Source organism: Tripterygium wilfordii, chromosome 13 (genome assembly GCF_013401445.1).
Source record: "Tripterygium wilfordii isolate XIE 37 chromosome 13, ASM1340144v1, whole genome shotgun sequence".
NCBI lineage: Eukaryota > Viridiplantae > Streptophyta > Magnoliopsida > Celastrales > Celastraceae > Tripterygium > Tripterygium wilfordii.
In genome coordinates, this window is record NC_052244.1 from 4786241 (window position 1) to 4929362 (window position 143122).

At 37.0% G+C, this 143122-nt stretch overlaps 14 protein-coding genes and 1 non-coding gene across 21 annotated transcripts; 9 read left to right on the top strand and 6 right to left on the bottom strand.

The window, feature by feature from the left end:
* Positions 1–3553: 3553 nt before the first annotated feature.
* On the bottom strand, positions 3554–9015 carry LOC120013808 (probable polyamine oxidase 4). Its single transcript, XM_038865742.1, has 10 exons — positions 8593–9015; positions 8338–8420; positions 8163–8251; positions 7273–7386; positions 6672–6759; positions 6482–6567; positions 6272–6374; positions 4946–5043; positions 4142–4571; positions 3554–4027 (listed from the first exon to the last, which is right to left on the bottom strand). Exons 1-10 carry the CDS (start codon positions 8636–8638, stop codon positions 3713–3715), a joined length of 1452 nt encoding a protein of 483 aa, XP_038721670.1. The 5' UTR covers positions 8639–9015; the 3' UTR covers positions 3554–3712.
* Positions 9016–20510: 11495 nt separating this feature from the next.
* On the top strand, positions 20511–21640 carry LOC120012465 (FBD-associated F-box protein At1g66310-like). The gene is made up of 2 exons (XM_038863890.1): positions 20511–21062; positions 21314–21640. Exons 1-2 carry the CDS (start codon positions 20511–20513, stop codon positions 21638–21640), a joined length of 879 nt encoding a protein of 292 aa, XP_038719818.1.
* A 3391-nt stretch (positions 21641–25031) lies between these two features.
* Positions 25032–27180, top strand: LOC120012216 (microsomal glutathione S-transferase 3). The gene is made up of 4 exons (XM_038863539.1): positions 25032–25259; positions 25342–25417; positions 25515–25687; positions 27026–27180. Exons 1-4 carry the CDS (start codon positions 25147–25149, stop codon positions 27099–27101), a joined length of 438 nt encoding a protein of 145 aa, XP_038719467.1. The 5' UTR covers positions 25032–25146; the 3' UTR covers positions 27102–27180.
* A 322-nt stretch (positions 27181–27502) lies between these two features.
* On the bottom strand, positions 27503–29360 carry LOC120012217 (F-box protein At5g49610-like). Its single transcript, XM_038863541.1, has one exon. The coding sequence runs from the start codon at positions 29131–29133 to the stop codon at positions 27913–27915; it is 1221 nt and encodes a 406-aa protein (XP_038719469.1). The 5' UTR covers positions 29134–29360; the 3' UTR covers positions 27503–27912.
* Positions 29361–31636: 2276 nt separating this feature from the next.
* LOC120013039 (beta-catenin-like protein 1) lies at positions 31637–37024 on the top strand. Its single transcript, XM_038864654.1, has 8 exons — positions 31637–32761; positions 33776–33860; positions 34773–34869; positions 34984–35047; positions 35130–35186; positions 36151–36188; positions 36301–36382; positions 36561–37024. Exons 1-8 carry the CDS (start codon positions 31670–31672, stop codon positions 36651–36653), a joined length of 1608 nt encoding a protein of 535 aa, XP_038720582.1. The 5' UTR covers positions 31637–31669; the 3' UTR covers positions 36654–37024.
* A 9296-nt stretch (positions 37025–46320) lies between these two features.
* On the top strand, positions 46321–51971 carry LOC120012466. The gene is made up of 3 exons (XM_038863891.1): positions 46321–47348; positions 48747–48832; positions 51945–51971. Exons 1-3 carry the CDS (start codon positions 46958–46960, stop codon positions 51969–51971), a joined length of 504 nt encoding a protein of 167 aa, XP_038719819.1. The 5' UTR covers positions 46321–46957.
* Positions 51055–51161, bottom strand: LOC120013990. Its single transcript, XR_005471524.1, has one exon. It is a non-coding gene; the product is annotated as a small nucleolar RNA R71 (small nucleolar RNA).
* Positions 51972–56079: 4108 nt separating the features above from the next.
* Positions 56080–58349, top strand: LOC120013742. The gene is made up of 2 exons (XM_038865666.1): positions 56080–56336; positions 56875–58349. Exon 2 carries the CDS (start codon positions 56880–56882, stop codon positions 58038–58040), a length of 1161 nt encoding a protein of 386 aa, XP_038721594.1. The 5' UTR covers positions 56080–56336; positions 56875–56879; the 3' UTR covers positions 58041–58349.
* Positions 58350–62361: 4012 nt separating this feature from the next.
* LOC120011942 (30S ribosomal protein S17-like) lies at positions 62362–67865 on the top strand. Of its 4 annotated transcripts, none has more exons than XM_038863125.1 (5): positions 62362–62516; positions 62952–63137; positions 63770–63914; positions 64646–64772; positions 65932–66233. In XM_038863125.1, exons 2-3 carry the CDS (start codon positions 62976–62978, stop codon positions 63911–63913), a joined length of 306 nt encoding a protein of 101 aa, XP_038719053.1. In that variant the 5' UTR covers positions 62362–62516; positions 62952–62975; the 3' UTR covers position 63914; positions 64646–64772; positions 65932–66233. The 4 variants fall into 4 exon arrangements, with proteins under 4 accessions (XP_038719053.1, XP_038719052.1, XP_038719050.1 ...); XM_038863124.1 differs by having other exon boundaries at positions 64678–64772; XM_038863122.1 differs by lacking the exon at positions 64646–64772 and having other exon boundaries at positions 62363–62516; positions 65932–66178.
* Positions 67866–73234: 5369 nt separating this feature from the next.
* LOC120012276 (probable carboxylesterase 120) lies at positions 73235–74897 on the bottom strand. The gene has a single exon (XM_038863616.1). It carries the CDS (start codon positions 74412–74414, stop codon positions 73362–73364), a length of 1053 nt encoding a protein of 350 aa, XP_038719544.1. The 5' UTR covers positions 74415–74897; the 3' UTR covers positions 73235–73361.
* A 35637-nt stretch (positions 74898–110534) lies between these two features.
* On the top strand, positions 110535–112456 carry LOC120011844 (zinc finger CCCH domain-containing protein 14-like). 2 transcript variants are annotated; one of them, XM_038862980.1, is made up of 3 exons: positions 110535–110624; positions 110729–111442; positions 111702–112456. In XM_038862980.1, the coding sequence occupies exons 2-3, from the start codon at positions 110756–110758 to the stop codon at positions 111999–112001; spliced, it is 987 nt and encodes a 328-aa protein (XP_038718908.1). In that variant the 5' UTR covers positions 110535–110624; positions 110729–110755; the 3' UTR covers positions 112002–112456. The 2 variants fall into 2 exon arrangements, with proteins under 2 accessions (XP_038718908.1, XP_038718909.1); XM_038862981.1 differs by having other exon boundaries at positions 111705–112456.
* Positions 112457–115397: 2941 nt separating this feature from the next.
* Positions 115398–117858, top strand: LOC120011845 (alpha-crystallin domain-containing protein 22.3-like). The gene is made up of 4 exons (XM_038862982.1): positions 115398–115458; positions 115533–115608; positions 116317–116371; positions 117516–117858. Exons 1-4 carry the CDS (start codon positions 115442–115444, stop codon positions 117746–117748), a joined length of 381 nt encoding a protein of 126 aa, XP_038718910.1. The 5' UTR covers positions 115398–115441; the 3' UTR covers positions 117749–117858.
* Positions 117859–117888: 30 nt separating this feature from the next.
* On the bottom strand, positions 117889–122536 carry LOC120011843 (putative lipid phosphate phosphatase 3, chloroplastic). Of its 3 annotated transcripts, none has more exons than XM_038862979.1 (9): positions 122447–122536; positions 121442–121504; positions 120448–120669; positions 120223–120310; positions 120010–120119; positions 119820–119910; positions 119466–119654; positions 119322–119381; positions 117889–118290 (listed from the first exon to the last, which is right to left on the bottom strand). In XM_038862979.1, exons 3-9 carry the CDS (start codon positions 120664–120666, stop codon positions 118100–118102), a joined length of 948 nt encoding a protein of 315 aa, XP_038718907.1. In that variant the 5' UTR covers positions 120667–120669; positions 121442–121504; positions 122447–122536; the 3' UTR covers positions 117889–118099. The 3 variants fall into 3 exon arrangements, with proteins under 3 accessions (XP_038718907.1, XP_038718906.1, XP_038718905.1); XM_038862978.1 differs by lacking the exon at positions 122447–122536 and adding an exon at positions 122102–122355 and having other exon boundaries at positions 119466–119636; XM_038862977.1 differs by lacking the exon at positions 122447–122536 and adding an exon at positions 122102–122352.
* Positions 122537–128103: 5567 nt separating this feature from the next.
* Positions 128104–129049, bottom strand: LOC120012467 (L10-interacting MYB domain-containing protein-like). The gene is made up of 2 exons (XM_038863893.1): positions 128702–129049; positions 128104–128124 (listed from the first exon to the last, which is right to left on the bottom strand). Exons 1-2 carry the CDS (start codon positions 129047–129049, stop codon positions 128104–128106), a joined length of 369 nt encoding a protein of 122 aa, XP_038719821.1.
* Positions 129050–140003: 10954 nt separating this feature from the next.
* Positions 140004–142131, top strand: LOC120011842. Its single transcript, XM_038862976.1, has 2 exons — positions 140004–140903; positions 141110–142131. Exons 1-2 carry the CDS (start codon positions 140206–140208, stop codon positions 141864–141866), a joined length of 1455 nt encoding a protein of 484 aa, XP_038718904.1. The 5' UTR covers positions 140004–140205; the 3' UTR covers positions 141867–142131.
* The last annotated feature ends 991 nt before the right edge of the window (positions 142132–143122 follow it).

A 143122-nucleotide genomic window follows, 5' to 3' on the forward strand; every position in this document is an offset into this window, starting at 1 on the left:
CGGGATTATTTTCTCCACATGTCGCGCAATCAGTGGGAGCATTCGCACCACGTCAGATAATGACGTGTTGCTCAGCTCCCACTGAATATTTTTCCACCAAGAAGGAAATAGCCCAGTTGGTTAAGGTTCTTCTCAGTGGTAGGTATAACTTGCAAGTTCAAATCTCATGTGCTGAGACATCTGTATAATTTCTAATAAGTGATTGGTCGGGTTGAAGGTTTGTGAACTAAATGCATTATGCTACGTAGGGGGTAGACCCAGCTTCTCCAATGTATAGAGTCGGGTTTATATAGGAATTTAAAAAAAAGTTGTGGGGGTCCGGGGGCAGTGCCCTGGAAATTTTTTTAGGTTATTTATTAATTATTTATTCAAAAATATGGAAAACAACACTAAAAGTCAAAAATTATAGGATAGAAATAACTAATAATTGAAAAGTGAATTATCAGACCTTTTGATAAGGACTCTACTATTACTCTATCAAAGAATAAGTTATGGGCCTTAAAAATACAATACTAAGGACTCCATCAAATGATAAGTTATGGATCTTTAAAATACAATACTAATAATTTATAATACTAGATTAAATGGAAAATGACATATTAATACCACTTTCAAAACTGTTGGACATATAGGTTTACTCCAAAAAACTTTATCCCTCATAAGTCCGCTTTTATTTTTTATAATATTTAAATCATTTAAATTTTATCTTATTCCTTTTTTGCCCCTTTTTTCAAAGAGGATTAGATCTAATATGGTTTTTCTCTTGTTATATGCTACATCTCTCTCTTATCTCACTATATCTTCTCTATCTATTGCATCTCTCTCTTATGACATCAAGTTTCTCTCTCCTACTGCATATCTCTCTCATCACAACAACTTTCTCTCTCCTACTACATCTCTTTTTCTCTCTCTTTACTACATCTCTCTTTACTACATCTTTCTCTCTCTCATCTCTTTTTATAGCTATTGTTTTGGTCCAAATATGACTGGGCATTATGCGTCTCTATGAGGGGAGTTCAATGGTGATGGTGGTATTACGAATTATCGACGAAATTAGCCAGATTTGAAGTTTTTTTTCAAATAATAACACTGGCCGACCAATGTTACTGTTTTGAAACAGTAACACTGGTAACAATAGACGACCAATGTTACTGTTTTAAAATAGTAACATTGACCAACTAATGTTACTTTTTTAAAACGATCATATCCGATGGTCGTTTTGGACCATACCTGGCTGGGCATTGTGCGTTTCAATGAGAAGAGTCCAACGATAGTGGTGATATGGCGAACCACTGTCGAAATCGACCGGATCTGAAGTTTTTTTCAAATAGTAACACTGACCGACCAATGTTATTGTTTTAAAATAGTAACATTGGCCAACCAATGTCAATGTTTAAAACAGCCATATCTGTTGGCCGTTGCTCAATTATCTTCATTCAAAGGCATCAATTACTCAAATAAACATACATACACACATATACATATATATGTGTGTGTATGTATGTCCAACATGATCAATGAGCCTAAAATTCCTCAAACCGACGACAACATCAAATTTTCGTAATTACAATGGCGGTCCTTATGAGCTAATTGTCTCAATTGGGCTATATCATGTTAGCTTTAGGTCTGGGCTCTTCTCGAGCCGCTTTATTTCATTTGATTACTCACGCCTATTCAAAAGCTTTGTTGTTTTTAGGATCTGGATCAATTATTCATTCAATGGAGGCTATTGTTGGATATTCTCCCGATAAAAGTCAGAATATGGTTCTTATGGGCGGCTTTTTTGTGCGACAAATACAAATAAAAAAAAAGGATGAAATAATCTAACTTGTCCTGAATCGAAAAAAGTCTAGTTTTTTTTCTAATTTCTAATCTAAAATGGAAAAAAAGGCTTTTCATTCACTAATGTTTTGAATTGATCAATATTAAATTGAACTCGTTTTTCTTTGAGGATATGTCGAATGCAAAGTCTGTTATCTACTGAATCCTCAAATTATCAAATTATACTTTTTGTTTAAAAAAAGACTAACCATGGACAAAGTTTAAATGAATCAGAGGGTAAAAAAGTAATTAGCATACTAATGGTATCTTAGAAGGATAAAGTTTTTTGGACTGGACTTAAGTGTCTAAAAGTTTCACAAGTGGTATCGGCCCGGAATTTTCCTTAGATTAAATCCATTTAATGGGCTTTTAAAATTATTACAATAATTTATAAAACTAAATCCATCTTATTGGGCCTTTTAAATTTCTTTTGGGTTATGGACTTATCGCCATTGTTTTAAACCCGGATCGACCTATCGATTGGATCGTCAAACCCGTGAACCAATAGCCTCAGCGATTTTTTACTGAAAAAGACCGTTTGTGCATTTATCTGTGTCAAACCGAGGGTTAACATGGAAAACCCGACAACCTATGACCCGACGGGTTAAAAGAAAACTCGCATGTGTTGTAAAATGACTTAAAAACAAATAATATTTTATTTTTGTTAATGAATTGTGAGGCCAAATATGTAATTTACCTACAATGGACACAAAAATATTTTATTTTTGTCAATGAATTTGGATTTTGTGTTTAGATTTGCTTATGGCTATAGAATTTGATAAATTTTTGCAGAAAAATTAAGGCTGATTATACAAGTATGCTCCGCTAACTTGCTATCTAGTATATAGTTATATAGTATATAACTATTAAAGTATAAATATTTATTATTTTATTATTTATTAAAAACTAGCGGTTCAACATCTATCATAACGGTTGAATCTCGAAACCCTTGACCCTTCAGCCTTGACTGTTCTATGCGCAGGTCGGGTGTAAAAACTATGCTTATGGCTCAATTATTATTATTGACATTCTAGTTCTAAGTCTTAAGAAGTAATAAGAGTGGGGTCAAAATAAAAAAATGGAGTGGTGTCAAAAATCAAATTTATAAGTATGTATATGGAAAAAAAAAATTTGACTGGTGTCAGCTAACACCATAACAATCAACAGCACACTTGGGTCCGCCCCTGCTAAGGATATTCTCTAGCCTTGCACTTTCTTAGTACTACGGTGAAGGGTCGTCCTAAAAGTAATAGTTATAGCTCAAATTGAAAATTCCGAAGTGGGTGGATATTCTCAGGTCACCTCGAGGGAATGTGGCTATATTGGTGGTTGATCATGTCCATCATTTTGAAGGGAAAAAAAAAAGAAACAAGTTATACATCGATAAAAATAGCTTGTGATTGAACCGTTGTCATTATTTTAAAGGTATGCGTCATGCGTGACAGAAGTTTTTGCAAACATTTAAGGGGTAGGGTAAAAAAAGAAACAAGTTATACATCGATAAAAATAGCTTGTGATTGAACCGTTGTCATTATTTTAAAGGTATGCGTCATGCGTGACAGAAGTTTTTGCAAACATTTAAGGGGTAGGGTTCATGTATAATACTAAGACGTGGGTAAAGTAGTAATGTGAAAGATGCCTAACTTTATTATTTCAATTTACTTGTGTAATGGGAATTATTGTCCATATATTCATCATCTTTCTCTAAATAAGCGAATTTGGATGGAAAATGTGACGAAAGAATAATGGACATCATTCATCATAGTGCAGGGTCTGTTTAACCCAAAATGAAGTTTACGGGCTCAATCGACCCAATTATCAAAGTTCAGGAGCCAATTCAATTCTTTTCCCAATATTAAACCATCGTCTTTATTCAGCAAACATGAAAAGTTTACATCCTTGAAATTTGGAGGGGAAATGCAGCTTCAAGATTTTCAGTCCTGAAAGAGGCTAGTGGAATCTTCTCCACATCGCCAAGTCTTCCTAAGAGGTAAGACTGACAATTCTCTGCAGCCATAACTCCAGCTGAGTACGCTCCATGCACAGAACCCTGGTGATCCATGCTAACAGCTTCCCCTCCAAAGAATATGTTATCCAAGGGCTCGCGAAGCCTATCGTACACATCCACAGGCTTTCCGACCTTGTCATAGCAGTAACAACCGAGAGAGTTCGGATCAGTTCCCCAGCGCGAAACAAGATATTGAACCTGCTCCAAAGCATCAACCAAACATTAATTGAGAATTTTGAGAGAAATCTTACTGGTCCATCGATCTCTTATATGTGAGAAATACTAGTTCTAAGTGAGGAATTAGTGAATTACCGGCTCTTTTGCATCAGGAAACATCTTCTTGAGTTGTAACATCACAAACTTTGCAGCAGATTCATCTGAGAGCTTCTCAAGATCATAAGCAAACCTCCCAGCAGCCATATAGACAAGGACAGGATGGCCAGTAGCCTTATGAAGATTTAGAAAATAACCACAAGCATAAGATGTGGGAGCCACAATGCCCAAGAGTTCTACATTTGGCCAAAACACACTGTCAAATAGCAATGCGATTTTATTTTCACTACCGACACCAAGATCTGAAATTGCAGAAACTTTCCATTCTGGCAACTTCGGTTCGAAATGAATTAAATTAGCTTTAAGAACTCCAAGGGGTACAGTTACTACGGCAGCATCAGCAATTAACTTTCGACCATCATCAACCGAGACAATAACCTTGTTAAACAAACTGGATATTTTTGTAACCCTGTTTATGAAGACAAAGATCAATTAAGCAATCCAAGGAAAATCTTTGTTCCAAAGCACGTCTTTGTTTCCAAATAGTACATTGGTAACACAATTCAATAAAATAAATCTTCACTTCAAAAATCCAAAAATATGTTCATATTCAAGATGTGAAACAAGATTGGAATCAAGAAGAATTTAAAGAAATAAATACTAACTTAACATGCTCAAAAGTTTGAACAATTTGCTTTTGAGTGCGACATAGTCACATAAAAACGATTTTATGGGCATGCATCTAACTAACTTTCTCATTTCTAGTGCCATCTCCTGGGGTTCATCCTTGTTTCAGGATATTTTAAAAAATTTCAAAAAAAATAAAAAGAATTGGAAGTATACCGATGATTTAAGCGTATATCAATATCTCTTGCAAGTGCCTTTATAACTGGTTCATAACCTTTCACCATAAGTCCATGACCTCCAGAAAGAACTTGCTCCTGCACAACCAAGGAAATTTGTCTCTCATGCAAGCAAATCATCTAAAACAGACTTGAGCTGATGCCACATTAACAGCTCACACCACATGCATTCTGGCCACCCCAAAAATTATAAAAGAAATCGGCATGCCATACTTCAGTTTGCTCCAAGCTCTCCAAGAGTTTTTAAGGTAAAATCAAACATTTGAAGATCAAAATAGAGTGCACCAAGAATTTAAAAAAAATCCCAGTACTTGGATACTAAGCTAGGTTAGATAGATTGAAGAAGTAATCCATTATCACAGAGCATCAATATTTTTTATCGTCTCCTATCGGTACATAGCAAGAATGCAAGATCTTATAAAAAAAAGTTCATTCTAAATAATTTTTTAACACCTCCAACAATACAATTATATCCATGTTTTATACCATGGGGATGGTAGGTTACATTTTAAAGGCATCACCACCTCGAATAGAGGGAATCACTACCATGAATGGAGGAAGGCAATCTGATGTTAAACCGGTGACAAATCGGACATTCGCTTAAAGGGGACCCCCAATATATGAGCATTTTAATGGGCACTTGCTTGACTTTAAGAAGTTCATTAGACCAGTAGAAGGTAAATCATAAGTGTATTGATGACTTGGATCAAATCTCACAGTACCAAATGTCTGCGCCTTAATTGTTTCTGGTTATTCCATGCCAATCTAATAGGCCCAATGACTTCGCACCTGTCCTCGTCAATATCGTATTTTTTAAACAATGGACCTTAGATAGTTCCAAGAGCTCCTTCAGACAAATATCTCAAAAGTCATAAAGATCCAAACCCAAATATAGGAGGCAACTACTTATTAAACCGACCTTACCTTTTCTTTTCGTTTCACACGCATGGAAATTTCCTTCCTAAGTTCTACCTGTCTACAGTTTGATCCTAAAGCTTTCTGAGAAATCAGGATCCTAGAAGATGGTGATCTGGATAAAATTCCAATATTTAGCAGTGTCAAGTGAAGTGATCACTCATGCAAACCAATTTTTTTTATAAGAATCATACTGCACCGAAGAGGATATATATACAGCCATTCACATATACACATGAGAATAGATTATAAATTCAATCAACGAATTTCTTAAGAAAACTTTGAAAAGTGAGAAGCACAAGCATCAACGTCATTTTTCGAAGGCAAATATTATACCAGTGTTGCTCCTATGTTGGTAGCTAAACTAAGAACCAACCAATCTATTACTTACCTGATCCCAGTTTTTCAGTGATATCATGTCAGCATCTGCAGCAAACCAAGCTTCCATTCTACAAATATACCATTGCAGCACTTCATAGGCAAGTCCTTCTTGTCTGCAGAGAATAAAAATAATGACAACTCTTAAATGATTCCAATTTCAAAGCACAATGCTACGGGTCATATAATAAAATTTAAAAAAAAAAATCCTTTTTGTGAGTACCTTAGTTTTGGATGGCTATCTAACACAATTGAAATTGCTTGCAGAACAGATATGTCATTGACATATTCATCCCGTACTTTCTCTGTCTAAAGAAGCCAACAGACACAAATAGTTCGATAAACCACCACAAAGCAGGATTCACCACTGCAAAAAACAGTATTGAGCCTAGAATTTAGGCACAAAGTGATACCTCTTTGAGAATTCTTTTGAATGTCTCTCCAACTTCAATAACTACTTGTTGGGGTATTTTGCGTCCATGCATGTCGTAGAGTGTATAGCTGAAAGGATGAAATCTAGATCCTAAGGAAAAAAATTACAAAACACAATTTCTAAAGGGAATGTCTGTTCATTTTGCTAACTGACTTTGACTAAGTAAATCCTAAATAAGAGAAGTTAATTTTTCGGCTGATTTGAATAATTTTCAAAATGTACAACCGAACTCATCAATCTCTTGCTAATTTTATTTCAATCAATTAGATTAACTAAGGTTGGATTTGCAAGTATTATCCTAATCCAACCATTCTTTAGACTAAGGACTTCAGTGGAAAATGATAATTCATGGAGATCCTTCTTAACAAAATCATTAATCAATAAAATTCAAGTGCTCTCAAGAATAAATGCTGGTGACGATGAGAACATACATAGTACCAAAAATAAATTGAAAGACTAATTAGATTATGCTTACCAAAAAAATACTAATTAGATTATGCAGTACAAACATCACTTGCTGCTAACATATGACATCCAAAGCGCAAAAACAAGATACAATTTAACAGCCAGAAAATAATCACCTTTCTAAATCATGGTCATACAACACAGAGTTGTCACCGCTGGTACGGTACAATGTGAGGCCCAAACTTCGTATTAGTGGAGCTAAAGGATTCTCATTGCAAACCCCATGTAGCCTGTAAAATATCCAAGAGAGAATTAACAAGCGTCTCAATGCTCATTTAATTGGATGCTGAACTAAGGCATGCATAGAAAAACTACATATGTATGTATTTGCCACAAAGCTTCCTGCAGGAATATAGAAAGCAGGCTCAACATCAATGTTAAATTAAAAACGACAACCAGGAACCTTATCCCCATAAGTATGTTCACGGTTGAGTTATATAGTCAACTCTCACCACAAGACATGTTACATATGTTTACCGCAGTCTACAATTTCTTCAAAAAAACATAATCAATCATCTATCTTTTTTGAAAAAAATCCGCATACACAATTGCTCTACTGCCTGTTAAATGCAATATAAATTTACACAGTTTTTCCCCGATGCCATATTGGAACATATAAACAGTGTGGGTTGTGAAAATCATAGCCACGAAACGACGAGTGCACCAATGGAAGGATACACGTCAATGCACCGTACATATTTCAGGATGAATTTGTATGGGCAATTGTCAAACAAAAAATAAAGAGAGAGACTATTCTGTTTTGATTCTGAAATATGACAAAAGTAGACCGTGTGTGACTTTATTCTAATACTAATTGACTAATTGTAGAATATAAATATTATTCTATGATTGTATATATGAAGGCAAGAGATAAAGGAAATTCAACTTTCCATCATGCTCCCATACCCACTGGATAGCCAAATGAGTATAAATACTATTCTATGATTTTGTGTGTGTATATACACACGTATATATAGAGAAAGAGAGATGAGGAAAATAAACTTTCCATGATGCTCCCATATCCACTGGACAGCCAAATGAGTAGTCCGTATGGATTCGGCCACCAAGTCTGTCCCTTGATTCCAGCAATACCACCTAATAAAGGCACAATATGTGTGATAAAAAATCTAACATGTAAACAACAAAAGCAAAACCATCAACAACAATTAAATATGATTTACATTAAAAGATGCATCATAAAGGATCCGAGCTGCCGCAAGCCCGGAAATACCACCACCAATCACAATGACCGTAGGTAGTGAGCCTGACCAATTGCAGAAGACCAGAAATCAACATTCAGTATTTCTCTATTGCCAGAATTCAGATTCCAACAAAAGCATTGATGTTCAACAGTCTAATCGGAATCATAAATACAAACACATAAAAAGTAGCGGCAAATCCAGTATCATAATATTCGAAGAAGGGAATGCACTAACCCTCGAAAAATCCATTGTTGGAGAACGAATCGTCATCCGGGTCCATGTCACGAATACTTTGATCAACGAAAGTTAGAATTTTTTTTCTTCTTGTGAAATGCGAAGATTCGGAGATCGCTCGATCGTAAAGATTCACTTAGAAATTGAAAGGGTGTATAGGAATTGAGAAATTAGAGATTAACTGGAGAGAATGGTAAAGGATTAATATCAAGATGCCTGAAATCAGGCTGCTCAGATTAGACGAGCAACACAGCTTGTCATGGCAGCTCATAATCTCAGCTTCGATTCCGTTAATAATAACCCACCGATTTTTGGACAACAATTATCGACCTACGACGATCAAAGCGATTCGCTCCGCCTTGCATAGATCGATTGCAGTTCCCTCTCTCTCTCTCTCTCTCTCTCTCTGTCTCACTTTCTTTTCTTCCGTGCTCGCCTTTGTTACCGCGCCCGTCTCCATATATTAAACTCCGGGGTGTTTTGGGTATTTCATATATAACGACATAAATCTAGGGGTGGTTTAGATATTTTGAAAAAATAATGGTTGTTGGGCCTTCACGAGTGGGTCGTTTAACCATGGACCCAGCAATATCAGACACATTTTAATTGTTGTACTATATAATTTGGGGACCATTTCAAATTCTGTCATAACCTGAAAACAAGGCTTAGTAGAGTTTGTAGCGAAATTAATCATGTATATCAATGATATTTGGTTCGGTTGAAAATCGACTAGATTAGACATATATGTGTTCAATATTCAATTTCAATGAAAAACATATTTCTCAACGATATTCTTACAAAACTGCCCCTAATGAGATGTGGTCCGTCAGCCTCCTTGTTCTTACCAAATTGCCCCTAATGAGATGTTAACATTTGGGAAGCTTCGTGAGTCCACATACAATGGAATATGCTTCACTTTTTTAATTTTTTTCTTTGTTGGATTTTTCTCCATAAAGGATATTAGAAAATAAAAAGCAAGGAGACATAGAAGCCCAATATGGCCCATTTTATGTATATATGTTTTTTTTTTTGTATATATGTCTTTAATGTGATGGCTATTCTGGCCAGCTCAAGCCAGCGGTTTTGTGTCTTTTAGAATTTGTCTAGCAACACAGAAAACGACAAAAAGAAGGAATTGGTATTTAACAACTTTGGACTCTAGTGTTTAATTAGAGAAACTCCAACCGGGTTGTTATATGGAGTGCCAAATAGGAATAGCTGTCATTAATCATTATACATTTTCCTTCTCAAAAAATTCCTCTCCAAGTAGTAGGTAAATGAGTTGATAAAATAACAACTCACCCTCTTCGATGTTATATTTACTTACCAACGCCATAAGGAGAAGAAAAAAAAAAAGTAAGGAGGCAAAAAAAAAAGCGAGGGAAGCAACGACCGAGTATGTCAAAGTGTATATGAGATTTGGCTTACTCTGCGTTTCTCCCTTTTAAATAGTATCGTTCGCCTCCAAAACTTTTGTGGCCCTGTCTTCAGAGACATTGGTCTTTAAGCGCTTGTTATCGATGTCAGTGGTATTCTGAGAGAACCCACTTCTTGGGTGACCCACTCTGAACCCGCCTAACCCGAGTTCGCCTCAATAATGTGAAGATCTCATACTGGGTCGGCGAATGTAAACTCCCTCTTAAAGTCTGTTTGAACAATAGAACGCATCGTGAACCCCCTCTAGGTCCTTATCATTGGCCATTGGAAATCGGTAAAGATGGGTTTCAACCCTAGATTTTTAGTTTTCCGCGATTGAAATGTGAGAATAGAGAAGATGGAGTTAAAATCAAGACATGCATGGACCTTTTGGCATTTGTATATCTGACTTTATATCTGGTCTCGATTTGGATTGGATTGGATGTGAAAATCTTGGTGAACTAAAATTTTCATTGGAAGATGAAAAAGTGGAACTTTAGATTATCATTTTAAATAAAAGTGATGTCAGATAGTGTCAGATAGTGGACAAAAGTATTTTTTCATTCATTGACTCACGTATATATAGTGTTACACAGACCTAATCAACCACTTACCAGTTGGACATAGACTAAATTTACTCCTTAAATTGTGCCGTAACACTTGACTAATTACAGACTAATTACAGCCGTAATACTTGACTAATTTGTGCCGTAACACTTGACTAATTACAGACTAATTACAGCCGTAACACTTGACTAATTTGTGCCGTAACACTTGACTAATTACAGACTAATTACAGCCGTAACACTTGACTAATTTGTGCCGTAACACTTGACTAATTACAGCTGGATACAATATACACAACTCACGTCTACACTCCCCCTCAAGTTGGTGCGTAAAGATCTACCATGCCCAACTTGTCAAGTGAGTTAGAAAACACAACACTAGAAACCGCTTTTGTCAAGACATCAGCTAACTGATCTTCAGACTTCACAAATGGTACATCAATAATTTGTGCTTCTAGTTTTTCTTTGATAAAGTTCCTATCTACCTCCACATGTTTGGTGCGGTCATGTTGTACCGGGTTATGTGCAATAGCAATCGCAACCTTATTGTCACAGTACAAGGACATAGCAGAACTCGGCTTATACCCGAGATCTCTCAACAAATATTTAATCCACAATAATTCACATATTCCATAGGACATTGCTCTATACTCAGCCTCTGCACTTGATCGAGAGACAACCTTTTGTTTCTTACTTCTCCACGTAACAAGGTTACCTCCAACAAAAGTGAAGTAACCTGAAGTAGAACGTCTATTTGTATTATCACCTGCCCAATCAGCATCAGTATAACCCTCAACATCTAAGTGACCATTCTTCGTGAACATGACACCTTTTCCAGGTGCACTCTTCAAGTATCGAAGAATTCGAATGACTGCATCCATATGTCTCTCATTAGGTGCATGCATGAATTGACTTACCACACTAACAGCATAAGCAATATCAGGTCTAGTATGAGATAGATAAATTAATCTACCTACTAGACGTTGATACCTCTCCTTGTTGGTAGGAACCTCTCCCGGGTCTTCATGTAGCTTATGATTTTGTTCAATTGGTGTGTCAACTGGTTTGCAAGCAAGCATCCCTGTATCAGTCAATAAGTCTAGGATATATTTTCTCTGGGAAAGAAATATTCCTTGATTTGACCGTATCACCTCTATGCCAAGAAAGTACTTCAATTCTCCAAGTTCTTTCATCTCAAATTCATTTGACAGAAGTTTTTTTAAATTTTCTATCTCAACACTATCATTCCCTGTCAATATCATATCATCCACATAAATAATTAATGCAGTTACCTTGTCTTTCTTGTGCTTCAGAAATAAAGTATGGTCTGAGTTACTTTGTTTGTATCCAAACTTTTTCATTGACAAAGCAAATTTACCAAACCAAGCTCGGGGAGACTGTTTTAAGCCATATAACGCTCTCTTTAACTTGCACACCATTTTAGGTTGTTCTGAAACTCCAGGTGGTAGATCCATGTATACATCTTCCTTTAACTGACCATGTAAAAAGGCATTCTTTACGTCATATTGTAACAAAGGCCAATCATTATTTGCGGCTACAGATAACAATACTCTTACAGTGTTGATCTTTGCTACCGGTGCAAAAGTCTCATTATAATCCACCCCAAATCTCTTATTGTAACCTTTGGCCACCAGTCTTGCTTTGTATCTTTCTATCGATCCATCAGCATTATATTTGATAGTAAAAATCCATCTACACCCAATAGTTTTCTTCCCCGGAGGTAACTGAACTATGTCCCAAGTATCATTCTTTTGTAATGCTCTCATTTCTTCAGCCATAGCTTCAGTCCACTTAGTGTCTGCTAATGCTTCTTTTACCTGTCTTGGAATAGATACAGTAGATATTTGATATAAAAACGACTCATATGACTTGGGTACTCTATGGGTTGACACATGATTGCCTATAGGATATTTGGCTTTAGCATTCAAGTCGGTAGAATATTGAAGTTTTGATTTGCCTCGGTTTGTCCGAGCAGGTAACTGATATGCTGGGATAGTAGACTCAAATTCAGGCATATTGGAAGAATTAGATAAAACATCATTTATTTCAAAAATTACCTCATTTGGACTCTGGACGTGGTCTTCTTGTGGTTTCTCGGTAGTTTCAGGACTGATTTCAGATGTTGGCATCCAATCACTAGTTCCTTGACAGTCGGGCACAATAGCTGAAGTGGTATTTCTGGGTAAAGTTTGGGTAGTCGGTTCAGGTACAGCATCAAGAGTAGTCGATGGTGGAGGTGGAATATCTGGTGGAGGAGTGGAAGTTTCTGGTGGAGTGACTGTAAGTGGATCCCAATGACTATTATCATCCATATCCATATTCATACTCTCCCCCTGAGGAGAAGAGGCATTTGGGAAAAAATAGGACAAATCTTCATTGAAGGTAACATCCATAGTTACATAGAACTTTTGAGTGGGAGGATGATAACACCGATAGCCCTTTTTGTAAGGAGCGTACCCCACAAAGACACACTTAATGGCACAGGGATCAAGTTTACTCATTTGATGAGGGTGAACATGAACATAAGCCACACAACCAAAAACTTTGGGAGGAAGATTAGGAATGGGAGGCGCAATTGTCATATGAGTAGTAAGGACTTGTAGTGGAGTTTTGTATTGAAGGATGCGAGAAGGTACCCTGTTGATGACATACATGGCAGATAATAAGGCATCCCCCCATAGGTATTTTAGAACATGTTTATCTATTAGTAGAGCTCGGGTAACCTTCAAAAGTTGATGATTGCGTCTCTCAGCCACACCGTTTTGTTGTGGAGTATAGGGACAAGAAGTCTGGTGAAGTATTCCACGTGACTGAAAAAAGGTGGTAAGAGTTTCATTGACATATTCCCTTCCATTGTCTGAGCGAAGAACCCTAACAGGTGTATCAAACTGAGTTTGAACCATAGTACAAAATTGTTTAACAATACGAGGGACGTCACTCTTGTTTTTAAACAAATAAATCCATGTAGTACGAGAGCAATCATCAATAAATGAAATGAACCATCGCATACCACCAGAGGTAGGATTTTGGGATGGACCCCAGACATCAGAATGAATCAAAGCAAAAGGTTTTATTGATGCAGAATCACTTAAGGGAAAAATATTGCGGTGACTTTTAGCAAAAACGCAGGTCTCACAACAATTGAAGTTACGAAACACGTCAGATTTAAATAATGAAGGAAACAAATGTTTTAGATAGCCTAAAGATGGATGTCCTAAACGTTGATGCCATAAACGAATCAACTTTTCATTCCTCAACAGGTGGGTACTAGTGTGATTTGCCACAACATCAGAACCAATGCCACTGAAGTACCATAAGTCCCCTCTCTTAGAACCACGCCCAATCTCCTCCTGAGTGTAAAGATCCTGAAAAATACAATGTTTTGGAAAAAAATGACAAGAATAGGCAGTCTTAAGTTTAGACACAGATAACAAATCACGGTCTAAAGATGGAACAAGAAGCACATTAGATAAGACAATGGTAGGGGTAAGTTGGATGGTTCCTGTACCAGTGACAGGAGCAGTTTGGCCATTGGTTGTGGTGACAAAAAACTTGGAGTGATTTTTAGTGAAGGTAGTAAATTTTCTAGAGTCATTAGTCATATGATCAGTCGCTCCAGTATCAACTATCCATGCATTATTACAAGCAGACACAAAAGTACATAGAGCAAAACTAAAGTTACCTGACATGTCCTCTTTCTCAAGTTCAGTGTCATCATCAGTTGTTGTGGTGGTCACAAGAGAAGCTCGACTCCCTTGTTTCTTACCAATCAAGTCATCTGCCCAAGTTTCAAAAGCTATAGCATCAGTTGTAGCAGGAGCCTTCTTTGTTCCAGTTATATAGCCAAGTTTTTTCTTGCTAGCAATGGACATACGAGCAGCACGGGACCAAGAATCATAATTGGATCTCCCAGTTAATTTCTCATGAGAGATCTTGAAGTTGTCAGTTGTATTACCAGACATGATGAAGTATCTAGAGGGTAGCTGCGGAAGTTGAGAACAATAAGCAGTGGAATACAAGACAGTGCAAGTTTATGTGAAGGAAAAGAATTAGTTAAGAAGCAGTTTTACGTGAAGTAGTAGACAACCAAAGTTATAGAGAAGAAGTTTCAAGAGACAGCAGGAAATTTTATGGTTTTTGATCGTACTTGCTTCGATACCATGTCAGATAGTGTCAGATAGTGGACAAAAGTATTTTTTCATTCATTGACTCACGTATATATAGTGTTACACAGACCTAATCAACCACTTACCAGCTGGACATAGACTAAATTTACTCCTTAAATTGTGCCGTAACACTTGACTAATTACAGACTAATTACAGCCGTAATACTTGACTAATTTGTGCCGTAACACTTGACTAATTACAGACTAATTACAGCCGTAACACTTGACTAATTTGTGCCGTAACACTTGACTAATTACAGCTGGATACAATATACACAACTCACGTCTACAAGTGAATACACAGGCATCAATTTAGTGGGTTTACAATGAATAGTGTTCGATCACCTCAATTATCGCAAGTCCCATCGGAGTGAAAAAATTTTACCAACTTATGTTGACACCATTCAAGGACGTATAATTCAATTATAGCAACCCAATTTAGCAACTCTCATTAGAGTACCTCTTATAAAAGTGTACCGTTTCGTCTATTTGGAAGAAAACAAACTCTTAAAAAAACTTGTCTCCATCTTTTTATATTAGGAGATGAAGAAAAGAAGAAATCAAATCAAATACCAAATTAGACGACTGAAAATTCAACAATATTAGGGATCCCAGTCAAAAGCATCTCAGTAATTTCAGTAGTGGATCTTGTTCTTTGATTGATATAAGTGTAGGGGCTCATAAAATCTGGTGATTAAATCAGAGAGTGATACTTCCATTACTTGCATAACTGTGATACTTCCATTACTTGCATAACTGTGATACTTTTTATTGTTATTCCTATCACTTTAGCTGAAAATTAGTAGCTATAGAGTGGAAAAACCATCCCTTTTACATGGCCGGATGTTATTTTCTATGAAAATCATAAGTGTGTGAACCTTGAAGTTTTGTACACAACGTAGATATGAGACTCACAAGAACTTTTTTGTTTCAATTAAACTTTTACTTTCATGTTTTGAAACTAATGCCACACACTCTTATATATATAATTAAAAAAGGCTAAAAGGATTTTTTTTTTTAAAAAAAACCAGTTTTTATATGCATGTAAAAGAAGGTTAAAAAATGCATGGAAAATAAATATACCTAAAATATGTATAACAAGCAACTAGATGGGATAATATGGTGAAAGGCTCACTTTTTGTTGTAAGGCCCACTTCCCATCCAATTATAATACTAACATAAGCATGTCAATCGTTATATTTTCTCAAAAATCATCCTTTCTTGGTAGAGTCATAGTTTAATGAATCAATTATACTTATCAAAAAAAAATGAATCAATTATAAAACAGCCATTTTTTTTTTTTTTACTCTTTAAATCAACTAGTTAATTCGATTATAAATATTCATCCTTCAAATTTAAACATAAAATTTATAAAAATTTTCAATATACAATTCAACAATTTAAATTTTAGAGCTTAGTGTTGAGAGGGGGTTGGTCGAAAACCACTTGGTTATAGCCTAACTGGTTCTCTCCGAACTTAGAGCATAAAGAACTATGCTGACGCAACTATTTTCAAGTGGTTTGCAATGGTTCTCAACTCAACTAACTTGTCGGGCAGGTTTGAATGTGCCTAATCCGTCCTGAGTTAGAAATTAGTAAGTTGTCCAAAGGGCCCGCATGCTAAGTTGTTATCGAGTAAAAAATGATTATTTTTGACTATTTTTTCTGATGTACTATTGGAAACATGGTTATTAGCAAGGTTATCAAACATGTACTAGATAAGAAAAACGATTCGAATCGTTCAAAAATCATATTTGGGTCATATCGTACGATTTTACTATCCGATTTTACGATCTTACCGATTTTATAAAATCTATTTTTGTATGTTTTTCAATTTAGGTGGTGATGATTTTGAGATATAGAGGAGAAGAAAATAAAATTATTTAAGGTAGTGTTAAGGATAGTGGTGGCGGAGATTGGAGAGCATCCTACAGCTCCAAAAATTCGAATTTTAGTGACTATTTTTTTGATGGTATTGATTTTAATCACTATGTTAATAAAGACACTAATGGAAATAATGAAAAAGATAATGCTTGAAACGAGGACATTCTTGATGTAAAAGATGTCATTTGGATGGATGTGGGAACATATGCAAATGATTGTTTTTGAAAGTATAAAATATAAGTTCCAACTTGCAACGTAATTATGGCAATTTAGATTTTGTTTCTTGCTTTTCATATATTTTTGGAGGTCTTAGAAAATTACAATTTTGTGTCATATTAACATATCTATAAACGAGGATGGGTTGGACTACTGCTTTCAACAGAAGTTTTCGACGTGCTTGAGATAGTATTTTTCTCCTTCTAGTTCTTAAGTTTCTTTCAAACCTTATTCTCCTCTATATAACTGAAAATGTGGGTTTTTGATCTCCCAATAAAGTTTGTAGCCCCAAATATTTAGAGTCTAATTGAAGATCTCCCTATAATCATTTGATACATTACCGCTAAAAAGGATTGATGATTTGTCGATATTTACCTTTTGTTCTGACACAACCTCATAATCCTTAAACACAGGTAAAATGGTTTCACATTCCTACTGACATGCTTTAGCAAAAATGAAGTTGTCATCCGCAAATAAGAGATGAGAAATTGTTGGAGCGCCACGACAAATCTTGATACCATGTAAGTTACTCTCCATCTCTGCATGTCTCAATAGAAAAGTTTGTCCTTCGACACATAATAGAAAAAGTTAAGGTGATAACAAATCTCCCTGTCTAATGCCTCAAGTGGGTGAGGTGGAACAATAGTGATGGCATAAGAGACCTTGGACACACAAATCATAATTTTGTCAACCCATCTAGAGTCAATTCTTAGCATTACTTCTCGCAGAAATTCCTATTAGACTCTATCAAATGCCTTACTCATATTTAGTTTTAACGTCATGTACCCACAACTGCCATGCTTGAGGTTCTACATAAAATGCATGACTTCAAAAGCCACTACAACATTATCTGTAATGAGTCTTCCTTGGACAAAAGTCAATTGAACCTGTGAGATAACCTATGATAGAACCTTTACAACCAATTCCAAGACAATTTTATTATAATTTTATAAATAACATTACACAAACTAATAAGGTGATACTATGTAATTGACTGTGAGTTGCTAACCTTCGGAATAAGAACAATATTAGTCAAGTTAACTGTCACGTCCCGTTCAGTGGAGCGTGAAGATAAGGACAAAGACATTTCAACCAACACACCAAACACAATCACGTGCATCTCACGTGTAACATCCCAAATTAACATAAAAATTTTCAAAAAATTTCGGTAGCATCTCCCCATAAATTGGGGAAACCAACCTGTAAACAGATCACACACAAAGAAAAAACACTTCTAATACCATCAAAATCAACCGACCCGTAGGTCCACCGTCAAACACATACCCCATCATCATCATCAACCAAACAGTGGTCACGGGCCACCACTCCCGACTAACAAAACAACACCATACATCAATCCAGCCATAACCATAGTACATCAATGTACTTAAACAACTAAAACATGCCAACATCACGCCATGCATATATATATATATATACACACACACGTGTCAAATAAACACAAAAGTCCAGTCCTCCTGCTGATCCGCAGCCTGTGCACTAGATCTTGTCTCACCTGTGAGGAGGGAAAGTAGATAGGGTGAGCGGAAGGCTCAGTAGGGATAAATAATAGAACACAAAAACAATAGTATGGCTGGAAATTTATAACGAATCATCAATGCAACAATATGCAGTGCAAAGCTAATGCACCCAATCAACCCAATCGAACCTCCATATCCTCCACCAATGACACCCAAGCCGACGAATCAGATTCCCGCCCTGCGACGATAAGCCAACGAGAATCCACTACACTACCTCTCTCTCTAGCATCCAATCAATACCACAATCATATATCTGTCAATCTCAAACCGCTAGAGAGAAGGTTGGCACGCAAGTGGTCGCAACCACTCACCGTTGGTCCCACCGTGATATCTCAGCCTGCCACGCCTAGCCTAGCATCACATACTAGCCAGTGTGCAGTGACAAATTTCGCTACAGGAATCCTCTGGCCTAGGACCATCACAAGGCTCCTAACCATCATCCACGCACGTGCCCAAATCATCCAACACCTAACGTGAGCCCCGGGTCCATCCTCGGGACACACCATGCATCTAATGTAATTCCTACAATTCATGTCATTCACGCAACAAATATAATTACAACATCCATTCATCATGATGCATGAAGATTACATAATGCCCGATTTATGACCGAGCATGTCATAGGTTATAATGCATAACAAGAATAAACTTTTAAGTAAAAAAAATGATATGAATACGAATTGGGCTACGACCTTTCTTTGGAACAAGCAAAGAATGGTCCAAAGGAGCTTACCGAGTCAATCGAAATAACATCCAAGACTTGTCTTTTTTGAAAATTGAAAATTGAAAATAACGAATAGAAGGGGGAAAATCCCTACCTTGAAGTGGACTCGAAATTCTCACCAACAAGCAATGTGCATTCCACGCCAATTCACAAACTTATTTAATGAAATAAACTCCACTTAGTTCCCATATTCATCAACCCATTCAAATCTCACATTCCATACTCCACAATATCCTCATTTCCACTAAATTCATATTCTACCTTAATTCTCTAAGGTTAAACCATTAAAATCATACCACAATATTATTTTTCATCCTAACACAAACTTAATTAAAACAATTTGAGTCGATAACCCTTACCTTAAACCTTGTTAGTTCCACCAACTCAAGAATTTTAAGCCTCTTCTTGAATTAGTTCAAGAACCACACTTGAACCTAGTAATATAGGAAGATTAGAACCTAAACTTAGAGTTATTAAACAAAGAAACTCTTATTGAGCCAAAAACCCCAAAACCCATCTAGCTCTCAAACCCTAAAACCAAAACTTTACCTCAATCCAACTCTTTTCTTGTAGAAAGTTGAAGTATGTGTGTGTGCCCACCTAAGAATGACCCTTGCCAGCCGGAGCTTCGCCGGAGAGTCGCCGAAAGTGGCTAACCAGAGGTGGTGGTGGGAGGATTTCAAAACGGTGAGTTGCCTTTTTTTTTTTTAACTTGCACGGGTGAAGGTCTGCGCAGACCTTCACCCACTTAATTAATTTTTTTTTATATATTATTATTTATTCCTTTTAATTCATTACTTTTAATTCTTTTATTTATTTGACCCTAACTTTAACTCAAATATTCTTTAAGCCCTCCCAATAATTCTTTTTACCCTACAATTTGTTCTTTTTATAACTAAATCCAATTTATTCATTTTATTTTTTTATTATTCTATATTTTATTTATTTTTATTTTGAGACGGGGTATTACATTAATGCTGCTGGAAAAATGGTTAGAATTTAGAAAAATTAAGGCTAGTCTTTTTTTTTTTTTTTTTCTACAAAAATTAAGGCTAGTCTTAGTAACATCAGAACTCACTATGTGCAAATATTTCTAATAAAAAAAAAGACATACCATTCGATCTTGTAGCTTTAGAAGAGTGCATTTGGAAAATAGTCTCCTTGACTTCTTCTTGACCAAATAGTTGTACCAACCTCTCATTCATCTTGTCAATCACCATCCACTTCATTCCTTCCATTAATTGACTCCCATCTACCTCTTGCGAACTCTTGAAAAGCTCATAAAAAATTTCCAGTTTGATTAGAGCCAATCATCCACGACCCTTATTCATCTTTTATTTATTTACATTTTAACCTCTATTCGTTTTAATTGCAGGAAACGAAGATGAAAATTGCTCGTATAACAATAGATTCAGTGGATGCCAAGGACCTTTTGTCACACCTGGCAGAACCTGTAATCCATAATGTCATGACTTTCCTTCGTCGGAAAGATGCTGTGAGAACCAGTACTCTGTCTAAAAAGTTCTTGTCACTATGGCATACCTTTCCGATCATAGACTATGAGATGGATGATATGAGCATAGACCTGAAACTCACATATGATCAAAGCCTATCAGAGTTTATGAACAATGTACATTCATCGATTCAACTCCGATTGAGAGGTGACGTAAGCTGGGAGAAATTTAGAATTCGTTGTCACATGCCTTATTTAACTGAGGAGATTGCAGCTCTTAACATGGGTGTTCAAATCAAACAGTTCATTGATTTGGCAATGCAGAAGAATGTCAAAGTTATTGACATCAGTTGTGGCATGATGATCAGGCATTCTAGGGTCAACTTAACTACGTGTAAGTCCCTCAAAAGCATCACATTAGAGGGAGCACATATTTCTGATGCATGGATTCAGAGACGTGTTTTTGAATTGCCAAGACTTGAGGTGCTCGAGCTGCACCTCTGCTTTTTACCAAAGAAATTCTAAGTCGCTAGCGACGTACTGAAGAAATTTGAGATTTTTAATTGCTTTGAATTGCAGAAAATTCAAGTTGTAACATAGCATCTTCAATCTTTTTTGTATTCCAACGGGGACTTTGAGTGCGAGATCAATATTTCTATTTGTCGATGCCTCAAATGCGTTAGCATACACTATGGTCTAGTAACAGATAAATGGGTTGTGGACACTGTTGAAAGAAACCCTCAGCTCGAGTACTTGAGATTGTCGCACTACAGCCACTTGATGTCTCAAATTTAGTCACTCCATGCAAGCTGAAAAAACTGGAGTTGTGTGGCTGTGATGAGTTGCAGGAAGTTAAGGCAGATACTCGAAATTTGTCTTTGTTCGAATATCGTGGTGGTTTGTTAACATCACCATTATCAATTGATTCTGCAATTGTAAATGCTAAGCTCTTCCTTGAACCCCAACACCCAATCAGAACAGATGATGAACTTACAGCTTGGCTCCATCAAATAAGGGGATTTCTGTTGGAGTCCCATATCGGCTGGGAATGGTCTTGGTGACTTATATAAATGAGGGTACACTCCTATCCTCTATTAGGCTTTTAAGGGGTGGACAATGGAGGCCCAAAATGTTAACAATTTATGGTGGCTTTTGGTCATTATCGCCGAGTAATAGTTGCCAGCTCTAAAATCGAAGTAAGTTTATTAACTTCAAGTTTTCCTTTCCGGTTCTAAGTTCTTTATGATCTATGAATTTATTTCACATCTTGAATTGTACATTACCTTCATTCTTACTTTGCAGCTTCTGATTTTCCTGGAGGAGTTTAAGGAAGCTTTACTTCCACCATTGTATGATCTGAAGCATCTAACGGTGGAGTTCTTACATGGATCGTTGAGACATCTTACACACCTGGTGGGCAATTTGTTGTGGCTCACACCTTGTGTAGAGAAGATATCCATCACTTCACGCCAAGATGAAGAAAAATCGCTAAATGTATGCAAGTATAATCACTGAAAAATCATACATTTCATGTTATATATAGGCTAACATGTTGTTTGTTTATAATTTACTTTGTAGTTCCAATACGATAGACAAGTGAAGCTTGGCTCACATGATGATTGCTGCTGCATGCATCGTCCAGTGAAGTGCTGGCGGCATTTCTTAAGAGATGTGTCTATAAAGAACTTTCACAATTAAGAGAAGTGATGTTTGGAAAAGTTCTTCAGGGGAGCTTCAATGAGACTAAAGACTACTTCTTATGCCTAAAGCTGGTATTTGCAAGGTGATAGTTTTCAACTCTTCAATTGATTCGACTGACTTTTCTTCAAGACTACAATTTGAGTGAATCTGTGTGCTTACTTAACTTTGCTTTGCAGGAAAATTCAAGCGGATCACAATTGGGTAGTGTTTGACAGTGCAAGAGCAAGCAATCTTAGCAGTTGGTTCATGATTTTTTCCTTTTTCTTCTTCTTTTTTATTTTTCTTTTGGTATATGAACTGTTGACGTGGCTTTTGCTGGAAGAGAAAGGTGAAGACAGAAATGGCATTGGGGCAGTTTGTGACCTTTTGATATTCAGGCACTTGGAGACAAATTGCTAAAGTTCCCAAATGGTGAAGTTCATGGTGGTCAATGCCATTGAGAAAGTGATTTTTCTGTTTTTTCAGAATTAAGGTTGCATTAGGGTTGTTTTAAGTACTTTTTTGTGATAGTTTTTTTACTAAATGGAATGAATGTCATGGATTCATAGCTCTAGCTTATCTCTTATTCTTGCCAAGGTTGATTGTTCTACAAAGTTTTTATGGTTTGAAGTTTTAGTGGTTTAATTGATAAATTTTTCTCAGCATTTTTTGGTAACTTATGAACAACTCGAGTTCTTTCCACTCTAACTCAAGGGACCCACATATTTTGAACTAACAAATAATAACAGTGCGAGATTATATCGAGTGATAATAATTGTTAGATTTAAATCGAATAATAGATAATGATTGGTTATTTGATAAATGCTCAATCAATTTAATGATCGTGTACATATTTGTTCCTTGATGGTAGGAACAATATCAAGAGAACCACGTGGGTGGGTGTTGGCCTATCTCTCTACATATAGAGGCATGTGATTCTCCATCAGTCTCACTTTATGCTTTTGAGCATATAGAGAGAATAAGCTGAAAATCCACCACCAAATATACTAACACATTGTGTTAGGGTGTTTTGCAGGAGGCTCTTTTGTTCTTAGTTCAATTTCTTAAACTACAATGACTGACTGGAGGTATGCCAATCAATTTTGTTCCCACTGCATTACTGCTTTCATTATTGGTATCGGAGCATGCCTTTATGCCGTATTGTTTAGTGTATGAATTGACACGTTGAGGTATTTGATGTTATACCATGTCTTGTTCTTCGGTGATTGTATGATGTTATGATTTCGTGTTTTTATTTAATTGCATGATAAGATTGTTTCATGGCTTGAAAATGGTGGTTTAGTGTTTTATCAAAAAAGTATTAAAAAAGACAATGGGTATAACACATTGGTGTTGTGAATTAAAGCGTTATATAAATGTATATATTTTTTAGGATTTAATCTTTTGTCCGTTTGGTAGAACAAAAAAATTAATTTTCGATGGTAGAGGAAAATCTGTGAAAAAAAAATTGAGCTTAAAACTGTGGAATATGCTGTGAGTTATTTGGCATACTATAAACTGACACTAGCAGAAAGCTGTCGAGTAAAAGTATTATTTTGAATTTTTATAATTTTTTAATCATTTTGTTATTAAATTTAATCTAACAAATATAATTTATTATTAAAAATAATTTAAGTATAAATTATAATATTTATATCAAAATTGAAAATGTTAATTAGTAAAAGAACTTAGAAAATAAAATATAACGTTGTAAAAATGTTAATAAAAACATTGTTAAGTAATAAACAAATTTAAAGATAAAAAAATATGCAGAGATGTAATGTCATTGGTTCCAATTAAAACAAAATATTCATTTTAATGATTCTGACATGTGAATATATATAACAACATAACATGTTAAAGTGTGCAATAGTAATCTTGATATCATTCTTGGAAATAAGTTTCTATGAATTTGTCTTTATTTTGAGAAACTATAAATTAATCATGACATACAGTTTCGGTTGCATATGAGATATGTGATGAAATTAATCTCCGGTTAAAAGGGATTTATGTTGGTTATGAGATATTTGAACGATGTTGTTCTCTCATGATTATTGCCTCTGCTTTTATGCATAGAAATTCTAGGAATTGAATTACAATTGTCTCTTTATTGATTTGAACTTAGAATTATATATATATATATATATATATGTATATATATATATATATGTACTTGGATGATTATTCAATACCCGAGAACATGTATATATATATATATATAGGAATTCTCACATAAGGGTTTAATGTAAGGGTATAAAATAAGTGTTACATTTTAATGGTGTGGATGAATGAGATAATAAGTGGAGTCCACTGTGTGTATGTATTAATGTGTATATATGCGCCTTAAGGGATTAAGCAGGTGGGTTGATCAGATCTGTTTACATATACTTGGATGATATTTTTGGGTCTGTTTATATAAAATGTCATACTTTTACAATAATTATATTTAATGTATATGAATGTTTTAGAGTATGCAATGTTTATATAACTATGTTTAACAGTGATGCAGGTCTACTTATCACACTTATTATAAGGTGTTGTAAATGTGTGTTGGGTAAGTTAAATACTTAAATCTCTAAAAAATTAAATTTAGGCGTTAGATACCTAATAAAAACTTACACGAGGGTCATATATAAAAAAAAGAAAAGAAAAAAGAGCTTGGGCTGGGTACCCCCATTAAGCCCGTGAAGGATATATGGGTAGGACCTAGCATGGCCTTGCTGGCCTGGCCTGCATCTCTCGTTTATAATTTATAATTTGCCTTGCTTGGAAAGGACGACAGAAACACCAGATAAAGGAGAAATCCGAGTGGAATCAGTCACTGCCCACGTCGCACGTACACACAGCGAGTAACGGCAATTGGGATTGGAAAACCAATCGGAAAGTGATGGCCGGAGTTGAATACCTACCGAAGGAGTACGGATATGTTGCTCTGGTTCTTGTCCTCTACTGCTTCCTCAATTTCTGGATGGGTGGCCAAGTTGGCAGAGCACGCAAGAAGTCATTTTTTGTTCCTTGAATTTGTTGAGTTTTTTCTCCTTGATTTTGATTTCTGGGGGTTAATTTTGAGTCTCATGTGCAGGTACAAGGTGCCATACCCAACCCTTTATGCTATAGAATCTGAAAACAAGGATGCGAAGCTGTTCAATTGCGTTCAGGTTTGGTTAGGGTTTTCGTCATAATTTAGTTATTGGATGGTAATTCAATTCAATAGCACACTATAAATTAAGAAACCGTGGATGTTGTTTGGTGCAGAGAGGACACCAAAACTCTCTGGAGATGATGCCAATGTTCTTTGTGTTGATGATACTGGGAGGGATTAGACATCCTTGTGCTTGTGCTACTCTTGGACTTCTGTATGCTGTGACTCGTTACTTTTACTTCACTGGCTATGCTACTGGCGATCCTCAGAATCGTCTCAAGATTGGGTACTTTTCTTTTTCTGATTTCTTTGTTCTTTTTGTTGAGATATAAAAATCTTCTCATTCTTCCAAAATCAAATTACTGTTTCATATGAATGACTAGGAAAATGATAATGGGTTTCATTCCTAGCTCTCTATGTTCTTCTGTAATTATTTCTGGGTTTACAATTAGAACGCTCATTCACTTCAATGGTGAATCTTCTCTTTTTTCTTCTTTTTTTTGAATGCAAAAAAAGAGACGTGTAACCTGAATATAGGATGACAAAGTACAAAATTTGATAGTGAATCTCATCACTTTTGCTTGCGTGGCCATGCAGTTGATATTCTTTTTAATATGAGCACTTGAGCTGTGGATATGTTTTTCCGCTGCCTGGATGCAGCTTTCATTAAATTGGACATGCTCGTTTCTCAACTTTAGAATTTTTATCCATTCATAGGAGGCAAGAAAGCTTCAATCAGACATTGCCGTAATTCAAACAACCAGTCCTTGAAATGGTCCATAACTGTCCCAACTGTGAACCCCCTTTAGAGCTAAAATCCTATCTTTACTTTTTAATGTGGATTCTGGATGCATAAAGTAGTATTTAAGGGTTCTGCTTGTGATTGAATTCGTAATCCAGTTAGAAATCCATTGTTTTCAAGCCATAAGTAAACCGGGCTGGCTTGCTACGAAAGCTTAAATGTGGCTAACTGGAGTGATTCCTATGTGATTGGTATCTATTCCACCCATGTTTTTTTTTTTCATCTCTGAACAAAGAAAGCATTGGCGTTGTCATTAATCAAGTCACCAAATATGTGGCTTGCTTTTGACTTCACTAGATCAACTGACCTTGCTTATTAAGGCAATAGTTGGTGACATAATTTTGAGAAGTTTATTCGATGGATTGCATAAAGGTCTGAAGGAAATTGATTGGATTACTTTCTGTATTGTTTTATTGATTTTACTGTTTAGGATGGTTGGAGCTAATTTCCTACGAGCTGCATAGACTTGTTTATCATCTTCCTACAGCTCCATGATGCATCTTGAGGTGTATGAACTTTATTAACATTCCTTGTGGCAAAAAAGCTTCAGCTAAGCAAATTCAAAATGAGCACACCTCATTACTCATTAGAGATACTCTTTGTATCAAAATCTCTTTTTACAGCCAAATTTAATTCCCTTCCTTTGGTGACTTGTATAAAGTGTTAAAAAAAAAAGTTGATTAGTTGCTAAACATTGTCATCTTTGTTGTTTAGAGTATTTTAGACTGGTATATCACATACCATTGATTGCTATACGCAAATTTTTTGTGTCATATATTTGTTTTGAAGTTGTTGGTAACTTTTATAGTGTTTTACATGCAGGAAGTATTCATTTGTGGCAATGCTTGGACTTATGGTTTGCACAATTTCGTTTGGAGTCAACCTTCTCCGAGGGTAACTTTTTTATCAGCATCAGATGTACTCTGCTTCCCTGAAAAGTAACCTTCCTGTTCCCAACACCCCTTTTTGATTTCCCCCCCCCCCCCCCCCCCCCCCCCTTCAGTGTCATTTCTGTTGTGGCAAATAAATGAAGTGGATGCACTTTTTTGGTTCAGTTCTTGGTACCTGATTTCATAGAGACAACGTAGATGATGTTCACATATTTACCCTTACCCCACATAAGCTATGCTATCTTTTTCTTCTTGAATAAGATTCAATGAATAGTTGAATCTTGATGTGGGTGTAAGGCTTACTTGTGTTACTAATTTATCTCAAGTCTTCCAAATGTATTGTTGTATTATGCTGAGTGAAGGGTTTTGTTTGTTATCTATGTATAAGACAAAGCAGTACTTACCATTTGAAAGTAGTATATTTAAGCGCCACTGACATGGTTAATGACACAAGGAATGAATTCTTATTTAAAAATTTCTAGGAAAAATGAAGGAAATTCCAATGAGAGGGACAGAAGTAACAGTTTTGATTTTAGTTGTCAAAGACATAACTATACGAGAAAATCAAAGTAATTAGCATCAGAAAATATATACTATAACAAAACTACATTGCATTGTCTTTGCTTGCTGACAAAACTCTGTGAACAAACAATTATCTCCTCCCAATCCTTCCAAGAATGAGAACATCTTACACCATGTGGGCGGTCTAAAAAACAAGAGTGGGACTGGAATCAAATGTCAGACCTAGCTGAGACTAATAAACTACACGAACAAACAAGTTGTCCACCCAAAATACTTCAGGAATTAGAATATTTCAGACTAATCATACTCCATAAAAACTAACAAAAGCAGAAGAAATATACTAAACATGAGAGTGGGACTAAAATTAAATTTCAGACCTTGCAGAGACGTTAATGGATTCCTTCGTTTAAATTTCTTTCTTCGATCTGGTCTACGTTCACGCTCTAATCCACTCATCAAATCACACGGTTCCAAATCAGATCGAATGGGGAAGACTCCCTCTGGATACATGTGATTCTCCAGCTTCACTGCATCAAAACTTCCTGTCTTGAACTTGTAAAACATTAGCTTGAAAATCCCTTTCATTAGCGCGATATCAGCATTGTAAAACGATGCAGGATGAAACGAACGCAGTTCACTTCTCAAAACTTTAGTCTCTATTGATTGTCTCTTCTTCCACACTTTGTTTTCATAATCTTCCACCACCCATAAATCCATGAAATCTTCTTTCACCATACAAATCAGGGCAAGCCTCCCTTGATACTCCACAAGCTGTTTGTTTGATCGAGGATTAGTCTGTTCTGGCATTGCGAACACTGTCCATGTCTCTTCATTAACATCGTACGAAAATATGTTGTTTTCAGATGTAATCCAGTGAATCATACCATGAACAGGTACACCAGGTGTGGAAGCAATCAACATCTCATTATAAGGCAACCTTATATCTTCCAATTGCTTCCATACCCAAATCTCTGAATCAAAAATCTCGCATCTTAGTCTGCAACACTCGCGATCAACGCTAACTACATACTTAGCATTAGAAAATCTAACAATCTTGAACCGAAGAGGGTTCAATCTTAGCACCAACATAGCATTACCTACAGTCAAATACCGCGTTTTCGGATTTGGTATTGCTCTCCATTGCTTTGCACTAGGCTTACAAATATAGTACTTAGGAATTCTATGATTAGTCTCTTTATCAACACAAAGCAACACACCCTGACTCGTAGAAGCCTCAATTTTGACCGGCCCCCGAAACAAATCCTCTAGCTTCATCAAATCCGAACCAGCATTATTGATTGATACAAAAGTTGAAGAATACTTATTGTTGCTCATACTTTGTACAAAGTACCCTGAAATTGTCCTTGTTCTCTGGTTGTGTAGATTCATGAAAGCTGACTCATATGTCATAGAATTACACTCCTTTGACAGAAGCCTGCAGTTGCCTAGTGTCTGCAACGAGGCACGCGACATAATCTCGAAGATTACATCTGATGAAAGCTCTTGATTAGACTCCATTGAAACAAAGCTTTTGAAGAAAGAAAGAGAGAAAGAAAGAGCAAATTAAGGGTTTGTCTTGTGTTTTTGAGGTTCAAGAGAGAGGATATTGTGAAGAGTGGAGAGGTTTTAAATAGAAGAGAAAAGCTGTGTCTTGGAGTACAAGTAGGAATTGGAGACATCTTCTGAGCAAGTTTTGGATACCTATTAATGGCATGACTTTGTTTAATGGAAATAAAACACACGAGTCCGACAACCTGGGATTGTTTTGTTAATTTTTTTTGTTTTTTGGGTTTCATTGGATTCTATTTTTTGTCAATTATAATTGAACTAAAAATAAAATAAAATCCAATGTCTTATTTCAAATACTCTAACTTCACTAATAATAACACGTATATATACATAGCTCTCACAAATGAAAATAAGATGAATGCGTATCTAGTATCTACTGAACAAGAAAACAAGATGTTAGGTTTGATCATATTTAGAGGCAAGGTCTGTCGTTGGTTTAGTGTTTTCTGGAGTTACCGTTTGGACGGGGGTTTAACCATCCGGACACTTGGTTACGTGTAGCGGCAGAGGAGTCTTATTAGATACCCTAACTGGGCCGCCTTCCTCGAGAAAGCTTGAAATATATATTACTAAGCAAAAAAAAATTAATATTTTCCAATGTCTTATTTCCAATACTCTAATTTCACCAATAATAAAACGTATGCGTATATATATATATACATGAATAAATGATAATATAATTTTTGTGGGTCTAAAATATTTTTTATTTATTACAAAGTTGCATTATACTATTAGTACAATTTCTTTATACAGAAATATATATATATATATATATATTTATTTATTTATATATATTTGTGGCAAATTGGGTATTCGGGTTATCTATTACTCAAACTTGAGTAGCCGTTTACATGTTATTCGGATAATAGATAAACAGGCATGTTGAATATACCTATGATGATTGGTTTCACTAGTCTATTTTTTTGTTTGATTTGGAGGCTCCGTAATTCTCTAAAGTTTATATTTGATATCTAATTATGGGAAAGAGAAAAAAAAAAAACAGACAAGCTTTTAAAAAATGGAAAATAAAAAATGTGATGTGATATGATGTGACATATTTTACAAATAATTGGATTTAAATTGTAAACCCTACAACGAATTACCGTTTGGATGGGGGTTTAGCCGTCTGGACACTCGGTTACATGAAGTGGCGGAGGAGCCTTATTGGATACCCTAACTGAACCGCCTTCCTCGAGAAAGCTTGATATATATATTAGTAAGCAAATTTTTTTTAATATTTTCCAATGTCTTATTTCAAATACTCTAATTTCAACAATAATAAAACGTATATATATATATATATATCACAAAATAAAAATAAGATGAATGCGTATTATCTAGTATCGACTGAACAAGAAAACAAGAAGAAATTTTAAGTTTATTTTTATTTATGGGACAGGCCTTGACAAGACAAACCAAACCCAGGAAAACAAGCAAACCAACAACAGCAGGACACTAACATAAACTCTCCGACGGATTAGAGTGTTTAGCTTGAAGCCACTTGAGAGAGTTGATCCTAGGGAAAATAGCGAGAGATTTGTGATGCTTGACAGCCCACCTAGCTGCAATTTTAGCTGGATGATTGCTCGAAAACACATGCATGTTGGGCCCCTCCAACTGATGCACTTCCCCAAGCCTTTCGAGACAGTCTTTTACGTTGTCTTTGAATTTGATTCTCCAATCTATTCTCTAGCCACATACGATCTCTGCTCAAAGTAAACGTAAATAACTCTTTCGCACAAGGCTCCCATTGGGGACATTTAGAATGTACGTAGACCTTAATCTACACAATGTGTGGAGGAGGGAATCATTGGCTATAGCCACGAATCGATCATTTTGCTTCGACCCAGGACATCCGAGCACTTTTTTGATCAACACCTATTAACAAGGCTGTAAAACTGAAAATTTTGAACTTCTTGATATATAGTTTGGCAAATGTATATAATAGGTTGTAATAATAAAATAGAAGGAAAGTTTATGGTGAATATGCTTGGTGGTACAAATGACTTTCACATGGAATCATTTATCTCTTGAGTTAATTTTTGCAAAGGAAGTTGCAAACCATTTGAAATTCAAAGACAAGCATTGCAACCTTTGTCCAAAAACTAGTAAGGAAGTTTCCAACGAAGTCTATTAGGACAATTTGAAAGTGAAAGAAAGGGACAGTTTCGATTCTAAAGTAAATGTAAACAATGTTCAAGGGGATTCTAACACAATACAGAACAATTTGAAAGTGAAAGAAAGGGGATGATTTCAAAAAGAATAGTAACTTCAAAATTTTCAAAGACAAGAAGAGCAGTCCAAACTCCAAAGGCCAAGCACTATTTAGCCAACAAGTTTCGTACTTTCGTTAATCCATTGACCAGCCCAAACTGAAGTTGGGCGAACATCTTTCAAATCAGGCCCAATTAATCGTTGGTATGGGTTTTTACAGAGTATCGGAACTACAGATCGCACATATGCAGTTCGAACTCCCTGATCCTCAATGGAAGTCGTCAAACGCAAGAGATCCGACGCCGTCTCCGCGCCACCGACGGTAGCGCCAGCGCTTCGCAACGTCACCACAAGCGAAGAAAATGAAAACAGCAACATCGACCTCTCCCTCCTGGAAGCCTTGGAGAAGTCTCAGAGCAGCGTTGAAGTCGTAGACCTTCGAAGCCTAAAGAAGCTGGTTCTCTCCTTTGAGCGCCGCCTCAAGGAGAACATCGAGGCCCGTCTCAAGTACCCCGAGCAGCCTGACCGCTTTGCGGACTCCGAGGTCGAACTCCACGACGAGCTGCAGAAGCTCAAGGTTCTTGCCGGTGGTCCTGAACTCTATCCCGACCTTGTCAATTACAATACAATTCCTTCCATTCTCGGCCTCTTGTCGCATGACAACACCGACATTGCTATCGATGTTGTCCAGTTGCTTCAAGATCTAACCGATGAGGACGTTCTCGAAGACAATGACGAGCCGGCTCGGGTTCTTGTAGACGCTTTAATTGAGAACAACGTGTTGGAGCTGCTCGTACAGAATCTGCACCGGCTTTCCGACTCGGACCCTGACGAGATGGCGGCAATTTACAGTACGCTTGCAACGATTGAGAATCTTGTCGAAGTGAAGCCCGCGGTGGCGGAGCTGGTTTGCGAGAGGACCAAGCTTTTGAGGTGGCTGATGGGGAAGATTAAGGTTAGGGAATTCGATAGTATTAAGCAGTACGCATCGGAGATTTTGGCAATTCTGTTGCAGAACAGCACGGCCAATCAGAAGCGATTGGGGCAGATGAACGGCGTAGATGTTGTTTTGCAGGCGGTGGCGATGTACAAGTCGAAGGACCCAAAGAGCTCCGATGAGGAGGAATTGGTGGAGAATCTGTTTGATTGTCTGTGCTGTCTGTTGATGCCATTGGAGAACAAGGAGAGGTTTGTCATGGCTGAGGGAGTGGAGCTGATGATTATTATCATGAAACAGAAGAAATTAGCCTATGGGTCTGCAATAAGGGCGCTTGATTTTTCCATGACCAAGTATCCGCCCGCCTGTGAACGCTTTGTGGATGTTTTGGGCTTGAAAACTGCGTTTGCTGCATTCATGGGTAAGGCAAGTTCTTCTTCCCATCGCCTCTCCCCTTTACTAAGCATCGAGCAATCCATTTTTCCTTACTGCTGAACTACATATTATTTAAGGCGAAGGCAGTGGCTTTAGTTTAGCTGTTTCAGTACGTCTAAGTCTAGATGCATATTGAATGCCCTTGGTATTTGGCTTGAATGCCACTTTAATTGCCTGAAGTTCTTTGATTTGCAACTTAGTTTATGGATTTTTGAAGGGCATTGTGGGCGCTGAAAACACTCAAAATTTCACTTTTGATTGGCTTTCTGAATTTCTCTGTGAATTTAATTACGGAGCACGTCATTACAACAGTCTTCCTTCTCAATTGCAAAGCTCTTCCAGTAGCTTTTTTATTTGGCTGTCTGTCATTATGTGCTTCAACGGGGTAGTGTGATAAATGTGGTCATGGCTGGGAAGTTGAAAGTTTACTTTCTTTGCTTGGTTCTATTTTCCCACATTTTGTGTCTCGTTTATGATCTTCTAGACTGGCTTGCTGTTAATCCTTCGGATACCTATTGCTAAAATTGGCTCTCTGATGATATGTCCAAAACATTAAATTTCAGTACTGGTTCATTACTTTGTCGCGCACATTTTTTTTTTGTCAAAACTGTCTTGTATGTGTCCTCGATACCTGGAGATTGTCCCTTTTTTATTGAAGAAATGAATTTGGCATCTGGTTGTCTGATATGTGAGGTAGATTTGAAAAACAAAAAGGGTCAGTGGTACATTTAGAGTGAAAGCATATGCTCTAGTTTGTTGTCTGATATTCGATATCTTTTATTGTACATTTACCATGCATATGTCCAGTTTTCCACGTGCTTTGCTCTTCACTGGTGCATACGTTTTGCTTATGATGATTTTTTCCTTGTAGAAAAAGAATTTTCTAATTTAAATATAACAATTTTGCTTGAATTACCTTTCGCGCTTTTGTTTTGCCTTTTTTTTTTGTTCCCAGTTCCTTTTTTAAACAATTTGTTCTAAGATGGGTTTCCTTTCTTTGTTCAGATTCCTATTAGCAAGAAGAACAAGAAAGAGAGGTACCAAGAGGAGTTGGAAGAGCATGTTGTGTCCTTGATATCATCATTATTTGGTAAGCAGACATGTGAGACACTTCTAAATTTCTTTGAGTGAGGGTGTCTATATTGGAACTTATCACATATGTCTTTTACATACATCTTTTTTGATTGGTAAGCAGACATGTGAGATACTTCTAAATTTCTTTGCGTGAGGGTGTCTATATTGGAAGTTTGGAACTTATCACATATATCTTTTACATACATCTTTTTTGAGAATGTTACCTATCTTTCACATAATAAACAAAATCCTTCATAGTAGCTCGTAGAGTCATGGGGAACGGCAGGCAGTTGTCCTTTAAAAATGCCACCCTCACTTCCTTTTCCTTTATGAAGTGCAAATTGAATAAAAGATTGGCCCCATTGGAAGTAACTCAATGCATGCAATGAGTACCAGAAAAGTCACTTTTGACCGCTTTGTTTGACCTTCAGCTGGTAGTTACTTCTACATTTGCACTTCAACATTCACATTTTGGTAATTGAGTTTGCATACAATGTTTGCTTGTAGTTATAATAATTTGGAAATAGGTCCTAATAGGCTAATACTCATTACATGGGATTCTACTTGAGTTTGATCTTAAATTTTCTCGGCTTGTGGAGTAAGTATCCAAACTGCGTCCAAATGTGTAAAAGTTTGTTTGGCTTTGCCAATTGCATTGTCAAGGACTGGGAGAGCTGGTTCTTGTAACAATCTACCTCACATTTTTGCGGTGCTTGTAGGACCTAGATGTTAGCTTATATGATCTGTATACTGTGAGAGGTAGGTGTAAACGGTGATATGCTGATATCTCCACTTTAAATGGCATTACGCATATAGCAAACATATAGGGCAATGTATTTCTGTGTATAATATGGATGTGGCTATGTTTTTCTTTGCTTACTTTATGATCACAGGCCACAATTGACCTTGCCTGATATTTTATTCCCAGGTGGAATATTGAGAGGTTCAAGAAGGGAAAGGCTGTTTAGTAAGTTTGTTGAAAATGAGTGTGAAAAGATAGACCGGCTTATGGAACTATATACTAGGTAAAGTTCCCTCATCTAAGCTTCCTTTTCTGTTTAGCAGCATAATAATGCAATTTTCTTTTTGAGGTTTATATCCACTTATTTTGTATTTTGTGGATGGTACTTGTCATTCAGATATTCTGATAGAGTAAAAGCCGAAACCCAACGACTAAATGAGATTGAACTTGATGATCTAGAGGTGATTGATTTTTCTTACATGATTTCTTTGGCCATATTGCTTTTCAAGGGAACTTTGATTGCAATTTATCATGCATTTGCAGATGGATGAAGAGGAAAGATACAATCGTAGGCTTGAATCTGGGCTTTACACTCTTCAGGTTAGCAATAATCATGTTATTCTGCACTTTAAATCAAGTATAGAGTAGACATAATATTTGCAGTTATTTGTTCTATTGTGCCATTTCTTGTTTTGTACAACGCATAAAAAGTGGCAGACCACCCCTAAAATTTTAGTCTTAAAAGTATAATTGATGGAATAATTGTAAGGAACATGACAATCATTTAGAAACCAATGTGGTAGTGCAAAAGCTTAGCTTCAAAGTTGATTCTGTCGGGTTCTTACTCCTAAAGGTGTGTCTGCTGGTTTTTTCTTCCCTTTCATTTTTGCTACAGCTATCAAACTCGACTGTCACAACTAATGTTTTTGTAGCTGATTTGCATTTTCACGTGGCTTGGGGCATGCATTTTTTCTTTTAGTTCCATCTTTAATTGAAGTATGTTTTTTTTTCCTGAGGTTAATTAAAGTATGTTTGCTGTGGATATTGTTGTGGGTAGGTTTTTTTGGGACTCAGAATTAAAAAGGAAAATGCGTAGCTGGTGGAATCATATTAGATTGTGCCATGCTTCCCTCAAACAGAACTAACTTTCTGAATTTGATATTTATTAAGAACTTGGTTATAGGAATCTCTCACCATTTCTTACTAGAGTATGGCTAGAAGGACCGTCAAGTGTTGTATGCTAGGAAATATTTGAGGAACTGGTTTGAGACGAGGCTACAATCGCTTGACAGACTTCAAGTGGTTGGACGGTAGCCTGAGGACATTGTGGGGCTAGTTAAATTTTTTTAATTGAAAGCTTTTTCTGCATGTCTTTTTTGTTGTGAAGCCATTATGAAGTTTAAGCTGAAGTGCTGAACACGCATAATGTAAATATTTAGCAAATTTCTTTCCGTCTGTTAGATAAATTTTGTGTGGTTACTATGATAAGAAAGTTTTGGTTTTCCTACATGCTGTGATTTTCATAGATTCTGTTGGTTTTGATTCTTCTTCTGTGAACCTGCAGTTGATAGCGGTTATTCTCGGTCATATTTGGTGCTCTGAGTAAGTTATTAACTGATTTTCACGCATGATTATGCATCCATAGGAAGTTCATTTTCTAAGCGTTACCATTCCTTAGTCATGGTTGTTTTATTGTTTCCTTTGTTTTGTTTAGGCACCCTCAAATGAGAGCAAGAATTGAACTTTTACTCAAGCAGCAAAAACTTTCGAAGGAGGATGTTAAGGATATACTTCAGGTATGCTCTGCTACCACATTCACATTTCTGCTGTATAAAAAAAAATCTTTTCCTCTTCACATTACCGTCTCAGAATCCCTGGATTGTGTGCCTGCTTGAATCCCTAGCAGTTTTTACACTCTCGTAGTACATATTGATGTTGTTCTATAATTACAATTGCCTCATTTATGAATCACAGGAATATCATGACAACATTGGTGACCTTGATGGCCCGGAGGAAAAAGAACGAGCACAGACGAGGATTCAGAAGTTCATCACAGCTTTCTCATAAATTGATTTCCTGCTGGGTTGGACAGAGAATCTTGTCCGGTGTTGTGAAGTCAATATTTTAAGAAATGTATCCCTTATATTAGGTTTTCATGGCTTGCCAAAGGGTCTTCGTGGTTGGTTACTTTCGCTGTACCAATCAAATAATTGCTATAGTTGGTTATGCCAAAAAACAATTGCTGCTCTCTCTTTTTTTTTTTTCTTTTTTTTTTTGAGGGAATGATTGCTGCTCTGAGCCTATGAGTAATCGAAATTTGTCTTCCGAGGAAATCTTTTGTGGTTTCATTTAGGTTTATACTCGATATAGACAAAATCCAAGGAGTCCATGATTAGCATTACAAACAATGCAAACCTGCGAACGGCAGAGATTTTTGCTTTGATTGCTTCAATTCTACAATTAGGTTTTTTTGCCTTTACTGCATCAATTCTACCATAATGTTTTTGTACTTTGTTCGTTACTCAAGGAAAGCTGTGTGTCCTGTCCATTTCATCGTTTTCTCCCTTCCCTCCTACAATCATTATTGTGTTTCGAAAATGACCAGAATAATGGTATAGACAGACTGACAGAGGAGATGGCACATAATATTCTGAATCAAAACGCAGAATCGGACCAACTTCTCGCCTAGAGATAATGAGATTGTTATTTTGTCTCTGCACAATCAGAAAACGTAAGCTTTGGGCTCGTCGAGATGTACCTTAGGAGACACTCTGACACCCAAGTTCGATCAGTGGGAAAGGAGACTAGTGAGATAGCTCGGTACTTATAACTCTCTCTTTAGTTGTAGTCAAATAGTGAAAGTGAGAGATATTTACCTGAGTGGAGATATCTTTTTATATGAATTTCGAAATGAACAATGCTACATCCCTAAAAATATGACCCCAAATCTATGTAATATTAAAATACTCATAGATTATAAACACAGATGTGGGGTTCACTTAACATTCAACACTCCACATTAATTGAGGATCTTTTGAAGGTCACATTTTGGGGGGGTCTCAAGTATTTTCCTTTCGAAATATGAATCCCTCCTAATTGCGGTCGAGATTTCTAAGGGTGAATTCCCTGAAAATTTGTTGTGATTATCCTTGTAGATATTCTTCTTGATCGGTGATGTGTGCTCCTTAACCCGAGGTGTTTTGGTCACCTGTGCTCCCAGGGTCATCTCATGCTTGTAAGGTAATACCAGGTACAGACTGAGGTGACACCTGGGTCCCGATCTTCTCTCCTTCATCTTGTATGGCGACACGTGTCAGTATCTCATTGGAGGGATATTTTAGTATTATCAATAGAGGTGGATGTGCCCCTAATGACCCACAAAAATTTGCACTAAGTATAGCATATGTTCTTGATAAATTGATGCATAGGCCCCAACAAAAAAAATAAGGCCCCCAGTCCACTAAAACCCACCCAGGCCACTAAGTAACTTTGACTCAACCTCCTAAGCCCTAATCCAATTCTATTATGTGCAATTTACCCTATCAAACCCAACTATCCAAACCCCTCAATCTCTCATTATTCCAATAGAACCCTTTCACCTCTCTTAGTCAGCCCGACAAGTGACAAGGCGACACGCAATGCGCAACGCGACAATCCTATTGTAATTGTAATAAATTACAATTTATTTATTTATTTCTTTGAACTATTATTAATATGTTTTTGTATTTACGGTCTATATTTATAAATTCAATACATAAAGAGCCCAAAAAAATTTCAATATAAATTCCTAGGTCTGCTACTGATTACGATTAGGGTGCATCTATTTACAGCACCTATATTACTAAGTTAAGACCTATAACATGCAGACTTTTCAAATTTCTTTATTGCAATTGATTTTATTCTTTCAATGTGACATTTGACATCTTTTTGTCAAATCAATTACTAACTTTTAGTTTATAATAATTTTATTTAAAATTAATTTAAATTAATATTCTAATTTCGTTAATACTTTAGTTATTTTCATTAATAAATCAAATAATTTGTAATTAATTATTTTAAATTAGTTCTCGTGATCAAAATTAAAGGGTAATAATTTGTACAATTTTATTAATCTGAATCCAAATTTATAGCACATTAAGATACATTTGATATTGTACATATTCGATTATAAAATTCAACGTTCTGTTCATAACTTATGGCCCATTGTGCTGCACATTCATATCTGTATTTATCAAATCAATTACAAACTTCTATGTGTTAAAGTTTATAATAATTTTCATTAAAATTAATATTCTAATTTCGTTAATACTTTAGTTATTTTCATTAATAAATCGAATAATTTGTAATTAATTATTTTAAATTAGTTCTCGTGATCAAAATTAAAGGGTAATAATTTGTACAATTTTATTAATCTGAATCCAAATTTATAGCACATTGAGATACATTTGATATTGTACATATTCGGTTATAAAATTCAACGTTCTGTTCATAACTTATGGCCTATTGTGCTGTACATTCATATCTGTATTTGTTGTATTGCATCATAATGGGTGACATTGGTGGATTTGAGACCAAAGACACCTCCACAAAGTGATTTTGATTAACAAATCCAATACATATCACACCTTGTTTTTGTGAAAGTTGTGGTGGGAAAGAGCACGAAGGTAAGAACGTAATGCACTTTACACTGCTAATTAAGATCAAAGCAATGTTGTAGTGTACCAAAATAATTGAATATGCAAAAAAAAATCTTGATGATTCACGTCACTCTTGTTTTTTTTTTGAATCATGTCACTCTTGTTTTGGACTCAAATCACTATTGTTTTTTTTTTTGTTTTGTGTTTTTGTTTTTTTAATGCTTTAATAATAAAAATATCAAAAGTATTAATGCATATATATTCATTAAAATTAATTAAAAAAAATCATTGTAAAATTTAAAAAAGTCACGGTTCACTAATTGATTTGACAAAAAACTGTCAAGTGCCACATTGAAAGAATAAAATCAATTGGAATCAAGAAATTTGAAAAGCCTATATTCTAGAGGTCTTAACTTAGCAATATAGATGTCTGTAAATAGAAACTGTAATATAATGAAGAAGTAATCTAATAGAAAAGAGATTAGAAGGAAGAAGTAGAGTTGGAGATAGAGATAGAGAGGAATTGAGATGAATTCATTAAAGCTTCTTACCAAGAAAGAAGCAAACCAGAGTACATAAACAAGAGAGAAAACCAACGGTCATTTTAGTTCAAGAAAATAATATAAAAATACATCAATGGTAATAATGAAGGAACAAAACAAAGTCGTTCCATTTAACAATATAAAAGCAACCTAAACTGTGCGTTTTGAGCATATATGGCACATATCTCTAACACCCCCTTGCAAGCTCAACATGGTCTGTTACAATGTTGAGCTTGGACAGAAGATATTGCAGCTGGGCTACTGACATAGGTTTAGTGAGCAAATCAACTGGTTGATGGATGGTCTGAATGTGTTGGAGATGAATCAATCTTTTCTCCAATCTCTCTAACAAAGTGCAATCAATTTCTATGTGTTTTGTTCTTTCACAGAAAACTGGGTTGGTGGCTATATGAATCGCGGTGGCTATATGAATCGCAGCATTGCTGTCACAAAATAAAGGGACAGGCTTGATCATGTCATTCTTCATTTCATGTAATAAGGCATTCATCCAGACAAGCTCACTTGTGACAGAAGCAAGAGATCAATATTCAACTTCAGCTAAAGATTTGGAGACACAGTTTGCTGTTTCTTGGATTTCCATGCCACTAATGAGTCTCCCAGAAGAATGGTGTAACCTGTAGTTGATCTTCTTGAGTTAGGACAAGCAGCCCAATCAGCATCACAATAGGCCTTTAGTTGAGAAGTGTTGATAGAAGGATAGAATAGAGCTTGATTTAAGGTGCTCTTCAAGTATCTAAGGATCCTGTGTGCAGCTTTGAGATGTTGATCAGTTGGAGACTTCATGAAACGACTCAGAGTATGTACAGTGTAGCATATATCTAGTCTCGTTAAACTCATGTACATCAATCTTCCAACAAGTCTTCCATACACCATTGGATCATCCAGAGGAGTTCCTTGATCAGTAGAGATTTTGGTGTTTGTATCCATTGGTGAATTCATAGAGCTGCAGTCCTGGGAGTTAGAATCAAACAACAAATCTAATATATATTTCTTTTGACACAGGGTCATGCCAGTGTTTGTTCTGTTTATTTCCAGTCCTAGGAAGTATTTTAAATCTCCTAAGTCCTTAACCTTAAAGCATCTTCCTATATAAGATTTTACCTCTTCTATCAAGTTGAGATTGTTACTGCCAATACACATATCATCAACATAAAGTAGTAACAGAACCTTAGAACCAGTTTTAGTATAGATGAACAATGAATAATCACACTTGGATTGCAAGAATCCAAATTTAATCAAGGCTTCCTTACACTTTATGTTCCATTGCTTGAAGCTTGTTTAAGACCATATAGTGATTTGTTCAATTTACAAACCAGATTAGGATTATGGTTACTATATCCTGGTGGCATTTTCATATAGACATCCTCAATGAGATCACCATTCAAGAAGGCATTGTGCACATCAAGATGATGCACAAACCATCTGTTAGTAGAAGCTAAGGCTAGGAATATCCTCAAAGTTACCATCTTGACAACTGGAGCAAATGTTTGTTGATAATCAAAGCCTAAGGTTTGACTAAAACCTTGAGCAACAAGTCTTGCTTTATATCTCTCAATAGAACCATCAGAATTATATTTAATTTTATACACCCACTTTGAACCTATAGCTTTCCTACCCTTTGGTAAAGTGACTAAACTCCAAGTGTTGTTTTCATTTAAAGCTGATAATTCATTGTTCATAGCCTCATTCCAGTGAATGGATTTAGATGCTTCTATGTAATTCCTGGGTTCTCTATGAGAACTAGTTGTAGCCATAAAATGCTTATAAGGAATGGTATTAACAGTTTGTAAATTTTGATGAGATGCAGATGCAATGACTTGAGCACTATTACATTCATAATCATTTAAATATGCAGTTGTCTTCTTTCTCCTTTTATTATTGTCCTACAAGTCATTATGATCATTCAGATTGTCATGATTATCATTTTCAATATGTCTAATAGCTTAAGCTTGATTCTTATTTTCTTCAATCTGTTGATCTTCAACATTTATTCTTAAAAGGATATTCATTTTCATGAAAAATCACATCTCTAGAAACAAAAACATCATAAGTATCTAAGTTAAGAAGTTTATATCCTTTGATATTAGTAGGATATCCTAAAAATATGCACCTTTGAGCTCCACTGTCAAACTTTGATTCCTGGTGCTTTAATATCTTTGTATAACAAAGATATCCAAACACTCTTAAAACTTCATATGCTGGTTCCCTATCATATAGAATACTATATGGACATTTCTTATCTAGGATTCTAGAGGGCAATCTGTTAATCAAATATACAGCAGTAAGAACACAATAGCTCCAATATTTTTCTGGAATTCCAGATTGCAACATAAGAGCCCTACTTACATTCAAGATGTGTTGATGCTTTCTTTCCACGACTCCATTTTGTTGTGGGGTGTATGGACAAGTCTTTTGATGAATGATTTCTTCCTTATTAAAATAGTCAACCATGTTAAATTCTAAACCATTATTAGACCTTATGGTCTTAATCTTACTTTGGAATTGATTCTGAACATAATTATTAAAATGTTCAATATGGTTCCTTACTTCAGACTTTGCTTTCATCAAAACAACCCAAGCAATTCTTGTAAAATTATCTACTATTGTCATAAAATATTTGAATCCATCAACTGATAGAATTCCATTAGACCCCAAATGTCAATGTGAATCAAATCAAAAGGTTTCAAACTCTTAGTTTGGCTAAGGGAGAAAGAATTTCTCTTCTTCTTTGCCATAATACAAATTGAACAGCTATTACATTTATCAGCACAATCATTTCTTAACATTTATGTGATCCTAGCAGAAGGATGGCCTAATCTTTTGTGCCACGGTTGATCCTTCTGAATTGGGCAGATCCTTGCAAAAGCTTTCTTTTGTGGTTTTAATTCTTCATGCAAATAGTAGAGTTCATTATGCATTATTTCTATCCCACTCTTCCTCAATGTGTTTGTATCCTATAATTGACATAATTTTTCATCAAAGATTAGAGCATAAGGCTTCTTCTTCACCAACTTGCTAGCGGATATCAAATTGAAATTGAAATCCTTAACATGTAACACTCTTGTCAAAATTATGCCATTGCCTAATCTAACATCTCCAATGAAGTCAATTTCATGTTTTCTACCATTTGGAAGAGTGACATACGAATTATGTAGTTTTCTATATGTATGGAAATAATCATGTATGCAAATAACATGGTCAGAAGCTCCAGTATCAATAATCCAACTATGCTCTAAAGACATGTTACCTCCTACTGCAGAAACAACAGCAATATGATTGTTGGAGGAATTTCCTGCCATGTTTGCTTTCAAAAGATCAATGATATGCTGGTACTGATCTCCAGTGAATTGCATGTTGCCTCCTGAGTTATTTTGGATAGCAGACTCCACTTGATTGATATTCCTCTTTTCTGTAAAACTGGTATTTCCCTGCTTGCTCCTTTTGTTTTGAAATTCATAATCTGGAGGATACCCCACCAGCTTGAAACATTTATCAACGTTATGATTCATTTTCTTACAATATTTGCAAAACAACTTTTCTCTTTCAGTCTGAGATCTTTTCCCAGGCTTTTAATCCTTTGTATTGTTGTACGAAGGCTTGCTGAAGTTGTTAGATGCTTGAACTGACAACGTCAAGGTCTCCTGTAGAGCAACATCCTTCTGTACTGTAGGTTGTTTCTTACCATCTTGATGAACTATGGATCTATTCTCAAGTTGACTTATCTATGCAAATGCTTTGCTAACCTCTGGCAAAGGATCCATCATCAATATTTGGTTGGTGACATGCTCGAAGCGGTCATCTAAACCTATAAGAAACTGCATCAATTTATGTTTGTTATGCTCTTCTAGTGTCATCTTACTGACACCACATTGACATTTTCCACACTTGCAGGATGGAACCACTTTGTTTTGATAAAGTTCATCCCACAATGCCTTGATTCTCGAATAATATTCCGTGACAGAGGAATTCCCTTGTTTGATCGTAGAGATAGCTCGAACCAGTTCAAAATCTCTTGTGGGATTTGTTGCAGAGTAACGATTCTTGAGATCCATCCAAAGATCATGAGCTGTCATAGAAGCTGAGACACTAGCAAGAATTTCAGGAGACAAATAGTTCGTGATCCAAGTCTTAACAAGACTATCACATTGCTCCCAGTCCTGGTAAGCTGGATCACTCTCCTCTGGTGCCTTCAACACTCCATTAACAAATCCCATTTTGTTCCGTGCCTTGAGAGCTGTCTCAAGTTGATTCTGCCATAGATGAAAATCACCCCCCATCAAGGTTAGTGAGATCAAGGTGGATAATGAGAAATCTGAGTTCGTCAAATGATAAGGGTTTCTGAAAGGATTTGAAGTTTGCACGATGGGCTGATGTGCATTTTGAAAATTCCCAAGAATGGAAGAAGAAGTTGGATTTGGATTACCCAAAACCCCATTAGTATTTTGAGCCATGATTCGCTCTGATACCATGTAATATAATGAAGAAGCAGTTTGATAGAAAAGAGATTAGAAGGAAGAAGTAGAGTTGGAGAGAGAGAGAGAGGAATTAAGATGAATTCATTAAAGCTTCTTACCAAGAAAGAAGCAAACCAGAGTACATAAACAAGAGAGATGACCAACGGTCATCTTAGTTCAAGAAAATAATATAAAGATACATCAACGGTAATAATAAAGGAACAAAACGAAGTCGTTCCATTTAACAATATAAAAGCAACCTAAACTGTGCGTTTTGAGCATATATGGCACATATCTCTAACAGAAACACCCTTATGATTATCATACATTAATTACGAATAAGCTCGATGCAAATTCTCTTATTATTCTTTTCCTATTTTTAATTTTTATTGGTTGTAAACATGTAAAGAAGTAGAGAAGCAATTTTGAATAAAATTTAGGCTTTTGACATCATATTTGTACGAAATTTCTACCGAGCCTAAACTAACAACTCATATTTGTACGAAATCTCTCGGCTCACGGGCGGCCCTATTTAGGCTCGGCTCGAGCTCGGCCCGTAAGACAAAGGGGCCGAGCTCGGGCCTAATGGGAAGCTCATTTGATATTTAGGGCCAAGCCCGAGCTTGGAGAAGTCCGGCCCGTAGGCCCTCGGGCCTGTATGTATATACACATATGTATATTTATATATCCTATATTCAGCCCAAATAGACTCCTCATTTTTTAAGCCCATTCAAGAAGCCCTAATTCCCTAAATCCATAGTCTCTTTACCTTGCTCCTATACGGAAAAATTGTAGCAGAGAGAACGAGAGCCGAGAGAGCAAAGGAACCCTAAAACGTCTTCTTGAGTCTCGATTTTCTTCCTGAAACGTTGCTTTTGTGAGTCTTCTCCAATGGGGAGAGAAACGACCATACCAGAAGAACTAGCATGATCATCATCTACATCTATCTGTAGTTTTGAGCTCTCATTTCTCGGCCTTTTATCAGGTATTTTTTTCTCTCGATCTTAAATCCGTTTTTTAATTTTGGTACTTTTGTGTTGAACAAAAATTCCTAGAATCCGAGAGTAGGAAACGAAGGTGGAATTTTGATTTCCAAGCAGCTCTAGGACTTAGGGATGGTGGCTACTGGCGAAGAGTGTTCACTTTATAAGCCCTTGATTAGGACCCTAAAGTAAACAAAGGAAGGGTGATTATTTTGATTACTACTTTTTATAATGCTTGAAATGCTTTTATATTGGAGTGATAATACTGTTTGCTACTTTTCTATGTGGAAAAGGACATGTTCTAGTTTTCTTGCCTGAAATAATTGTAGTTATAGATTTTATATATGTGATATCATTGGTTTCTGCTTATATACGTTTAAGAATGATTGGAAATAATATTAGCCCATGGCTTAAAATTATCCCTTAATGTTATTGTAGTCATCACCCCAAGCCTCTTTCAGCTTACATACTTAAGCGATTAAAGCTATCAAGTAGTAGCAAGAGAGATAGTTTATAGATAATTCTACAAAAAAATTACATAGAACTTCATATAACATTAGTATGAAAGCACTGGATGGTTTGTCTGCCTGTCAGATTGATGTACAGTAATTCCCATTTCTTTTCAAGTTTTGCTGCATAAGTGGTGCTGTGTAAAAAGCCTATTTAGCATCTGGTTCGACTATTTTTCTAGTGTTGTACACTTGAGTTATGAGTTCCTTTGAACAACTGGTAATTTAACAGAAAGAATCAAGAAACATTACAGAGCATAAGAAGCTCCCATAAATGGTGCCGTGAATCTTGAAATGTGATGAATGGAGGTCAATTTATGCTGTTAATCTTGAAATCATGACTGGAGATCAACTTATGCTGTTAATGGCAGTTTTTATATGTTCAAAGCTGCAAGTGATAGTGATGTTCAACTGTTCAAGCAAGCATTCTCCCATTCATTGGTCTCAGTAGTCATGGCCACCAAACATTCTGGGGACCCAACAAATCCTACAAACTCTCTGGTTTCAACCATAATCTGTATACAATACCTCAGAAAAAACAAAGAAAGAAAAACCTTATATACATACAATGTCTTAACAGTTAAACCACCACAACAATCAGCTCATTTGGTGAACAAAACAACTGAGAGAGAGACACTTCTTTGTGGTCAAAAAGGAAGTCTACACAGTTCTCTACAATCTTATCCTCCCCCTCATCGCCAAATGTCTTCCATTTTCTCAGACGTGTAAAAAGAAGAAAGGAAAATCAAGAAATCAATAGACTAAGAGGATTTCCAGAAATTGCTATTGATTAATTTTGCTTAATCATTCTTTTTGCTTAATCATTCTTTTTGTGTGTTGTGATCTCTTCTCTTGATGGCTTATTGGGGGTGGTTTAATTTTGTTTTAGGCTGGTTTAATTGTAAGATATCTTTGCTTGAATGCATGAATTTTGAGTTTTGATTATTGGAGTCCTTTTTTTGCTTCTGTACAGAAACAACATTATGATCTTTTTATACCTGTTTTAGTTGTGATTCTATGTTTCTATATTATTTTAATCTTTCAGATTGTGATGACAATATTGCTCATGTTAGTTATAATTTTCTTTTGCATCCTCATAGTACTTAAATGAATGACTAAAAAAAGTTGTAACTATTTGTTTATGTTAGACTGTTAGTTATTTTCTTTTGTATAACTCTTCCTTGGTCATTTGCCTAGCTATTTTTTGATACTCTTCCATTTCAGGATGGAAGTTGATGGTGTGATTACCACAGAAGAACAGCCTGTGGGTGTTACTATGGATTTGGAGCAAGAGCAAGAACAACAAGAGCATGAGGAAGACGAAGTGGAAAATGAAGATGAGGAGGGAGTTGAAGAGGGAGATGGGGGAGGAGATAACGAAAATGATGAAAGTCTAGAGATTGATAAGAAAAGAAAGAGAAGGAGATCCGCGGTTTGGGATGAGTTCGATGAAGTAACAGGAACAAACAAAATGCAATGCAAACATTGCAAGGCACAACTTCAAATCAGTGGTGGCACGACATCTCATTTCAGGAGACACTTAAAGGGATGTGCAAGAAGGATGACAAATCAAAAGTCTCAAAAGATATCGGGTTTCCGCTCGGGTAAAATCACTAGTAAGACATCTCCTCATTCTGCTTTTACATATGATTATAAGAAGGTCAGAGATAGTATTGCACATTTTATTCTCATGCATGAACATCCAATCTCTATAGTGGAGCAAGAGGGATTTAATCTTATCATGAAGAATAGTTCTCATGAGTATATACCATATACTCGTATCACTGCGCAAAGTGATTGCATGGAAGAGTATGATAAAGAAAAAAAGAAGTTGAAGTCATTACTAAAAAATGTTAGCAAAATTAGTTTGACAACTGACATGTGGAGGTCTTGTCAACAAATAGAATACATGGTTGTTACTGGACACTTTGTTGATGCTAATTGGAAATTACAGAAAAGAGTACTTAACTTTGTGAATATACCACCTCCACGAGGTGGTGTTGATATTGCTTATGCTCTCTTCAAATGCATGACTGAGTGGGGAATTGAAAATAAAGTTTATTCTTTGTCTGTTGATAATGCTTCTTATAATGATGTGGCAATTAGAACTTTGAAGAACACATTTCTAAGAAATAAGAAATTGATACTTGATGGAAAATTTTTTCATGTTCGTTGTTGTGCACACATTCTCAATCTTTTAGTTCAAGATGGAATTGCTGCCATTGATGATGTGATTTACAATGTGAGGGAAAATGTCAAATTTTTGAAAAATTCTGAAGCACGATTTTTGAAGTTCACTGAAATAGTTAAGCAATTGCAACTACTTGCTAGGAAGCTGATTTTGGATGTTCCAACACGTTGGAACTCTACTTTTGAGATGTTGTCACTTGCTTTGAAGTTTAAGGATGCATTTTTTATTTTTAAAGAGAGGGAACCTCTTTATCATAATTTACCAATAGAGGAAGAATGGGAGAGAGTAGAGAATGTGTGTCAAATCTTATCTGTGTTCAACACAATCACTAATCTCATATCGGGAAGTGACTACCCAACTTCTAATTTATTTCTTTCTGAGATGTATCGAGTGAAAGAAATTTTACAAAAGAGAGCAATGGATAACAACATATACATCAAAGCTATGGTTGGGAAAATGAATGCGAAGTTTGAAAAGTATTGGGGTGAGTGTAATTTATTGATTTCGATTGCTGCTGTCTTAGATCCACGGTGTAAAATGAAGTTGATTGAATTTTGTTTTCCATTGATTTATGAAAAGTCCGAAGTGATATACAATATTGAGAAGGTCCGTGGAGCTTTATATGAAATGTATGAGCAGTATGCAGCTAATTTTGCCTCAACCAACGAGGAAGGTAGTAGTCAGAGATCATCTAAATCCCAAGGAGATGATGTTGGTTCTAGCTCTACAGTTGATATTAATTCTGGATGGTCTAAATTTGATGAGTTTGTAGACATGACTGAAAATGCTCCCCCTACAAAATCTGATTTGGATGTTTACCTAGGAGAAGTTGTTTATAGATGTTCTCAAGAAGAAAGAGGAAAATGGAATGCTTTAGGTTGGTGGATGATAGGTGTGATAATACCTATTGTTTTTGGTAGGAATCTCCCCCTCTTAAGCTTCATTTAAATAAATAATGAGTGTATTTATGTTTTGATTTGTATTTTTTGATAGGTTGATTGCGGTTTGGATGAAAAGTGATGAAAAAAGGGCTGAACTGAAGAAAATGTCCACCGACCTTCGTGTGTTCAAATACTTATAACTTTTTGTCACGTTATCGGAATCAAGCGAAATAAAAGGCATTGGAAACTAGACATCTCAAGCTTTCCGTAGACGCTAAAATCGTGCAAATCGGACGTCGTATGGAGATTTTGGAAGCATTCCACGCCTAGGCGCAATATTTGTGCACGCCCAGTATCACTTGTGCACGCCCAGTCCAGCGAGTTGGGGCGTGAATTTGAAGTTGTGCACGCCTAGGATTGCGCCTAGGCGTGCGCCTAGGCGTGCGCCTAGGCGTGGTGCGCCTAGGCGTGAATACAACGCGCCTAGGCGCACAAGACAGTTTTTTGGGATGTTTTAATTCGCGAACTTGCCGAGCCGCAGGACACTTTTGAACCTAGAACTGATTTTTTGGGGAGCGAAACCAGAGGGGGAAGGCGATTCTTGGAGCTAGGAGGAGAGATTCTTCAGCTCAACTTGGATCTACTCAACTAATTGGGTTTATTCATGATTTTCTCATCTCTCCTTTTGTGTTTTTCTCTCATTATGTGTAACTAAATCTCTTGTGCCAAGGCTAGGATGAAGCCTTGGGTTTGATGACTTTGTTTATGACTTGATTTACATATATATGAGTTGATTTGGGTATAAATCTTGTGTTTCTATGTTTGATTGCAATTTCTTCATGCTTGTGGTGTTTGGCCAACACTTTAGGTTTTTGGATGAAATTGTTTGGAGAATTTGCTTAGACAATAATATGTCAAGTAGATTATGCTTCTTGAAACACTTGATTATGAATGTGTCTCCCTTTAATTAGGTGACAATTTTGTATGAATCCTAATCTCCATAGAACTCCATAAATTCCTATGCATGTTTAGACCAATAAGATGGCTAGAATGTATTTAGGAATATCCGACCTAGATCAATAAGATGGCTAGTAATCGATTTTAGGGAGATTTGGCTTAAGTGCGCTAAAACCGACTTAGGTACGGATTCGTTATGCCCGAATTAGCAAATATGTGTGTGAATTTATGTCATTCCAAGTCATTTCCCAAGGGGGATTCCGAAGCCTTGGTGTTCATCTCATATTTGTTAAATCATCTCATTTGCATTAGTTGCATCCTAATTCTAAGAAAATACCAAAAACACTTTGCTCTTTGCTTGTTTTAGTTTAATTACCAAACCAAACAATCTTGAGTTGAATTTTACTTTTGATTGCATTGTCCATATATACATACAAATAGACATTTGGATTAAACATAACACCGTCCCTGTGGATTCGACCCTTGCTTATCATTGTGCTGTAGTCGCCGACTAGTACACTTGCTAGTAAGGTTAATTTAGACCCAACAAGTTTATGGCGCCGTTGCCGGGGACGGTTGCTTATATTTGATCCATTCTTGTTTATATACATAGATACTTACATACTTAGTTTAGCTCTTTCTTACTTGATAATTAGTGATCCTTATACTTTTCTTTCTTGTTTGTAGTTCATGCAAGGAAGGCGTTCTCAAGATACAGAAATTCTTCCTGTCGATCTAGACTTGGAACGTGCACGAAGGAACAAGAAAGACAAGGATTTTCTTGAGGAGAAATCTTCCACTCGTTCTATCTCTCCTCCTATATCCAGCTCTAGTTCATCTAGTGACAACATTTTGGGAGAACATTCTGAACAGGAGAGCATGGCTGAGAATCGTGAGGAAGTTGGCAATAATGCCAACAATGCAAATGCTCCGGTCACAATCATGGACTACTCTATGCCACAATTCTCTACTAGACAATCTTGCATCATATTACCAACCATTCCGCCAAATCTATCTTATGAGCTTAAATGTCATGTGATTAACATGCTCCCATCATTCTCAGGAGCGGAAAATCAAGATGCTAGTGATCACATTGATAATTTTCTGGAAATTTGTGGCACTCAAAAAATTCAAGGCATATCTGAAGAATTCATACGGTTGAAGCTTTTTCCTTTTTCTCTTAAGGAAAGTGCTAAGATCTGGTTCAAGACTTTGCCACCAAATTCTATCACTTCTTGGGATCAACTTTCTGCTAAGTTTATTCAGAAGTTCTATACTCAATCAAGGACACAGAGGCTTCGGGATCAGATTTTCCATTTCAGACAGAACAAGGGAGAACCACTTTTTAAGGCTTGGGAGCGATATAAAACTTTATTGATTGGTTGCCCACATCATCAATTCTTGCCATGGCAGATTATATCATACTTTTACCAACATCTGGCTGATGAATGCCGCCATAGGTTAGATGCAGCTGCTGGAGGAAATATTATGGCTAAGGAACCGACTGAAGCCAATGAAATTATTGAGACTGTGGTAGCAAATTCCTCACAATGGGATAATCGTGATCTTGATGCTCCTAGACATATGGTTTATGAGGCTAGTGCTTCAAATTCAGAGATGGCGTCTGTGGCTAGGAAATTGGATGCGGTAGTAACTTTGCTGAGCAGAAATTTGGAGCCTTGTGGCATTTGTGGAGGCACCGATCATCCTACTCATGTATGTTCTAGAAGTGGGACATTTCCTGAAGCTGAAGTTAATGCAGTTCAACCTTTTCATAGGCAGCAGAATGATCCATTTTCTCACACATATAACCCAGGATGGAAGAATCACCCAAATTTCTCCTATGCTTCATCCCAGAATTTCAATCAAGGGCCCAGACCTTGGCAAGCTCCACGACAAGGACCACCTTCTCAAGATGCAAAGAAGTCTGCTATGGAGGACCTTATCACCCAACTTGCTCAATCACAAGTCACAATGCAGCATTCCCAAGCAGAGATGAGCAATTCAATGACTCAGTTGCAACAAACTGTTTCCAGCAATACTCAGTCCATCGCAAAGCTTGAAATGCAAGTAGGACAACTTGCTCAGGCTTTGAGTGAAAGACAACCGGGAAAGCTTCCAAGTCAACCTGAGGTAAATCCTAAACAGCATGAAGATGCTAATGCTATTACTGTCTTGCGAAGTGGGAAAAAGGTGGACAACAAGATTGAATATAAAGGGCTTGATGGTGAGAGTCATGATGAACCTACAGTGGTGGTACCGAGTGCTCCCACCACACCTCATGTTGAGAAGGAAAAGCCGGAAGAAGAGGTTATTCCAACAGTGCCTTTTCCATCTCGTCTTGCACCGGCTAAAAAACACAAGTATAATCGGGACATTTTTGAAGTTTTGAAGAAAGTAGAGATTAATATTCCACTTATTGAGGCAATTAAGTCTATTCCCGCATATGCAAAATTTTTGAAGGAGTTGTGCACTAACAAAAGAAAGATTGGTGATCATGAAGAAGTATTTCTCTCCGAAGAGACAAGTGCTATTTTACAAAAGAAGCTCCCACCCAAATTAAAAGATCCGGGTAGCTTTACCATTCCTTGTATTATTGGAGAGAAAGAAATTGAAAAAGCCTTGATGGATCTTGGTGCGAGTGTGAATATCATGCCTTATTCTGTTTACACTACATTGAAGATCGGTGAGTTGAAACCAACATCAGTCACTCTCCAATTAGCGGATCGCTCTTTAGTGCATCCTTTTGGGCTAGTTGAAGATGTTCTAGTGAAGGTGGGAGAGTTTGTTATTCCGGTGGATTTTCTAGTGCTTGATATGGAGGGTGAACCTAATCCGGGAAAAGATGTACCAATCATTCTAGGCCGCGGTTTTATGGCAACCACCAACACCATCATTGATGTCAAGATGGGAGTTCTCACTATGACAGTCTTTGATAAAACTATTCAGTTTCGGCTCTTTGAGGCCATGAGACATTCTAATGATTCAAAGACTTGTTTTTGGGTGGATGTGGTGGATAGAAGAGTCGACATGGAGCTGCATAGAAATGATAAAACCATTGCTTTGGAAGCTTTTCTAGTGGGAGATATTGAGAGGACTCTGGACAATGATACTCAAGAAGTTGTAAACATGTTTGAGGCTTCTCCTAGTTATCAACACAAGTGGCGTCCGACCTTTGAAAATTTGAGGGACTCTCCAAATCTTGAGAAGCTAGTACCATCTATAGTGAGTCCGCCAGAGCTAGAGTTGAAGCCTTTGCCCGCACATTTGCGATATGCATTCTTAGGTAACTCTAAAACTCTTCCTGTTATTATTTCTTCTAATCTTTCTCTCTTGGAAGAAGAGAAATTGCTCCGTGTTCTCAGGGAATACAAGAGTGCAATTGGGTGGACCATTGCGGATATTCGTGGCATTAGCCCCTCTGTGTGCATGCATCGCATTTTGATGGAGGACGGAACTAAAGCCACTAGAGAGGGACAAAGAAGATTAAATCCAAACATGAAAGAAGTTGTCCGGAGTGAGATTTTGAAGCTCTTGGATGTTGGCGTTATTTATCCTATTTCTGATTCCAAATGGGTGAGTCCAGTCCATCTTGTGCCGAAGAAATCTGGGATTACTGTCGAAGCTAATGAGAACAATGTGCTTATTCCTACTCGGAAGGTCACGGGATGGCGAGTTTGTATTGATTATCGGAAACTGAATTTAGCTACCCGAAAAGATCACTTCCCATTACCTTTTATTGATCAGATGCTTGAGAGACTGGCAGGGCATGAGTATTATTGCTTCCTGGATGGTTATTCTGGTTATAACCAAATTGCCATTGCTCCCGAAGATCAAGACAAGACTACTTTCACTTGTCCATTTGGAACATTTGCTTACCGTCGGATGCCTTTTGGCTTATGCAATGCTCCTGCAACATTTCAGCGTTGCATGATAAGCATCTTCTCTGACATGGTGGAGCGTTTTATTGAGATATTTATGGATGATTTTTCTGTCTTTGGGTCAAGTTTTGACAATTGCCTTCAAAATCTATCTATTGTGTTGAGGAGATGTGAAGAAACCAATTTGGTGCTAAATTGGGAAAAATGCCACTTTATGGTGCAACGAGGAAATGTGTTGGGGCATATTATCTCCAAAAATGGGATTGAAGTTGATCCGGCAAAGATAGAGCTTATATCGAAGCTTCCTCCTCCGATTAATGTGAAAGGAATTCGTTCTTTTCTGGGACATGCAGGGTTCTATAGGAGGTTCATTCAAGATTTTTCTAAAATTGCTAGGCCTTTATGCAACCTTTTGGCCAAAGATGCAGTTTTTCTATTCGATGAAGCTTGTATGAGGGCATTCGATTTGTTGAAAGAGAAACTTACTACCGCTCCAATTATGATGCCTCCAGATTTTTCTTTGCCATTTGAAATTATGTGCGATGCTTCTGACTTTGCCATTGGAGCAGTGCTTTGTCAACGAGTTGACAAGAAGTCTCATGTTATATATTATTCAAGCCAAACACTCAATGATGCTCAAGTCAATTATACCACCACCGAGAAAGAGTTGTTGGCTATTGTTTTTGCCTTGGACAAGTTTCGTCAATATTTAGCATGCTCTAAAGTGATTGTCTACTCTGACCATGCAGCATTGCGGTATTTATTGTCAAAGAAAGACTCCAAGCCACGGCTCATTCGTTGGGTACTGCTTCTCCAAGAGTTTGATTTGGAGATTCGGGATAAAAAGGGGTGTGAGAATGTAGTTGCTGATCATCTCTCTCGGCTCGCTATCAAGGAAAACGGTGAAAGAGATATGGATTTCAATGAGACCTTTCCAGATGAGCATTTATTTGAGGTCGAGGAAGTTCCTTGGTATGCAGATATCGTTAATTATCTGGTAAGCCGGAAGTTACCTCCGGGTATGACCACACATGAGAAAAACAAGTTTCTATCCTCCATCAAATATTACTATTGGGATGATCCTTATTTATTCAGATGTTGTCCTGATCAGATTATCAGACGATGTATTCCGGTTAATGAGCAAGAAAGTGTTCTTCACTTTTGCCACTCTCATGTGTGTGGAGGGCATTTTGGGGGGAAGAAAACTTCTGCCAAGGTACTTCAATGTGGATTTTATTGGCCCTCTCTGTTCAAAGATGCTCATTCTTTCTGTTTGACGTGTGATCGATGCCAACGAACCGGGAATATTTCAGCAAGAGATCAAATGCCATTGAACAACATATTGACTATTGAGCTATTTGATGTGTGGGGGATTGACTTCATGGGTCCATTCCCCAATTCCCATGGAAATCTATATATTTTGGTGGCGGTTGATTATGTGAGTAAATGGGTTGAAGCTCTACCGTGCAAAACCAATGATCATGGTGTGGTTTTGCATTTCTTGAAAAATATGATCTTTGCAAGGTTTGGAACTCCAAGAGCTATTATTAGTGATGGTGGATCGCATTTTTGCAACAAGTACTTTGAGAAGTTGATGAAAAAATGTGGGGTAACTCACAAGGTTGCTACACCTTACCACCCGCAAACGAGTGGCCAGGTGGAGATATCGAACCGGGAGATCAAACATATTCTTGAGAAGACGGTTTCTTCTAGTAGAAAGGACTGGAGTATTAAGCTTAATGATGCTCTTTGGGCTTATCGGACTGCTTTTAAGACTCCTATTGGCATGTCTCCTTACCGGTTAGTCTTTGGGAAGCCTTGTCATTTACCGGTAGAGCTGCAACATCGAGCATACTGGGCAATCAAGGTTTTGAACTTTGATCTCCAGGAAGCTGGCAATATGAGGAAGCTCCAACTTAATGAGCTTGATGAGCTGCGGAATGACTCCTATGAGAATGCTAAAATCTACAAGGAAAAGACCAAACTCTTTCATGATAAACATATCTCAAGGAAGGTATTTGAAGCAGGTCAAAAAGTCTTGCTGTATAATGCTCGCCTTCGATTTTTTCCGGGAAAGCTTCGATCAAGGTGGAGTGGTCCGTATGAGGTGATTAAAGTTCTTCCTTATGGCTCTGTATTTATCAAGGACCCTCGCACAAGTTTTGAGCAGCAAGTAAATGGTCACCGCCTCAAGCCCTATTTTGAGACCTCTTTTGATATGGAAAAGTACAAGTTACGCTTGGAAGATCCTCCATCCCTTTGAAGATCTTAGCACCGCCACGTCTGGCTGAAGACATTAAACTTAGCGCTATTTGGGAGGCAACCCAATGCAGTATATCCTTTTGTGTATCCTTTTCTTCTTTATCATTCTATTTTTATTGGCAAAAATTTTGTGTGGATGTTAGTTTGCATGTGCTGAAATCTGGCTGCAGGAAAATTGAAATTTCTGGGCAATATGTTACAGCCAGACCACGCCTAGGCGTGCATATCCACGCCTAGGCGCAACTTATCACCACGCCTAGGCGTGGACAATCCACGCCTGGGCGTGTCTATTTAAAAAAAAAAAAAAAAAAACTCTTCATTATATACCACACAATCTGTACACAGTCACATACCCACGCCGAGCTTTCTCTCTACCGCGTGCCTAGGCGCACCTCTCCAATCCTCGCCTAAGCGACAATCTAAGCGCATCAGGTATGTAATAGTTTCTCTATGCTTGCTCTATTCCAAGCAAGAATTGAAGTGAGAGAATTGCAAAGTTTGGCAATGGCATCTCCTAATTTTTGGAAGTTTAGGGCTAAAGTATGGGATATCTTGGTTGATTCTCTCATTCTGAGTCATGTAGGACATATTGGTTGCCTGATCTGCTGTTTTTGTGTACAAAGTGTGGGATTTGGTGCTTGAAGCTCGGGTTGCCATGGCAACCCGTGCGTGTTGGGGAAGAAGGGACCACGCCTAGGCGTGGTTCCCTCACGCCTAGGCGTGAGTTCGCCTAGGCGTGGTTCACTCACGCCTAGGCGTGAGTTCGCCTAGGCGTGGTTCACTCACGCCTAGGCGTGAGTTCGCCTAGGCGTGGTTCACTCACGCCTAGGCGTGAGTTCGCCTAGGCGTGGTTCACTCACGCCTAGGCGTGAGTTGGTCTTATCTCATACCATCTTTTGTCATCTTTCTGTGCAGTATTGCGTTAATGATTATCCCTGCTATTCTTAATTGTTTTACATTGCTTTTGCAGTAATTATGCCGCGTCAAAAGCTAGTGGCATCCATGCGCAAGAAGCGCACTTCTCGGTTCACAACACCTCAGCCACCTCCTGCAACAGAGGGGTCTACTTCTGGAGCTGCCATTGATTACTTTGACATTGCTACTCTTGTGCCGGAGGTATATTTATCTGCTGATCTGTTGAACAAGGTTGGGGTAAGAAGTGAGCCTTTCGGCCGGCTCCGCCACTTTTGTTCTTTCATTGCTACCCCGGATGTTTCTTCTGCTGCTGATGTTCCGGTCTATCCAAGCCTGGTGCGTGCATTCTATCGCACCGTGGAAGCAACAGGGCCTGGCCTCTACCAAGCTATATTGCCTTCCGGGATGATTACTTTTTCTGCTGCTGATGTTAGTGCCAGTATTGGACATCCTACTTCCCAGCCTCCTGATAGTGGTTTCCAGCCACCTATTCCTTCTGCCCAGCTGGAGGATCATGAGTGGATGGTCCAACATTTTACTGGTCGGCGGGGAAAATTTGTTCGGAAATCTGCTCTTCCGCAGGTTATGTATCTTGTGGACCGGCTAGTGCATGGTAACTTATGGCCAACTGGGCACCAGAGTGAGAGGAGGGAGGAGGCCTTGGAGATTCTTTATTGTATCTGGACTGGTACTTGGTTTGATCTTGGCCACTATTATATTCAGTCCTTTTTGGCTATCCGTAGGAGCGTGGAGGACACCAAAGTCAAGGTGAAGAGGCTCTTTCTGCCGCGGATCATCACTCGCTTGCTGACATATCTCCAGGTGCTACCTCTGACTCTGCAGTCTGTCTCTCTTCCCATGGAGGCGTATGATTTGAGCAACTGGCGTATTAGTATAGCTCGTATTCGCTCTGCCCCTGCTGGGAGAGCTCGATATGCTCCGGGTGTGCAGCAGTTTGCGGAGGAGGACGAGGATGGCGAGGAGGAGGATACCGCTCCGAGTGATGCCGATGCTGCTGATCATGATACTCGGATCAAGGAGATGAGCGACCAGCTGACTCGTCTTGAGCACACTTTCCAGTCTCATGCTGAGTATGTCCAGCAGCAGTTCCAGACTCAGGGTCAGCAGATTACTGATGTCCTATCCATGCTCCAGGAGATGCGGCGCGACAAAAATCTCACTTATGTTCGCCGCAAGACCTCTGGTGGACCCACTCAGTAGTTTCCCCTGCAGGTTGTATTGTTCTACGCTTGTCATCCATTTTATTTTGTCCCGATTATTCCTCTCTTATGCTTTGAGGACAAAGCTTGTTCTAACAGTGGGGTGGTTGGGTAGTCTTATTTTATGCTGCTGTTATTAAGGTCAAGTACTATGGATGATGCCCTCTTATTTTCTGTTAATCTGTGCGTGGATGGACTCCCTTATGTTTCATATTTAAGTTGCGAACCCATCTTGTCCCCTTATATGCTTGAGGAATCATTGATGCCTACTTGATTATTTACGAAATTGATTCACTTGCATTGAAATGTAGTGGGGTATGACTTGGTTGGATATATGTGTTGAATGTGGATTTTCTCTTAGATGAGCTAGAACATCATTTCAGTAATATCATTGGCACTAGTTATTTGTATACAAGTAAAAAAAAAAAAAAAAAAAAAAAAAAAAAAAAAAAAAAAAAAAGCTTGAAAATGATGAAAATCATGTTCCGCTCATGTGTTTTTGCTGAGTAACCGGGGCTCTTGTCTAACCAACTTGAGTTTCGCGTAAAAAGGTGAGGCAGTCATGATGAACATACTAGGCCTGCTTAACTTCGAAACCTTGTCAACTCGAGAAATTGATCCGAGGGGTGCTTTGTCACCTAATGCCCTAAACCTACTGGTTGGGAGTCATTGGTTGAGAACTCGCTACATGGGTTGACTAGAAAGTTTAATGGAGTGAGCATTGCACGGTTCTAGATAAAAAAAAAAAGAGAAAACCTTTAGACAGAGTAGTATGTATATAAATAAATGTGCCTTGGTATCATTGTTTGGTTGTTCTTGGGATTCTTGGAATGTGACTATGTTTAGCATGTATAAACTCTTGGAAGCCACATTTTTATGCATTTCCTCTTAGCACTGCATGCCATCTAAAAAAAAAAATATATTTAATTGAGTAGGCTGAAAATTTTCCATGAGTATATCATGCGGATGAAGTGTGGGGTGTTTGATATCTTGGGACTGAAACGTTTGTGGGTGTCGTTCTTGTAAGCCCTCAGGAGACACAACTCCTCCACTAGGGACACCTAGGGGTTTAAAGGCTTGTTGCATATGCTAAATGCAACCGCGATTCCTGCGTTAGTGAGTTAAGATGTTAGTGGTACATGTACTTAATCTAGTTTTACTTGAGGACAAGTAAGGTTTAAGTGTGGGGTGTTTGATAGGTGTGATAATACCTATTGTTTTTGGTAGGAATCTCCCCCTCTTAAGCTTCATTTAAATAAATAATGAGTGTATTTATGTTTTGATTTGTATTTTTTGATAGGTTGATTGCGGTTTGGATGAAAAGTGATGAAAAAAGGGCTGAACTGAAGAAAATGTCCACCGATCTTCGTGTGTTCAAATACTTATAACTTTTTGTCACGTTATCGGAATCAAGCGAAATAAAAGGCATTGGAAACTAGACATCTCAAGCTTTCCGTAGACGCTAAAATCGTGCAAATCGGACGTCGTATGGAGATTTTGGAAGCATTCCACGCCTAGGCGCAATATTTGTGCACGCCCAGTATCACTTGTGCACGCCCAGTCCAGCGAGTTGGGGCGTGAATTTGAAGTTGTGCACGCCTAGGATTGCGCCTAGGCGTGCGCCTAGGCGTGCGCCTAGGCGTGGTGCGCCTAGGCGTGAATACAACGCGCCTAGGCGCACAAGACAGTTTTTTGGGATGTTTTAATTCGCGAACTTGCCGAGCCGCAGGACACTTTTGAACCTAGAACTGATTTTTTGGGGAGCGAAACCAGAGGGGGAAGGCGATTCTTGGAGCTAGGAGGAGAGATTCTTCAGCTCAACTTGGATCTACTCAACTAATTGGGTTTATTCATGATTTTCTCATCTCTCCTTTTGTGTTTTTCTCTCATTATGTGTAACTAAATCTCTTGTGCCAAGGCTAGGATGAAGCCTTGGGTTTGATGACTTTGTTTATGACTTGATTTACATATATATGAGTTGATTTGGGTATAAATCTTGTGTTTCTATGTTTGATTGCAATTTCTTCATGCTTGTGGTGTTTGGCCAACACTTTAGGTTTTTGGATGAAATTGTTTGGAGAATTTGCTTAGACAATAATATGTCAAGTAGATTATGCTTCTTGAAACACTTGATTATGAATGTGTCTCCCTTTAATTAGGTGACAATTTTGTATGAATCCTAATCTCCATAGAACTCCATAAATTCCTATGCATGTTTAGACCAATAAGATGGCTAGAATGTATTTAGGAATATCCGACCTAGACCAATAAGATGGCTAGTAATCGATTTTAGGGAGATTTGGCTTAAGTGCGCTAAAACCGACTTAGGTACGGATTCGTTATGCCCGAATTAGCAAATATGTGTGTGAATTTATGTCATTCCAAGTCATTTCCCAAGGGGGATTCCGAAGCCTTGGTGTTCATCTCATATTTGTTAAATCATCTCATTTGCATTAGTTGCATCCTAATTCTAAGAAAATACCAAAAACACTTTGCTCTTTGCTTGTTTTAGTTTAATTACCAAACCAAACAATCTTGAGTTGAATTTTACTTTTGATTGCATTGTCCATATATACATACAAATAGACATTTGGATTAAACATAACACCGTCCCTGTGGATTCGACCCTTGCTTATCATTGTGCTGTAGTCGCCGACTAGTACACTTGCTAGTAAGGTTAATTTAGACCCAACAGTGGAGGGTAAATAGCCTAAAGTATCGTATTTTGTCAAAAATAGCTTCAGATGTTCTAGCTATTCCCATCACAACAGTAGCTTCAGAGGCTACATTCAGTGCAGGTAGTAGAGTTATTGACACATATCGGGCTAATTTAGCACCAAAAACTGTTGAAGGTTTGATGTGCGAAGGTGATTGGATACGAAATCTTCATGGGTTAAAGAAGAAATCGCGCAAGGTGATTATTTCATTTCATATCACTTAAACTTCCTATAATATTAAGTTTTAAAACCTCACATTTTAGATTGATGATTGTTTTTTTATTTTTATTTGTTTGCAGAAAGAAGAAAAGGATGAAGAGTTTGTTCTCAATGTTCCATAAAAGTTAGGTGAGTGTAATACTATTAGATTATGTTCAGTATTTACAAATCTTTCTTCATACAGAGTATGGTATGTACATATGTATTGCTCTGGTTTTATTCCTCTGAGGTTTTGCGTGATATCAGGATTAAGCTTTAGTTATATGTTGTGATGATATGTGACATAATTGTGCTAATTTACTTCTATGATGCATAATTTGTCCAATATAGCTCCTTCCTGTGGTCTAGATTTTCCTAATTATCATATTATGGTAATAAAACGTGATAATTAAAACCTGGAGATTCTTATTAAAGTTGATATCTATGTGTTCAGATGTTTTCTTCTCTGCATCATATGGTTCAAATGTTAGTTTCTTATTTACCCAAATACTAATGATTTTCCCCTTTTCTTGCCTTCCACTATCTGATCTGAAGTCATCAATTTAATATGATGGTGTTTGCAAACTAGGGTGCAGCCATGGAAGCTTAGTTTTATTGCTTGCCACTCTGCAAAAGAGAGATACATAGTTCAAAGAATGTAACTTAGCAAACGTATGAAAAAAAAAAGCTCAGATAAAGTGTCACTGATTTCCTTTTACCAAATAGAATTTCCATCATAGGTTATACTTTATCAATTGATTCCTGTGATAATGCATAGGTTGATTGATATGGACCATATTACCAAATTCACTTAGTTAATTGATACTTTGCTACTTGCTAGGTTGGAGTTTCGGAAGTTACAGAGTTCATTTCAAAACATAGAAATTCAAGCTGCTTACAATTAAGAAGAATTGTTGGAGTTTAATTACAGATTTTGTTATTGTTTATGAAGTATTTGACTCGTATATTATTTGGAGTTTACTTACGGAGTTTATATAATGTTGGCTGCTATTGTAATAATTTTACTTGTATTAATGTTGGATTTTATTTAAGTCATTTTTACAGGTTTTTTTTTTTATATTTATGATCAAGTCAACAAACGGGCCGGGCTCGACGGGCCGAGCCTAGGGCCGGGCTCTTTTCTAACGAGCCGAGCCCGAGCTCGAGTTTTTGGAGCCCTTTAAGGCTCGGGCCGAGCTCGGGCCTTATTTAATGGGAACGGGCCGAGCCTAGGGCCTGTCAAAGCCCGGCCCGGCCCGGCCCATTTTCATCGCTACTTCTAAGGTGTCTAGAACTGTAAAGTCCATCCTTAAAAAAAGGAAAAAAAAAAAAAACTCTAAAGTCTAAACAAGCAAGTTAACGGGTCGGGGCTTATCTACTTGGCCCTTTAACAAAGAAGGCGGGCCATTCGGCCCATTTTTGGATTCATGAACTCATTCTTATGCGGGATTGCGGACAGTCGCCGTCTTTCGACGTGTCTGTGTCAACTACGAAAGGCCTTTGCCGTTCTCTAGATTTTACACCTCTACTTGCAGGGTTCTTCTCCGTGATCTGGTGAAGTGGTGAGTGCTCTAACTCATTTAATCTGTACGAGTATGCTTATGTACATGTAGACTTTAGGAGGTTATGGCGATTAAATTGTTGAAGGGCTTCTCATTTGCCTTCAAGGTGTTCGGAAAATTGCCCAAGAGAGTTAAAATAGTTTTTTTATGCCTTAAACGCACAATGAGTGACTTTCCCCTTTGTGTAGCAAAGCATAAGAACTTTGCATCCAAAATAAAATCGATTAACCACAAAGACACTTAAGAATTATGAAGGACATGTTTTCTTGAAAGTTAGTGCTTGACCCATTATTGGACTCAAGAAGAGTGAACACTTTCTCGAAATAGTGAGACAGTGAGACCTTTTGATACTTGAGGAGTAGTTTGTTTTTGTATTTTTCTCCATATATTTCTTTGAAGTTTATAATAACCTTGATTAGTTATTCAATTTGATAGGGTTTTATTCAAAAGAAGAAGAGGATGAAGTCAGTGGTGGGAATGGTGGTGTCCAACAAGATGCAGAAGTCAGTGGTGGTGGCAGTTGATAGGCTTTTCCATCACAAGATTTACAATCGCTATGTTAAGCGCACCTCCAAGTTCATGGCTCATGATGAGAAGGACCAATGCAATATTGGCGATAGAGTAATTTTAGTATTCATAATCTCTTGGCATTCTACAGTGATTTTGACATTTTTTAGGGTTTAATTATTCTTGGTTTGTCTAGGATGAGAAAAATTAATGTCTAATTGGAGTTTTTATTTTGATGTGGCAGTACAGTAGATGAAAATATACATGCTGCATGCAATTATGTCAATGATTTTTTTGTTACCTGTGTCCCTTTTTGTTTACCCCAGTTAATCATTTTTATTTGGGACTGTAGGAAAAATGTTTGTATTTTCTCTATGTTTTCATCCTCACCGCGCCCAATAACTAATATTTTACATGGAATCATTAATCATAGGCAAACTAGTATCAGACGGCAGTGAATCGGAAATATATCATGTGCGCAGTTTTGAAGGCTTCCTTGATGTTCCTTATGTTTGCGGGAGACAGATGCACGAGGGAAATGTTTCTTTTTAGTTTACTCCATCAACTTCCCATGAAAATGAAGCATAGTTAAAGTTGTTAGTATCCAGTGCGATGATTTTTTATATCACTTCTTGTATATATATGTGAAAAGTCTGAGCTATGATTGAGTGTGATAATATTCTTTCATGTACTTCAATATGTAACACTATCAACATTGGATTTATTTTGAGAAACTGTGGAACCAGGTTAAATTGGATCCATCCAGACCATTAAGCAAGAATAAGCGTTGGATTGTTTCTGAAATTCTGAAGAAAGCTCGGATCTACGTGCCTCCAGCTAAGGAGAGACCTGCTAATTCAGGAAGCAAGAGTGAACTACCATCTTCTTAAGGTCGGACTATAAATCAATTCGCAAGATTTCTTTCCTATTTGTAATATCATGGTTGTCTGAAGATCACAGACTAATGGTGTAGTATCATTCACATTGGTCTAGAAGTTGCCTATAAGGTCAAGCTTGATGACTTGGGCAGCTACTTCTCTAATTCTGTGGATCATATGTTGAGAGAAGCATTGGAGGTTACTTGGATATGTTGAGGATAAGGTTCTCTTGATATCTTGTCTAAATAATGACAACTCTTACTGTAGCCCAGACTTGTTACTGGAGCTAAAGGGACCTTAAATTCTCTGGAAGGTTCAACTGAAATTATTGGAAGTATTTGAGAAGAACATTGGAATTGAATGCACACCCGCTTTATGATTGCAGAAAGTGCCCTCTTTTTCTTTTTCTTGTGGAGAATAACAATACCTCCTGCTAACTCTATCAGCGATCATGTAACATGGTCTTTGCTGCTCTTGATAAACTTCTTAGTTGTTGTTCTTTTAGTCTAGTTATTTAAGCCTCTAACATTCCAGCTGATAGTGTTGAGACGTGGTTGAAGGCAAGCACATTTGCCTTTCTTTTCGTTGTTCTGCCTTTCATGACTGAGGATTCCAGTCTTCAACTTTCTTATCTGTTGATTTTCTCACATAGAATTCATTTTCAGAAATTGTTCTTGATAAGCTTTTCTTTTTCATATTTCAATAATAGAGAAGTCATAAGCTTCTTTCTCCATGCTCTGATAGGAGATCCTGAGTAATTCATGCGTTTATTTCAGCTTATTATCACCCATTTCACAAAGCATAATTGTTCAATTGTTGTCAAATGATGAACCTTCAGATGAAGCGCCTTAACCTAGGTGTGTATCCATAGGTGACTTGCCTGGTTTGCTCTTGGTGTTTTTGCACTTCTAATAGTTCAGGCCATTTTTTAGATGTGCCTGTTTTTGCAAAGACCGCTGTTGCACTAAGCCCTTTCATTTGTGTCTTTTCCCCCCTATGCCCTTATAAAGTTAAAATATTGATTTAATTACACTGAGACCATGTTATCAAAAATTTAATTAACAACGCAACTGATTCGGAATTCGTGCATCTTCTAGTCTTCATCTTAAATAAAAAATTAGTACAAAGCTTAATGATATGAAATGGTGGATATTGATGAAGATTATAGATTAATATTTAATACATCTAAAATCTATATTACATTGCTATCGATTGTGATATTAATGATTTTGTATTCTGATATTTTATTTGTGTAATTTTGACACGAGCCTTGTGCTTGAAATTTGAATGAGGTTGCTTTTGGCGCTTCATGCTTGCAAAAATCTTTTTAATCATTTTAGCCATAGTTTTTTTTTTTTTGTGCGTCCGATGATGCATGTTATAATTCATCTTTTAATTTTTTTAGTTAGCACATCACTTTATGAAAGGACATGTAGTCTGTTTTTTTTTTTTTGCTCATTTGACATCATCTTGTGTTTGAGAGCATCATGCATTTGTGAAAGGACATGCAGTCTTCTGCAGTTCATTCCCCAAATCTTCTTCTTCTTCGCAATTTTTACAGCTGATAAGGCTTCTGAACTCACCTGAGCAAAACTCCTTTTCCCAATCCTCCTGAATGTTTAACATTGACACCAATTCTATCATCTTGCAATTGGAGGAAACATAATCATCTGAATTTCTGAGGCCCCTAGCCAAACCTGTTCGGACTTGATATATTTTCAGTTTTGTCCTCTCCTTGATGTGGACAGCTTTTCCTTTCCTGAGATTCTACATATTACGGAAAAGGAGCCATGAAAATGGTAGGGTTGCAGCATTAGCATGTGATACCGCATTCCTCTTCTCCCTTTTGATTGTCAAATGTATTTTCAGTCCCAGTACTTTTATTTCCAGTATAATATACTGTAGTCTTTTTTTGGCCTCGTATTCTGTTGAACTTCAAGAATATGTAATGGAAAGATGATGTAAACCTGAATGAAGCTCTTTTATCTCAGTTTATGTTGTTCTGATGTTGCTTTATTCCTATGCGACAGGTGAGGATTTTTATGGGACATCTGAAAGGGGGAAAAACTTGTGATCAGGATGGTGGGCTCCAGGAATCTTTCTGTAGCATCTATGTGAAGGGTTCAGAAAAAAATCAAGTTAGCCTTTTGTATTTGTTTCCAATTTTTGTTTGCATTTGGATAGTTGAACATTCTAATGACTAAAGCATGATGAGACAGGGATTTATATTTGAATGTTGGTGGAATTTTAGATCAATCACCAGTGCATTTTATAGAACTGTCTTTGATTATCAGAAATGATTAATTTTGTAGGTAGATTTCTATGGCCATAACTTCCATTAGTGTGAAGTCATTTATTTATTTGAGAAAGAACCATGTATATGTGACATTTTCTGTGATTCGTGTTTTTATTTTTTGCTCTTTGCAAATGGAAGCTCCACGTCTTTTGCAAGCTGACAATGTCACAGTACGTTCGTCGCCAGGTGCTGCTTGTAGCATCACATGTCACTATCAAGTTCACTCCACTTGTTTTCATCTGCAGCACATGAGCTGCATTGCTTATCGTGCTAATAATTCCCATATATATTGCACTGTCTTTATTCAGTGACCTCCCTGCTTTAGTCTATTTTCAGTTACCTCCCTCCATGGATAGAGTTCCATCCTCTCCTCCTAAAGAAGTCTGGCCCGGAAGACCTCCAGGACGTTATGGGGGTGTTTGGAGGAGGGAATGGGGTAAATGGGTTGCTGAAATAAGGGTCCCAAAGACTGGAAAAAGAATATGGTTAGGATCTTATGCTGCACAATACTGTATTCATGGGGAATGTGGTCCATTCAATTTTCCTACTGAAAGGTGGCCGACTCTGCTGGAGGGTTTTATGCATTTCTTTTCCGAAACAGAAGTCAAAACCATTGCAAGTGACTTTTCTTTAGCACATGAAGCAGTGTCAGGTTTAGATCCGTTTCCTGCTTCAGTTAATTTAAATGTTCCTAGCGCAACAGGAAGGGCAGATAAGATTGATCAATCTGCCAGTCTAACAGGATCGGTCTATGGTTTCATTGAAAATCTAGAGCTGGATGATTTCCTCATGTTTGACTTGGAATGGTTGAGTGATCTATCCTAAAGGGCTCTGCTTTTATACTTTTAATATACTTAGGGTGTGTGGCCAGCTATGGTAAATAATCACCTGTGTAATATCTTATTAGAAAAGTTTATCTAGAAGTCAAAATTTGTCGTGATGTCAGTATATATCGTATTGTCTGTTACAATAAGTTTGGACATTTCAATGTGTATGTGAAACTAGTGTAGTTTGTAATGCTTAAATGTGATCTCTGCTGTGTTATATATGCGATTCACAACAGTATGCCGTCTCTCTTCATTAGATTGCTCAGCAGTCAATTTGCATGTAAGCACCTGCCGTCCTCTTTACCTACTTTTTTGGAGCCCTCTCTGTTTCTAGTCATATTCAGTTGGATTTGATTTAGATTGTGCTTCTCTCTTGATTGCATATGGCTTTGACAGATTTTGTGGGTTTGTATTTTGGTTCAGATTTCCTCAGTTGCCACCAGATTTTGTGTGGAGTAGATATACATTGTCTTAATTATATTAGGTATTTGCCGATTCTGTATATGGCATAGAATCTGTGATCTTTATTGTGTTTGGTATTTGCTTGATCTCTAATGTGGTATGTGCGCATTAACAGAAACTTCATTGTGAAGAAGTGAGTGAAAAAAATGCTTTGTTGGTCTTATGGTCTATGGGATTATTGAACTAGAACTCTTTTCCATTACAGTTTGTGACTTAATGTTTGTCCTTTTATGTCAATCCATGAAGGGAGCTTCTTCTTATGAATCCTATCTTCATTTTTTCCCTGTCGGGTTTTTTTTTTTTGTTTTATTTTGCTTTTGCCTTTGGTTATTGTTGCGAAGATCCCACACATCTTTTAGAGTTCCCTTTCAATTACAGGTTCCTGCATCTCTTTCAATGAGTACTTTCCGGTATAGGAAATCTCGCCTATCCAACCCTTTGGGATGGGGGGAGTTTCAATTTTTTGCTATAATTGTAGGGTTTGATGAGGAAAATGAATCTCCTTTATGTTTTGCGAGAAGCATGGAGGAAAACTACATGGTCTGAGGTTTGAAGGTGGGAGATAAGAAGGGCAGAGGGTGAGACCTTGGAGATGAAGGTGGTTCCTAAATTGGTGGGCTTAGCTAGTGGGAGGATGTTATGGACCGCCGGTAATGGCAAACGGTGTATAACAGGCAAATCTGTTTCCTTATAAGAAATAATAAATGTTCTAATTAATAGAAAAATGAAGGGTTAGGATGATAACGTAGGATAAGAGGAGAAAATCATGTGACAAGCAAAAAGAAGGGCAGAATGATCGACTGTTGCAATAATATGGGCAATGCTTTCAAATTTGTGGATCAGATAGGAATTTGGGTAAATAGTTGCATTCTATTAAAAGACGTCATGCAAGAAGCAGGGAGGAAAGATGAGACTAAATTCTTGGGCTCCCCTCAAGTTTTCAATATGACAGTTGCAGGTTTTTTTAGTGGTTAAAGTGCAATTAAATTCCGTGATGCAATGTAAACAAATTATCTTTAACATGTTGTAACCCCAGCACCAAACTGATCCACCATATGCGACCACAAAGTATGTACATGCCAGCACCAAACTGATCCATCATATGCGACCACAAAATATTTACATGCCAGCACCACACTGATCATCATTTGCGATCACACAGAGTATATCGACACTTGGACCAACAGGCATGAGTCTTCTGCTCAATATTGATGGAGTTTCTTATGAATTAGAAATAACTTTACCCATCTCCCAATGTCTCTTTTGATATCAAGAGCTAATTAGTTCAATTCATTGCACACACTGAATCATAAGTGAGTCAACTGAGATTAATGCATGCATGAATGATTAAATTGTTGAGATCATATTGACACAAGGCAAAGGGTACTTTTACAGCCATGTTAGCTTCTGATGGTCTCTTCAGTCACCTTAAAGTAAATGGGGAACTGTTGTTACGGGCAAATCAAGGACACACAATAGCGTCCTGAGTTGTTTCAGTCTATGGTTAGATATGTTAAAAGAATTATTTGTGTTATTATGATCATATATGTCTTGCTTAGTTGTGTTAATAAAGAATTTTGCTTTGTGTTATTATGATCATGAATGCCTTGCTTAGTTACGTTTTTATTATCTCCATTTTGTTTCTTTTTAGTATTCGGGTGTTGCTCTATTAACTTTTTTAGTATTTGAGTGTTTCTTTTTCAGGCGCATGAGGTGTTTAGGTGACGGAGTTGATAGTAACAAAGGTTGTGATTAAAGATTTGAGTGAAAGAATGGATCTCTCTATAGGTCACATGGGAAGAGGTAGCATTCATAAGTAATATGCAATTTTTTGGGGAAATTTATTTGCTTTTCATGCGCGCGATATGTAGTTGTAATAGGTACTTCACATGGGAAGAGGCAGCATTCATAAGTTGTATGGCAATAAAATGTATTGGTACATAGTGTAAATTGATGTAATAGAGGTGAGACCTAATATTGATTTTTGATGTAATTGCGAGTGTGGTATAAGTGGGCTCATGTTTTGGAGCCAACTTGGAGGCATCTCCTATACCCTTCCTCCATGTTGTTCCCAATAAAATTGGGACAACAAATTGTTACCATTGGATGCATGTTATTTCCATGCTCCATCAAACGACACAACAAAATGCATCCATGGCCCCCTTAAAAGAGAGAGTGGAGAAGTCAGGGAAGAAATGTCATCATCATATTAGATGGATGGCTGAGATTTAAATAACTACAGCTAACTACAGCATATATCACTACAACGCCCCCCATCCCGCTACAATAATTATAGAAATGGAAAATGACATATTAATACCACTTTCAAAACTATTGGACATCTAGGTCCACTCCCTTTATCCCTCATAAGTCTATTTTTATTTTTTATAATATTTAAATCATTTAAATTTTATCTTATTCCTTGTTTACCCTTTTTCAAAGAGGATTAGATCTAATATGATTTTCTCTCTTGTTATATGCTACATCTCTCTTATCTCACTACATATTCTCTCTCTACTGCATCTCTCTCTCATCACAATAACTTTCTCTCTCCTACTGCATCTCTCTCTCATCACAACAACTTTCTCTCCTTCTGAATCTCTCTCTCTCTCTACTACATCTATCGTTACTACTTCTTTCTCTCTCTCATCTCTTTTTATGACTGTCATTTCGGTCCAAATATGATTGGGCATTATGCGTCTCTATGAGGGGAGTCTAATGGTGATAGTGGTATTATAAATTATCGTCGAAATAGGTCGGGTCTGAATTTTTTTTCAAATTATAACAATGGCCGATCAATGTTACTGTTTTGAAATAGTAACATTGGTAACACTGGGCGAACCAATGTTACTGTTTTGAAATAGTAACATTGACCGACCGATGTTACTATTTTAAAAAGGCCATATTAGGTGGCCGTTTTGGGCTATACCTGTCTAGGCATTATGCGTCTCAGTGAGGGGATTCTAATGGTAGTGGTGGTATGACGAACCACTACTAAAATCGACCGGATTCGAAGTTTTTTCCAAATAGTAACACTGGCCGACCAATCTTACTGTTTTGAAATTGTAACATTGGTAACACTAACCGATCAATGTTACTATTTGAAATAGTAACATTGACAAATGTTATTGTTTTAAAACGGCCATATCCGGTGGCCGTTTTGGGTCGTACTTGGTTGGCAATGGCATTGTGTGCTTCAATGAGGGGAGTCCAACTGTGATGATGGTATGGCAAAATCTCAAAGTCACATTATAACTTGGCAGTGTGCAGAAGCTACAAAACTTGCAAATCAATTAAAGTTTCAATTGTCCAAATTGTCGAATGTTATTGCATTTACAACTATGGTGCTTGCTTACAGAGAAACAATCAACCCTAATACCTATACCTACAACAACAATGAAGCCTAATTACAGAATAATATCATACCATGAGAGCTAGCAAGTAACAGAGAGCTTTCTACTGCCTTGTTAAAACTGGCATCTAATAATTTGTCAAAAAGAATCAAGGAATATTTCCATACTTCTGAGATAACAGCGACTCCAGCTTAGGATTGTTGTTCTTGGTGAACGATGGTCTTCTATCACCTGACTCCAACTCAGAAATTGATGAATCTTCTCCTCTTTGTCTAGCTAACCTTTGTAAGAAACTTGTTGGTTCCTCTGGTGGTGGACCTGATGTATTTGGTGTTTCTTGTAAGCTCTGCACGTGCTGTAGGCAAACTTGAATGGCGTCATGAACTCTCACAAAATACCATTCCTTACCAAGCAACTCTATAACACCAGACTTGGATAATGTCAGGAGAACCTCCCGGTTTGGATTGGAAAATTCCCAGCAAGTAACAGGCATTATAAGTCTCCAGATGTACACATATCTGTTTGATATTAGAAGTGTCGGTGTGGCGTTATCAGAAATATTGTCCACCTCGATATCCTGTGATTTGTATTGGATAAAACAAAGGTAAGAAAGTAATTAACATACTAGTTGTACCTTAAAGGGATAAAGTTTTCTAGACTGGACTTAAGTGTCCAAAAATTTCACAAGTGGTACTGACCTGAAATTTTTCCTTGAAAATATCAAAATCAATCCATAACCAAACCCTAATCACAATAATTAGTGTAATCTAATATGATATCCCTGTTATCACAGGCTATCCCATATTTTTTTAATATTTTTAATTTATGTAAACAATAAAAGCAACACAAGTTGGGTGAAGTGAGAATTTGAATTTGAATTTGAATTCGAATTCGATTATCACTGAGAACAATATTTTTGCCGTTAAATGATATACTTTGACTCAACTTATATTATCATTAAGTAAGAAATTTTTATACGACAGACTTGACAGCTCGAGTTTAGATCAATTTATATAGCGTAAAAAAGGGTGCATTTTTCAAAAAATAAAATTAAAGGTAGGCCAGTTGGCCAAAAGGGAATCATCACATTAACCCTCCAACAAAAAGATATAAATGTGAACGCGTTAATATAAAGTATAAAGTCAACAAACAAACATGAAAACTACAGGCACACTGGACAAGTGTCGATGTCCCAATGGATAGATAATAGATAGGGATGGACGTGTCATGGTCTTATTGGGTGTCTATGCATCAATTGGAGCTGCCTTGGATATAGAGCGGTTTGCCTTTTGGCATGCTTTTTTGCAGGAGACCCACATCAAAAGATACTTTTTTTTATTTTTTAAAAGTTTTTTGCTGTGAGTCTCATCTCTTTTTGCATGGTTTCACGCCAAAACATGCCATTTATATTTTTTAAATTTTTTTGCTGTGGGTTTATAACTATTTATTAAATATGTTTAAATATTACATATTTAAACCTTCTCTTTGACTAAACTCTTTGACTAATATTAATCTAATTGTGTAGTTGACTTGATGTGTATGGTAAAATTTCACGAAACTACAGTGACTTCTATTAAAGAAGCATTTAATCCGTGAACGGACATGTGTCTCTGCAATAAAAGTCAATGTAATGGTCACATACATACGTCCAGTTTATTTATTAGATTTAAAAAATTGATTGTTCTAATAGGCTTGAAAGTCTCCTATTAAAATTGTAGGAAAATGCGGTGACTTCTATTGTAGGAGTCCTTAACTTGGTTCGAAAAAGAGAGTTGTGTATGATAAATAGATATAAATGTGAATGCGTTAATATAAACTATAAAGTAAACAAACGAACATGAAAACTACATGCGCACTGAACACGTGTCGGTGTCCCGATGGATAGATAATAGATAAGGATGCACGTGTCATGGTCTTATTGGGTGTCTATGTCATCAAATGGATATCAACTTATGAGCGGGACCCAAAGAGAATTGATATGCTTGGTGGAGCGGTTTGCCTTTTGACAAAGATCCACGTCGAAAGTCAAAAGATACTTTTTGTTTATTTTTTAAAAGTTTTTTGCTGTCAGTCTCATTTCTTTTTGCATGGTCTCACGCCAAAACATGTCATTTATATATTTTTTAATTTTTTTGTTGTGGGTCTATAACTATTTATTAAATGTATTTAAATATTACATATTTATATTATACATATTAAATATATTTATATTGATATTGATATTAAATATATTGATATTTATTTAAATAGATTAATTTATTAAAATTAAATAAATTATTAGTTAATGTTTATATTGAAATGAAATAAATAAAATTAAAAAAATACAAACAATATATATTTTACACAACTTATCAGCTAACAACAGTTAACAGCTCTATCAAACATCTCACATAGCTTTAAGCTCAGTTTTTTTTTCACAATTTAATAGTTAACCTTGAAAATAAAGACAATCGCTCTCGTAAACACACAATTAAAATTAAAAAAGTGACTAGATATCAGCTTGTGAGTTGTGACCCTTCTGCTTATTCAACAATCGTTGAGAATATGAAATTCTTTAAAGCCAAAAGCAGGTGGGCTAACTTGGATGGATCTCCAATATCTGCACCGTGATGATCTCCCGCACCAATATGAGTCTCCACTTTTATACCCTTTTCATCCATCAGTTTTGTCAGTGCAATCAGACGGTCAATACTCAAGTCTCTATCACCACTGGTAGCCATTACCTTCCAACCCAAAAGCTTCACCTTTTCTAGTAACTCTGGCACGTCTCCAACCATTGGGTTGCAGTATTGATGATCGCGATCAGCTCCAATTGGCAAACAAAGTTCCCACGCCAAATCACACACAACAAGAGGCAAAACAGGGTCATTGACTGCCCTTAACTCCGATTCAGTCCTCTTAGCTCCACTAAAGAACGGGTAATGAAGTACCAAGCCGTTAATCCTCAACGGCTTAAGATCATCCACTTGTGTGGCTGCACGTAAACAAGCGTGGTAGGCTACGGTGCCACCTGCGCTAGTGCCAACAAGGAAACACTTCGTTAGATCCGCGTGCTTCTTCAACCAATCGTCTTTGACGGTTTTGATATAGTGCAATGCTTCTATCGCATCATCGTAGGCTGCCGGCAGACGATTCTCCGGTGCAACTCGATAATCGACGGAGACAACGATAACGGAGAGTTGTAAAGCAATATCGACGCAAAAATCGTGGGAGACGGATGCGGCTGTAGTCGACAAAACAAGTCCTCCCCCAGGATAGTATACAATGAGAGGAAGTAATACTGGTGCATTTGCGGCGGCGGAGGAAGAATCAAGTGCTTGTCGAGGCAAGAATAGTCTAGCCCATGTATTTTTTGATTGGTTAATTACGACGTCTTTGGAAAGAACAGGGATGGAGTAACTAAGATCCTGTGTGGTTGGCCTAATCGTGAATCTGCTAGGTTTTCGAGTAAACGTGCCATCAGGGTGTCTTATAATGTCAAAAAAGTTGTAAGGATCAGTCGTGTGAATGGGGTTGGACAGTGCATCTTGATCAGACATGGTGGTGTTTTTGAGATGATGAAGGTTCGTGATCATCTATCATCTACGGGTTTTTATGTACTAGATACCCTACAGTCAACTAATAAGTGTAAAAGGAAATAGACAAGTGTGGTACACCGGGTACTGAGTTTATTATCAATGGATCTTGTCAGTGTCACAATGATGTGTGCAGTGACGTACATGAGTCATTCGGGGTCTTGGGCGGACTCTAAAACTAGTCCGAATCCCCACTCCTAGCTTGGCCGTTCTGAGAGACCAGGGAGAACCTAAAAAAATAGTAGAGAAGAAAATAGAAAGCTTCAATGATTTTATAACATTTGATACAACGACTTCTATATAGCTCAGCCACATCCTTGGCCAAGAAACGCCTATCATATCCTCCCAAATCAATTGATTACACTCCCTAACTGGATTGTGAACCATTTGTAAACCTCAATCATAAAGAAACACTGAGTTATAGAAATATTGTTTTTATATCTTTTGTTGATGTACACTGTCATATTTATACAAATATTAGTGTTGTCTATCTATGATGTCTATCTATGATGTTGAATGTAATTAATATAAGAATACTGTTTGACTGTTGACTTAAGCACAATACACGCAATCCTTGTAATAATAGAGACTTTCCAGCTGTGTGCATGATTGTGGGAGTGATCAAAGGTGCTGACTTATCATGGTGAAGATATTGGGCTTGACTTTCCAGTTGTGTGCGTGATTGTGGGAGTGATCAATGGTGCTGACTTATCATGCCCCCGCAAGATTGATTGTCCATTGAGGACACCAATCTTGTTCCGATGAGTGATGAAGTGTTGTCGAGAGAGAGGCTTGGTGAGAGAGTCGGCGAGTTGGTCCGAAGTATGAACATGAGATATCCGAAGTTGCTTGGCTGCAATTTGGTCACGAACAAAGTGAAAGTCAATGGCAATATGCTTCATGCGAGAGTGAAAGACTGGGTTGGTGCAGACATAAGTTGCACTAACATTGTCACAATAGAGGGTTGGTGTGGTATGTAATGGAACTCGTAATTCTTGAAGAAGATTCATAAGCTAGTTGACTTCGGCGGCCGTGGAAGCGATAGCACGGTACTCAGCCTCGGTGGAAGAGCGAGCCACTGTCTTTTGCTTTCTGGAGCTCCATGAAATCGGATTTGGACCAAGAAATATAACATAAGCAAATGTGGATGTGGAATCATTTGGGTCCCCTGCCCAATCTGCGTCAGCAAAGGCATGTAGATTCTTAGATGAATGCTTGCGTAACAGAAGGCCATGATTAAGTGTACCAGCAAGATATCTAAGTAATCTTTTGACTGCGGTCCAGTGAATAGTGGAGGGACAATGCATGAATTGTGATAATTTGTTGATGGCAAAGGAGACATCCGGCCGAGTGAGAGACAAATACTGAAGAGAGCCTAGTGTTTGACGATAGAGTGTAGCATCTGCAGGAGCCGAGCCATCATGGAGTTTAAATTTGTCCGTGGTGGCAAGTGGAGTGGATACAGGTTTGGCTAAGGCCATGTGAACTCGCTGAAGTAAGTCCCCGATATATTTTTTCTGGGATAAGAATAGTCCATTGGAGACAAATGTAGCTTCTACTCCAAGAAAGTAAGATAACTTGCCAAGATCCTTAAGTGAGAACCGGCGGGAGAGGAGTGAAATAAACTGGTTGACAGATACGGTGGAGGAGCCAGTGATGATGATATCATCCACATATACCAAGAGAAAGAGAACTGAATGATTGGTATGATGTATGAAAAGAGATGTATCTGAGTGAGATGCTTTAAACCCTTCTGAGATGAGAAAATGTCGAAGTTCATGATACCATGCACGAGGAGCTTGACGAAGTCCATATATAGCTTTACGTAACTTGCAAACATGAGTGGGATGATCAGTATTGGTGAATCCAGGTGGTTGATCCATGAATACTTCATCAGTTAAGGTCCCCTGCAAAAAGGCATTATTCACATCAAGTTGGCGGAGAGGCCAACCATTAGTCACTGCCAGTGTAAGAAGTAAACGAACTGTAGCCGGTTTGACAACCGGGCTGTAGGTTTCAAAAAAATCAATTCCAGGTCTTTGATGAAAGCCCTTAGCCACGAGACGTGCTTTGTAACGGGAGATGGAACCGTCCGGGTTTCTTTTTATCCTATAAACCCACTTACAACCAATAACATTTTGTGTGGAAGTTCTAGGGACAAGGGACCAAGTTTGGTTGGCTAAAAGAGCATCATACTCGTCACTCATGGCTTTACGCCAATGAGCATGTTGCTGGGCTTGTTTAAAGGTAGATGATTCAGTGAGATTGGGAGAAGATGTGGTGGTGACATGTAGGTCAAGAATATGCTTGGGCTTAACAATGTTGTTTTTTAGGCGGGTGTTGTATGGATGAGTGGTTTGATCTGGTGGATGGACTGGGGTTTTAGAGGAAGATGAGGAGTTTGCTTGTGAAGTAGTAGGAGCATCCTGGTATGGTTGCGGAGATGGAGATTCGGAGTGTGAGGTGTCCACGTGCAGTGCAGCTTCCGTTTTTGAAGATGGTGAATCATGAGGGTGAGTGAGTGATGGTATAGTTGAGGAGTCCGAGGTTAAAGATGGGGGATTTGGTTCAGAGTTTTGTAGTCGAGTGTGGATAGGAATGGTGGTGGATAGTACGGGAGAAGATTGTGAAGAATTAGTTGCATGTGAGTGGGAAGTACAGTTGAGAGGTGATTGGATAGTATTGGATAGTAGAAGGTGAAGAGTAGATATTGGTGAAAGGGAAAATGTGTTCATTAAACACTACATGACGTGAGATGAAAATTTTTTGGGTTGTAGGGTCGAGACAAAGATATGCATGGTGAGTAGTTGAGTAGCCGACGAAGACACATGGACGAGATCGAGGTTCTAGTTTATTAGACGTGTATGGTCGTAACCACGGATAACATAGACAACCGAATACTTTGAGAGACAAGTAGTTGGGTGACTGTCGAAAGAGATGAGAATATGGGGATGTGTTGTTTGTGACAGGTGAAGGCATTCGATTTATGAGATAGACAGCCGCTTGAAAGCCAAGGGACCAGTATTTGAGTGGAAGAGCAGCATGATGAAGCATGGTAAGAGCAGTTTCTACTACATGACGATGTTTGCGTTCAGCAGTGCCAACATACTCAGGAGTGTGTGGTGGAGATTTGAGGTGTTGAATTCCATTGGTGGAGAGAAGTTGTCCAAGGCATGTAGCTTCACCACTCCCATCTGTGTACAAGGTTTTTATTTTTGTGGAAAAATACCTTTCAACAGGAGGTTGAAAAGATGAGAAAATAGAATAAACATCAGATTTATTTTTGATGGGATAGAGCCATGTGTATTTGGTAAAGTAGTCCACGAAAATAACATAGTAACGAAAATTATCAAATGAAATGAGAGGAGCAGGTCCCCAAACATCCATAAAAATAATTTCTAAGGGATGAGAACATTGCAAAGAGGAGACACCAAATGGAAGCTTGTGACTCTGATTACATAAGCATGCATTGCAAGAACGTGAAATAAAATTGGATCTAGATAGAGGTAGAGTATTATGAGTGATGATATGATGTAGAATCTTGGATGAGGGATGACCAAGGCGGTTGTGCCACAGAGAGAGAGACTGAGGAGAAGAGCTGGATTTGAGGGCTGTCATGGCAGAACAAGTTGAAGAAGGAAGCGGATTATTCACTGAAGTTGGCCATTCATACACGTGACCTCTACTCCGGCCTCGTACCAAGGATGCCCCCGTAGTTAGATCCTTCACAAGGAAAAAATCAGGATAGAATTCAATAGATGTACAATTTTGTGAGCAAAATTGTGAGACAGAAAGGAGATTTTTCTTGATGTTAGGGGCACACAAAACATTATTTAGTTGAAAAGTAGAGTTATAGGATGTAAGAGCAGTAGAACCAATATGAGTGATAGGAATATTGTTACCATCGCCCACTGTGATTTCCTCATTACCACCATATTCGGAGTGAATGGAGAGGTTTTGCAGATCCGAAGTAATGTGATGAGAAGCTCCGGAGTCCACTAGCCATCCCGGTCGATTGCCAGATGAGTCATGAGCAGTGTAGTTGGCTTGTGGCCAATTGGATGGTGATGGTCGAGAGCGACAAAACTTTGCAACGTGGCCAATTCTGTCACAAAGTTGACAGACTGGCCGTGATAAAGTTCTATTAGTTGAGTGTCTCCAGTTTTGAGGAGTATTTCCGTGACCAGAATAACTTGTGCTTCCTTTATTACCATGAGTGTTGTATTGAGACTGATTGTTGTTATTGTTGCGGCGAGAGCCATTACTACCTTGTTGCCCAGTTGCTCCACGGTAACTATAAAAGGGTGTATTGCTGCCTCGCTTATGACTTTGCCTTTGTGAGTATTGGGCAGTGATGGGATGTTCCTCTTTTGCTGGATCCGAGGTCTTTATGCTTGTCTCATAGTCAAGTAATTTTTCAACAAGTTCTTCAAAGGAAATAGGTGTTTCTCTTGCATGTAACGCGGCTTTGATTTCTTTGTAGTCACTAGTGAGGCCATTGAGAGTGTGAACTACAACTTCTCCATCACTCAGTTTATGTCCAATCACAGCAAGATCATCTATGATGGTCTTGATTGATTGCATGAACTCAGAAATGTTTTTGCCCTCTTGATTGACTTTAGTGAGTGAGTCAATAAGACTTACCATGCGAGTGTTTGATTTGTTTGCATACGTTGTCTTTAAGATGTTCCAAGCTTCTTGAGCTGTTTGGCATCTTGATATGAGAGGACCTGCAGGTCCTTGAACTGCAGTTTGAATGGCAAGAAGGAGAAGGCGATCTTGACGATTCCAAACCGTGCGTCGAGGATCAGTAGTTGGTGGACATGGATGGGTACCATCTACATAGCCCATAAGATCATATCCAAGAAGGAGGTTTGTCATTTGAGAATTCCATATCGAATAATTTGGCCCTTGAAATTTTTGATGTATAAGGGAAGATGTGTTAAGGGAGATGACTTGAGAAACTGAGGAGGAAGAGAAAGTTGATAAAGAATCTGTATTGGTGGTGGTTGTGACCGTGATATTCAATGGTTCAGTCATGGTTAAGATGTCTTGAGATAGGTAGCTGGATGAATAGAATAGAAAGAAGAGGAATACAGGTTAGGCGAGAAGCTCCGATACCATAAAGAAACTGAGTTATAGAAATATTGTTTTTATATCTTTTGTTGATGTACACTGTCATATTTATACAAATATTAGTGCTGTCTATCTATGATGTCTATCTATGATGTTGAATGTAATTAATATAAGAATATTGTTTGATTGTTGACTTAAGCACAATACACGCAATCCTTGTAATAATAGAGACTTTCCAGCTGTGTGCATGATTGTGGGAGTGATCAAAGGTGCTGACTTATCATGGTGAAGATATTGGGCTTGACTTTCCAGTTGTGTGCGTGACTGTGGGAGTGATCAATGGTGCTGACTTATCAAATCATGCATAAGAGCTTCACTCGCAAGGAAGTCAGCTACGAGACTTCTCTCCCTGAAAATGTGTTTAACCTCCACCAATCATTCCTTACTCAAAAGATCCAGACAAAGCTTTATCAGGTTATAAAGAGAAAGTTTCGGACTGCATCTTTTATTAAGCCACTCTGCCACCAACAAAGAGTCAGTCTCAAGGATAATCTTTCGATAACCTTCTTCCCATGCCACTCGCAAGCCATGAATAACAGCCCACAATGATATTTGTGTAAACTACACAAAATTAAAAAATTATGTAAAAATGGTAGATTAGTGGTGTCTAGATAAAATTTCTCATACACCCATCAGAAATGGGTTGTTGTAGTGTAAACAAGGCCGACCCGGACCCAAATAAGACTTGCTAGCGCCTAGCAGGAGTTGGGTATATTGGAGTAAGCCCAATAATAGGTCATGGGGCTGCAAGTGATGGAACGGGCCGTTTGACACGACGCAGTGCGATGCCAGGTCACGCTGTCGGTGTCTTACCGTTAATAATTGCGCGAGCGAGTGATTATTATCGAGTGGGCCCAACTTATCCAGCTCAAGCTAATCATAATTTGCTTAACCGCTAATTTTGTTAAACTAACACATCTAAGGGGCATTTCTGACATTCCATACCAAAAAATTCGACTCCCATTGCTGCAATTTTAACAGTTTTCACTTTCAGAGATTTGCACTTCGAGGTGACAAAGGGCAGAATCTGAGATCAGAGAGTGTGAAGAAAATTCATTCGAGATCGCATCGGTGCTCGAGCTTTTGTGAATTCAAATCATTTGTGAGGGGAGAACATAACAGGGAACGAGAGAGAAAGAGGGAGGGGGAGGAAGGTTTTGTACTTTGTGTGCTAATTTCAGTTTTACCGAGGAAATCGATTCCAAAAATGAAATGAATACCACTTGTAATGTCGCCAGGGGAAAAAAAACTCACGAGTTACTCATTGAAACCCAAGGCCAATTGTGCTAAAACAATATGAGGTGAACAATTTGACTACAAACAGAGAGTAGAATAGCTATTGGAAGGGATAGTGTCTCATGTTCAAGCATATCTGAGTATAAGTAGGGACGCAAGAAAAATAACTCATTGAGGATAACTATCTGTCTTACACAAGTCTATTGATTTGAGTCGAGTTCGATATTTAGCATATCATGAGGTAGGACTCAGAGAAATTCGATTATGTAGAGTCGGAAGCAATCAACACATGCGTTGAAGGAATAAACAGAAAGTATACCTGCAACATCTGCATCAGATGTTCGCGTATCCTGCGAAATAAGCGCAAAAACTCTAGCAGGACCTCCCCTTGACTGGTTCTGACCTCGGACTCCAAACCCTTTCCCTGACTGAACAGTATCTGTCTAGTTAGCTGTGCGGTAAACGGTACATGGATGCATTCATTCCCTCAATCATAGAATCGCACATATCATAAATAAAATGAAGTATAAGCTTGTCTGTGTCAGCACACTGAGCATCTCATATATTGGATTAGTGAAAGAAATTACTTTCTCAACTTTGTCCCACCAAATATCATTCAAAATTATGTCTTTCACACATTGTGCCTTTCCCACATCATCTTCTCTATATGCTTCCCACTCATCAGAGATAACCAATTCTTTCAGACCATGCTTGATAAGCTTAAACCTTTTTAACATCACAATCATAGAAGCAAATATGGTTTCAGCAACAGAGAGCAATTTCAAATGCATAAATATATTGAACAAAGCTAATTTCATAGAATGATTGGCGATAAAATTCTTCACTAACACCGCATCCTCTGCAAGTTCACTAATACAATGACACTCATCATCCTCTACAAGTTCACTAATCCAATGACACTCATGACAAGCAAATTGGTTAGCTTCAGTATTCTTGGGGGCACAAATATTCTTCATAGCAACATTTAAAGTATGCAATACACACGTTGTCCAAAATATGTGAGGAAGTTGTGACTTAATGACCAACCCTGCATACTTGCATACCGGGGCATTATCGGTAACAACTTGAACCACTCTTCTCGATCCAACTAGTTCCATTATTGCCTCTTTCAACAAATTGACAACAAAGAACATGTCTTTAATTTCACCTTTACAATTGACAGCTCTTAAGAACATTGGAGAACTCTCTGTTTGCCATAATATTGATGAGTGGCATTCTTTGAGGATCCCCCATCCATCAGAGACAATACTTACACCTTTTTCACTCCAACTATCTTTGATTGACACTAATAACTGTTCAATATTTGCCCTCTCCCTTTGAAGGAGTGTAGTCCTCAATGCATTATAACCCGGTGGAATAAAGCCAGCAATATTGGTGTTGGATGCGCAAATGTGTAGGAATTTATATAGTGAGGATTTCTAGCCGAGTGAAATGGTAATCCAAAGGAATAGAACATCCTAGCAATTTCACCCCTCAGCTGTTCTCAAGCTCATTATTGAACATCCAGCGTAAGTGAACTTCCACCAGTAGCGACTAAACTATGGGGAATTGAAGTAGGTGGGAGTAGGATAGACAAAGATTTCGATCTCTTCAAATGTTCAGCTTCATCAGTAAGTTTTTGCATCTCAAATTTAACTTGAGGAGTCACAAAATTGCAAACAGCTATTCTTTGTCCCCTAATCTTAAGTAGATGACCTAACACACGTGAACAAGATCTCACATAATTTTTATGGCAATATTTACATTCGAACTTAACATTTCCACCCTTTTCCCACTTCTTTCTAACACAGTGACATATTTTCAAAGGGGCTAACTAGCATCTGTATCATCGATACTACTCCCTACTGTGACTAAAGAATTTTCACTAGAACTCATTGGTTTTGTATCTAAAAGGCAGAAGTACAATATCGAAAAATCGATGGGTCGATGGGGACATTTTCAAAGTCAGAGAAGATAAGAGATCGATCCACATACCTAAGATGACGATGACTAGTCGATGACAATGATGATTCAAAGAAGAGGTTGATCCGGGCTTCAGTCATGAAGTCGACGACGACAAGTTGATTCAGAGTAGAGGTCGAGTTCAGAGAAGGAGTAGACGACCACTAGTCGATTCAAAGAAGAAGTTGACGACGACGATTGACTCGCGATCTAAGGCCTTCGAGTTCAGAGAAGGTACAAGTTCTGAGTTTTAGGGCTTCTGTCGAGTGAATTTAAGTTGCAAAACGAGTCCCCCCGCGTGAAGCCGAGTTGAAGGTGAGTTTTTGTTGGGTTGTCTGTTCCGATGTGATCAACGCGCATCACAGTGGTATTTTTGCTCGTCAATCGCTCATAGGAACTCAGTTCGTACTCGACGCGGATTTGGCACCCATTTTGCCAAGTGAGTGATTCCTAGTATTGAAGCAATGAGCTGTGTCATGCCTCGTTTTCAATTTATTGTTCTTTCTAAACACACTATACTTTACTGCTTTAAACTGTGTTGGTGCTTAGGCCTGGCTCGTTTCTCAGAGCACCAGACTCAAGTTACTGAAGCTCAAGGCTTTAGGTTGAAGCATGACATGCATTATTTGACTTTGAGCTTGAGCTTGAATTTTGGCATGATCAAAAGCTTGAATTAAGAATGAATTTTTTTGTTCTTTTTTAAATTCAATCTAGTTAATTTGGCAGGGACTCACCAATATATATTGAGTTTTTAATGTAATTTTGGCACGATATCTTCTCCTACGATATGCAGTCATTGAATTTTTTTTGATTTGAATTTGAGAGGCAGACTGGCCCTTCGTATTTTCTGTGTTTTAGAACAACAGCGTATTTCCTTTGCTCTGTGGCATCTGTGTGGTATTTTTTTGCTGCATCCAAGGTATTGTGGGGTTTGGGCTTGAGCCCCCACATATTTTATTTTAGGAAATGATCTCACCTCCCCACTGGAACTCATGACCTCTTGCCTCTTGGTGATGGGAAAGTAAGTACGCACTCAAATTCAGATTTCCCCCACAGCATCCATGGTTCTACTTTTGATCTGGCCTTCTTCAGAGTTTCTTGGTTTTAAAATAAATTTGGGACTCTAGCTGTGTGACATTGTAGGTGCCTTCTTGTAGAGCCATATATGTTCAAATTTATGCGTAACCACAAAGGGTCAGAGGTCTAAAAGCCAGAGATAGACAATGAGGGCGCAAAATCAAAACATGACAAAAATTAGGGAATTCTCTTGGTTGTTGATAATTTGGGAAAAGGAATTGCTGAAATCAATTCCACATGATCTACACCATTGAATACATTGGATATGATGTTGTCAAATCCAATGCATGATTGCATTCCAGCCCCCCTATCCCGATAATTTGACCCAAAACCTTTCAATAAGTGCTTTTGTACTTGGGAAATAATTTGAGAGATTCTATGTCACTAGTTAGATCAATATAGCATGAGATTAATATGATAGTTTGTAGATGCAATTCTAACCTTTCACTACAAAGTGTTATGGTCTTGCCATAAATAAGACTGAGCTTCATACATAGAATTATGAGTTTATGACACTTCAATGGGTGAGGGAGATTTTCATTGCATTCATTGAATAAAATCTGATTATATATCGTCTATCCATACTCATCATTTCATGTAGGAAGGCTCCTTTTATCATATGTAGCAGGTAGCATTGATGTAGCGTAGAGTACTATTACAGAGCCACCAAAATATGAAACATGCGTGAAATGCCATCAACAGGTGCTTTAGGCTTGAAACATATGGTGCCAAACATTATTGAAGATGCTATCAAACTTATGAACATACATACCATCAACTTTCCTTTTTTAGATAATTCTGAGACTTTATTAAGATTAAATAAAAAATACAAGATGAGCCCTCTAGTCGAAGACCGATATATGAAAAAAAGAAGAGGAAGAGCCGAAGGACAAGACCCAGCCTACCAGAAGGTCCAATAACTAGACCAACATTAAACTAAAGAGAATGAAGCAGAGAGCCGTTGAAAATGCAGAGTAATACTTTTCTCTACAGGTGTGCTTACATAAGACGTAAATACCAGCTATAGTACCTAGTAAGGCCGTGGAGGGGGACCTGGTGGCCCCCAAGGGGGTGGAGGGGGTCCTGGTGGCCCCCAAGGAGGTGGAGGATGAGCAAACGGAGGCGGTGGATGGTGCATAAAAGGAGGTGGTGGAGGCCCTGGAGATGGTGGAGGAGGTGGTGGTGGATAGTGTATAACTGGTGGTGGGGGTGGTGCGTAGGGGTCTGGAGGTGGACCTGGTGGGGGAGGATGATGAAAGAATGGTGGCGGAGGTCCTGGTGGTGGAGGATGCGGTGGAGCAAAGGGGTCTTGCGGGGGACCTGGTGGAGGAGGATGATGGTGGTGTCTCATATTGAAGTTTCTATAGACAAGTAAAGGAAATCAATCTTGGCTTCATGTTTGGTTAGCTGGGGTTTAGCTATATATATATAGATATATTTAGAGAAGAGGGTGGAAGGTTTTGTATGGACTGGTAGTTGGAGCTTAGACTGATAGTTTCATTTTAAAGAAACAAGGATTGACGTATATCTTCTGGTCTAAAAGTTTCATTACACGTCATATCCTTAGCTGCCAAGGATGAAAGTTAGGCATATGTATGTATTTTCTTAGAAAAATCTAGAGTACCATTTTATATATATATATGTCTCCTCTGTTTTCAATCGTATAATTTTTAGATATTTACAATCATCTAGAGGTAGAAAACCTACGAGTCTGTTTGGTATCACTTCTGTTTCTTATTTTTTGTTTTAGTTTTCAAAAAATAGAAAATAAAAACAAAAAATATTGTTTGTTACATTTTCAAGTCAAGCATGTAGAAGTAATAAATAATTCTCTAAGCCTTGAATTTTCAGCTGACATGTTAATATTAATTTATTTTAAAAAAACTATAACTGTAGAGAAATTGTAGGAAAAACTTGTGAGAGCTAAGAAAGAAAGAGTATTGTCTGTGGAAAGATATGTATTCAGGCCCCATAACTTTGGTTTTGTTGCACACACACCCTTATAAAAGATAAAATTAACACATAAAAGGGGTGTTTATGCAAAATTTATTATTAAGGCCGGCCAATTCTATACACAAAAAAAGGTGAGACCTACACTATAAATGTATATTTTAAGAGTGAAATAAGTTTTAAGAATAAGAATGAATGACATATATATATATATTAATTGTTGTAGTAATCCATATATATGGATATTCTGATACATAATTGTGAGTGTGTGTGGTGTCTGTACGTGGGAAAGGATCTTGTTTGATGCCTAGACAACAGAATAAACAACGGACATCATGATATATGTATATGTTCCATTAGTTTTATTAATTGATATATCCAAAGAATCAACTTTAATTTTGTAGTAAGAATTATATAATTATAATTAAATATGAATTATCTGAACCATGCAATATTGTAGTATTCCATTGGAAAAACAATTTCATTTTGGTAAAGTATTCCATTTAACTTGATTTTATTCAATGGATTGTATGAAAGATATAATATATATTGCTGATTTTTTTTTTAATACAAGTACAAATACAATATACAACACACCACCAGATCAAGCCTATGAAAGTACAGGTGTCAACAGGCCCCACGCAGGGGTAAAAATCAAGTCCACGCAGAGGCAAACTATCAAGCCCACGTAAGGGCAAATTAAGCCCACACACCTCCTTATAAATATTCGGAGGAGGTGAGACTAGAACCCATGACCTCAGTCAGGGACATACAAAGTCATTGCCACTCAACCAATGGCTCATTTGCATATATTGTAGACTACATGTGAAATAAGATATATATCAGGAATTCTCTTATGCGGACACCCGCAAACTATATTAACTTACGCACCTCAATTTTACTATTGATTTGAAACATGTGGAACCCAAAGCAGTGGGTCCCACTAGTCATTTCACTTTTGAAAACACTTAAAAAGTTGGGTGTACAAGTTATTAAGTTGCGGACGTCTGCATAAGAAAATTTATGTGTGTGTATATATTCACTGAAATAGAAGCATATATATATATTTGAAAATCTGAAAAATCAATTATATTGAACCCAGCCAGAAAAAGTACAAGTGAAACTAAAGATACAAATCAACATGAAGAACATACATGAAAGTTTAAAATTGATTTCCTCTTTTCACTTCTGATTTCTTCTTCTCTCTCTAGGTTTCAATTTGATTCATATGTCTTGATTAGAATTCCTAAAATCTGCAATGCCTGAAAATATTAGGACATCGTCGATAAGTAATTAAACTTAATCATGTCAATATTTGAGGAACTTATGATCACACATTAATCCTTGAACAAAAATTAATAAGATTACTTAGAGACACACACACACTTACACTTTGTCCCAAATTCCTGGTTTGGTTTCTTTCTTTTGCCCTAATTAATGATATGAGTGATGATTATATTATGATAATGATTTTGATCTGTGTGCTAGAATTAATGGAAATTTTCATGGACAAATATGCATGTTGATACACATGATCCCACAAATTAATTATAACTGCAAAATACAGCTAGGGAGAAATAGAAGAATCAAAGATAAACCATTTCAAGGAATATTTCTATTTAACCTAGAGAGAAGGAAAGTACTAATGACGAAATAATTAATTATATTTATGAGTTTATACATATAAAAATTAATTATACCTGCAAAATAAAGTAGAATTAGAAGAATCAAAGGTAAACCATTTCAAGGGATATCTCTATTTAACCTAGAGAAACAGTAATAATCAAAGGTAAACCATTTCAAGAGAGATTTCTATTTAACCTAGAGAGAAGGAAAGTAATCATGACAAAATAATTAAGGAGATAGTATACATATGAGTTTATATATAATTAATTATATATCTGCAAAATACAGAAGAATCAAAGGTAAACCATTTCAAGGGAGATTTCTATTTAACCTACAGAAACAGGAGTAATCATGAAAATTCCACAGAGATAATATATATATATAAATAGTGAAGAGTGAGGGGTGGGAGATGGCTGAAGATGATGATGACAGAAGAATAGAGAGCACAAAGGAGTGAGATGCAGTATATTGTCCTCATGCATCTCATCATCTGTGCTCTCTATCTTCTGTCAACAACATTTATCATCACATCACTGCCTCCTCATATAACGATTTAATTAAAACATATATGCTTTTTTTTTGGGTAAAAGTAAAAACATAAATCCTTACTACAAGCCAGATAGAGCTTTTTCATGGCTTTGATTAGATCAACATCTCAGAGATCTTGTTGGAGCTTATATGCATGTATATAGATATATATGGGGGATGGGGGAGAAAGGGAGAGAGAATATTTAGAGACCTCTTCAAATGGGTTTTTTTTGGTCAGCTAATTGGTGAAGATACTACGCCAAACCCTTCTATTTATAGTGAAAGGAATGTACGTACGTACCTTTCTGTCACTACAATTCTTTTTACACCTTGAGATATATGATATGGAAGTAAAATAGCAATTGATACATCTACATATTAGTATTATTCAAAACCCTAATTTTTATCAGAGAAAATGAGATAAACGTACATTGCATAAAACAAAATAATGTGGATATTGATTATATACATAGATCTAAGTGCCTATATTGCCCCGTTGTATTCTTAATTTTTCGAGTGAGGAGGAAATCCTTATTTGCAACTTTATGCAAGTATAATGAGTTTTCTATCACTAGATCACAAGTTCATTTTTCTCGATTTGTTATTGTCATTGAAAGTAAAAAAAAAAAAAAAAACAACAACATAGATGCAAAATTGTAGTTGCTTTTTTAGTAATATATATATATATATATTTGCTTAAGTTCTTTTCATATTTAAAATATGATCGTAAAATAAACTTATATTTTTAAATTCTAATTCTATTCCGAAATTGTTGTTCCAAAAAAATCTATTGACGTTGGCAAAAATGGAAAAACTTATATAATGAAATTCAAGGATGGATAAATAAAATTTTCTGAATTTTCAAAACTAGCTCTGCTTTTGCTTGTGGAGTAGATAATCCCAATTTGTTAACGTAATTTTTGATTCAATGATAATAAACCCTAAAAATGTACTATTAATTGGATGTTAATCTTTATGATATTAGCAAAAACAAAATTGGTTTGAACAATTCATGTACACATATAGTTAATTTCAAAGTAATTACACACACACACTTATATATATATATATATATATATACAGACTATCTTCATTAATAAGCAAGGTTAATACACTGTTGGGTTATCTCCGATTTCCAAAGTAGATGACAATTGATTCTCTCTCTAGAGAGGGAGATGGCGTTATGGATTAGATAATGCATTGTGTCAAACCTACAGTGCTTAACACCAAGTTGAGCCAAAGATGCATAGAGATATAGGTGGAGATTGGAGAATCCCCCATCACCAATGCCTTATCTTCTTCTTCTTCTGCAATCATTTCACTGTTTTTTGTGGGGCGGTGGGAGCACACCATACAATATGCTTCGTCAAGTGTTGTCTCCATCGCATTGGTGATAGCCCAAGAGTATATTATTCATTTGACATAGATTCTATTTATGTCCTCGACTTAGTTATGCTTAGGTTCCTAATACTAGTTTATATACTATAATTAAGAAACTTTCCCATAGACCTCTGGGCCACAGTTTCTTAAGAGATACAAACTTATGAAATTCTAACAACTTGGGTGATGGTTTAGTTGGTGAGTCCGCTAGAGTCAAAATTGTGTGATGAGTTCAATTCTCACTGAGAACAATACTTTTGTGGCTACGTACCAGGCATTGACCCAACTTATGTCATCAGATAGAAAACTTCTATACACATGGGTCTAACAACGGCCTGAATTTAGACGCATATCACATGTTTAAATTAAAAAAAGCAAACATATGAAATTCTATCCTAATCAAAGATTCAAAGCACCCCCATCCCCATGTACATATCATATGTGCGCGTCGAATCATAATATATGGGGCTGGAGTTGACAGATGCCATTCAATGCATCATCTATAGTTATCAACAATAGAAGAGAATCCAAGACACAATAATTGCCAACTCTATCACGAGCTGTCGGCTCTTCTTCTTCTTCTTTGTCTTTCTGAGTTTGAAAAAGACATGCACGATCCATATTTTTCCACGTCAATTGTTGGACTTGTCCCGTTTTGGAGCTCTGCATTATCTAGAGCAAAAGGTATAATTTCCTTATTTGGAGACATTAACAAATCCCTAGCTATTCCTTTCCTTGCTAGATTAATACAATGACCTAGCTCTGTACTTTCCAGTACTTTCTAGTTGATGGTTTCTACCATTTGGAAGAGTAACATATGAGTTATGCAATCTTTTATATGTATGGAAACAAGGACGGATGTACATATTGTCAAGGGTGGGCAATTGCCCACACCCTGACTTCGAAAAAAAAAACAAAATAGCTATGGTAATTCTGATTTTTTTTATATTAATAGTGGTTTTGCTTTGCCTACCCTATTTTGTAGTATTTTGGATGGAGTACAATACAAATAAAGATATATATTGCCTTTTACCTTTGCTTTTATCTTTTCAAAGGGAAAGTGGATATCAAGGGATGGCGATTCTTTTATTATTGATGGGTTTACAAATTGAAAGAAAAAAAAAGTTTTCAAAAATATGTTATCCAATTAATTGGTTCTACCAGTCGCAATTGCTACTATAGAAAGATTATTTTATTCCTTGAAGATTATCAGGATTCGAAATCGAATGGACGACCAATGGTTAAATGTTAATTTAGTTGTGTATACAAGAAAGATATTTTTAATACTATTCCAAATGAGATTATTATGAAACGATTTCAAAATATAAAAAATCGTCTACAACATTTATAAATCAACTTTCAATTATCACTTACCCCTATTCTATAATATTTTGATTTTTAATGTCATTTTCCATACTTTTGAAAATATAATTGATGAATAACAAAAAAAAATTGGTAGCATTGCCCCCGGGCCCTCACAAAATTTTGCCCACCTTGACTTGTAACTTGTTACCTCCCACTGCTGAAATAGAAGTAGTGTGATTGTTTGAGGAAGTTCCAGCCATATTTGATTGCAAAAGTTCAAGTAGTTGCTTACATTGATCTCCTAATAGCTGCATGTCATTTCCTAAATTATTTTGTTCATTTGACTCCACTTGATTGATGCTTCTTTTCTCTGTGAAGTTGGGATTTTCTTGTTTTTGTCTTCTGTTTCGGAACTTATAGTCTGGAGGGTAGCCAATCAATTTGAAACACTTATCCACATTGTGATTTGTCTTTTTGCAATACTTACAGAATAACTTTTCCCTTTCATTTTGTGATCTCTTTCCAGACCTGAAATCTCTTGTGTTGTTCTATGATGGCTTGTTGGATTCCTGAATAGACATCGTCATGCTCTCCTGTAATGTGGAATCTTTCTGAGTTGGAGGCTACTTATTTCCATCTTGATGAACTGTGGATTTCCTCTCAAGTTGGCTTCCTTGAGCCTTTATTGACTTTAGATAGTGGATCCATCAATAGAATCTGGTTAGTGACATGCTCGAAACAGTCATTCAAACCCATAAGAAATTGCATTAGCTTTTCCTTACTTTGCTCTTCAAGGGAGACTTTGCTGATGCCACACTGACATTTTCCACATTTACAAGATGGAACCGCTTTATACTGATAGAGCTCATCCCATAGTACCTTTATTTTGAAATATTAATATTCAGTGACAATTGAATTCCCTTACTTGATTATGGAGATAGATCGAACCATTTCAAAGTCTCTTGTTGGGTTTGTTGAAGAGTAGCGATTCTTCAAGTCCAACCATATATCATGTGCAGTCCTTGAAGCTGAGACACTAGCAAGTATTTATGGAGACAAACAATTTGTAATCCAATTCTTAACCAAACTGTCACATTGAACCCTGTCTTGGTAAACTAGATCAGTCTCCTCTGGTGTCTTCAGTGTACCGTCAACAAAACCCACCTTATTTCAAGCCTTGAGAGCTGTCTCTAGTTGATTACACCATAAGTGGAAGTTATTCCCTATCAAGATTAGAGAAATCAAATTGGATGTAAAGTTCGAGTGCGTCAAATAGTAAGGATTTCTGAAGGGATTTTGAGTCGGATTTATTTGCTGATGTGGGTTTTGAAAATTTCCCAGTATGGAAGTAGCTAGAGTTTGGATTTCCCAGGAATCCAAAAGTATTTTGTGTCATGTTTGGCTCTAATACCATGAAATATGTTGCAGAAGTCGTTGAAGAGATGAGATTAGTAGGTAGAAGAAGGAGAGGAGAGATTAGGAATTGTATATCATATTCATTCAAACTTCTTACAAAGAAAGAAGCAAAACATAGTATATAAGGGATAGTGATGACGGGTTAATGTCATTTTTGGTCATTGATAGATAGGTCATGTTACAATCAAACCCTTCAAGTTTTAAACGTTTTACTTTGACCACTGATATTAGTGAATTGTAACACGGTCAGTTTTTTTATCATTTCGGTCAGTCAAAGTGATGACATGGCACATTGACCAAAATTTGGATGCCAACACTTTGACTTTTTTTTATACCATGTCAATGTGCCATATCAGCACTTTGCATTTGCTGAAATACTCTCCAGAGTACTCTCAATGCTCCATAGCCTCTCTTCATCGTCGAAATTACATCTCGGAAGCCATTATTGGCCGCAGATCCAGATATAAGGACAGATGAAATAAAAAATAAAAAAAAAAAAAAAAACCTAGATGCTTCTCACAATGGGTAATATGAAAAATACAGCAGAAAAATTGAACCCAGAAATAAGTATTGACATGGTATGAAAACCCGTCAAATTGAACCCAGAAGACATAATTAGTTCTTTGTATTGGTCATTCCAGTAGATATAAGTTCTAAAAAAGAACTAATCAAATCCAACAAATACAGCAGAAAAATTGAACCCAGAAAGAAATACTTACAATGATGTCACCTTCAAGAATTAAAACCAAATAAAAAATGAAATGGTTCATTGCTTACCTACCGACCATTACTGCTATTAACAAATCCATTATTTCTGCCGGTGTGGGTATTGTTAGTATAGAACCCTCCGTTGAGGCCATGGCTAGCAAACCCATACAGGCCACCATAGCCGTTAGTCAAAGAAAGCGGAACAAACTCCTTAGCCACGTGCTTGAGCTTTGAGAAGACCTCTGATCGTTAATGACTGCCCTGAGCCATATGCGGTGGTATGTTGGATGGTGGCTGCTGATCATGGTGAGTCCGCAAAATGGGGACATCATCGCCGTTGCCGTTTTCGTTACCGTTCTCTTTGATTTTGTTCTTAGGATCGATGAGGGCACCACACATTATGGGGTTAGGGTTTTGGTAGGTTTAGGAAAGTGAAACAGTGAAGGATTAATCTATTCATTGCCACATATGCATTTAAGGATTTATCTATTTATTTAACAGAATTTCCATGTATGCAATTATTAATTAAAAATTTTTTTTTAATTTTTGTATGCCATGTCATAAAATTGACTTACTGAACTTTACAAATCCTGACTGTGTTACAATTCAATAATATCAATGGTCAAAATGAAACATTTAAAATAATATAAGTAATGGTAATAAAAGAGATGGAACGAGGTCGTTCCAATAAGAACAAAAACGACACAGTATAGAAGAAGAAGTAAAAGGGTGCGTTTGGACATATGAGGTCTAACAAGAATCAAAACTCTGGTCATCAAATTTAGATTCCAGGCAAACCAATCACTACCTACACAACCCCTAATTTAGGATGATGAATAGAATGTTCTTCAAATCGTCTAAATTAATTTGGTGGGTGCCCCATCATTGTCATATATTGTTCAAAAATACCAAAGTTGTGAAAACTCGTGAGTCACAACTATTGAGTTAATGTCACTTTTGGTCACTGACAGATGGGTCATGTTACAACTCAGCCCCCAACGTGTCAAACGTTTCACTTTGGCCATTGAAATTACACAGGTGTAACACGGGCATGATTTGTTGGGTTTAGTTCAATCAACTTGCACTTTACTTTTCTTTTGTTTCACCTTATCTGCCTTCTTCCTTGCTAGCCTTTCAAGATCAATGAATGTGGTAGAAGGATAACTATCTTTAGCTAAATTCACCGAAATAAGCATAAATGGAGAAGATGTGATGTTTGGCTTCTTTATTCTGGCAACCCCGTTGGTTTCAAGTCACTTTGGTTGGAGTCTCAATATATTCCAACAATGCTCAAACTTGAATATACACCCAACAACTTCTAGATACATAGCCTTCGCCTTTTGAATCTGCATAAATTATTGAACATAGAACATCAATCAAGGCAGGACCAATTCCAATATAGGTATAGGCATGAATTTAAATATAAGTATTTTTCTAACCTTATCTTGTTCGTTATACCATGAAGGGTGTGAATTCTCAACCTGAGTTACGAATCCCATGAATTTATTCACTACCTTTTGGATATCTGCATACCTACACACTAACAAATGTTTTGCTCGTTCACGACTCAATCCAGTGGTATTTTCATAAAAATTATTGGCAACCTTAGACCAAAAAGTTTTCTCTTATTGGTCTGTTCCAACACTTGGATTCATACTTGTGTTAAGCCAATTGAAAATCAAAGCAATATCATCATCCGGGGTGAAATTTCCTAATTAATCTTCTTACTTTCTTTTGTGTTGTCTCTGTTTCGATCATGATTGGTGAAGCTTGATCATTGATTGGCACATATTGAGATCCAATCATGCTATTCCCTTCTAGCATAGCATCAAAGAAACAATCACCGATCCCTGGAGGATCCATATCTGATAAAAGTTAACATTGAATTCAAAGACTTCTTATTCCACCAAGAAACTGAATTACCATAACATCATAAATACCATAGAAACTTAGCATGTCTGCAAAGATGACCTTTTATTTGGAGAACAACCATAGCATGTCTGCAAAGATAACCTCTATATTGAAATAGACGACATGAACAATAAAAGTCAGACTTTGATTCATTCCATTCCACCCTATAATCCTGATTGTTTTCAAAGTCCTTTACATTATAAGTTATTACCAATGATCTCATTCGACGATATGAACAACAATAGCATGCCACCCAGATCCATAATAACTAATCCAAAACATCCAAGGAGCATGACCAGAGACATCAAGATAAATAAAAGGTATCAATTTTTTAGATATCAAGATATTGATAATGAATCGTGATATCAAGATGTCATCAACAACACCGAGAAACCCACAAATAGTAGAAGACCTTGAAAGAATAATCATCAAGTACAATAGAAATAACTAGGGAATTGACAAAGCGTTGAAGTCAAAGGATGAATGGGAAAGCAGACCTTTGAGACGAGGAGATGCGAAGCAGAGACGGATGGAATGAGTGTATCGTGGAGACAACGGAGAGAGTGTATCGGAGCGAGTGTAAAAGTGAAAGGGTTTGAATATTTTTAATATTTTTTAATAGTTTAGACTCATTTTTCGATGTGCTTGTCCTAGTGTTTCAAGGAACATATCTTGAATTTTTCAAATTCGTAAGAGATTGTGATGCAACACCCTATTTTATCAAATCTGTTAGTTTGTCTCTATATTTTACCTATTTGCATCACTATAGAGACAATGTAAGTGCTCTAAGTGGCTAAAAATGCTATTACCCCTACATTTTACAAGTACCTACTGTGGTTGCTCTAATTTTAATGTAATTTTCCCTTCTTTAAATTTTGACTCGGGTCAGGCTTTAGAGTATGGACAAGGAATTATGTGCTGGCCCGAGGCCGGCCTGTGATTTTCGGCCCAAAACATAAATGTGAGACCATTAGCGGGCAAACCCAGGCTTCAAACTCTTATATATCCTATAAATTTGAAATTCATTTAAAAGCAAACGAAATGCTTCCAGTGTGGATTCTTTTAATTTCTTACCCAACAATTACACCTTCTCTTTTATCCTCCAAACCTGTTCTCGAGTTCCCGGAATTGTTGCCAGAATGGGGTGGAGTCCGGTATGATTTAGTGCATAATGGGCTAATCCAAATGTATGCCAGTATTAGCTGCGTTGAACTTGCTCGGAAACTGTTCGATGTAAGTTGTAGGTGGGAAGTAATCCTGTGGAATGCTTTGATTATTAGCTATGTAAAGGCTAAACAAATTGATATTGCACAAAAACTGTTTGATTGGATGCCGGAGAAGAAATTGGGGCACGATGGTTGGAGGGTATGTGTAGTTTAGGTTGGGTTGTTGGAAGAGGCGATGGAGTTTTTCAATGCTTTGCTCTTTCTGGGTTTCAATCCCATCTGATGGGCATTGTGGGGCGCTTAGGGCGAGTTCATTTCTTGGTACTCTGGATCAGAGCAGGTGAATACACTATGCGGGACTTGGTCATGACTGACAAGCACATGAAGTCTCCTCGGTTTTGGTTAAATGCTAACAACATTAACAGCTGCTTGAGCATGTCTCTACTCTCAACATTTATTTGCTCGACTATGACACCCTTTTATGCAACAAGTGCAGTGTTGGAGGTAAACATTTCCTCTTTCTTAAAACTGTGTCAACTGTGTAATTGTGATATTTTGCATATTTTATTGATCAATTGAAGCAATGAGCTGTGTCATGCCTCTTTTGCAATTTATTGTTCTTTTTTAACACAATATACTTTACTGCTTTATACTGTGTATAATGAGACTACATATTTGGTGCTTAGGCGTGGCTCCTTTCTCAGAGCACCAAACTCAAGCTCAAGGCTTTAGGTTCAAGCATGACATTATTTGACTTTTGAGCTTGAGCTTGAATTTTGGCATGACCAAAAGCTTGAATTAAGAATGATTTTTTTTTTCTTTTTTAAATTCAATCTAGTTAGTTTGGCAGGGACTCACCAATATATATTGATTCTTCGTATTTAATCTTTGGCATGATATCTTCTCCTACGATATGCCGTCATTGAGTCAAAGAGTTTGGCTTTGAGAGCATTTATAGTTATATACTTTAGGCCAATTTTTGATGATTTGAATTTGAGAGGTAGACTGGCCCTTAGTATTTTCTGTGTTTTAGAACAACAGTGTGTTTCCTTTGTTCTGTGACATCTTTGGGGGTATTTTTACGCTGCATCCAAGGTATTGTGCACTTTGGGCTAGAACCCTCACGTATTTTATTGTAAGAAATGATCTCGCTCCCCCACTTAAAGCCATGACTTCTTGTCTATCCATACTCATCATTTCATGTAGGAAGGCTCCTTTTATCATTTGTAGCAGGTAGCATTGATGTAGTGTAGAGTACTATTACAGAGTCACCAAAACATGCTTGAAATGCCATCAACTGATGCTTTAGGCTTGAAACATATAGTGCCAAACATTACTGAAGATTCTATCAAACTTATGAACATACCATCAACTAGTATTCAGAAAATGCAGAGTAATACTTTTCGACGAAGCAACAACCCTGGATAGTCGAAGAAGAGAAACCCTGCAATTACAATTACATTTACAAGCAAGGGATGGCATAATTCCTGATTATCACAGCACCAACAGATCCTTTTAAAACCATTCAACAAAACAGCATAAGCATAATGAAGCAAAAGTTGACACATATGCATGTAATGCATACCAAGGAAAAAAACAAATCAGATTATGTTCTAGCTAGCAATCAATACTATTAGTATATAGTTTGGTGTAAGATGCAGAACATGAAGAGGGTAAGAGAATCTGCATGAGTCAAGGAGGAGGGGTGATATGATGGAAATGACTCGTAACTCTTGTTGCATCAAATGCAAGTATGGAAGCAAGTACAATCCCTCCTCTCTCTCTTTTTTTCTTGTTATATCAAGCTCATGGGAGGAGGAGGAAGAGGAGAAGGGGTAAGGCCTATTCTATCATAAGAAAAAGGTGAGACAAAATTTGAAGAAATACAAACAAGAATATGAATTAATGACATATTAATTGTTGTAATAATCCCATGGACATTCTGATCCATAATAGGGTGTGTTGTGGGAAAGGATTGCTGATCATAAAAGGAGGAATAACAAGATCATTCTCCTTTGATGCCTAGACAACAGAATAGATGTGTGTGTGTGTGTATGTATATTATGTACACACACATATATATATGTATATAATATTAATTAAGTTGTTTTATTATGTTTGTGATAATCGAAAGACTCCAAGAATCAACTTTAATTTTCTAGTAAGAGTCATATAATTAGAATTAAATGAATTATCTGAAACATGCAATGACAATGATTAATATAATCTTTAGTATTTTTCTCCAATTTCAATTTCCTCTGTATCTAACATATATCAACTTCTCAAACTCTCTCAACTTTCTCCAAAACTTTTTTCAGTAACAATCAGATTGGAAGAGGTGGAGATCCTTCTTCAACACCTCCTCCCCTTTGTTTTCTTCCTTTCTCGTGGGGCAACGTTAATATGCTTGCCGAATAATTTGAGTTCTCAGCGTGTTCTACCTATGGGCCTATCAATTGACAACTTCAGTGCGACATTGAAGAAGAAGATGATGATGATGGTCGATTTCTTTCGATCTACACCCGAATCTGCTTTTGTTTCCAAATCTACTTTGATGCTGCCTCAAATTGTCAAATCCGTCTTAGATGCGGTTTCAAACTGATTGATCCGGTTCTGCAGATGTAAGTTTGTTGTTTTAATCTTACCTTAGTGTGGAAACAAGAACTCTATTTATTTTGTATGTTTTTTTCTCTAGAGTCAGGTGTCCTACCTGGTGTAGTACCTCCGGCATCCATTGGTACCAATAGGTTTTAGTTTCTTTTATCGTTTGTTGTTAGGTCTTGTTTTGATGAGTTTCGTCTATTCATTGGGTGGAGAAAATTACCACATGATGCGGTACTCTATAATGATTTTTCACGAATGCATTCAAGTCTTTTGTCCTTTAAAAAAAATCTTTAGTACTCCATTCGAAAAACAATTTCCTGTTGGTAAAGAATTCCAGGTTTTATTCAATGGATTGAAAGAGAGAATATATATATATATATATATATATATATATATATATATATATATATATATATATATATATATATATATATTTTCATGTAAACTCATATATGAATTAATTTATACATATAAACTCATATAATTACTTGAAAATTGATTTCCTTTTTAACTTCTGATTTCTTCTTCTCTCTAGGTTTCAAATTATATATATATATATATTGATTAGAATTTCTAAAATCTGCATCCTCCTAGAGGTTACCTAGGGTGCGGTGAATCTTGGAAGTCGAGTCGAGAGGAAAGAAAGAACACAGAATCAACACAAATCCCAAACATCTCATGAATTCTCACATCTTAATAGATCTCAACGTCAAAATGAAAAATCTCAACAATCCCAACAACCGGGAAATCTTACGAGTATGACAATCTCAATAAATATCCATAACTCTTATAAAATGAACGATCAAACTCAAATGAGATATGCATTATGAATTGCAACATTTAATCATTGATTCACTCTTAAGAAATACATTGATTTGAGTATCAGTGTCAACGGTCATAGAAGGCCACCCTCTTTTGTTTTTGCAAGTACAGATGTTCACCTTCCACATCACTATTTGGAAACAGGTGTTGATGTATAGGTCATGCAACAATGCGCATCCAACAAGCATCATCAATAAGTAATTAAAAGAGAAATTATGATAACACATTAAATCCTTGGACCAAAATTAATATTATTAGAGACACACATACACACACTCTAACACCTTGTCCCAAATTCCTGGTTTTCTTTCTTTCTTTTGCCCTAATGTTGAGGAATCAATATTTATCTACTTCTACCATATCAATCTCTCTTAATGAAGGAAATAAAAATGAAATTGCTAAATAAATAATTAGAAACATATATATAGTTGATGAAGATGCTTATGAATCCAATATATTGAAACTCAGAGAACCATAAAATGGTGTAAAAAAGTCATGTGTAGTTGTGTAAGTGTTTGAACATATTATAATTAATTACATTTTTTCAAAGTTCCCCAAGTTCTCAACGAACATATAAGCTCCTCCTGCTTCAAAACAAACAGGATTGCCATTAATGATAAACCTAAACATAAAGAGGAAATTAATTCATTTTCCATGTATGCATAAAATTTGTATGTTAGCTGTCAACGTACAACAACCCTTTTTATTTGGGTTTGGGACTGACTACAAGCGCAGAAAAAATTATTTATTTGCTTAGAAGTTAGAACTATAAAAGAGAAAGAAAGAAGCCGTGGGTGTGTGTTAATTAATTAATGATATAAGTGATGATTATATTACGATAATGATTTTGATCAATGTGCTTGGATAGTTGGATTAACGGAATGTTCAGGGACAAATTAATTATACCTGCAAAATACAGGAGACATAGAAGAATCAAAGATAAACCATTTCAAGGGATATCTAGAGAGAAGGAAAGTAATCATGACAAAATAATTAAGGAGATAGTACATATATGAGTTTATCTATAGAAATTAATTATTCCTGCAAAATACAGTAGAATTAGAAGAATCAAAGGTAAACCACTTCAAGGGAGATTTCTATTTAACCTAGACAAAAAATAAAGTAATCGAAAAAATAATTAAGGAGATAGTGTGTGTATATATATATATATATATAAATTAATTATACCAGCAAAATACAGGAGAATTAGAAGAATCGAAGATAAACCATTTCAAGGGAGAACTCTATTTAACCTAGAGAAACAGTAGTAATCATGGAGATAGTACACACACGGATATATATATATATATATATATATATATATATTAAAATAGTGAAGAGTGAGGGGGGTTGGGGATGGCTGAAGGTGATGATGACAGAAGAATAGAGAGCACAAAGGAGTGGGATGCAGTATATAGTCCCTCATGCATCTCATCATCTGTGCTCTCTATCTTCTGTCAACAACATTTATCACCATATCACTGCCTCATATATAAAACAATTTAATTAAAACATATATGCTTTGCTTTTGTGAAAGTAAAACATAAATATATGCCTACTACAAGCCAGAAACAAGACACAGATTTTTCATGGCTTTGATTAGATCAACATCTCGGAGATCTTGTCGGAACTTATATGTATATAGATACATATGAGGGAGGAGTGAGAAGGGGAGAGAGAATATTTAGAGACCTCTTCAAATGGGTTTTTTTTGGTGACCTAATTGATGAAGATACTACGCCAAACACTTCTATTTATAGGGAAAGGAATGTGCCTTTTTTTGTCACTACAATTCTTTTTACACCTTGAGATATATGATATGATATGATATGGAAGTAAAATAGCAAGTGATAAATCTACATATTAGTATTATTCAAAACCCTAATATTTATCGTAGAAAATGAGATAAACGTACATGACATAAAACAAAATAATGTGGATATTAATTATATATATATATATAGAGAGAGAGAGAGATCTAAGTGCGTATATTGCACCTTTTGTATTCTTAATTTTTCGAGTGAGGAGGAAATCCTTATTTGCAACTTTATGCTTGTAATGAGTTCTCTATCATTGGGTCACAAGTTAATTTTTCTCTACTTTGTTATTGTCATTGAAAGTATAAAAAAAAAATAGATGCAAAATAAAATTGGAGTGGATGATGTATATATGTTTATAGATTGCAAGGCTAATTAATATTGGCTAGAATTACTGAATAAAAAATTGTAGTGCTTTTTAGTGGTGTATATATTTGCTTAAGTGCTCATGATGTTAAAAATATGATCATAAAATAAACATATATTTTTAAATTCTATTTCTACTCTGTAACAATTCAAAAAAATCTATAGACATTGCAAAAATGGAAAAACTTATACAATGAAATTCAAGGATGGATAAATAAAATTTTCTGAATTTTCAAAACTAGCTCTGTTTTTGCTTGTGGAGTAGATAATCTCCGATTTCCAAAGTAGCTGACTTTGATTCTCTCTCTAGGGAGGGAGATGGCGTTATGGATTAGATGATGCATTGTGTCAAACCTACAGTGCTTAACACCAAGTTGAGCCAAAGATGTATAGAGATATAGGTGGGGATTGGAGAATCCCCCATCATCAATGCCTTATCTTCTTCTTCTGCTCCAATCATTTCACTGTTTTTTGTGGGGCGGTTGGAGCACACCATAGATTATGCTTCAAGTGTTGTCTCCATCGCATTGGTGATAGCCCAACAGTATATTTATTTATTTGACATAGAATCTATTTATGTCCTCGACTTAGTTATGCTTAGGTTCCTAATAGTTTATATAATATAATTAAGAGACTTTCCCGTGCACCTCTGATAGCAATACTTTTGTGTCCACACATTAAGTTTTGACTCTGCTTATTATGTCGTTAGGTAAAATTTTCTATGCGCATGGGTCTGACGACGACCCGAATTTAGACGCACATAAAATGTCTCAAGTTATATATATATATATATATATATGATCCTAACCAAAGAGATCCCATGCCCCTCTGGGTTGCATTTTTTGAAGAGATACAAACTTATTCGGTCATGAGTTAATTCTCACTGAAAGCTAACATTATTTTTTTGGCTGCGCATTAGGTTTTAACCCAACTTATCATGTTTTCATGTAAAAAAATTTTATGCGCACGGATTTGACGACAACCCAAATTTAGGCGCATATCAAATGTCTAAAGTTAAAAAAAACAAACATATGAAATTCTATCCTTATCAAAGAGATTTTCCCATGTCCCTTTGGGTTACAGTTTCGAAAGAGATACAAACTTATTGTGCCATGAGTTTGATTCTCACTGAGAGCTAGCATTACTTTTGTGGTTGCGCACTAGGTTTTAGTCCAACTTATCATGTCGTCATGTAGAAATTTTTTATGCGCACGAATCTGACAACGGCCCAAATTTAAGCACATATCAGATGTCTAAAGTTAAAGAAAACAAACATATGAAATTCTATCCTGATCAAAGAGACTTTCTCATGCCCACCTGGGTTACAGTTTCCGAAGAGATACAAACTTATTGGGTCATGAGTTCGATTCTCACTGAGAATTAGCAATACTTTTGTGGCTATACACTAGGCTTTAACTTAATTTATCATGTCGTCAGGTAAAAAAAATTTATGCGCACGGATCTGACAACGGCCCAAATTTAAGCATATATAACATGTCTAAAGTTAAAAAAAAATAATAATAAACATATGAAATTCTATCCTAATCAAAGATTCAAAGCACCCCCATCCCCATGATCATATGTGCGCGTCGAATCATAATATATCGGGCAGGAGTTGGCAGATGCCATTCAATGCATCATCTATAGTTATCAACAATAGAAGAGAATCCAAGACACAATAATTGCCAACTCTATCACGAGCTGTCGGCTCTTCGATCTTCTTCTTCTTTGTCTTTTTAAGTTTGAAAAACACATGCATGTACGATCCATATTTTTCCACGTCAATTCTTGGACTTGTCCCGTTTTGCAGCTCTGCATTATCTAGAGCAAAAAGGTATACTTTCCTTATTTGGAGATATTAACAAATCCCTAGCTATTCCTTTCCTTGCTAGATTAATACAATGACCTAGTTCTGTACTTTCCAGTACTGCCCTGCACAAAATTATTGTGTTCTTAGAACACCAATACTTGTATTTATTAAAACAACCGAAATCCAAGTATTTGTGGAACTACAGTGATACTTCCGAATCACTAGTTAAAGTGATAAGTATGGTGTATATCATCCTGATAATCAGGGTTCGAATCCCCTTCTCTCGTTTTAAAAAAGAAAAATAAAAAATAAAAAAGCTACAGCGATTTTTAACTTATCATTCTTAATCTCAGTGTCTTTTACATTATAATGGGTACCAGCTTCAATCGTCATTGTAAATACCATATACCATAATTCAGTTTTGTCAACTTTATATTGTGTATGATTTGTGACTGCAGAAAGAGAGAAAATGGAGAATTTTTTCCAAGAGAACGATTAGAATCAATTGGGGTTCACTTTATTCCATGATACTTCTTTTTGGTATTCCATTGTTGAATCATTTGTCACATATATGCCTAATGTCTTTCTTTTTGACGGAAAACCCTAACCATATATTATATTATGTTATATCCTCTCCTTTTGGAGGCTTCTTCCACCTTTATCAAATACAGAGCACTTTGCATCCCATTTTGGCCTCCACTTATACATATATATCACCAACAGTACTGCACAAGTGTACTACCCTCCAAATTAATGGGAACAGTTAAAGTGATGAACAGTACTTCCACTACATCATCACAGATAATATACCTTCAGAGAGTCCTCGGTGGGCTTGACTTGTTCTTGTGCTCAAAATTCATGAGATGGTTGTGCTCTAACTGACATGGCTAGTAAAATAAGGCCTATGCAGAAGATTGGATACCAATGGTCAATAGATTATATGGGCTGGGCTTGGAAGGCATGGAGAGTTTTATGAGAATTTCTGTTGAGAATCACATATCAAAAAGATGCGAGGATCTCATTTGGTTTATAATGACAAGCCCTCCCCACTCTACCAACAATGCCTCATAATAAAGACAAAGTCGTGAAGGTAATTCGATATATTCACAATGAACTGACGTTACCCCAGAGCAGACAATATTGTTGTGTGATGGGCTCAATCTTCAATCTCCACGAAGGCCCTTTTCATTCGATAAATCCAAAACAGACAATATTGTTGGTACAAGCATGCTAGGATTTCTGACAATTTCTTCCCTAACTTTACTAAAAAAATTAAGAAATAACAAATTTGCTTCTTGTAGCTGGAATAAAACATTATTATACAAGCAATAAATAGAACTTAAAAGTATTGAATTTGGAACAACTTAGAACTCTGATCATGCAAAAGTACAGCAACGCCGGCAGACAAAAAAAAACTAGTTGGACCAGTTTTAAGACCTTTCCCTCCCTCCAGTGATAAAGCATCCTTATAAAACATTTTTGGAACCCACGTACTCGTCACAACTAGTTACCACAACTGAAGAACAAGTTGTGAATTCAGCAAATGTATAAATTCAGGATAATTCCCTCCTCTATATCTAAGGAACAACACAGTCCCTTTACGACATCATAGCCGGCCATCGCCTAAGTTTAGACCCTGAAAAATATGTTGGTGATACTAAAGAGTGCTATACAAACCTTCCAATACTGGCTACTCAAAAATAGCAAAGGAAAACAATATATTAATTCTAACCGCCATAAATTATGTAACTATCTTGATAATTGATATTGTTTTCTTATAACTAAAATTGCAAAGAATCGACATCATAATATGATGATCATCATCAAAGCCTTTATCCCAAAAGTTTGGGATCGGCTACATAATTTTATAAGAACATCAATAGGAATCCACCACGTGTATGACAAAGAATACACATGAAAAAAAATAAAGTTGGTACCTAAACAATCCTTGTTGAGATACTGAGATGAAGCGGGAGATCCTTTCTTTCCCTGTCCTCCGTATTCCATCATTTCTTCTTCTTAAGATATGTTTTCGGGTAGTTGGGCATTTTTCATACAAGCCCGTGTCCAATTCTTGGTCCGAATCGAGGCTATTGGGCCCTAATTTTCCTTTGTGTTTTACTTAGTTATTGGCCCAAATTAGATGTATTGTAAGCAGTCGGGGTGTTCATCGGGTTTAAAAACCTGAACAACCAGGTGACACGGCCCAACCTGGGACCTATCGGGTAGGCCCAAAACTTTTTTTATAGATCCGGGCTAAACCTGACCCGAAAACTCTTAAACCAGGCCGGGTCCCGATAACCCGATTAAAAATTACTAAAATAAAATATATTTTTACTTGATGGCCTCTTTGTGCTTTTAAAGCAAATTCCCTTGTGCTTGTCTCTGTAAATACAATGTGGGATAGATGGAGACTAGGCAAATATAAGAAACCAATAGTAAACCCCAATACTTCAATAACATTGAGAGTGGAAGACTAAGGGAAGGCTGAATCAACGGATCTTGACACATCACACCTACATCGATTGCTGCCTACAACAAGTTGACAACCCTAAACTATATTGCTCCATTTCTTTAGATCTGCTAGTGTGGGTGATGAAATTCCTCCATTCCTCCATTTCTTTAGATCTGCTAGTGTGGGTTTGGATCTACTAGTGTTGTCGTGTGGGTATGTGTGGTTGCTAATGCTCCGTTTGTTTGGAGGAAAGCCAACCTCCTCATGGAAAATATATATCGTGGAAAAAAATTAATTTCTAGTGTTTGGACAAAAGTATTATGAATGTTTTTCATTGTTTGTTTGATGAGAAATATAAATTTGAGATACAACAATTTTTTTTTCTTGTTGATGAAATTATGTGTACATATATTCATCAATGTGTCAATGTAATTTCGGATATCCAAGAACTTTCACGTTGCTTTCTTTTTTGTATTCTTAGGCATGCTAGGATATCGGCCAATACGGTGACACATGAATTAGCCAAACTTGGAAAAGTTTCTTCTGAGGATGGTTTATTTGTTGAGGAATGTCCTTTTACTATTTTACAATTTGTAACTGCTGACAAAGCTCTTTGTTAATGAAGTTTTTTCTTCTCAAAAAAAGAAAAAAGAAAAAAAAGAGTGTCAATACATACTAAAAATAATGATAATTTGAACATACACATTATATTGTCAATACATTATTTGTTTGGTAAAGTAACAGGAATATTAAAAGAAAAAGAAAAAGAAAGCATAAGTTGTAACGGTGACACATGTTCACATCCTATAAATATGGCATATCAACCACTATTTGTTAGATTCAGGTTCAAAGAGAAATTTTAACATCTGCCAAGTATAATGGTACACTATATATATATATATATATATATATATAGGAATTCTCTTATAAATACTCAAAATAAAGATTTAAAATAAGTACAACTTTTTGACCATTGATTTAAAACATGTGGGATCCAAAACAGTGAGTCTCACTGGTCATTTCACTTAAATCAATAGTCAAAAAGTTGTACTTGTTTTAAGTTCTTGCTTTGAGTATTTATATGAAAATATATATATATAATATGTGGAATTTGTTATGGCAAACTAGAGACAGAACGGCAAGAGAATATTGAATGTCGCTAATGAGAAAACGAGAGAGACAAATTGGATTAGGGGAAGACTGGGAAAACAACGGCCGCTCCTCCAAAGTGGCTGTTGTTTTCCTCTAATTAGGTTAGATTTTCCTATTGACTTTTTAAATTTTCTGTTGACTTTCTTAATTTCCCTCAAACAAACACAGTAAAATGTAAATTTGGTTTTCCAAGAAATTAATTTACCTCAAACAAAGGGAGCATTAAGTGTTTGATAGTTTTCCAATAGAATAATGCTTGAGACCCTCAAAAAGTGACCCCCAATTAATGTGGAGTGTTGGATGTGAAGTGAGCTCTACATGTATGTTTTTAATCAATGGTTATTTTAATGCCACATAGATTCAAAGAAATTTTGGGGATCAAATTTTGGGGGTCTCTAGCATTGTCCTTTTCAATAAAGTAAACAGTGCAAGGCTTCATTTTTGATTGATCTCGACTCTATAATTCTTGTCCATCTAGAACGGGTTTGCTTTTTTTTTTCTTTTTCTTTTTTTTTCCCTTTTGTTCATGGCAAACAGACGAGCGAGAGCGACTCGAGAATGAAGATGATTTTTCGACCCTTGTTCTGTGTAAGGTGTTATCGGGTAACCCGGAGATCCGAAACCCGATAATTCTTAACAGGGTTACCGAACCGTGTCTTCATCTCTAAAAAATCATCAGATTGGGTCAAACCCGGAACACTGTTACAAAAATCCCTCTAATCGGCCGACTAGTCGATAGTCGACGTTTGTCACCGCGACTAATAGGGTCACTTAATCGGTGACTCGATTAAGCCCCGACAAGTTGGTCTCGTCGGCCTAGTCGGAGAAATAAAAAAATTAAAAAAAACTTGACTATTATGGAACCTAGTCTCAGCACAATCGCGAGCATCATTATGTAATTGACCTTGAAATAAGACATTCTTCCGGATCTGGGAAGCTGCCTCGGAGAGGGAATCTGGTCGGGACATAGAGGTGCGATCAACAAGTTCATACCATGGGCGGCGCTGTCAGAGGCCGTGACGGACAGAGGAGGATATGCCTGAGAAAAACGCGCGAAAAGCGAGTGTTGCAATGGGGGGTTGCGATTGGGAACCACCCGTGGATTGAGGGTTCGAGATTGGGAGTGCCTTGCTGCCATCGGTGACGCGTGTTTAATCGATGGCGCGTTTGCTATCACAGACAGATTTGCCAAGAGCGATAGAAGCAACATATAAAACTCTAGAAACAACTAGAAGAGATGAAACACGATAACAGAACACAGTTGGAACAATTTGTGAATTTTCCTATTTTCTCAAATTAAGCCCAATTTCATTTGGACTAGCTATCATTTTCTTGGACTTTTACCACTAATTTTTTAGGGACTTTTGGAGGCCGGTACACCAGATTATACTTAATTGTAAAAAAGTGCAGTCACTAAAACATCCTTTTAAAAAAGTACACTGGGATCATCTTTTACCAAAATAACCTCAAATTTGATTTTCTCTCTCCACGAATTGTGATACAATAGTGATACTTTTAAATAGAAGATCCAATTTAGTGTTCAATTTATATCTTTTGCTTATAAAATGATGATATAAATGTTAGAATGTAAATTTGATTGCATTACATGTCTTTCTAGTTCAATTATGCCATTTTAGTGGATTTTTGGTGTTGGTGATACTATAGTGATACATCTCTGCAGCTGTAAATGTTTTTCCAAAACGAGCAAGAGATGTATAAACCAAGAAAAGAAAACCAAGAAATGAAAAGTGATTAGGAAGAAGAAGTATGCATATTGGTTCAATTACATCATTTTAATGAATTTTTGGTGTTGGTGATACTATAGTGATACATCTCTGCACTTGTAAATGTTTTTCCAAAACGAATAAGAGAGGTAACCAAGAAAAGAAAATCAAGAAAGGAAAAGTAATTAGGAAGATGAAGTATGCATACTAGTTTTATTGTATCATTTTAGTGATTTTTTGGTGTTGGTGATACTATGGTGATACTATAGTGATACTATAGTGATACATCTCTGCAAAAAACGAACCAGAGTTCAGATCTGCAAAAAAACAAAGCACAGCCCAGATTGAACAACGAAGCATCGTCCAGATCTGTCAAAAACAAGGCAGAGCAACTCGACGCAGTCCAGATTGAGCAACGACGAAGAAGGCGATGAAGAGAGGAGAAACTCGACCAAAAACGGAGAAGAAGGCAACGAAGAACCAATTCATATCGAGAAGAAGAAGAAGAAGAAGAAGAAGAAGAAGAAGAAGAAGAAGAAGAAGAAGAAGAAGAAGAAGAAGGAGATAACTTTTAGTAGAGAAGAAGGAGAGAAAGAGAGGAAGTTGGATAGTTGGAGGGAGAAGAAGAAGAAGAAGAAGGAGGAGGAGGGTATTGTAGGTATAAACTAAAAAATATCTTAAGTCAGATGACCAAATTACCCTTAAATTGTACTTTTTTACAATTTTAAAAATGTCCATGACCTTTTTACAATTAAGTTGTCTAAAGTGCTCTTATTGCCAATTGTCCGAATTTTTTACTAACTTGGGCTTCACCCATTAAGCCCAATGCATATATGATATATTGATATAACTAAATTTGTTCAATGAATTGGGCCCAACAAACCCAAATGTGTTCCCATAAATGTTATACAAATACTTACATTAGGGAAGATGAGAGTTGAACTCTGCTATATATATTTTTTTAATTAAAAAAACTCAAAACAATTAATCTGATTAATTCTCGACTAGTCTCCGATTAATCCAATTAATCCTTAGTCCCCGCGAACCGTCTAGTGGCCGACTAGTGATTTTTGCAACAGTGTCCGGAACCCGACCCAATATTCACCCCTAAGTTTTACTTAGTTACTGGGCCAAATTAGATGTACTATAGGCACTTAAGCAGGCCCTAATTCAATGCTAGTACATCCTGATAAATTGAACATGTTCAGTCCAATAACCATAATTGCAATCCAATTATGGCCATGGGTGGTATAAGCCTATAAGGAATTAGGGTCTCAACTTTTATGGGCCAAAACTTTAACCCATTTGTCAAAGTTCCACTTGACTCTGCACATGAAGCATTCCTCACTCAGTTTATTTTTGTTATTCAACTTCTTTTGTTAAAACAAATTGAGCTAATTAAATAAATAAACTGAGTTTTAAAAAAATTCGAAATAAATTTTGTTGTAAGTCTGTCTAATTCCTTGCTCCTCAGATTGTGGGACACCACTTTTTTGGTATGAAACCTCATAAATGACTGGTGAAATGGTGGTTAGTCATGTTACAAAAACTATTATGTATTCACAAGTTTCTATTATTGAATATGGGACCATTGTAGAGTTTGTTAAAGCTGTGATAAACAAGCAACTTTCCAAATTATTGGCTTTTCATGCTTTTCTTTAATTCTACTCTCTCTTTCTCTCTCACACACACATACTTCCTTTCCACTCCAAAGCATTCCTCCTAACCAACTCTCTCTCTCTCTCTCTCTCTCTCTCTCTCTCCAACTGAAAAAAGTGTAAATATATTTATTTATTTAATATTCATACATGTCTCTCTCAAAAGCTGTCATTCTGTTATTGTTAGGGTTAATTTCCCTGAGTTTTTGAGGTGCTTGCCTTGGCGGGAACATTTTGAGAGATTTTTCTAATGTTTTGTCCAGCCACTCATTGACTGCCACGTAAGCAAACGACTGTTTATAATGCGCTATTTGACCTTCATTTACTCCTCCCTCTCACTCGCTCCGCTTTTCTCGTTTGAGCTCTCTCGAGCTCAACCTTGTTTCAGGTGACTAGGCTAGGTCAGATTCTTCATCTCTGGAATTTATAAACAAATCTGTGTTTCCATGAATTGTTATTACTTGATGATTTTGTTTTGTTTTTCTCTTCTCATTTTCTGCTCCAGCGATTAAGATTTCAGTCACCGCCATTGATGGAGAGCAAAGAGGCGTCTCCACCGACAGATCCAAAAACTCTTTCCGCTTCTTCACCAACGACGCCGCTCGCTTCATCTCCACCAGATCGGAAGCAGGAATTCGCCACCAATTTCACCAAGATGTACCATTCGATTTTCCCGCAGATGTCTACTCTCCCGAACTCCCTCTCCCTCACGCCATCCCCGTGCTCTGTATCCTCCTCGGCCACCGACGACTTCCATCTCTCCGCTGACGACGTAGCCATTGAACGCCGCCTATGCCAGGCTCGTCTCATTCTTGAGTACCAGGAGCTTTGTGATCACTACAATCTCTGCGTCGATCGCCTCCAGAGGCTCAACAGAGAGATCGATTCCCTTCGCCAAGAGAACAACGATCTCCGTCTGACCAATGCGGAACTCATCAAGCTCACTAGCCTCTCCTCTCAGCCAGCGATGCAGAGCCTCTCACTCCGGGGTGCTCGCGCGAGTCATCTCAGTGAACAGCTTGTCTCCGATTTCAACCATACCAACACGATCGAGAACCGATTCGAAAGTAGGAGAAGTGTAGAACGATATACTTTGCCGAAGAGCATCTCAGTCCGTTCCGGTGGCTTTCTGCAGATGAAACCTGCCAGTCCAAGCAATGACGGTACGAGTCGCGTGCCGAGTGTGCCTCGAGTCGCGAGTCAACTCATCCCTGGATCTGTGAGTTTTTAATTTAATTTGTTCGTTTAAACACGTTTTTGTGTCCAGCATGTATCATTTCACTATTTTGCTAATTGCTACGCTTTTCTGGTTAAAACAACTCAATTCGTTTCCTCCATTTCGTACTCCATGATCTTGCCAAACAATCCATCCGGTTCGTCTGCAGCCAGACTTGCAACTTACGCAACTATTTTTATGCAGTTATATAAATTAACGTTTAGAATGCTGAAAACTGATTTGTGCACTTGCATCTCCGCAGCAGCGCGTGTTTGTGCCAAGCAAGAAGACAGAGGAGGATGCGGCAGAGTTCGATGTCTACAATCAAGGCATGTGGAAGACGGAGCTGTGCAACAAGTGGCAAGAGACCGGCACATGTCCTTACGATGACCACTGTCAGTTCGCTCACGGTCTCTCCGAGCTGCGTCCGGTCATCAGGCATCCAAGGTACAAAACCGAGGTCTGCAGAATGGTTCTCGCCGGTGACACATGTCCTTACGGTCACAGGTGCCATTTCCGCCACTCACTCACCGAGCAGGAGAGGCTGGTGGTCCCACGTTAATTGTCAACCGTCACGCCATGCATCAAGGTTTGTTCAAGATTGGTATATTGGTTTGAGCTTATATAAGTATACAATGGATTGGATTGTGAGGAAGTTAAACCCAATAAAAGTACATAAAACTGATCATAATTAGAGAAAAAAGAGAAAGAAATAGGAAGATAATAAAATAAAAAAGAAGTCCCACATAAAACGAAATGTCCAGAGTTTGTAATGATTGATATTTTGTTATGCAACAGCACCAACTTGGGTTTCAAGTTTGTTATCACTCGTCTCTCTCATATGGTTGATTACTTGATTTAGATTCTCGTAGAGGGTGTCACGTGTGTGTTGATTATATATGGGCCGGCCGATCCAGTTTGTTATACTCATATCTATCTATCTACCATTTGGTGGTGTAGACGTGTAGTAATGTTGAATCCATGCAGCTGTAAGTGGATTTTTTTTTTTATATTAATAATCGGCTCTCTGTTTAAGCACTGTTGGAGATTGGATAGTGTTACTAGTGAATAGGTATCTTATAACGAATTTGGGAAGATTAGAAGTGTGATAATATATCGCAATTATAATACATGTGGTAACTAATTGAAGTTATATTGCCTATATAATATGTGGACAATTTTGAGAACTTGATCAGCATGTAGTGTTACAATACACAAGAATAAACTCTTATGCCTAATAATTTGCACAAGGTGTGTCATTATTTAAGGTTGTGGGTTCCATTGTTATTTTGATTCATATCCTCACCGCGTTATATTTTCATGTATTTGTCGGGTATGCATGATTGATGAGTAATTACAAATGTGAGTTTATTCAATTGTCGGGTATGCATGATTGATGAGTAATTACAAATGTGAGTTTATTCAATACACACTTGAAAAGCAGTGGTTGTTTCCATGTTAAAAAAATTATAGCATATCAATGAAACAAGTATGAATTCATTGGAAGACAACAAGAGTTGGGTGGCTCTAATTGTCTGAAGAGTAATGTCATAGTCCCAAAATATTTTTTTTTTCATTTTAACCCCAAATTCATGTGGATTGTGAGATGCCGATTGATTATGAACACAAATGTAGGGTCCCCAAACATTTTATATGCCAATGAGATGAGGTTTAAAACAGGGGTAAAAAATTGAGTGTCTGGGGTTTGTTGTACTTTTTACTATAACAGGTCTCGTTGTACCTCCATTGGAGCACAAAAAAAATTATTTTTATTTTTAAAAATCATAAATGTGTAGTTTTTGGTATAATAAATCAATGATATATTTTTTTTAGTGGGAATAAAAATCAAATTCATGGCGATGGAGACATCGAATGTTTTGAGTTTATATCTTACAGTTTAAAATTGTTATGCATTTTTCATATTGGATATGATTTTTGTTTCAAATAAAAAATACATAGTTGGATTTGTTGGACTGAAAAATACACGTCTATAACTTTTTTTTTAAAAATATATAGAAAGATTGAGCCTCAAATTATAATTATAGCGGGGCGCCATCCTGAGAAATTGAAGGAACAAAATATTTTCCTCAAGGAAACATATATAAATCTAAAATCTATAAATGTGTAAAATCTCTTTTCTCAAATCTTTGTTAATTGAGTACCTTTGTAAGATGGATTTGGGAATCCGCAATCTTCTAAAACTTACAATTCACATTTTATGGTGGAGAAAAAATCGGACAATTTTTAAAAATATAAAAACAAAAATGTGATGTGACACATCTTCCAAATAATTTGATTCAATTTGTAAACTCTATAGTTTTAAATGAATTGTGGAACCTTATATCCAAGTAAAACAATAATTATTTTAGCCAATCTGCTGCACATAATCAATTGTAGACACATTGCCCTTGGGAGTTAGGAAGCAGTGATATAACATCTTAGTTCGAATCCGAGTAGCTGCATATCAATATATCAATTTCTTTTTTTTTTTGAGTACAAGTACAAACACAATATACGACACACCACCAGATCAAGCCTATGAAAGTACAGGTGTCAACAGGCCCCACGCAGGTCAAGCCTATGAAAGTACAGGTGTCAACAGGCCCCACGCAGGAGGCACAAATCAAGCCTATGAAAGTACAGGTGTCAACAGGCCCCACGCAGGAGGCACAAATCAAGCCCACGTAGGGGCAGACGAAGCCCACACACCTCCTTGTAAATATTCGGAGGAGGTGAGACTAGAACCCATGACCTCAGTCAGGGACATGCAAAGTCATTACCACTCAACCAATGACTCATTTGCACTGCATATCAATTTCAATTCCATAAAAAGTTGTTGATCCATATAAAACTTGAATGTCTAATTACATATTCAGTCATCAACATCATATATTTAGTCGTTTGATATTGTTGTTCATGATCCCTCAATTGTCACCATATTTAATGGATCGAATTACACACAATTCATAATTAATAATAATTCAATCAAAAATAAATAGAGAAAGGAACAGGATGTTGTCTTCCAGAATCTGGATTCCGTTCAATCATCATCAATTCAAGATATAAATTCTTAAGCTTGGCCCAGAGCTTCAATGATGAAGAAGAAACATTAACCTTTGAACGTAGTTTTGGCATGAACCTGACCCTCCAAGACCTTCTTGACTTACCTGATCCCTTTTCAAACCTTGCCACTCTAACCTTCTTTCGGGTATTCACTGCACCAAGCTTTTGGTATCTTCTTCTCATCCAAAATTTCCTTAGTATTTCAGAAAGTGAGTCCATTAGGGGGTCAATTGATTTGCAGCTTTGAATGAATGGTTAGGTTTGAGAGATAGTTTAGAGTCTCATTTGTGCAGATAAATATATATATATATATATATAGGACCAATGAACACAGAGAAACAAATCCGGTTATATCCCATAAATTAAATTATATGATTCTTTCATATATTTGAATAAATTTAAGATGTTAGAATATTTGTCAATCATCTAGTTTTAGGAAATAAATTAAACCATGGATATCACTAGGGATCGATATCGGGCCGGGCTGGGTCGGTCCGACTTTGACTATTTAATATTTTTTTGAATTTTTCTTATTTTTTTGGAATATACAATTGTTCTACAATTGATTTTTTGGGCCACAATCCTTTTAAATAGAAATGATTTTCTCCTCTATAACGATGTTAAATCATGATTTAAAATGTGTTATTTAATATTTTATTGTTCATAATTTTATAATATAATATATTTAAATTAAAAAAAAAACTCCTAAATATGATGTGACACAATTTGGGGAAGAAATTGCAGCCAATTTTAACTAAAAGAATTGTAGTTCCTCCCAATTCCAATCATGGTCTTAATTTTTTAGTCAAAATTAGTTAATTAATTCTAAATATTTTAAACCTGAGTTTATTTGCTCAAAGAGCCGACCGTGGGAAGCCCCCACCTTGAAGACAAGCTCCATCAACCCGAGTACGCAATTGCTCCGACGACTCTGCTTCAATGGTTTCTCCAACAAGGTACGTCGATAGAGAAAACATATTTACAGATACGCCTCTATGTAAATGCTTATCCGCTGTTAAACCCTTTTCAGTTATTGTTGTGCAACTGAAAAGCTGATGAATCTGAGACTTTTTGGTTCAATTAGGGAAGTCAGAATCTATGAAATGGTAAGAGGAACTAACAGTAGACAATATCTTTGAATTAATGGGAGTTGGGCAGCAACGAATTGGGTATTTTTCTCTTACTCGTGGAAGCATTAGAAATGTATGTTGAAAATTGGGTTTAGAAGTTTACGATCGCAACGTGTGGAATTTGGGAACTGGGGTTTTGGATAGATTGAAATCGTTTGTGTTCTTTGTAGCATCGAGTGTATATATATATGTGTGTGTGTGTGTATATGTGTGTGTGCACGTGCAGGCGTAGGAGCCTTGGAAAATGTTTAGAAACTCATAAAATACGATGACCATTATTTTTGTTTCTTGCTCCCTGTTCTATTTCTACTTAAATCATATCTATAAATTACTTCAATTTTTTCTATATCAAGACAAAAGCTACACGAATGTTGCAAGTAAATCAGCTTCCTCTTTATCTATTTGATAGTTAGTTCCTAGAGTTGGTGTCCCTCTTTGATGATTATGAAAAATTACATCTCAAGCATGTTTGGGAGCATTCTAGTTAAGATCATAAGCCTTGTTGTCCGACAACGTTTGACACCTGATGCATATATAGCATACAACACGTTTTTGACAAGCCCTGTTTGGTTATTTTAAAGAAGAATTGCTTCTGGTTTTTGTGCTTTTGGCAGTTGACAGTTTTTGTTGCATAGTGTTCTGATAGCGTAAATTCATGTTGTCTGAATAGTTATTTTTATCCAGGAAAAAAAGAAGATTCCAGCCACTATTGTTACCATATCAAAATGGAATAGAAAAGGTATGATTACAAACATCTGTATCGCACAGTATGATAGAAATCATTTATAGACCTGTAAGCTTTTGACACTCTTAGATTTCCTTCTTTCTTTTACCCCCTCTTTTCCATCAGTTTATTCCTTACTCCTTCGATGAACTCAGCCATCCACCATAACCTATTTTCTTATGTAGGTTGAGAATGTTATTCTGTTGAGTGAGCCCTATCCATTCATGTATTTTCAACATTTATTTGATAACTCATATTTTTTCTCCATCATCATCATCCGAGCCTTTATCCCAGAAGTTCGAGGTCGGCCACATAAGTCTATGAGAAAGTCAATGGGAATTCACTACATGTATTCTTTTCCACCATTCATTGGCGGAAATACATTCATTAACTCCTATTGAATCTATATCATTTCTTACTATTTCAAACCATGTCTTTTTAGGTTTTCCTCTTTGCTTCCTACTCTCTCCTATGCAAATCCTCTCGATTCTCTCACTGCCGCATCGCTATCTCTATGTTGAACATGCATATACCATCTTAAACAATTTTCTCACAACTATCTTCAATTGATAATTCATATTATGGTAGGAAAGTACATATATACCTCAAAATTCTTTATACATCCTACATTTGGTTTTCTATCTCGTGCACATGTTCATAGACTTTGCCTGTGCCAACTTTGATATGATGAATTTCAGGTCATCTGCCACATTTCAGAAAGCAAGTTACTTTTCAATTAACTCGCTCTTACGCTTATGGAAGCAACTTTGATATGATGAATTTCAGGTATGGAAAATAATATTATGTTCATCATTAACTCACTGTGATTGTCTTTTTTATATTAGAGATTCTCTGTTTTTAAAACTAATCATCAAAAGATCTGCAAGTCAGTCTAGTTCCCCCGCATGTTCAAATGGTCCTAAACCTTTTCATAGGGTATTTTGCAAGTTACTTTTCAATTAACTCGCTCTTACGCTTGTAGTCCTTTGGATTCTGCATTTCTATGGTATAAACTTCAATTGTCCTACATGTGCTTGTGTGTACGTGTTCGTAGCTCGGATCAATGTTTTTGCATTGAGAATTGATTCATGTGTTTATATGTATTTTGATCACAAGAATTTGGTTGTGAATCTAACTATTTGCTTCTTCTCGAGTACAGAGAATTTCAATTGTGACACTGGACCTGCTGCAAAGATAATGATCAAGGGAGTGACAACAACCGGGGAGAAGACAGTGTGCAAGAACTCTCGAGTATTCAAGATGCTAACTCAAAACCTATCCCCACTAGGTTATTTCTCCATTGTTTTCCATCTAGCTGGTCCAGTTGATCCGCAACCATGTCAAGGTGACGGGGCCAACGGAATGCTCCAATGTATTGTGAAGAAAAAGTGATTAAACACTCAAAAAAGATGTATGACTAGTTAATGTTAATTATATGAACTATCTTACTCTAAGTATGTAGTTGCAGCAAATTATATAATCAAAATGATAATATATTTACATTTTTTTGGTCCCCTCAACAAGAAACAAAGTACATAATGAATCAAACTTCAAGTTTGCTGTGTTGAGAATTCAATATAGTGCAAAACTACTACTGACACCAATCATACCATGCTTGCTTGCCTTTTAAAAGACAATAATTTTGGAACATAATCCATGTCAAACAAAAAGAAAATGTTCTTCTGCATGCCTGATTCACTTTAAGCCTGCTGAAAGATGCTACAAGCAAGAAATCCACAAAACTTACTTTCCCAATTCTATATCTTCTAATGTGGGATTAGAATTCGGTGCCAAATGTAGCCCCATAAACCCATCGCTGCTTTCTTCTTGTTGGTTCTCAAACTGAGGCTCCATAGCCGGTGCAATTGCCTGGTTAGCGGTATTCGCTCCACGCGACTCTTCCAAAACTCGAAAGTATGCATAAGGCCCCCAACCTAAAAATATTATATTCTCTCTTAAATGAGCATAACAAAGTAAAATAGAAAAAAAAATATTGTAACAAAAAAAAAATTATAAATCTTCTTTATGTTAAATTTAAAACAGGTTTGATCATTGATCATTGATCATTTCTAAGGATCACAACCACAACATTTAAACACGAGTAGCAACTAAAAAGGTAAAACTACATGCGATCTGTACATGCTTGGCATGTAATCATCATCAAGACATCAATGCTCCTTTGTTGATCCTGTGTCACACCTATAGATCAAATGCAGCAATCACCTTTTTTCTAGCTCCAGCTAGCCACGTGATCATCTCATTATCCAAGTGCAAATACCAATGATTATTTCAGGCATGTTACATGAATCCGTAAGGCTCTGCTTGGGAGAAGAGTCGAGAGATGTTGGGAGTACGAGTTTAGGGTTCATGAGCGTAATGGTTCATGAGTGTTCCCCAACCCTCCCTAGCCCTCAACAATCTTGCCAAACAAGTGTTCCTACCCAACCCTTCCCAACTCTTATACTCCCCACATCCTCAACCCTCCCTCCACCCAAGCAAAGCCAAAAGCTACACCGCCCGCCAACTCATGAATCTCTATGCCATACATGTCTCTTTTGGATTCCTCCTCCTCTTCTTTGTATTTCCTACTTAAGTTCTCTTCACTTTTTGGACAGAAATACTTGAATCTCTATGCCATACATCCTAGGGCAGAACGGATAGCAATTAAAAGACCACGTTCTAAATCAATAAATCCCTTTGGAGGAAACAATTCAATCAGTTCACATTCTTAAAATGCTTCAGAAGTGCACTGGTGAAAATATAGCATGCAGATAGCACAAAGAAGGCAATAGATGTATAGCAAATAAAATTTGATTTTCTTCAAAAAATTGAATGCTAAAAAAGCACTTCTCCTATTAATTCTAAAAAAGTGTGGTAAACGAAAGGGCTGACAAGCTCTATTTCTAAAATCTTTTTTTTTTTACCAATACCAAAGGAAAATGCTAGATTCTGTCAGAGAGTAAACCTTCAGCATGATATGGCGGTGGGAAGAATTGCAGATAACAAAATGTAGCTACTATGAGCCCTGGAAAGACGAAGATGAATTGAACTAAGCATCAACCCACCCCAAAAAAGTTAACAGTTATGACATAAATAAATAAACACAAACCTAGTAAACCACCAGCAAAGACATCCTGCCAGTGATGCCAGTAGTCATCCACTCGAGAAATGGCAACAAGAGATGCAAAAAGTATTGGAAGGAAAACAATGCATAGTTTGGCAACATGGCCTCTACGATCAAATGCCTGTATCTTCCCAGATAAGTACAGTGACAGAAAACCTAGACCAGCAAAAGACCCTGAAAGTATCTAATTAATCATCAAATCAACATATTTGACGAAAGCTTTCGGCAAATATATACATAAGATCAAGTCTCCGCTTCCTTATATTTCTGAATTTCCTATAATCATGATGCTCATTCAATTTTTTAACGTACGAAGACAGAAGTACGGATGAAACTTACATGAGGTATGACCACTCGGGAAACTCTTGTGCCCTTCTTTTATGACACTTTTGCTGCCATGACATATAACGTTTCCCAATGCATCATAAAACTGAGAGACAATTAAGATCTAATTAGATATACAAAATCCACCACTGAAAAAAGTTATAGACATGAATAGAAAACAAGATTTAGAGCCAAAGAAAGATACATCCTTTCCATCAGGAAAACAACGCCAGAAGAAGTCTGGTCTAGGTCGACCAACTGCATCTTTTATTGCATCTGTAATTACAGCTGTCACTAGAACCGAATATAGGAGGCCTGCGCTAGCAATTATTTAACCTTTTAGCTCAACATTCTCAATGATTTGCTCCAATCAATCACATAGGTACAATTTAGAAAAAGAGTGAGAAGAGATTAGTACCCAAAATGGCATGATGAAGATCATAAACATCTCTCCGACGGAAATACACAACAAGAATAATCGCCACTGGTAACACAACTGCATAAAGCTAAATGAAATGTAGAGAGATCCACAAAAGTCTGCTTAGTACGTGGTATGGGGGTACTGTAAGGTTTATTCCAATAATAAGGCCAACATATCAAGAACGACGAATTTAAAAGAAGATGAAGACAATGAAAAACTCACAGGGACTGCCCAAACAGGAATTGTATTACTTTTTAAGGGGTATTTAAGATCAGTCATCATATCCTTCCCAACAAAACGATAAAATGGATGGATGATATTCAGAATGATCTCTATCAACACAAGAAGCAGGAATATAAGCCAGTCATGCCGGTGAGTCCTCGCAACTGTAACTCCATGTGACTTAAAAGTATGCGAGCCAAGCTGGACCTCCCTTGTCATATCCTGTTCAACAAGCATTCAAGAAAAAGACAAGTTAGACGAGCTAGAGAAGTAAAAAAAAGAAGCAAAGTCTTAGAAATTCTTTGTAATTAACTTTTTTTCAACTATTTATGATCATCAAGATGGATAAAAGGCTATAATCAACTCCCCAATTCATAGTAACTTAGTGAATCCTCATTCACTTAAATAATGAAGTGACGAATGACACGAGTCAAACATATTTTCTTCAACATTGCAAAGAGCAAAAACCACTCTTCCGATTCATGAAAAGCTGTGCAGAAAATGTTATGCCATAAGATAAAAATGAAAAGGAGGGCTGCAGACACCAGTAGGTAAGTCATTGTAGCATCAATGCATGGGGAGCTGATCTATATTGATGGCCACCTAGGTGCAACATATTCTCAAAAAAATGCATGCTTCATCCGTGCCAAACAGCAAGGAAGACAAAAAAGGAACAAAACTCTGTAAACATAAATAACAAATGTAGAAAAGAGAAACAAAAAAGGGAAGGCCTTTCATAGACATTACCAAATAGATATGTGTCAATATTTACTAATAACACATGATAAAAGTATAAAACAATCATACGTTACCTGAATATTCTAGACAAAAGTAGCAAACACGGAAACTAAAAAATTCAGTAACTTGTTGAAGTAAGACAAATATGCAATGTGAAGCTAGTAATCCTATCATAATACAAATGTTAAAATTGAGATGATAACTCTAACTATCACCCACATCCTCCAAATGAACACAAATTAAGGCAAAAATTTACCTCTTCGTTCTGGTGTTCTATTAGAGGCAATTCAGTGGGCTTCAGCGTCTTGCTTGATACATCCTAGATAATCCCAAAAGTAGATCTCAGAAACATAACATGACAAAGAATACCAATTCACTAGGTTAACCTCCAAAAGGTAAATTTATGCTCAGTATTCTTCCAACATCAGATCTGAGAGATGGGATCAAAACATCCAACCCAAGTTTCTGATTTTCAAATAATTGACGAGCAAAATAAAGCATCAACTTCCATGCTTTGGAAGTAAAGAATGTATACAGCCAATAAACGACATGTTCAATGCAATGGACGTTTGAAATCATTATGGATTGTGATTATAAACCAACCCAATAGATGTGGTGCTCCGAACGATTATGGATTGTGATAATCAACTATGCCATCAATTATACCTTTTAGACCATTCTAAGGCTTAATGACTTGCAAAGTCAGGTACTTATCATAACAAGGTTCTCGGATCCAAGAAAGGACAGAAAATAAAATCTCAATCTGTATGTCAAAACCCAGATCAGATTCCCCAACTTCTGCAGATTATGAACTAAAATATAGGAGCATATTTGCAGAAACTACGATTCTTAATAGCCATCCATTCCGACAATCCGACATGAATCATTCGACACAGGCCCAGTGAAACCCACTAACCTGAAAGATGATCCTCAAGTTCCTAACACCAGAGAGAGATTCCAAATCCCACCAAGGCATTTAATCAAGCAAATCAAACCCAACCCATAAAACGATGCAAACACTGGTGTTTTATTTATTTACAATGGTAGCGGAAAAATAATCCCAGAAATCGTCACAAAGAAAGCTTTCAACACCAATTTCTCTGGTTCACTGCATATTATATATATATATAAATGAAGAAGTTTATCCAGAACTTCAGAAAAAAAATAAAATGAAAATGCATTCTGAAAGAAACAAAAAAATGTGGAAAAAAGTTTTGACTCTGAGCACTACACAAAAGAAGAGAAGCGAAAAAAAAATTACCTCAAAAAGGGTTGGCTTTTTCCACTGTGAATTTGACAAAGAAAAGAGGAAGTTCTACCGGGACCCCAGGGTGGGCTAAATACTAACGCAGGCTTAAAAGGCTTTTCGTAGTATCCATCCAGACCATCCTCTCCTAAATTATTTTAATTTCAGCAAAAATATGTCCCCTTCAGACATCTGATAAAGTTACCGGCTTTTTTTTAAAATATGGTAAAATTTTGGCAAAAATATCCTACACAATCAAAATTCTTCCATAAGTTTTTTGTGTTGCAATTTGATCATGCCACTCTTTTTTTTTTCTTTTTTGTGTAAATACCATATTAATACCCTTTCTACAATTCAATTTTTTTAACATATAGGTCCACATGAATTTGTTTTTTTCTTTTTAAGTACAGTTTTTAAAAAAAATTAATTAAATATTAAAGAATTGAAAATATCATTTCTGCCCTTTCTTCAAATATGTTTAGATTTGAGATCGTAACTTCTATCCCACATTAATTTTTTCAAGAGAGTTGTATTTCTTCGATTGCCACAAAGAGGAAGAGGAAGAGGAAGATATATTTTCATATCATCTAACATATGTAACATATTCGATTCTAGTCACGTGATTGATTTGGAGAGATCGTTTTTTGACAGAGGTAACCAAACTTTCAAATCAACTTGTTCTATAATTTTGTTTGAGTTGTTCTTCCATATAATCATATATCATGATTTCTTCGGTTCGTTTGTTTGGATTGAATATTAGGCCTACCTGTGCCTTTATTTGCTTGAAAGTTCTTGTTGTCTACTTTAGAATTGTTATTTCTACCTTTGTAATTTTGTTTCTTCACTACCAAAATCATGGCATCCCCCGAGATAGTCTTGTCTACTTGTTTATTCCTTTATTTTCTCTCCTCATGAAGTATCATATTGAAACCCTTTTCTACATCAAGAAAAGGATTCATGAGGAGTATTTGATTAGTCACATACAAGGTTGTCAAAATCGGGATCTTACCTAAGATCGATGGAAGGCCAGCAAGATCGAATCATAAAATCATAAGATTTTACAATTTTTAAAAATAAATACAAAATAATACAATAGTAATGTTTATACTCCTTAGTAAGTTTTGTATAAGCATTTGAACTATAATATTCATTGACAAAAATGTATTCTCATCATATACTTCCCTATTTGAAATGGATTGCAAGACAAACATAACAGTATAATACAAATTAAAACCACTGTACCCAAAAAATCCATCAAAAGAGAAATTCCATTTATTAATCATTCCAAGCCAAACATATTAGTCATTCCCAAGGAAAACATATCAATCATTGCAAGAAAAAATTAACATAATAAAACATTCTAGCATCCATCAGTATTATATCAAAATTCGAAGTACACATAATATCAAAAAAGATCCTTTACATCTGTTCCCATGCCCACACTAGCGACACCTTCCACTTCAAGACTATCATCTTTTCTAGCATTGTCATTTTCAGTATTTTCAACCATGCCTTTATCAACATATTGATTAAGATCAACATGATCAAAAGAACAATCTCATTGATCCATATTTCTCAAGCCGTATGGATGCTAGTCAAGAACAATGTCGGGAATCACTTTGAACTATCGCGATTCGCAATTTTGTTGGAGAACAAAGAGGGCATGATGGTTATTGCGATTTGACCTACGTTAGGTCACAAACTTTGGAATAAAGAGCGGCTAGAGAGTGTAGAGTGGTACTGAAGAAAATTGTAAATTGTAATTGCATAATTGATGGGTTTCATTCAATTTGCCCATAACCATTCCATAAGTCCATAGGCCATAACTATAAGTCTAAAAGCCCATTTGTTTATTTGTCCATTTACATTACTGTTAAAGTGATAAATAAGCCCACTTAACTAAAATCGGTAAACTCGCAAGGTAACATCGTGAGATTATATCAAATTTATGATTACTGAACGATCTGGCTATATTTGTTGACCTAAGATTGTACGATCTAACGATCAAAATCGGGATTTTGACAACTTTGCTCACATGAGCATATGCGTCACTTAATCCTATTAGAAACTAAATCATTCTCTTTCTCTTTCTTAATAAGCAGAGGTCTGAGGATGTCACACTTGCAAATTGACAATTCTTCATAGTCGTGCATTTCATCCCCAAATCCTTTGAACTTTGAGTAATATTGTGTGTGACAGATGAATTTCTTTGCTTGAAATTTGATAAATCCTTGAAAATTCAAAGATTATGGTCTCATTAATAGCTGAGTACCTATTTTTCAGATCAAGTCATAGAGCCTTGATAGTCTTTCAGCTGGATATGCGTGCTAAAATTTGTGATGAAATACTATTGTAGTTGGGATCTGATTGGTGTGGAACTATCAAGGATCCATCAATGAAGCCAAGTTTGTTCCGAGCTTCAACGACATTGAGCATGTTGGCACTCCATATGTGGTATTGCTCCCTGACAACTCCAAGTGATGAGATTATTTACCGAAAAATTAATAGGTAGAAAATGATATGGATTTATGAAAGGATTGAGTGCATACGTGGGTGGATATGGGTAGGGGATGAGATGCATATGGGTAGTTTGGAATAGAAGGCATCCCTGATGGAGTTGACAGAATAAAAGTTGACTGAGGTGCTCCCATTTGAAAAAAATTTGTATATGTTGTCATTAGTTGACCGAACATAAAAGCATTTGTTGATAGAAATGGCAATGTAGTGTCATAAGAAGGCATCTTGTCGCGCATAAGAGACAAATCCTAGCATCCGAGAGAAGAAAGGAACCGATCTTCACCACTGTAAGTCGTACTAGTAGATCTCATGGCCACTAAAGGTATTTTTGTTCTTTGATTTATCATATATGAACTCTCTCTTTCAACTAGGCTTCATTCTGACATGAACCCATATCTAATTAAAATGGGGATTTAGGGTTTGTTTCATGATTTCATGGATTTGGGTTCTGCATAGGTTCGATTGGTTTGGGGATTTAGGGTTTGTTCCATGTTTTTGTTCTGTGCTCACCCTTAACTATGATATGAACCCATATCTCTGTTTTGCGTTGATTTCTATTGGTTTGGATGTATGATTCTATAGTTGTTGGTAATTGCAATTTGTTATGACAATGGTATTTATGTTTTGCATCTCCTAATGTTTGTTATAGGATGAGTCCAAGCTATCTTTTCATGTCAGACTGAGTTTTATGCTATTGGTTTGCTTATTGTTTAACATGTTGTAGATTGAGTCATACAAATAATGGTGCTGTTTGGGAGTGATGTCAACTGCAGTGAAGTGTGTGCAGTGCTGTGAGTTATAAAACTGTGGTGCTGTGAGGTGAGTTGGAATGCAGAAGTTGTTTGGCGCATCACTTTAAAAACTGTGGTGAGGTGCTGTCAAACGCAGTTTCGCGTATATATATAAAGGTTATATTAGATAATTAATAATATTATATAAAGGTTATATTATATAAACTGTGGTACTTCGAAGTGCTCGCTCCAACTCCGCTGGTACTGGCTTCCATGCCTAATACATGAAGAGTGTTGTCATCATCACTATATATAGTGAAGTTCGGGTCATCTAATGCGCGCATTCGTATGAAATTATATAAAACTACGGGGGCAACCACGATCTTCGCTTGAGTGCGAAATGAGTAAGGGGGCATTGTTGATAAAATGTGCCACTTATTTTTTAGCATACCAAATATGCGCTCAATAACAGAGCGGAGAGATGAGTGAGCATGATTGAAGGCTTCCCGTGGTGTCGATACATCTGGACCATTTCAGAATACCTCTAGATGGTATCTCTGTCCCCTATACGGTGCTAGATATACACTTTCATTTGGATATCTTGAATCAACCAAGTAATATTTTTCTGTAACATATTGGGCCAGTTAACGTTACTTATTAACGAATTTTGAATTAAAATAGTAGTTTATAATAAATATGTTCATATGCCTTACCAGGGGGAGGGTGTGAAAACTTTGAGTTTCCATTAGAGAAAACCGTACTAAAAATTTGCGAATCATGCACCAATCCCTCCAAACCCGCACACACATATGTGAATAACATATCGAAGTCACATGCCACCATCACATTTTGTGTCGTCACACCTTTTCACCCAATGAATCATGTCCGATCATCATTAGGGACAGCCGCATGAATGTGGGTACCATTAATTGCCCCAATACAATCCCTAAAATATGGAAAATACATATCGTTATCTTCTATGTACTTCGGGATTGTCGAATATGTTGGATCCCTTGGTCTGATAATATCGTTTGACATCCGAATCAAACTGGCCAATACATTATGAAATTGGCGATGGACTGTTTTGTCAGAATGTTGGAATCTATCCTGCATCGTCCAATTGCCGACACCATTTCCAACAGTATAAACAAACATCCCGACTATTTCTTTGACACTAAGCTCACGAGATGCTTCGAGGCCATGCCTCGTGCTTAATTGTCTACACAAGTCCTTGAAGACCCTCCTATCCATCCTCAAAACAGACAAACATTTGATTCTATTATCACGTAACAAGTCTGTGATGTACATATGGCTTGTGTACCATGATGTCCAACAAGGTGTTCGTGGAATATGAGACAGCCTCACTAACCGCAACAATTGCGACCCCCGTAATAGCCTCAAGTTCTTTCAAAATAAACTGATCATTTTCATCGGCATACATATCCAAATCCTGTTAAGAGCAATGAAATATCTTAATGTTAATATTTCCTCATATTATATTCAGATTTAACACAATTGCTTGGAATAACAGCACACCTAATTAGAAATTCACATAACAGTTTCACATTGACATTTAATTCCAAACATAACTTGATACGTAGACTTATTGAAAAGATAAAACAAATGTCAAACTCTAGAAAATTTAACAACTCAAAAAAATTTTAGTTTTAATAGTCTAAACAGAAAATGATTGAAAATTCAAGCTTTATTTTTTTTAATTCTTCAGTTGCTGCCCCCTGCACCACCCCCCTTTTCATCCGCGTACATCATCTTCAACCACGTAAGCTGTCAGTCCCTGCGTAACATTGCAATAAAGTACTCACGGTGTTCTTTGTTCTGGAATAGTTCCAAAGCAAACAAAAGCAAATCTCTCATCTCAGTAATCTCTGGAACAGGGGTACTGGCAATAGAATGAGTTCGGCTATTCGCAGAAGACACTAAATTTTCCAATGACTTGCTAATGTCTTTGTGATAGTCAGATGCAAATGCCTTACGCTTCTTCTTCCCACGGGTCCCTGACGTGTCTGACCTCCTCCTAACTTGACGAAGTGGTGGAGTGGGGTAGCTAGTTACTTCATTACTTTGCTCAATGTTGATGTAAAACTCTGGATCAGGAGAGTAATTAGAGCTGAGATGAAGAGAATCCACATTTTCTCCTATGCTTGTCCTTGGCAGTTGATCATTAGGGTTCATAGCATTCTAGTTTGATGCTCCTGCAAAAAATGCAAATTCACCAGTGGCCATAGTTCCATCAAAAAGTGTCTCCAACTGCTCAAGGTTTTCAGGTCCCTAGATTCGAAACTTGGCAACCTTTTTGTCTTCCTGAAATGTAGTACAAGAAAGTTATGTATTATACTGCAGTCAAAAAATATGTTATTTAGCATTAACAAAGCTATATACATTTGTAGAATCATAATATATACATCATATACCAACATTGAACAACTACAAACACAATCAAAAAAGTGTCTACAAGCATCGATTAAATAATGACACAAAAAAGGGTAGAAAATTGTAACAGAGTATCCTACAATAAAGAGATAAATGAAAATGCATGTGATTTATTTGCTAACTTCAGAGTATGCAACAACTAAATTAATACCATTCCAACATATATTGCATGAAGAATGCACATCAATATAGTGAGGATAAACAGCTCTTACATTTGTCATGATATCTACAAATATTGCATAAAGAGTGAAAGTGGTGACTAACTTACCAAGTGACACAAAGATCACAACACCCCTAATATTATATAAAACTAACATTATATAGTGATGAAAAGATATAAAACTATGATAGAGATTCAGTCCCAAACATTATATAAGTCAATAAAATTACTACAACATACCATCTAGTTATATCTACCATTCACACAGTTATATATCATTAACAGAGTTATATAGCAAATCCAGAAGTTATTGACATTCACAAAAGTTCATTTTAAAAATTAAAATGAAGATAGTAAACATTGACAGAGTTATTAAACAGTAACAGAATTTACTTTAAGGCTTGTCCTTACCTGAATTCTTCTCTCCCACCAGTCATTGTCAGCAAGAATAGTGTTACGGACACTGTCCCATCTAGTCCCAGTGTTATGAAGCTGTAATTTCTTCCACAATATGTGCTCCTTCTTCAGATTGTCCCATTTGTTCTTCAATTCTGGTTGATCATAGCGCTTTCTAGTTTTCTCAGCAAATCTAGCAACTATCTTCTGCCAACCTTCTTTGGTGAAGTGTGAACCAGACCTCCTTCCTTCCTTAACTTGTTTGACACAAAGATCCAAAAAATATTTTGTTTGGGCAGAGTCCCAATTGGCCTTGTCTACAACTTGGCTTGATGGTGCAGGAGGTATGGTGGTATTACTCATACTACGTGGCAAGAATATAGATACACATAAAGGAATTATGGTAGATAACTAATTATGCATCCACTCATTCTACGACATTTCCAGCAACAAGCATAGATAAAGCAACAATAAGGTGTACTATGGGCATACAGAAAATGAGGCAAGCCTCTAGAATTTGATTTGAACTGTTTGCTACCCATAAATATGACATACACATCTGAGTACATATCTGATGTTTCAAGGTAAATTGTAACACATACTAACCAAAACTACATACCTTTTAGTATTATCTATATATGTAATCCTTCAATTAATCATTTCAAAATGTTTTTTCAAGGAATAACATAACACAAGGTAGCTTTTATAAGATCTTGAACTCATCCTCGAACACTAAGCAATTAAAACAGAACATTTAGACAAACCAGCAAAGTCGCAATTTCCCATAAAACATTGATTAAAAAGGGTTTGTCACCACATCAAAATCTGGAATCATGTGAGGTACTTTCTCATACGCAATCTTAACAGAACATTAACCACTCCTTCAATCCTATTGAAGTATAGTAACGCATTTAAACTTTCATCCCTAATACAACTAGAAAGATAATTCGTTAAGTAGAACATTAGTGAAAGGGGGAGTGAATTACCTCAAATTGCAGCTATTGAACCCGATGCACCTTTGAATCAAATGGTAGCGACGACAATCTGATAAGTATATGTGAACAAGATCAATTTTTAGTGAACAAAACGAGTACTTGAGCTGATGAAATTCAGATCTTTTACATACATGGTGAACTATGGCCAATCATGGTCCAACAAGGTACTCCACAGAAATGACCATGCATGCAGTACCATTATGCAAGTGTTTCTTCAACTCCAGAACGACAACCAATTGTTGTATGAATATCACTAAAAACTAGATAAGGAAAGGGACAATTGGTAAGGCAAGGGACAATAGTGGAGGATTAAGAAAATGGTTTAGATCATCAAACAGTGCTGGCGAACTAAATTTGTGGCAGACTCGTCAGAGACACTGCAACCTAAAGTTTTGTAAGGTAAAAAACTAATGCACTAGGTCAAACAATGTTGTTTGAAGTGAACCTATTCAGATTGTACAAAACGCTATTAATCGAAAAAAATTTCATCAACACCACAACTACAACTGAATTTAACAAATCAACCAAACAGAAATCATGAATGAAGGCTTAGATCACTTCCAGAACGATCCAGCCGAAGCGAAAACGAAACACACGCAAACCTTAAACAAAAGAATCAAAATCCATTGCATAAAACCCTAACCCTCACATCGCAAACAGCAAAAAGGGTCTCGAAATTGTATAAGAAATCGAGTCATACCTGATTAGAGGAGTTGATTGACGACACTCTCGTCGCAAATCAAGACGGTGGTAGCTGTGTCGTAGCTGCGAACTCTGATTGCTTTCAGACGAGATGGGAGCTGATGTACGGTATGAGAGGATGCAATGGAGGAGATGCAAAATGCTTTTCGTAAGAGGGTTGAAACGTGGTTACTCAACTGTTGCAGCCAAAAATCCGTACGTGGTCTGGATAAAGCTGTTTGGCCCATTGCGGCCCGTTGTGCCTCAACTCAACCAAGAATGCGCGCCCATGAACGTATCACCAAACCCACACAATAAAGTAGTTGGAGACTCATATCAAACTGACAAGGCACAATGGGATACCCCATTAACAACAGCCTTTGTCGACATCTATGTTAATCGTCACAAAGGAGGCGATAGGCCAAACACTCATTTCAGCAAAGAGGGTTGGAAGAAATAGTCGCAACATTTAAAGAAAAAGCTGGTAGGTCTTATGATCAAACCCAACTTAAGAACAAATGGGATAACCTGAAGAAATAGTGGCGATTATGGGAGAAGTTGGTGTTTGGAGAGACGGGTCTTGGATGGGATGATCAACATCAGACTGTGCTGGTAGATTATGAATGGTAGGAGAGAAAATCAAGGTATTTCATATATACTGTTAATTTATGATCCTTGTTATTCATTTACTAACATTATATTCCTCAAATATTTGTTCCAAGAGGATAGAAAGTGCACTAAATACCACAATCAGGGAATTGAGAACAGGGGGACTACAATTTCTGTTTGAAGGACAAACTGCTACTGGACAACATGCTTTCAATCCTTCTACCACTATTTTACTTGAAACTGCGAATGAAGATACTTAGGTCATAGATGAAGGTGAGCGGGAATTGAGGATTTGTTGATTTCCCAGGATGATGATTCAATTGATCCAGAGTACGATGCAAATGTTGATGTGGTTGCTGATTAGAGCTCACCTACTTCAACAGCTCATGCTAGCAAGCTAGTAAACATTTTTTATCAGCAGAACTTACCTCACAACACCACAACTTTTTACCTGACAATACCAAAATACAAAGCATTCCCAAACGAATCCTAGGTATGAGCATAATGTCAGATGTAAACGAGTGGATTTCTGTTAAATATATATTAATATATATATATTAATATATATATATAGATGAGAAGAATTGTTGCAAAACCTAAGTATTTGTGGTTTTTATGATGTAGGACAAATATTAATTTTTTTTTTATTTTTTTGTTGTAGATGGACCCGGACGGAAAGACCATCTATGTGTCTAAGGTGAAGATGCTAGAAGAATGGACTAAAGGCCTAGGGTATGGGTTCCCTGGATATTGACTTTCGATAGAAGATGATTTTGTGATAATGACTCTTCGAGTCTAGTCACTTGTAGGAACTTCTGCAAATCCTCAAACTCAGCTGGAGGTTCATGACAAAGAAAACGTTGGCTAAAAGAATGATCAGCGTAATATATGAACATGCTAAATGTCAGGTGGGGGATTATAATTTTGACAAGGCAATGGAGTTTAGTGTAACAGGAGAGATTTGGAAAATAAAATGTGAGATGCTTGTGAATAAGTTAGTGAAGTTGGAGAGCAAGAGATTCACAATGGGAATAAAGTTGGATGAGGAAATCTAGCAAAGAAATGAGGCTGAACGGAAATTATTGGCTACTAAAGGTGAGGTTAATGAGTTATAGGAAAGGGTTGCTCAATTGGAAAAAAAAGGTGCAATGGTCACATTGTTGAGGGCAGTGGAATTGAGACTGATCCTAGTGAGAACAAGAACTAGTACTCAAGGGCATAGGGAGTAGTGGCTTTTGTTTTATCTTAATGACTAGTATTATGAACAAATAGTATGATAGTTTCGGATGTGGTGTTTTAAGTTATAACCATATTTTGATGTGCCTTTTAATCAAAATGTTAGTATTTGTTGGCTCAATATTTTGTGTAAATATAAGTTCGGTTACAACAAGCAAATGAAATGATATTATGTGCATATTTGAGATATTGTTATATGTTGAATGACTAGTGTTTTAAGTATCTATTTTGAACAATAATGACTTTTATAATTGCGCAGTTACTAGTTGCATACTATATCCACCTTTTGTATGATGCCACTTATAAAATAAGTGGGATATCTGTTAATGTCGTAAATAAATGATCAAGTAATTCTCTCCTTAAAATGAAATTAAATAAAACATTGAGTTAAAGTAAAATTTCTCTTTTGAAGAATGACACCAAGAAGACCGCGAACTGGTAGTCACCCCCATTTCTCAGATGAAGAAACTTAAGGAAATACGCAAAATCAACTTGGACCAATACAAGTAGAATTCAAGGATCTCAACGAAAGATTAGACTACGTAAATGAATTACCACAACCAATAGTAGATGAAGAGGAGTTCGTAAACCTTCCAAGTGATAAGTAGTCATACCAAATTTCTACTGATGATGAAGATTATATAGAGGAAATTAACAGGCTATTGAAAAAAGAAGACTCGAGTGTTCCAATTAAGAGTGATATGGGTGTTGAGATAAGTGGAAATAAAGATGCTGATGTAAGACCCAATAAAGAACTTAAGTGTGTGTATTTGACTATGTTGAAATTATGGAATATGTTTGTAATATAAAACACTTTGATGTATTAAAGTTAGACAATGGTCTTTAGATAATTAAGACTTACAGTGCTATCTACACGGGTCTGCGTAACTAGGAATGTGTGAATAGTTATCGTGTCGTGTAATTACCCTTAGTGAAGGTTTCGGGGTGCTACAACTTTCCTTGCAATTGCCACAGACTTTCAAACATGATTTCGCCGGTTACAGTGGATGAAACTCATCGGGGTTGGTCGGGGTTTAGTTCGTGGTGGCTTGGGCTTCAATTTGGAGATAGTGGTTATCGAATTGGTGCTCGGAGGCGGGGACACCATGGTCAGCAGTGGGTGTACTCGTCAAGAAGAAGAATGAGATGGTAAGGGGGTGGAGTGTAAAGAGCGCAAGTATAAAAAAAAAAAGGTCAAAGCAAAGTCAACGTAAGTCGGGATGTGGTTAGTAAATATTGGGGTGTGACTAAAGCATGTAGTAAAGACTAAGCCCAAATGTACAATAAGAAAATTGTAATCCCAATGAAGAGAAAAGATGTATGCCCAAGATCAAGATGATCAAGTGCAGCCTAAGAGCACAACTCTCACATTAGGGCATTCTAGAAGACTTCTGGAAAAGCACGAGCTACACAGATGGAGGGAAGGGATGAGCAATGCCCCATGGAAGCTTCATAAAGCTTCTATCTTAGATAGGAGAAGGAATTTTTAGAGAAAAAATATAAGTTTAGGTGAGTTTGGATCTAAGTGGCAAGTAAAAATCACGAGAAGATGGTGTTTTAAAGGAGTTGTCCCGCGCTTCTAATCCAATTGACAAGTTCTAGGGGTGTCTCCAATCGATTTGCAACCGAAGAATCGATCTGTAATTGTGGTTATTTGATTTTTTGATTTTCGAATTCAGTTACGATTTTAGTAGATTTTCATATTTTTTTTGTTACACTTTTTTCGGATTTGGTTATAGATATAGCCAAAAAAATCAAAAACTTAAGATTATGCCCAAATACTTAGGTTTATGCCCCAAAGTCTTATTAGGTTAGATATAGGCTTATTACCATGACATGTATTGCTATTAGACGACATCGACTAATCAAGGAACATCATGTTGTTGGAATAATAACAAGATGGACATCAAATATCCCATCAATGCTAAAAGTATGAACGCTGCAAAAAGATCAGCATTTGTTATGTGCTTCAAACATGGCCTCTAAAGTTAAGATACTTCACTTCATATGTGTTCCACTCAATAAATAATCCTAAATGACAGTAACTGCAGTTGAAAGTTCGCTAGATAGACTTGACTTGCATGTCTAGTTGCACACAACAATATAAAGACAAAGTACATATTAGCTTGGTTTTCTATTTCTTTCCTTTAATTTCATGGATGTTCCAATTTGCAAGTTACAAAACCTAAAACTGATCCGATCCGATCCAAAAAATATAGTTATTTCGGTTTGGTTATTTGAACATATATGGTCCGATTATGAATTTTAAAATGTCATGATCGAATCAATTCGGACATTTCAATTATGGTTAAAAATCGAATTGAAAACTGAATAGACACCCTTATCGACAACTCTAGTATATATATATATATATATATATATATATATATATATATTATATATATTTTTTATCTGGTCTATAACTTCACCATGGGTTGTCTGCTATGACAATAATAAGGATCAAGGTCGAATATTGAAGAACGCTTACAATCACGCCCGTCGCCACAAGATCAAGATGAGCCAAGTTTCTTTAGGCCCAGAAGATGCTGGCGTGAACTACCTTAGAGTGCAAGAATGAGGTAGTTGAAGGAAGCTATTATTATTAGGAAATATATTCCTACTTAGTTAATATACTTATTTACTAAGATATGAGTCTACAAATGTTTATTTACTTTCCATAATAGTAGGAGTCCTAGTTCAAGTATGTTTGGGTCTTGTGAGCTATAAAAGCTTGCAATCTTCATGTTTTGGTATCCAGAAGATTAATAAGAAAATTCTCAAGATTCGTCTCAATATTCTCTGTCTTTTCACAAGATTAGGCAAAGAATTATTTCGGTTTTTCAAGGTTTTCATCATTGGTGCTTTCGTTGAGAGCTACTCGTCATGGGTTCTCACAGAGATCGTATAGAAGCCTTGGAAGCCAACCTCCAAACAGTTAGCATGGAGATCCAGACTAGCAACCACGACGTTCAGCAACAGTTCGCTCAATCCCAACAACAATTAACCAGGTTGGAGGAGCTAATTGTTCAAAACCGAAGGATGCGAGATGGAAGCGCAGGTTCGACAAACCGACATAGCCACCCTAGCTATGATAGTTCAACTGGTTCAGCCTCAGATTCCTCTCAAAGTTCAACTTTTGAAGATGAAGACTTCAGGCAGACCAGGGGCAGAGTCACGGACACAAGGAAACCCAGGATGATCTTTTCACCTTTCAAGGGTGAGGATCCAATTTCATGGCTAAGTAGAGCCAAACAGTTTTTTAAGTTCCAAGAAATCTCTAAGCATAACCGAGTAGATTATGCGGCCCTTTTCTTGGAGGGAGAGGCAAATCTTTGGTGGCAATGGATTGAACGAATATATCGCAAGAAAAAGCTCACTATAAGATGGAAGGATTTCGAATGTGAAATTATTACAAGGTTCGGACCGACGGGATACGTCGATCAGGATGAACAACTATCAAGTGTGAAGCAAACAGGAGAGTTGCAAGATTATTTGAAGGAATTTGAGCGAAGATCAAATCTGGTCCACGGATGGCCAGAGAAGGCTTTGGTGGGTACTTTTATTTCAGGTCTCAAGTCTGAACTAGCGAATGATGTAAAGATTCGTCGTCCTCGCACGGTTAGAAAAGCCTTCGAAGTGGCACGCATGGAGAATGAGCACTTCATAGAAGCTGGAAAAATTAAGAAAATCGAAGTGAGACGAACCAACCCAACTAACAGCGATGGAGTTGGGACAAAAGTTTTCGGAGTAACCCCAAAAGTCGTTCCACCAGGGGTTAAGAAGCTATCATGGGACGAGATGCAAAAGCGTAGGGAAAAAGGGCTATGTTTCAACTGTAACGAGAGATTTGTACCGGGGCATAAGTGCAAGGTATCTCAAATATTTCTTATCGAACCCTGCAACTCCGAAGATGACTTGCGTGCATAGGAAGTTAAGGGTGACGGGGAGGAGGAAAAGCAGCCTCAGGATCCCACTATTTCGCTACATGCACTCGCAGGATTAAAGGGAACCAAAACCATGCGCCTACAAGGCCATGTACATAACCGGGCAGTGATAATTCTTATTGATAGCAGGTCCTCTCATAATTTCATAAGCAAAAAATTAAATTTGGAATTCAAGCCTATAGATCCATTCGAAGTACGAGTCGCTAGCGGAGAACACTTGTCTTGTAAGGCTGTACGCAATAGCGTGCCAATCAAAGTGTAAGGTATACAAATATTTGTAGATTTGTTTGCATTAACTTTAGTTGGATTATACATTGTCCTGGGCATGCAGTGGTTGACTGGGTTAGGAAGAGTAATTTCAGATTATGAGAAGATGACGATGGAGTTTGTTTGGTGTGGTAATTGGGTTAAGCTAGCGTAACCCAATTCAGAAGTTGCAAAATCAATTCATGCTAATTGTATTGACCGAGTATGGAAGGATGGGGCACAATTGTTTACAATTCATGAACATTGTTTATTGTCGGCAGCACAAGATACAAGCGGAATCCAAGACCATGAGGATATCCGGTTGTTATTAGAAGAGTTTGCAGATGTGTTGAAAGAGCCAGATACCCTTCCTCCTAAAAGAGAGTTCGATCATAAAATCACTCTTAAGGATGAATCGAGGCCAGTTAATGTGGCACCCTATCGATATGCGCACTTTAAAAAAAATGAGATCGAGAAACAAGTATCCACGATGCTCATGAATGGGTTTAGTAGGCCGAGTAACAGTCCTTTCTCTTCACCGGTATTACTAGTAAAGAAGAAGGATGACACTTGGAGATTGTGTAACGATTATCGGGCATTCAATGAGGCAACTGTTAAGGATCGATTTCCCATACCTATAATTGACGATATGCTGGACGAGTTAGGAGGTGCCCAGTTTTTCTCTAAATTAGACCTCCGAGCAGGATACCACCAAATTCGGGTTCATGAATCAGCCATTCAAAAAATTGCTTTTCGTACGCATCACGGCCACTACGAGTATTTGGTAATGCCTTTCGATCTTTGTAATGCTCCTTCTACATTTCAATTCGCAAGGAATTCGATTTTCGGTGAGCATTTGAGGAAGTTCATATTAGTGTTTTTTGATGATATTTTAATTTACTCCAAAACTTGGGGTGAACACCTGGGCCACCTTCGTATATAGTGTTTGAAATTTTATCTGATCATAAATTCTTTATCAAACCATCTAAGTGTTTGTTTGCTCAAAGGGAAGTCGAGTATTTGGGTCATGTGATCTCTCAAAATGGAGTACAGGTTGATCAAAAGAAAATTGAAGCCATGCAATCTTGGCCCAGGCCACAAACGGTTTCAGCACTTCGAGGGTTTCTTGGTTTGACCGAGTATTATCGAAAATTTGTTGAAAATTATGGTTCCATAGCCAAACCTCTTACTAATATGCTTAAGAAAGGTGGATTTATATGGACCAACGAAGGGGAAAAAGCTTTTGACGAGTTGAAGAGAGCAATGACGACTACTCCGGTCCTTGCTTTGCCGAACTTCAATGAAGTATTTGAAGTGCATACGAATGCTAGTGATGTAGGGATTGGGGCCGTATTGATTCAGCGTGGGCGGCCCATAGCGTTTCTGAGCAAGGCTTTAGGGCCCAAGAAAAAAGGGTGGTCGGTATACGCCAAAGAAATGCTCGCTGTAGTAGAAGCAGTATGGCTATGGAGACCGTACCTCTTGGGAAAGAAATTTTTGATAATTACTGACCAGCAGCCTCTGAAACACTTGTTAGGACAGCGTATTATAACCCGAGAGTAGCAAAAGTTTGTGGCCAAACTTTTGGGGTTCGAGTTTGAAATTTTCTATCGACCAGGTAAGGAAAATCTAGTGGCGGATGCACTATCAAGAAGGGAAGATGGGTCCTTGTTGTGGGCAATTTTGGGCCCAAGTTGGGACATTTGGCAGGAACTTCGAGACTTGACTATGGGCTGCTCAATGTGTGCCAAAATTAGACAGCAGATTGTGCAGCAAGCTGATGGGTACTTAGACTATGAAGAGAAGGAGAGGCTGCTATATTATAAGGGTCGACTTTTAGTGCCTGCAGTTGATAATTTAAGAAATAAAATCATGAACTACTTTCATGATTCAGTGGTAGGTGGGCACTTTGGAATTTATAGAACGTGGATGCGAATAGCTAATATTTTTTGGTGGCCGGGCTTAAAGAAGGAGGTGTATAAATATGTTTCGGCTTGTGACGTTTGTCAACGTATTAAGTTGGATTCTCGAAGGCCGAGTGGATTGTTACAGCCATTGCCAGTACCCGAAAGAGTATGGGAAGATATATCCATGGATTTCATAGAAGGATTACCGCGATCGAATGGGTATGATGGGATTATGGTTGTGGTTGATAGATTAACCAAGTATGCTCATTTTATTCCCATGTTACATCCATATACGGCAAAGTCGGTAGCTCAATTGTTCACGACCAATGTTATTAAGTTACATGGCATTCCTCGGTCCATTGTATCGGATAGGGATCGTATTTTTCTTAGTAATTTTTGGGGAGAACTTTTTGAGTTACAAGGCACCAAGTTGTCTATGAGTTCGGCATACCATCCCCAATCAGATGGGTAAACGGAGGTGACCAATCGTACATTGGAACAATACTTGCGAGCATTGTCTCACCAAAACCCACGCAAGTGGGAAGATTTCTTGGCTTGGGCCGAGTATTGGTATAATACCACGTTTCATGCATCAACAAAAAGAACTCCGTTTGAGTATCTTTATGGTCGGCAACCGCCTACTTTGGTCAGTTATCCCGTGGGGTCGTCGCCTAATGGAGAAGTAGATAGAGAACTTCAGGAGAGGGATGAACTCCTTAAGGAACTCAAGAATAACCTGGTCAAAGCTAATAACAGAATGAAAATTTCGAAGATCAAAAAAGAAGAGAAGAACAATTTGATCCAGGGGATTGGGTGTACTTGAAGATTCAGCAACATCAACAGAAATCATTGTCTCTAAAAGCACTTTATAAGCTTAGTAGTCATTTTTATGGACCTTATCAGGTTATTAAGAGGATTGGTGAAGTGGCCTATAAATTAGATTTGCCATCTGAAATTCAGATTCATCCTGTATTTCATGTATCTCAGCTCAAACGTCGGATCGGAGAGGGTTTGGTTCAAAGTCATGATTTGCCTTCTTTTGATGGAGATGGGAATCTTTCACTACAGCCGTTAAAAGTCTTGGAAAGTCGTCGAGTGAAGCGAGGAAATCGCTTCCGATGGGAATTGTTAGTTCAACGGAAGACTTAGGATGAGGAAGAGGCCACTTGGGATGACTTATCCATGTTGAAGTTGCAGTTTCAGTTTCCGAGCTTTGTTTTTGAGGACAAAAACATTCTTGAAGGAGATGGGAATGATGAGGATCAAGGTCGAATATTGAAGAACGCTTACAATCGGGCCCGTCGCCACAAGATCAAGATGAGCCAAGTTTCTTTAGGCCCAGAAGATGCTGGCGTGAACTACCTTGGAGTGCAAGAATGAGGTAGTTGAAGGAAGCTATTATTATTAGGAAATATATTCCTACTTAGTTAATATACTTATTTACTGAGATATGAGTCTACGAATGTTTATTTACTTTTCATAATAGTAGGAGTCCTAGTTCAAGCATGTTTGGGTCTTGTGAGCTATAAAAGCTTGCAATCGTTCATGTTTTGGTATCCAGAAGATTAATAAGAAAATTCTCGAGATTCGTCTCAATCTTCTCTATCTTTTTACAAAATTAGGCAAAATAATTATTTCGATGTTTCAAGGTTTTCATCAGACAAGTTAAGATATGGGCCTTTCTCCAGTTGGCTTGGTCTATAATTTTGTCTAATCCACGTGGTCGCAGTAATGACAGCAAAAGGAAACACTCTTCATAGCACTCTCTCGAGCTTTTTAATTTTCACTCAACAACGCGATTGAAGTCTGAAGACCGTGATAAAGTAAACATAGCATCCACGTCACTCTCTCTCTTCACTCTACTTTCCCCTCATTCCGGATCTCACTCTACCACCGTCACCATGGACCCGCCGTCTCCGCCACTCACCGCCTCGAGTAAAATCCGTTTTATGTGCAGCTATGGTGGTCATATAATCCCTCGCCCATCCTCCAAGTCCCTATTCTACGCCGGCGGGGACACACGCATCATCACCGTTCCTACCACCGCGACCGCCACGCTCTCCTCTCTGGTGGGACACGTCGGGACCTCCCTCGGAGTTCAATATCCGTTCACGATCAAGTACCAGCTGCCACACCACGACCTCGACTCTCTAATCTCTCTGTCCACCGACGATGATTTACAAATCATGCTGGAAGAGCACCTCCGCCTTCTCTCTCCTCCGCCCTCCCGCATCCGATTGTTCTTGTTCGCAACAAAACCCTCGATCCAGCAACCACACCGCGAGTCGACTCAATCCGCTTTGAAGCATCCGAAGACGGAGACTTGGTTTGTGGATGCGTTGAAGGGCGCGAAGATTATGCAGAGGGGAGGGAACTGCATTGGGGGTTTTGGAGGGGAGGCGCAGGGTGAGGGTAACGGCGGCGGTGGGGGGATTTGTGGTGCTGAGTCGTTGGTTTTGGAGACGAGTTCCTCTTTTGGGTCGACTTCATCTTCGGTTTCTTCATCAAATTTGCCTCCTATAACGGGCCAGAGTGAGGAAAGTGTGACTAATTTGCAGGATAACAAGGTCAAATTGACTTCGTCGGATTTCGTTACCAGGTATTGTTTTCTCTCTTGCATTAATTTATGCACTTTGTTTTCTTTTTTCTTGTATGAATTGCTTGTATCATGTCTTGTATTTATGCTTCATGTATCATTTCCTACAGTTTTGTCTGCAAACAAACATTCTGTGCGGAGATAAAATTTCTGTTCTTTTATGCTAGTACATAGCAAACATTTATCTGCGTGTATTTAATCTTTAACAGTGAGAATAGTGTGGCAAGTGCTGTTTCTCAAGACCAAGGTGTTCATGTTACTTCCATGGAAATGGAGAGTAGAGTTCATATTCCTTCGTCTGGAGCTCAAATGCATAAGATAGTTCATGCTTCTGATTACCCATTATCCTCACATTTGGATCAGTTGCAACAAAAGCACCACGTGCAATTTGTTCCCTTGAAAACTAATTACCCGATGAGTGTATTGCCAATCCAGTCTTATTACCCAGTTTATAATCAGCAGCCGCAGCTCTATTACCTTCCAAATCAACCCCACCCAGTGTACTTGTTACCTGTTGCACAACCTCAGACTTACAATCCATCGGTGCATTGTGGTATGGCTGAAACTGCACCTATTGATCCTAGTCGATCCCCAATGCATCCAAATGTTCCCGTTATAGCTTCCCAGGTAGCTTATAAGGAGGTAAACCCTGTTTCTGGAGCGGCCAACACCACATTTGTCCACGTGCCTTACAGTGAAAATATGCAGCAAGTTGGAGTTGTTCCTCAAATACATTACCAGCCTCAGCCTGCTGATGTTGCCAACAGGGAAACTGCTAACTATAGTAATGAGCTCGACGATGACTCTCTGCGAGCCCAGATATACAAGTCTCAGCCTCCACCGCCACTAGTGCCTTCTCAGTTCCAGACTATGACCAATGCCACAGCCGTACTACTGTCAGAAGCTTTAGCTCAGCTGCATACCGACAACATCGAGCAACAGGCAAGAGCATCACAGCCACTATGAATCTATTTCCAAAGAAGGAACAGTTTTGGTAGAGATGATTTCCTAAGTTTAGACTTATTACATGAACCTCCTTTTGTTTACATCCTCCTTTGCTTATATTTCTGATGTTGTTGTTTGACAAAAAAGGTTTGAAATTAGTCAAATTACATGCCAAGTGTTAACACGAAATTGTTGTATGCGTGGAATGTGAGTTTTAGTAGTTCAATTGGCAATTTGTATTCTGCTTCAAGTTTATATAAGCAATATCACACATGCTTTCCATTCACTTCCTTATATCTATGAGACTTGGTCCCAAATGAACGTAAGAGATTATGGTTTAGATTGATGATTATTATTTATCACAATTCTTGAACAGTTACTACTTACTACTAGGCAAAATTTTGGAAAGGAATTTACTGTTGCTTAATTGCCTTGGTGTCTCTGCATGCAATTCTATTGTCACTTTTCATAATGAGGATCCTACAAACAAATATTATGATTCTGGAGGAACTAAATAACCCAAAAAACAGTTGCAGCCACCACTGTGTTTGAGGCCTTTACAGGACATACCTTTTTGTACCGGTAAGTGGACAGCAGTTCAGTCCCATGAGGCATATTCCAGCTACAGAACCAGGCAATGGTTCTAGCCATACCTTTCCCACTCTTAACAGAGTTGTTACCTGAACTTCGATACGTGTCTCGAGCCAAGGATTGATCATACCCATCTCGAGTGCCTGAAGAAAGATGAAGGTATGAAACCATTGAATAAGTTTTTTGAAAGATCTAAGGTTTGAAGGTAGTTGAGGTGCCCTGTCTCAGGAGGTACAAGACCAGAAAAATGAAATTCCTGAAAGGACAAAGCTTAGCAATCCTTTTGCATTGAAGAGCTCTTGTGGTACGCTTCCATAGAACTCGTTATTCCTAAGATTGACATGGTGAAGTGCAACAAGCGTCCCCCCAGAGCAGGGTGGAGAAACCCGGAAAGCATCTTGTTTGGAATTCTCAGAGAAACGACCTTTTCTTCTTTACATGTTACTCCATTCCATGAACATGGATACATGTCCAAAGAGTTCCAGTTGTTAAGAAACCCATCTCGCGCGGAAGTCTCCTATGGCTTCTTAGGAGAGCAAATCCTTCATCATTCATTGAAACCACGAGAAAACCATTGTGACACAGGAAGAAAACAAGGAAGACTAAATGCATAACCATCTCTGTGGAAAGAAAAGGTAAAGAAGAAAATGGGGTCCGTTGAACCAAAATATTATGTTTTTCCGTTT

Bases quoted from the DNA above. Each gene is read 5' to 3' on its own strand.
- LOC120013808 (XM_038865742.1), bottom strand. From the start codon at position 8,638: ATGGACCCGGATGACGATTCGTTCTCCAACAATGGATTTTTCGAGG. The intron at 6,568-6,671 runs GTATCACTTTGT...TGGCTTCTTTAG, and splicing joins TCAAAAGAATTCTCAAAGAG to ACAGAGAAAGTACGGGATGA. The intron at 4,028-4,141 runs GTAATTCACTAA...GCTTTGGAGCAG, and splicing joins TTCCTGATGCAAAAGAGCCG to GTTCAATATCTTGTTTCGCG.
- LOC120011942 (XM_038863121.1), top strand. From the start codon at position 66,546: ATGGATAGAGTTCCATCCTCTCCTCCTAAAGAAGTCTGGCCCGGAAGA.
- LOC120012465 (XM_038863890.1), top strand. From the start codon at position 20,511: ATGAAAATTGCTCGTATAACAATAGATTCAGTGGATGCCAAGGACCTT. The intron at 21,063-21,313 runs GTGCTCGAGCTG...CACTGTTGAAAG, and splicing joins TTGAATTGCCAAGACTTGAG to AAACCCTCAGCTCGAGTACT.
- LOC120013742 (XM_038865666.1), top strand. From the start codon at position 56,880: ATGCCGCGTCAAAAGCTAGTGGCATCCATGCGCAAGAAGCGCACTTCT.
- LOC120012217 (XM_038863541.1), bottom strand. From the start codon at position 29,133: ATGGAGTCTAATCAAGAGCTTTCATCAGATGTAATCTTCGAGATTATG.
- LOC120011843 (XM_038862977.1), bottom strand. From the start codon at position 122,161: ATGCCTTGGTGGGATTTGGAATCTCTCTCTGGTGTTAGGAACTTGAGG. The intron at 121,505-122,101 runs GTTAGTGGGTTT...GGGATTATCTAG, and splicing joins ACTTGAGGATCATCTTTCAG to GATGTATCAAGCAAGACGCT. The intron at 119,655-119,819 runs GTAAGTTTCATC...AGATACTTTCAG, and splicing joins CCCGAGTGGTCATACCTCAT to GGTCTTTTGCTGGTCTAGGT.
- LOC120012466 (XM_038863891.1), top strand. From the start codon at position 46,958: ATGGAAGTTGATGGTGTGATTACCACAGAAGAACAGCCTGTGGGTGTT. The intron at 47,349-48,746 runs GTAAGACATCTC...ATGTTTACCTAG, and splicing joins CCGCTCGGGTAAAATCACTA to GAGAAGTTGTTTATAGATGT. The intron at 48,833-51,944 runs GTTTTTGGTAGG...TGTCTTGCGAAG, and splicing joins TAGGTGTGATAATACCTATT to TGGGAAAAAGGTGGACAACA.
- LOC120013039 (XM_038864654.1), top strand. From the start codon at position 31,670: ATGGAAGTCGTCAAACGCAAGAGATCCGACGCCGTCTCCGCGCCACCG. The intron at 34,870-34,983 runs GTAAAGTTCCCT...CTTGTCATTCAG, and splicing joins CTTATGGAACTATATACTAG to ATATTCTGATAGAGTAAAAG. The intron at 35,187-36,150 runs GTTAGCAATAAT...GTGAACCTGCAG, and splicing joins CTGGGCTTTACACTCTTCAG to TTGATAGCGGTTATTCTCGG.
- LOC120011842 (XM_038862976.1), top strand. From the start codon at position 140,206: ATGGACCCGCCGTCTCCGCCACTCACCGCCTCGAGTAAAATCCGTTTT. The intron at 140,904-141,109 runs GTATTGTTTTCT...AATCTTTAACAG, and splicing joins TCGTCGGATTTCGTTACCAG to TGAGAATAGTGTGGCAAGTG.
- LOC120011845 (XM_038862982.1), top strand. The intron at 115,609-116,316 runs GTAAGAGGAACT...ATTTTTATCCAG, and splicing joins AAGTCAGAATCTATGAAATG to GAAAAAAAGAAGATTCCAGC. The intron at 116,372-117,515 runs GTATGATTACAA...TCTCGAGTACAG, and splicing joins ATCAAAATGGAATAGAAAAG to AGAATTTCAATTGTGACACT.
- LOC120012467 (XM_038863893.1), bottom strand. From the start codon at position 129,049: ATGAGTAATACCACCATACCTCCTGCACCATCAAGCCAAGTTGTAGAC. The intron at 128,125-128,701 runs GTAAGGACAAGC...TTGTGTTTGTAG, and splicing joins GGTGGGAGAGAAGAATTCAG to TTGTTCAATGTTGGTATATG.
- LOC120011844 (XM_038862980.1), top strand. From the start codon at position 110,756: ATGGAGAGCAAAGAGGCGTCTCCACCGACAGATCCAAAAACTCTTTCC. The intron at 111,443-111,701 runs GTGAGTTTTTAA...GCATCTCCGCAG, and splicing joins GTCAACTCATCCCTGGATCT to CAGCGCGTGTTTGTGCCAAG.
- LOC120012216 (XM_038863539.1), top strand. From the start codon at position 25,147: ATGGCCGGAGTTGAATACCTACCGAAGGAGTACGGATATGTTGCTCTG. The intron at 25,418-25,514 runs GTTTGGTTAGGG...TGTTTGGTGCAG, and splicing joins AGCTGTTCAATTGCGTTCAG to AGAGGACACCAAAACTCTCT. The intron at 25,688-27,025 runs GTACTTTTCTTT...TTTTACATGCAG, and splicing joins CAGAATCGTCTCAAGATTGG to GAAGTATTCATTTGTGGCAA.
- LOC120012276 (XM_038863616.1), bottom strand. From the start codon at position 74,414: ATGATCACGAACCTTCATCATCTCAAAAACACCACCATGTCTGATCAA.